Below are 144,179 nucleotides of genomic sequence, written 5' to 3'. Positions count from 1 at the left end.
GAAGTATTCTTCTTAACTGTTATTTGGCTACCACATCAGATCCTTGATTGATTTTTGTCTATATGCATTTGGACTCGTCCCCGCACATGGGAGGCAACCATCCTTTTGGTGTGGGACAGACTGTGTGGGCGCGCAGTTTAGGCCTATGGTGGATTCCTGAAATTGTCTGCTCACTTGATGGTATACGAATGACAACAGTAGGCACCTCAAGAGGACAGCACCAACACCAGGCAGATCAGCTCTGGACACAGCTTCCCCACAAGTGGGCCAGCCTACCTGTAGTAGTTTTTTGACGGAGAGGCAACAATGTTGGAGGTTCGGTGGTTCAATCATCAGGCTGCACCTTGGCAGCAGGAGACATCCAAAAAGCGCTGGTAGAGCGGCCAGGTGATGGGGTACCCTGATGGGAGACGAGTAGTGGCGGGGTTCACAGTCAGCGCGAACCCTGCCAACGACAAAGCAGAGGTGATTGACTTTTAGGTTTAGATTTCATTAATTATAGAGCAGAACATCAGAACTGAAGAACAAGAATGGCAAAGAGGTGCAAGCTCGGACTCGAAATTGCACTCGTAATAGTGCAAATAGTGTCTGTGACAATGTAACAAACTAGTAAAAGCCAATTATTAGATTCTGCTTTCCTTAACTTTTTTTAAACAAAACCCCAAGAAAGACATTAAGGGGGTACAGAATCAAAACTTGGAATATTTCCAGAACACTTCGAAATAAGTGAAATATGATCCACGATATCTGTAAATGATAATGGCACGCTTGTATTTTTAGCAGATGGCTATATTTTTCGTTCCAACCGACAGATTCTGGCGAGCGCTTCAAAAACAGCCATCGAGTCGGCACGCAAATCTCGGGATATTTACCCGTGACGTCACGCTCGCAACGTCACGGGCCCATACGAGGCCAAGGGTATAGTAATTACGATCGCCGTCACTAGGTGGCGCCAGCTTTATCGTCAGCGCGTTACAATTCTGACAAGTCGGAATGCCCGAGGTACGGTGTACTAGACCTGATACGTGCGCCAAGCGTCGCTCGCTCCCGCACGCCTCCATCGGACACGCCACACCGTGGTGTAGCTCCTGATGGGCCCGTGACGTGAGACATTCCAACAAAGCTCAGACCTCAACTACCAGGTGGTATTAGGACATTTTTTTATTTGTTTTAAAATTGCTTTTCTTGCATTTATAGACGAAAGACTGCTGTTTGTGAGCTGCTGTCATGAAGCAGACCATGTCTACACAAAGAAGTCGCTAAAATGTTGCTTCCGTACCCAGGGCCGTACCCAGAAAAAAATTTCGGGGGGGGTTTTCGAGGACAACGGCGGCCATTTTGTCTTATTTTCGCCTATGAATCATGTGCATCGGTGGCATATAATGGAGAGTTATAGCAAACCGAAGAACCGGTCCCGGTTTGGTACCCGGTAGCCGACCGGTGCCACTGCGCGTGCGCAGAGGTGGAGATTAAAATCGGCTGGCTGCAAGTGCACCGACCAGGGCCGTACCCAGAAAAAAATTTCGGGGGGGGTCAGAACCCCCTAACCCCCCCCCCCCCTGGTTACGGCCCTGTCCGTACCTCATTAAAGCAGAACGAAAAACTACTGCTCTCCCATTCTTAATATTTTTTTTAACAGTAGCTATAGGAAGACTACAATAATAAAAATACCAGAACACAACACTTATCTTCTAATACACACAAGTGATCAATGAGAAATGATATTGGAAAAACTTCCTATCCGAGGAAAGTTTGTCATAATTGAGATAGTCGCAATCAGAGAAAAATGTTGACTTAATGGCAGCTGTTGTGGTCACAGGCATTTATGATGAAAACGTTTTCTTAGAAGAAAAATCGAAAGAGAAACAATTAATTTCACAGCACTGCGATTCACCGAAAGCGCCCGTCTAGAACGGAGGAGATGCTAGCTCGTCCGCGTACGGGCAGCCATCGATAAAGCTTCGTGTCGCATGCTGGTGCACGCTCGTTCTTCAGCATATGGTTTAGAGCGAAGAGGCCAATGAAGACAGCGGCCGTATTGTAAACACCAACTTCTTGGGAGGCCGGAGCTGGGTGGCCATCCTGCGCACTGACTATACTCCATGCATCCCTAAGCTGAAACTGTGGTGAAAGCTACGTCTTCAATGGACCAGTTATACATCCCTCTTTTGCCACGTGATCACACTCCCGCTCATATCCATAGACCGAGGACTGGGTCAGGTGATGAAAGGGAGGCGGCTGATTAGTTTGGCGGGCAAGCAGTTCCCATTGCAGTCTCAGCTCAGAGCCGTGTTTAGAGAGTGTTTGGTCAGTGCTAGGCACAAGCAGAGCCTGGGCATGCACCTGAAGCAGAAAGTGGGCTTGACATTCTCTCTTGACCAACCAGAAGCCTAAAAGAATCCCTAGCGGTAGTAGCGAGAAACTGTTTTAACCATAGGTATATGTTGGTGCATGGTTTCGATAAGCACGTAAGTGTGAAATGTAGTGACCCTTCATGGTTTAAAATAGGGTGCACAGGATGTTACAATCATGATCATGCAGAAAGATGTAAGAAACAAATGTGCCGCTCAACTCTGTTTTGCTCGGGGAGAGTGTGACCGCTCAGACGGTAGATTGCCGGCCTTCGGCGCACGGATTATGTCGATCATTCCGCCAGTCGCACTCTTTCACCATAATTTTGGATGACGTGATTGAAACATCACATGTACCACATTTTCAGTCACCGAGAGTTACTCCGACGCACTTATGAATTTTGTTTCTCGCAACCACCGCCAGGGTATTATTTCCGGCTTCTGATTGGCCACATTTGAATTTGTGAAGACGCCCTGGAACACGCCCAGCCTGCTTTCGGCCAATGGCACTTCCTCATTTGTCTCCTATACTTCCCAACGAATGGCCAAACTTTCTACATATATGGGTCTGTCTCAGCTTAAAGGGCAACTCCGCTTCTTTTCCAGTAGTGCAAAACTATACAGTTCTCTGTGTTATCATCTACAAAACCCCCATGGCAAATATTACGACGGAATTCCGCCTAGAAGTTCATTAAAATCGCTGTCAAAGTTTGACAAGCACGAATCCGCTGGTTTTGGATGAGACGTGCGGGCCAGACAACACTGCCCGGCTGCATTTCCGCTTCCTCCAAATTCCTTCTCCCGGCTTGTCCGCGACGTCATCAAGCATGTACAGCTTCGTTTTTTTCAATTTTGTTTTCTTTCCCGGGGAAAGCACGGGTAGCGCCAGCGCCGTGAAAGACGTGAGTGACGCGCTTGGCTGGCCCGGCGCTCGACTATTGATACTACTAATAAGCCGATCGCCTCGTTGAGCGCGGCTTGTGTTACATCTCATACTTTTGAATACCAAGTAAAAGGAGGAGAGGGAAGCTGCTTTTGTAAGAATTTTGAGTGACAGGTTAATCTTCTATAATCTTCTGGGAGGAGAATAGCGACGCCTGTGCTAATCCAGGAGGCACAAAGGAGGATCCTGATAAGAGGGGAGCTCCTTCTTCCCTTGTATATCACGTGGGTGTACATGTTTAGTGATGCTGAATATACAATGTTGTCCGGCTTTGCCACCGTTTCGGTTTCGGCTTGTAATCATGGCTAGAGTAAAATTACACGAAAAATATTTTATTTTTCGCGAAACAAAAGATTGGGGATTGTTTTTGAGTGCTTCAAAAAGCAAAATCGGCCACTATCTCAAAATTTTTGAAATTAAGTGGAGTTGCCCTTTAAGGGTGAACGGAGTATAGGGCAGCGTGTCTTAATGCAATGAAATTTCGTAAAGTCCAAAACCGGGTACAGCAGAGCGACCGGCCAAGGGGAAAAGATCAGACGGTTTGAAAGGCGTGTCTTGCAAGGCAGACTGGTAAACTGAACAATCACGGGCGTTGGAACACTGTGAAGAACATCAGGGGCTTATTTACTGTCCTAAAAGAACTGAAGGAACACAAGTGTTGGAACACTGCAAAGAACCTCGAAAGCTTATATATTGCCTTAAAAAAAAAAATGAAAAAACTGAACGAGCACGAGCGCAAGAACGTTGTGAAAAACCGCGGGGGCTCTTTTTGTGCCCAGAAAAGAGTTAAACAGTCGAAAAAACGGGACGGGCCGACAGGCTCGGCCAACGCACCAAAATATAGCGGTAGCTGACGCGCCGAAATATAGTGGTAGCTGACGCACCAAAATGTAGTGATCCTCTGGTGGAGAGGCGACGATGATGGAGGTTCGACGATCCGGCTGTTACTTGGCAACAGGAGACATCCAGGAAGGGCCGGTAGAGCGGCAGCGCTATGGGGTGTCCTGATGGGTGACGACGCAGAGGCGATTGACCTTTAGATTTAGGTTTAATAAATCATAGAGCAGAACATCAAACCAGAAGAACGCAAACGGTGAAAGAGGCGAAAGTTCGGGCTCGCGCTGGCGCTTGTAAAAGCACAAATAGCGCTCGTGACGACACAACAATCTAGTAAAAGCCAATTACTACGCTGCCACTGAATCTCAACCTGCTACTGAGTTGGAAAGTTCGCGCACTACGTACGTACAGCCAGGAGATACAACCACGACGGGTGCAGCTCAGACATTCAACCAGTCCGAGATTGATCAAAACAGTACGGGCGACACAGTCACATACCTCTGAGCATGTTTACCCTGCCGATCCTCGGTCCCAGTGTTCAATGGTTCAACACGATCAGATATACAACTAATCATTTTTTTAAAATATTCTTTGCAATAAAATAGGTCAGAAAGATATCCTCACCTCAGTTCAGCAAACACCCACGCCGCTTGTTGTTGTTATGGTGCCACAGCTACACGCTACAACCCACCACGGTCCACGGCTGTCGGGACCAGTGTTGCTGCGCGCGCTGACAAAATGTTTATTCCACCAATTTACGCGAATTGCACAACATATGTGATCTTGGCGGATCTTAAAAGATCACGAAAGCTAAGGAAGCATGTCATTTATAGTCTTCCAGTAGTTATCCAAGTTACTAATATTATTTACGACTGCCTGCACGTGAATATCGGATTCGAAAGTGAATACCACCCTGTCGTCACCTGCAGAAAGGCGGTCATTCCACAGCGGTTTGGGGTCGTAACTCGCCTTTTGGGGTAGTCAAAGCCTCCAAAGCGCCATTTGACCACCCAGGGTAGTCATTTTTTCTTAGAGTGTAGTACACGTCATGACCATTAAAATTAAGCCGCAGCTTGTTTTGCAGTGAGTTGGAGAGGAAGAAAAACTCGATATTTCGATCATTTTGCGTGTAGAAGTAAATAAACCGAAACAAAAATGGATGCCTGTTCGGCATTCAGTAAACATTGAAGGTTTAATATAAAAGTTATTTGGCAAAAGTAAACAGGTCATCTCATGGTGCTTTTAAGCGCGCGGCTGTGCTGCGGCGAAGCGAGTTGCGAGATTGCCGCGTCTATTCCGCGGGTATTGCTTTTCCGCAGTGCGCCCGTGCTTGAGGAGAAGCGCACTCAAGGAAGCTAACCCACTGCAATCAACACTTCGAAAATAATGAATATTGCAGTTCATTTGGAAGCGAATATCAAATAACATATTCGAAACAACGATTAAAAAATTAAAATATTCGCGCAGCCCTACTCTTTGCACATAATGCTTTGGTTTAACAAAAAATTGTACTTAACTTTTTGTGGCATCGTGAACGATGACATGTGCCAGACGCTTTCAGTTTCCTAAAAAAAAATAGTCAGAGTGCAGGCGAGCTGGTGTAAGTTGAACATGATTGTAAACCTGAGACTGGGACAGAAAAGAGAACACAACAGAAGGTAGAAAAAGAGGAGGGAACGTCTCAAACTCAGCTGCAAAGTTTATTTCGTACACGCCTTATATACCACATCTCCAGCGCCGTCTCCACAAAAAAAAAAAAAAAAAAAAAAAAAAAAACATGACAAGAGGACAATGACATTTGGGTAAACCTTCTCTTATCTCCCTTGACCTCGGCTGTGAGACACTCACACAAAGGGTCACATTTTAGCATAACCTCCGCCACCCGGCGAACGTAGGTGAAATCACTACTGAACACAAAGAAAGGGTTTGACCTTCAAAGCTGCGTTTCCTCTAACAACTCACGTGGTCCAAAGAAACAATACTATACACTGCTAACAGTCGGAACTGGGGCCATCTCCAAAACTGAGAACGACATTGACCTCCTACCACGAACCACAAATGGCTAAACACTGCGACTTTCTCGAACAAGTCCAAGGATACACATATAAACAACGCCAATACCACAAAAAAAAAAAAGTAGAATTAGTTTACATTTCAGAAAGTCGCAGTGATTAACCATTTGTGGCTCGTGCTTGGAGGGCAATGTCGTTCTATGTTTTGGAGATGGCCCCAGTTCCGGCTGTTAGCAGTGTATAGTATTGTTTCTTTGGACTAAGCGAGTTGCTAGAGGAAACGTACCTTTGAAGGTCAACCCCTTTCTTTGTGTTCAGTAGTGATTTCACCTACGTTCGCTGGGTGGCGGTGGTAATGCTAGAATGTAATCCTTTGTGGGAGTGTCTCGCAACCGAGGTCAAGGGAGATAAGAGAATAATTACCCAAATGTCATTGTCCCCTTGTCATGTTTTTTTTTTCTTTTTTTTTTGTAGAGACGGCGCTGGAGATGTGGTACATAAGGTGTGTACGAAATAAACTTTGCAGCTGAGTTTGAGACGTTGCCTCCTTTTTTCCTACCTTCTTTTGTGTTCTCTTTTCTGCCCCAGTCTCAGGTTTACAATCATGTTCAGTTTCCTTTTCGAGAACTCCCTTTCGGCGTAGACACTGCGCAAATTGTGCACAAATACGGCCTTTGGAGCAGCATGTAGCAGGCTATTCATTCTGGCGCAGTTTGGTGCAATTGGCGCAGCAACTCCACCACTGCATCAAGGAAGGAGAAAGTGGGCAATATGCAGCGGAATTTGAGCAAAAATTTTATATTTTGCTCGGAATCGATTTTTGGAACCGCTTGATTATTCGGACTATTTCACGGTCCCCTCCATGTCCGAAAAATCTGTTAGCGACTGTATTTCCTGACCACTATGGCGCTTATCTTGCTTTCTCATCATCTCCAGGAGTTGCGCCGTTCCATCTACCTTGAAATAAAGTAAAAATGGACAAGCTCAATTTGATGTAGCTTTATGACTTACTCGATCTCTGGGGAGCCAGGCAGCCTTGCTGAAACTGGCGCTTCGACCCTGATAGCTTCTGGCTGTTCCATGCTGCTGCAAGTGTTAACCAGTTGTTATTAACGCTTAGAGTAGCACCACCGAACGCACAGTATGTAGTTTGTGCTTCTAAACTATGTAAAAATAAATATTGAAAACGTGTCATCAAGCCTATGCCAGACCCTTTGATGTTGGGGAAGTCAAAATGCCCTTAGAAAAATTGTTATACCGCAAGCTCCCTTTTCCTTCCCCATTCAAAATGATTTTTATTTTTTACTTAGGCTTTTGCCTGTTGCGCACTCTCCGCTTTCTTTAATATAATCCTTGCAAAAAGTCAGCCACTCGCACTAGCAAGCCCAGGCTGTCCAGGTTTCTGGAGACGATGTCGTCATAGCAATAGTACTGGAAGATTTCATTTTTCAATAGGAAAACGTTTCCTTCTCACTTAGGAAGGCATTCCTCACAACCGATTTCGCCACTTCTTACTTTGTATGGAACTAACGAAATTCTTAGCAAAGCTTGATTGATTGATTGATTGGGGTTTAATGGCGCAGCAGCGACCAAGGCTATAATGCGCCAACAACTAGGACTATTGCTGAAATCAAGGTTAAAGAGAAGAAAGAGCTATAGTAGCTTGTAATTTAATAAAACAATGATCATGAAAGTACAAGCGCATAAGATGTGGCAATGAATACGACAAACTATTAAAATTATAGCTGGTTCAGGAGTCTTATATCCTTAAGAAAGTTGAAAACACACTTGTGTGGAATCAATGGCTCATCGCTGAGTAAAATGGCGAGATGTAATGGTGTATGCTCTTGGTAAACCTTAGCAAAGTGTCTGTGGCGTTCTTGGTCATACAAAGGGCATACAAGTAAAATGTGACAGTGTTCACACTCTGGAGCATCCTCCCCTCGCAAAAGGTGCCCATGGGTAAGACGTGTATGACCGATTCGAAGTCGACATAATATCACCTCATAAAATCGCTCACGATGACGTGCACTCTCCCATTCTTGAATTAAAGGTTTTATGGCATGCAACTTATTATTAATTTCTTGGTTCCACTCCTCTTGCCACTTGCACTTTGTACATTTTTTCAGGGCATGTCTATAATCTCTGTAGGGTATCTTGTGCAGATCCACTTGTCGATCCTTAGCAGTGCTCGCTGCACGGTCAGCATCCTCATTCCCAGGAATTCCTACATGGGAAGGTACCCAGCACAATGTTATTTCTTTCTTCCTTTTTGATGCTGAATGTAACCGGTTCCTTATTTCTAGAACAAGTGGATTTTGAACATCCCCCATTGTGTCCAGAGCTCGTAAAGCACTAAGTGAGTCAGTGTAAACAATTGACTTACAAATCTTCTTTTAAGAATGTGGTCTATGGCAAGGAGCAAGCCGTAAAGCTCTGCGGAAAGAATACAGGCATTATTCTTAATTCTCTGGACACACTTCACGGAAGGCCCTACCACTGAGCAGCCTACATAGGAATCAGTTTTGCTCCCATCAGTGTAGAAACTTGTGAAGTCTCGGTACTGGTCTTGGAGTTCGAAACATTCTTGTCTCAGAACTTCATTAGGGGTTTCTTTCTTGTTGTATTTTGTTAATTTCAACTCACAGTGGATGGGCATGAGGTCCCAAGGAGCTACTGAGTTCAAGCGCTGCACAACTGAGGGTAGCACATCCAGCCCTACGGACTCAGCAGAAGAACGAATTCTCATGGCGAGGGGTGGAACAAATGAAGGCTTGTTTATGAAAGTCTGCGCATAGTGTACTTGTTCTATGCAGTCCAGGGTCGGGTGACCAGGAACAGACCTAATTCGCAGAGAATACATGAAGCCTAATTCAAACCTCCTTTTCTCCAGTGAGGGCTCATTTGCCTCTACATATAGGCTGAGTATTGGAGATGTGCGAAAAGCACCAGTGGAAAGTCGGAGACCCTGATGATGAATGGGGTCCAGCATCTTGAGAACCGATGCCCGTGCGGAGCCGTACACAATACAGCCATAATCAAGTCGGGACCGTACGACTGAGCGGTAGATGCGCAATAAACAACACCGATCAGCCCCCCAGGATGCGTGCGACAAGACCTTTAGTATATTAAGTGATTTTACACATTTCATTTTGAGGTTCTTAACGTGTGGAATGAATGTCATTTTTGAGTCAAATATAAGACCTAAAAACTTGTGTTCGTTCTTTACTGCAATAGGGACTTCATACATAGTTAAGGAAGGCTCAAGTAAAATTCCGCGGCGACGAGAGAAGCACACACAAACAGTTTTCTCAGGAGAAGGCCTAAAACCATTTACATCCGCCCATTTGACCAAATTGTTGATTGCAAGTTGAAGTCGACGTTCACAGATGGACGGATTACAAGATGAGACTGTAATTTGTACATCATCAACATAGAGCGAGTACTGAACAAATGGCGGTATAATACGAGAAATTGAATTCATTTTTACGATAAAAAGTGTAACGCTAAGCACACCGCCTTGTGGGACTCCATTTTCTTGCGAGAATTCTTTAGAAAGAGTTGCCCCAAGCTTCACACGAAAAGTGCGATCCCGGAGGTAACTATGAATGGCACCTAGCATTCTGCCCCGAAGACCAATGTTGAACAAATCCTGGAATATGCCGTAGCGCCAAGTTGTATCAAATGCCTTTTCCAAGTCAAAAAAGACAGAGAAGCAATGCTGTCTATTTACAAAGGCCTCTCGCACAGCAGTCTCAAAGCGGACCAGATGGTCAACCGTCGATCGAGCTGAGCGAAATCCACACTGGTAACGGTCAAGTAGCTTGTTTCTTTCTAAATAAAATATAAGCCTTTTATTTATCATCCTTTCTAGTGTCTTTGAAAAACAACTCGTGAGAGCTATCAGCCTAAAGCTAGATGCACAGGTAGGATCCTTTCCTGGCTTCAGCAGGGGAATTATGACAGCCACCTTCCAAGATGAGGGGAAGCAACCTTCAAGCCAAATGCGGTTGAACAAATATAATACAAGCTCAAGAGTTGATGGATGGAAGTGCTGAAGCATTTTGTAATGAATGCCGTCTGGCCCAGGAGCCGTCTGTTTGGCCCAGGAGCCGTCTGTAGTTCAAAAAGTGTAAATAATGAATTATAGGGCTCCTGCAAGCCAACTGACAAAGGAACTGCCTTTTTCTCTGCCTGTAGCTTGTGTCTCTGAAATGACGGAGTGTAATGTTGAGAACTTGAAACGAATTTGAAATGCTCACCAAGAACATTCGCCTGTTCTTCTAGGCTGGCAGGGCATACTCCGTTGTGGTTCAGGAGTGGGACAGAAAATACCCGGTAGGAGCCTTCAATTTTATGCACACGGTCCCAAACTTCCTTCGAGGATGCACTGCTATTAATTGAGGAAGCATACCCTCTAAAGCTTTGCCGCTTGGCTCGCCGTCTGATATACCTCGCTTGCGCTCGTTTTTTCTTAAAACCGATCAGGTTATTGGCCATGGGATAGCGCCTGAGAATACCCCATGCATGATTTTGTTCTTTCTTTGCCTGGCGGCAGTCTTCCTTCCACCATGGTTTTGGCCTTTCTGGAAGATGTGAGCACGTCATGGGAATGGCAAGCATAGCGGCCTGCAAGATGTGCTGAGTAATGTGCTCGGTGACATTGTCGATGGAAAGATCATCAAGGGATGAACATGCTAAAAGTGAGGCTTCTGTAAAGATTGACCAGTCAGCCTTTTCAAGCTTCCAACGAGGAGTGCGTGTTAAAATACCAGCAGGAGGATGGTTGAACTCTAAAATGAGTGGAAAGTGGTCACTCCCATATGGATTTTGGATGACCTTCCATAAAAGCAAAGGGTACAATGAAGGATGACAAAATGAAAGATCAATGGAAGTAAAACTAAAAGTTGCTGAACTAAAATAAGTGGCTTCTTTTGTGTTGAGCAGACACAATCCTGTCGAAAGAACAAACCGTTCAATGAGTGCCCCTCGAGAATCTCTTCTACAGCTTCCCCACAAAGGATTGTGTGCATTGAAATCACCTAAAATGATGTAAGGCGCCGGAAGCTGGCTAATTAAATTATCTAGCTCCTCATACTGCAGCTGATATCCCGGGGAGATGTAGACTGAGCAGACGGTAATCACATGGTCCAGCAGCATACGGACAGCGACGGCCTCGAGAGAGGTTTGCAAAGCCACTTCAGTGGACGGGACTATGCGTTGGACAACCACTGCAACACCACCGGAAGCCACAGAGGCGTTTAACCTATCTATCCTGAAGACTTTGAAGTGTCTAAGCACATTTGAGTGACTTTCCTTAAGGTGCGTCTCCTGCAAACAAAAGGCAGCAGGGCGGTGTTCATTTAATAAAAAGGTGATGTCGTCATAATTGGAAAAAAAGTCCACGACAGTTCCATTGTAAAAAAACAGACATGATTAATGTTAGGCAGTTAGCTTTTCACCAGAAAGTCACAAGCTTCGTGTAATGGTAGATCGAGCAAAACTAAGCCAGTCATAGGAGATGAATTTAGTAAAATGTGAAAAGGACATGAATAATGATTTAATGAGTCTGCAAGATGGCAGCTCCGACCGAACCTTTGGGGAAAAGCAATTAAAAATAAAGCCCCAGGCGAGGGATTCGCCAGTAGTCCTCTGGTTGGTCTATATGGAACTGACCTCTCCGACCTCCAAGGGCGTCGAGACTTCGGGCCGAGGCCACTGGCGAGGGAGTCGCCGTTACTCCTCTGTCTCGGCTGAACCCTAGGAGTAGGTAGAGCAATGGAAATGAGCAAGATATCTTGGTGTCGTGAGGTTGGTGTAGTGACTGAGGATGTAGGATGATGTTCCTGTTGAAAGAGAATACCAGCCTTGTAGAGTATAATTGTCACTTTGGTGGAACAATTGGTTTTTTGCTCTTGTGCTTGCCCTTGGGGACCTGCCACTTCATGTCGTCTCGGTCAGACGCAAGAGTGGATGGTTCGGCACCCTCCTCCATTGGTTCTGCCTCCTGGGCGGAGGCTGTTCTAGCCGGTTTAGAGAGGTTCTGGGCACGAGGAGGAAAACCCCGGCCCCTACCTCCACCAGCCGGAGGAGCAGAGGTACTGGGCAGGCAGTCGCCCAAGCCCACCTGCTCCTGCCCCTTGGGTGCTGGAGGAGTGGCACAAGAATCGTGCCGCTCCTTGGATGAGGACGCTCCCTCCGAAGAATTCGGTCGGGAGCGTGGTCCCTTCTCCTTGGAAGGAGACCGCGAAGCACTGATAGGTGCGGACACAGCCGACCCATCTTGGGTAGGAGAAACAGCCTGTGAGCCCTCTACACGAGAGGGGACAGGTTGCTGCCCCGTGGAAATGGTACAACTCTCGCTGGAGGGGGATGTAGGCCTACCAGACGAGAGTGAACGTCCAGGAAGCTGAAGCTTCAGCTGGGGTGTTGGGGACTGCAGTGGCTTCCTAGCATCCGGGAAGGACGTCTGGGTTGCCACCGCAACCCTCAGTGGTGCAGGTCCCCGCTGCACCACCAGTGCAAACACGCCCTTGCGCAAAGACGCGAAGCGGCGACGCGCCTCTGGGTATGAAAGGTTTTCTTTCACTTTAAGTGTAAGAATTTCTTTTTCATCTTTCCATGTCTTACACGATCTGGAGTAAGCAGGGTGGGGCTCTTTGCAGTTTACACAGAGTGTGTCGTTGGAACAAGAGTCTGCTGCATGGTCGGTTTTGCCACACTTAGCACATGTCGCTTTGCCGCGGCAGTTCTGTGAACCGTGTCCAAATCGTTGGCAGTTAAAGCACCTTCCGGGGTTCGGAACGTAAGGGCGAACTCTGCAGTAGAGGTATCCCGCTTTCACAGACTCAGGAAGTGTGGTGGACTCAAAGGTAAGCACGATGTGCCTAGTCTTCAGCTCTTGGCCGTCACGACGTAAGGAGATGCGCCTTGCAGCTACAACCCCCTGCTCAGAAAGACCCTCCACTAATTCGCTCTCAGACGCGTCCAGAAGGTCGTCCTCCGAGATGACTCCTTGGATGGTGCTCAATGTCTTGTGGGGTGTCACTGTAACTTTGTAGTCCGACACACAGTTGAGTGCAAGGAGCGCAGAACTCTGGTGGCTGGTCTCAATTTCTACAAGCAAATCGCCAGATGCCAGCTTCTTAGCCTTAAAGTTCTTTCCAATCACACCCTCTAGGACCTTTGCAACAAGAAATGGTGACATTTTCGAGAGTTGTTTGTCGCTTTCAGAGTCGAGTACCAAGAATTTTGGGAATCTAGGTGGAGTAGTGTGTGTCTCGTGCGAGGTAGAAACTTCGGTGCGACCCCTTTTCGGAGGCCGATCAAGAAAAGATTTTTTGTGCAGACCCATAAGAGATGGGAGGAAAATTCAGTGCCCGGGTGCACCGCTCACCACGGATCCCAACAAGGGGGTAGGTAATGTGCCATAGCAAGATGGGCTTGGCTAACACAATTACTCTACCAGTGCTGCCCGGGCACTATACCCTAGTGTGGTTGCAGGGACAGGTCCTGTTTCCACTCAAGGTTGGCCCTTGCCGCCTAAGAAGGTGAAAAAGGAAGGAAGAGAGTGTAGAAGAAAAGAGAAAGAGGTGGGAGGAAAAGTGAAAGAGGGAAGAAGAGGGTAGAAGAGGCGACTGGCTGAATCATCCTGGTCGGGCCAAGCCAGGACACCCGTCTACGAGAAGCAGGGGCCGAAGCGGTGTATTGCCTCGCCCGGGAGGCCCCGAAGGGTCCAAACAAACCCCGGGCACAGCTCAACCACCAGGGTCCCCTTTTCCCCGGACACGGGTTAAGCCACGCACAGCAAGGCGTGGGTGGGTAAACCCACATAGCTCGGGGTTCGCGGTGGCGCCACTCACCAAGCACCTACCAAGGCAGGTGCCCTCTGCGTGCGGGTATGGTGGCCCACGTGGCTAAGGTCCGTGGTGACGCTACTCACCAAGCACCTAGCACATAAGGTGCAGGCGCCCCCTGCGGGGCTCGGGGTCCGTGGAGACGCCACTCTCCAAACACCTGCTTTCACAGGTGCCCCCTGCGGGGTTAGCAAAGCTGTTGCAAGTTAAAAAAATATTCGTGAATCCAGCCTCAGGTTCAAAAAGTGTTTAGGTTATGTTATTCTCTCTTCCTCATGTATAAAATCACAGCAGTCCATTTCAATCTTGCTCCAAAGCGCTAAAGGCACCAAAGCACTCCAAGCGAGATTTTCACTGCTGTGGTCAAAATTCCACCGCGCTTGCCCATATTGCTGCTAGTACTTTCCAAGATGTCATCAATATTCTCACCGCTCTCAAGAGGATCGCCTTTATCCATGTCGCGATAGGAAGCTTGCTCTTTCAAATGACCTAAAAAATGAAAGCCGTTTGCAACTCCCCGTAATGCCGAATTTGAGCGCAGCTCTTGAGGAGGAGGAGGGAAGGGTACTGGGGGGATCAGTTGACCTCGGAAGGGGGGGGGGGGGGTCACGTGACCTGGGCGATCACGTAACCTCGGGGGGAGGGGTCACGTGACCTGGGGGGTCACGTGACGATGACGTCATCAGTGATGATGACGATGACGATGCGGATGCCGATTACGTCATTGGCATCCGCATCACCATCGTCATCATGACTGATGACGTCATCAGTGACGTCACTGATGACGTCATCGGCATCGTCATCGTCATCATCACTGATGATGTCATCGTCACGTGATCCCCCAGGTCACGTGACCCCCCCCTAGGTCCTCCCGAAGGAACCCGAGGTCCTCCCGAGGTCCCCCCGAAGGAGCCCGAGGTCCTGGGGGGTCACGTGACGATGACGTCATCAGGGATGATGACGATGACGATGCGGATGCCGATGAAGTCATTGGCATCCGCATCGCCATCGTCATCGTCATTGATGACGTCATCAGTGACGTCACTGATGACGTCATCGGCATCCGCATCGTCATCGTCATCGTCACTGATGACGTCTTTGTCACGTGACCCCCCCCTAGGTCCTCCCGAAGGAACCCGAGGTCCTCCCGAGGTCCTCCCGAAGGAGCCCGAGGTCCTCCTGAGGCCCTCCCGAAGGAACCCGAGGTCCTTCCGAGGTCCTCCCAAAGGAACCCGAGGTCCTCCCGAAGGACCTCGAGTTCCTTCGGGAGGACCTCGGGAGGACCTCGGGTTCCTTCGGGAAAATTTACCCATAATGCACCGCGCGGTTACGCCAACGGCGACGGCGACGGCGATGGCGACGCCGACGCCGACGCCGCTCAAGCCGGAAACGGGCGCCTAAGAGCTGCGCTCTAAAAGAAAGGCTGGCCTCAGCGAACAGGTTGTGGGAATGCACACGAGATAAAACAAAAGGTAAAAATCAACGTGTTATTTATGTATGGTAAGCTAAGTTAGCTTCAAATGTTTCTTTGGCCAAAACTAACGGGGTGAAGTATATGAAGGCAGGACTGGACCTAGAATAGGATAGGTAAAAAAATTAACAAACACATGAGTAAACACCACAAAGATTGTAACTGTTCTGTGGTTTGAAAAAAAATTTTGCAGAAGCTATGGAAATAAATATAGAGTTTTCTGTTGTGTTGCATTTGCGCTCCCCCTCCATTGAACCTTAAAGTGGTCATGAATAGATTTTCAGCATGCAAACAATCAAGAGCTTGTTACTTTTGTTTGGTTTACCATAGCACAAGTAAGAGAGAACACTCCCTGTTCCCTCAAAATTGCGAGTGTGCTGGGTAACCATAATGGGGAAAGTGGAATACTTCCCGACCTGCAGCTGAATGTAGTGGCCACAGGAACTATGGTTGCGACGTGACCACAAGGGAAGCTTATTGAGTTCACCAACTTGAGCAATTATCTGCTAATATAAGGCTAACCTTTCCTAAATGTTGCCATTCTAATACAAATAAATGCATAAACAACCTCGTATCCTTGGCTTTCATTACACAAAGCTTTCGTGGCGCCCTCTACACAAAGTCAACGAAATGGTTCCTTCCTCGATTCCTGCTGTGTTATTGGCCACCAACGGACGAGCGTGACCTTCGGCGGTCAGCCGGGTTTCTTCATTCCCCCAATCCACACCCGTCCCAGTCCGAGTGAGCCCGACTGCGGCGTGACCTGGGGAGGAAGTGTCTGCTGCACTCACTTGCCCAAAGTGTGAAAATCTTTTCTTGGCCACAAAACGTTACAAGGATTGACTCTCCTTGGTGGTAACTAAATATACGGGCTTTAAGTATTCTAAATTCGAAAAAGAACCATGTGCGGACGAACGGCGCTCATTGATGATGCATTATCATGCAACGGCGCAACTGATACCAGAAAAGTCTGTGTGGAAGTCCGCACACAACAAAATTAGTCTTCCCCTCGTCACCATTCAGTTCGGTGGTGCCACCTATGCGCTGTAAAACGGCCAACGAGGCAAAGGAGTTTAGAGCGATACACCATAATTCCGTATGCGAGCCCAAAACGATACCGCCCCCATTTTGACTGTGCACTTTTGACTACTCGTTATGTGATCATACCAAATCTTGAAACATTTACGCTAAACCTTTCATGAGAGGGTTCCTTTAAAAAGCAGTAAAACCGTACTGTGCTTGGAGGCCTATATGGCGCCATCGCAAAGCTGTCTACAGCTTTGTGACGTAAAAGCCCTTTCTTGCGTTAACACAAAAGAGGAAAGCCTTCCTTGTCAGAAAGGCTTTCAGAAAGGCTCATTAGAGAATAGAGATCAATAAAGGATGGCCTGTGCTTAATACTTCGGTCAAATCTAACTGTAAAAAGTAAAGGTGCAGGACGAGTAGTCAAGGAAGTGTACAACATGGTGGCGGCCAGGGGAAGTGGAAGAGGTTCATTTTATTGCTCTAAACCCCTCTACCTTGTGGAAAACACTGCAGAAAAAGAGGTGCTTCGGAATATTCAATTGCCGTTTGAATGGAAATAGTCTGCGCATGGTAATAGTTTCTTTTAGATTTAGAATGCTTACAGTCAGAAAAATTAGGTACCGCTAAAAAAATATCTTGGGAAAGTTCCGTAGTGCCTTTTTAAAAACTGATGCCAATATTTCTTACACAGTTTACTACCAATCTATAACATTATGTGTAGGATCGACACAATGTCCCATATGGCGATTGCAATACAGCAATGCGGAACTGTAAATGGACTGTTTGGAAGTAAAAATATTGCTCCGCAAATGTCACTGCAATTTACACACGACATATCAAACGTCTATGGATTTGTGCCCTGCCGCTGTTTGGGTTAGGCGTAGCATTTTTTCTTCTTTTTTGCCAGCCGTCTTTCATGGCGCTCTTCATCACTTAGCTTATTGCGTGCCATCTGTATACATCATACTTCGGCCACTGCAGGAGAGCGCGAGTACGAACACTCATGCTCCCCACCTCGCCGTGCTTTTGGCCGATGGCGTCGTGTCACGCGTGACACCTTCGACCAATCAGCATCCGTGCTTTGCAGCTTCAGAGACTCTTAACACTCACTCAGGCCAGTATCTTAGACGAGTGCGGCACAGCTAACAAGAAGATGAAACTTCAGGCATCCTCATACCAGAACAAGCTCCTCCTCTTGGTGGAGCATCTGATGAGCTGGTTTCCGCATAGGCAGCAGCTCTCCGGATCTTCAGGAGCCTTGGGGTTGGATCTGGCACGTCGGCGTCCAGGCTTAACGTGTTTAAAGCTGCATCTATGCTATCTACAGCAGGCTGTAGGGTGGCTGCATAAAAAGGAATTCCAAATATTAGCTGAAATCAGCAAAGAAATGGAAGCTCACCATATGAGCGGATGATGTTGACTGGGTGGTAAGACCAAGCCTGCGTGACCTGTTTTCTTTGACGGACTGCAGCCAGCAGCTGGTACTGCTGCTTGTGCGGTGGCCAGTATGAAAATATTTTGTTTTGTTTCCTCACCAACCACCAGTCCGGAACCACATACGAACTTCCATCATCCAGGAAGTGGACGACGCGGCAGCTGTAAAAACACATTTGAAGTATTGTAATGCACTCTGTTAGTCATACTATCTACCTCATCCAAACTATACAAAATTTAATTTTTGAGCTAGGTATCTTCCTCTTGCATGCTCTTGTATTATCCACACACAATTAATTATGCTCTAACAAAATAAGAGAACCTTCTTTTGAAAACCTGATGCACAGGTCACCACCCCCAAATGCACAAAAGAAACGGAGCGCTAATCATAGCCGAAACCTCACAGAACACTGATTCTACCGGGTGTCTCACTAAACATCTGCAAAAAGTTCAGTAAAAAATATGTCTCCACAGAAGTAAGATTGGTACCATATTAGTGAGTGTCAAGGCGCCTCTAAGCCGCTGAGAGTTAAGGACATTTGCTGCTCAACTGTGAGAGTTAAGCAGTGCACTTACAGTTTCAGAATACAGTGGAATACACCCAGGGGCAATCCTATATTGTTCGGTTGTCGGAGCTGCCTTTATAGGTCGCGGAAGCTCACCATGGGCCGTTAAGTGTTTTAGGATAGGCTGTGTCTAGAGTGCCCTCGGGCGGCACTAGCACCTACAAGTGCAGCACAAAAGAAGCTCAAACGGCGCGGGTATCACTTTTGATGCGTATGTGCACCACGTATGTGTATGCGTATCACGCATACTGTCGCCGCTTCGCGGTGACAGTATGCGGCTGCTAGTTACAAAACTATTAATTCACTTGTCCCCGTCGTACACGCCACTTCGCGGCGTCCAGCCAAGCGATGCAGTCCACCACTGCACCTCCGGAAAGGGAGTCCCATACAATTTAGTTCAGCGTAGTTTCGTCGACATTTCTTTTGTTTCGGTGACAAATATAAAAAAAAGAAATATAAATATCGCCAAATGTTAAAAAAAAATGCTCGAAAAAAATGTTTTATTTTTTTTTAATTTGGGGTTGACTTTGAGTCCGCTGCGTAGGAAGTGGAAACCTTCCACTAAACAGCTTCGACAAACTCATTTCGACAATTCGTTCTAAACGAGACTTTCGGACGGCACTTGAGGCGCGAGGGGAGAGACGTCGGACGGAACTTAAACGCTCTGGACACTACGTTTAGCGCAATATCCGTAACCCCAAAGAAATAACATCGTCGCCCCTGCGCATGCGCACACCCAAAACGAGCATTAGGCTTCGGCTTTGGGAACGAGCCCCAAAGTGGGTATGTCTAGCGCACTGATCTCAATGACAATTGCTGGATCGCGCTTCCCCGCTTGTTCGCTGCAGCGCGAGTGAAGCCACCGGACGGCCACCTTGCTTGGATACGATTTGCGGTTTTGCTAGCCTTTTGCTGCAGTGTTCCAGCGTGCTGTAGAAACGCTTTATACCCGTTCGTCGTCACTCGCCTAAGAAGTTTTTTAACACTCAGTGCACCGTTGAGACTTGCCGTTGTGAACACGTAGAAAAATTTACGAAAGCACACTACCACAGGAAAAAGGCAAAAATTTTCAAAAGCAAGTTTTGTCGGTCTGGCGGCGTGTTCAAAGCTTCCTTAGCACGCCGAAGTGCCGTGTCTCTGTGCCTTCGCACGCTTGGATACCGACCAAGAGGCGACACAGTGTGAATGTGTTTTGCGAGTGCAATGTGCTTGATGGCGTATGTGCCTCTGGATCAGCGTCTTACTTTACTCTGACGACTGTATACTTGTCGCACTCGCGGTCCAGAAACGTGCTTATTCCAGCGCCCATTAGACACGGAAGAGGCGGGAAGGTACGTCTTTTTTTCGTCCTTAGACGATTTACAGAATACTGTGCACAACAGCTCCTCATCACTGATCAGTGCTGGCTCATTATCAACCTACTTAATTGCGCTTGACGTTTGAGCACGGCTTGCCTAATTCTGATTAGTGAACACATTGCACACGACCAAATGGGCCACGTTCCAAAGATTTTCATTCTCGCTGTCTTGTGCTTTAGCTTTCAAAAACCCTCCTTGCTCCACAGCTTTGCTCGATTCGTGCTCCCATGTGATTCATTAGAGTAGATTTGGAACATAGCCATGGTTAATAGTACATAAGAACAAGTACAGATCTCCCCCCCTCCCCCCTTTATTGATAGCAACTCATCGGGACAGTTGGACGATCCAGAACTCCGTGGCCGATATATATATATATATATATATATATATATATATATATATACATATATATATATGTATATATATACATATATATATTGTGACGAAGAGAAGATCTACGGTGCGTTGGGGAAAAACACTGAGGCTGAGGGAAGACGAGGAGGAAGAGGTTCGTTCAGGCAGAGCGCGCGACTAGCTGGATTCCCAACGGCCTTTATCTCAACCTAGCTACCACACTGTAGATAATAAACCCCCATCAGTTTGTAACATCGTTTCCCTTACAATTGGTGGGGGTGCGGGTTTCCGCAACTATCCGGACTTCACTCGTAATTGTTCCTGCATCCTACACCACTGAAATCGATGCGGCGCCAACCGGTATCACGCCAAGGAGCTTCGCACGAGGCAGCGCAGGACACCACTCCTGACCAGGCACCTACTGTTGCAAGTGCAACCACTATCCTATGCGCGGGAGCCCTCCGTCAACGGCACCCAAAGTTCTTCAGCGGAATCGGTGACGATGACATTGAGGACTGGTTGGAGTCAGTTGAAAGGGTGAGCCTCCACAACAAATGGGATGACACCGTGAATCTCAATAACGTAATTTTTTATTTGACCGACGTTGAAAACCTATGGTATACCAACCATGAGTCAGAGCTGGTGACCTGGCCCCAGTTCAAAGCAAAGATCCAGGAAGTATTTGGAAAGCCTGCCCAGCGGAAGCTCGTCGCGAAGAGGAGATTGGCATCACGCACCCAACTGCACGATGAAAGCTTCGTTAGCTACATCGAAGATGTTCTGAAGTTGTGCAAGCGCTTTGACACCCGCATGATCGAAGATGAAAAACTGAAGAACATCATGAAACGCATTGCCGAAGATGCTTATCAGATCCTTGTCGTCAAAGCGCCAACGACTGTCTCTGAAGTCATCGACATCTGCCAGAACTTCTCTGAGGTGCGCCTTCAGCGTTTGCCAGCCAAACGCAAACTGGAACCTTCCGCAGAGCTGGCCAGCCTGACAACTGCAATCGAAGGCTCCGTCGACAAATGGGCCGAACTCCGATGCGTCATTCAAGAGATCGTACGTGACGAAGTGGCTCGCCAATTAGGAAAGCCTTCGACCCCTCCGGAGTCCTTTATCTCGCCTTCGATCAGAGCGCTAATTGAGGATCAAGTTAAAGCCGCGATTCCTTGCGCCGTTATGCCGCCGGCCGCGTCACCGCCGCTAGTGCCTCAGGTGCCAACGTATGCCGCGATGCTAACACGCCCGGTACCTGCTCGAGTCTTCCAACCCCAGCCGCCATTTTCTCCTCCTCGCTGGCAAGCACGCAGGGCTGACCAATGGAGGACGCCAGCAAATCGTCCCATTTGCTTTTCATGTGGCTATGTTGGGCATATCGCCCGTTTTTGTCGCCGTGGAAACTCTGAGAGTTACGCTGCCCCACTGCAAGCGCAGTATCGACCAGCTTTCGGTTCTGGTCGCCGCAGTGATCAGTATTCATACCAAGATTACACTGGACCACAACCACGGCAAAGGCAAGGCAGATCTCCATCTCCCAGGCGGTGTTCGCTGTCTCCCCTGCGACCACGCACTACATCGCCCATTGCAAAGGGAAACTGCTAGGGGCAGTTCCAAAGGCGAGAGCTGCAAATCCTTTCACATCTTTAAGTCCTCGTCCAGTTACCCGAAATATGATAGATATAGTTATTGACGGTTTGCGCACTCAAGCATTAATTGACACCGGTGCCGCAGTGTCAGTTCTTCGGGCTGACCTTTGTCGTAAGTTGAAGAAAGTCACAACCCCGTTTTCTGGTCGCCCCTTTAAAGCTGCTGGAGCATAAAATGTGTCCCGACCGGTGTCTGTACAGCACGTGTTGTCATTCAAGTGTGTTACTGCGTCCAATTACTGGTGTTGTCTTCCTGCTCTCACGACGTCATTCTTGGTTGGGACTTTTTAAAAGCAACAAACGCTGTTATCGACTGTGGACATGCAGAACTAGATTTCGCTCAAATCCACCTTCCCGATGACAACATTGCTGTGCACAAGATCAAATTATCCCTCCTTGATGACGTACAAATTCCTCCATTTTCGTCTGTTCCTTTACCGATTCAATCATCCAGAGTCTCGGCGCCTCATCTAATGGTCTCCCCTTCCGCAGTTTTTTTTCGTAAGACAGGTATCCTTGTCCCTTTTTCTCTGCTTCACCTTCACAATGGCACCGCATTCCTTATGGCTCTAAATATGTCTTCTCTCTCAATAATGCTTCCTGCAAATACAGTCGTTGCTTTTGCTGAGCCATACGAAGCTATCGAAGTTTTTGCTTTCAATAATTCTTTTTTTGAATATTGTTGTCCATTAGCCCCGCAGCAAGAGGACGAGGACCAGTTCTTGTTAGCGACTATAGATAACCACCTTGATTCGTCCCTAAAGGCCTCACTCCTTGCCGTTCTACGCAAGTTTAGCTCCATATCTGATCGCCCGCAATCCACCTTGGGACGTTCCACGTCGGTAGTTCACCACATCGATACGGGCAACGAGAATCCCCTGCGTCAACGCCCATACCGAGTTTCAGCGTCTGAACGAAGCGTCATCGATAACCAGGTCAGCGACATGATTGACAAAGGTGTCGTCACGCCCTCTACGAGTCCATGGGCGTCACCAGTCGTCCTTGTCAAGAAAAAAGATGGCACGATCAGATTTTGTGTTGACTACCGGAGATTAAACAAGATCACCTGAAAAGATGTATACCCAATGCCAAGAATCGACGATGCCCTCGACTGCTTGCAGGGAGCGGAGTACTTTTCATGTCTAGACCTCCGTTCAGGCTATTGGCGAATTCCTATGGCCTCCAACGACGAAGAAAAAACAGCTTTCGTAACACCCGATGGCCTGTACCAGTTCACCGTCATGCCCTTCGGCTTATGCAACGCGCCGGCAACATTCGAACGTATGATGGATGCAGTATTGCGCGGCCTCAAGTGGAAAATATGCCTGTGCTATTTAGACAATGTAGTAATATTTTCAAACACATTTCAGCAGCACCTGTGTCGATTAACCGCCGTATTGTCCTGTCTCAGCAACGCCGGCCTTCAGCTCAACGCAAAGAAATGTCGATTTGCAGCTCGGCAAATTAAAGTGCTTGGCCATCTCGTGTCCAAAGAAGGCGTTCAACCCGACCCTGGAAAAATTCAGGCCGTTTCTGAGATGCCCAGGCCAACCACCCAAAAAGAAATTCGAAGTTTTATTGGACTTTGCTCCTATTTTCGACGTTTTGTACGCGGATTCACATCCATAGGGGCACCGCTGCAGGATATTCTAAAAATATCCTCACACCCATTTTCTTGGATATCGCAGTGCGAGGCTGCTTTCAACCAGCTTAAAGATATTTTAACATCTGCCCCGATACTTCGGCATTTTGATCCTACTGCCCCAACAGAACTTCGCAGTGATGCTAGCGGCTTTGGAGTTGGGGCTGTGCTCGCACAAACCAAGACAGGGTTTGGCGACTACGTTGTTGCCTATGCAAGCAGGCGACTACGTTGTTGCCTATGCAAGTCTCACAAAACCAGAACGAAATTACACCGTAACTGAAAAAGAATGCTTGGCAGTCGTCTGGGCAGTTGCCAAGTTCCGTCCATATCTTTATGGCCGAAAATTCAACGTTGTGACCGACCACCACGCGCTTTGCTGGCTGTCATCTTTGAAAGACCTCACGGGACGCCTTGGTCCATGGATGCTGCGGCTGCAAGAGTACGACTTCGTTGTTCTGTACAAATCCGGCCGCAAACATGGCGACGCCGATGGTCTCTCTAGATGTCCTCTGCACTCTGAACCACCAGACCTACCTGACACTGATGAAGACCCTATCACCTTATCGGCGTTAAACATTGACGACATGGAGCAAGTACAAGCAAGAGATCCTTGGATATCTAAAATTTCGGCTGTTGTCAGAGACCCTGCATCTTCCCCAAACCGCTCACTACAAAGACAGTCCAAGCATTTTCGCATTCTAAATGGCCTTCTCTACCGGCGCAACTATTCGCCCGAAGGCTGCCATTGGCTTCTTACCATTCCCCGTCACTTGCGACGTGAGGTTTTAGAATCCCTCCACAACGACCCAACATGTGATCACGCAGGTCTACTCAAGACCAACAATCGGGTACGCTCACGGTACTACTCGCCAGGGCTTTATGGAAGCGTCCAAAAGTTTTTAAAATCATGCCTCCCATGCCAACGCCGTAAGCGGCCATTATATTCATCTCAAGGCCTGCTTCAACCCATTCCGTGCCCAGAACGACCATTCGACCGTGTCGGAATAGATCTTTTTGGCCCACTTCCTCACTCCTCCTCTGAAAATCGCTGGATCATCGTCGCCATTGATCACCTAACGCGTTATGTTGAAACTGCTGCTTTGCCTACCGCCACAGCGGAAAATGTGGCCAACTTTCTCTTGAACCAGGTTGTTCTCCGTCATGGTGCCCCGAAAGAACTCCTCAGCGACCGCGGAACCCTGTTTCTCTCTAAAATCATCCAAGAGGTATTGCGAGCTTGCAGTGTCATCCATCGAACAACATCACCATATCATCCGCAGACCAACGGCATGACCGAACGCTTCAACCGAACACTTGCCGATATGCTCGCCATGTACGTTTCCCCCGATCATCGTAATTGGGACAAGGTTCTTCCGTTCGTAACCTTCGCCTACAATACCACCGTTCAAAGCACTACTCAATTTTCACCATTTTTCCTTCTTTACGGGAGGCAGGTCTCTTCAACATTAGATCGCGTGTTACCCTATTCACCCGATCCTTCTGAATGCCTTCCAGTCACCGAGATCAGAAATCATGCTGAACAATGCCGCCAGCTAGCACGAGCACGCACGACACACCTGCAAGGACAGCAAAAAAGCTGTCACAATGATACATCCCACCCAACTTCTTTCACACACGGCGATCTCGTCATTTTGTGGATTCCACAACGCCAACCCGGTCTCTCCGAGAAACTGTTATCAAACTACACAGGCCCATATCGCGTGCTTCGTGAGACCTCACCTGTAAACTACGAAATTGAGCCTCTCTCCCCACCTGCCGATCACCACCGACGTTCTCGTGAAACGGCCCATGTCAACCGCCTTAAACTCTACTGCCCCCCTACTGACCACACCTAATACCAGCTTCGCCAAGATGGCTATCTCTACCAAGAGGGCATTGTGACGAAGAGAAGATCTACGGTGTGTTGGGGAAAAACACTGAGGCTGAGGGAAGACGAGGAGGAAGAGGTTCGTTCGGGCAGAGCGCGCGACTAGCTGGATTCCCAACGGCATTTCTCTCAACCTAGCTACCACACTGTAAATAATAAACCCCCATCAGTTTGTAACATCGTTTCCCTTACAATATATATGATTTAAAGGTATCAACGCGCGACGCACGTTCAGAACTTTGGTGCGGCGTCGATTCTCGATCGGCATCCCAGCGTGCGAAGGCATAAGGATGCAGCCCTCGGCGTACCAAGGAAGCTTTGATCACGCCGCGAGACCGGCTACACTTGCTTTCGACGAGTTGTACCTTTAGATACGTACCACTTCACGCACATTGCACTTGCAAAACACACCCACACGGTGTCGATTCTTGGTTGGTATCCAAGCGTGCGAAGGCACAGACACATGGCACTTCAGCGTGCCAAGGAAGCTTTGAACACACCGCCAGACCGGCAAAACTTGCTTTTGACGAGTTGTGCCTTTTTGCTGCGACACTGCGCTTTTGTAAAATTTTCCACGTTTTCACGACTGCAAGTCTCAACGGTACACAGAGTCTTAAAAAACTTCTTTGGCGAATGGCGACGAACCAGTGGAAAACGTTTTTACAGCACGCTGGAAAACCGCAAATCGTATCCCAGCCAGGTTCCGCCCGGTTGCTTGACTTGCGGGAGCGGGAAGCTCGATCCAGAAACTGTCATTGAGATCAGTAGTCTAGCGTTTTACTGGCACGAGAGCGCCTACATATCAGACGCTAGACAAAGTCAAGCGCACGGGTCAGTAGCTTTGACAGCGATCCGTACGACGGAGGCGTCTATTTGCAACCGACAGTGGCGTCGCCAGAACAATATATTCGGGGGATGTTTCAACGTGCTAGTGCAATCACACACACACACACACACACAAACACAATACATATATATATATATATATATATATGTGTAAGTAAAATTTCGGGGGGTGTTCTGACACCTAACACCCCCCCCCCCCTCCCCCGGCTACGCGGCTGGCAACCGGGCACGCCCTCACTACAGTGGCTTAAAGGGGGTAGTGTAACGATCGAAACTGGAGAAGCGGCACAGCGTTGGAAGACGGCCGCGGGTGGCGCTGGTGCTTGCAGCACCGTCGTTCCGGCTATGGCTTCAACTTGGCCGCTTGGCCAGCTTGGCTCCGGCCAGCTCCGGCCAATTCGCAGCAGTCGACTGTGTTGGAAGTTGAGTGGGCGCTTTGTGTGCATGTCTTTCAACGGCGGGCGGCGTTATCTCGATCGCCTGTGATCATCAGGGTGAGCCATGGTCAGTAACGCGAAAATATGTTTCAACGTGATAGCCAACTACCCCGACAGACGCTGGACCAGACGAAACAGATTGGCGTGGATGTGCGATGTGGTGGTAGTGTTATCCGTGTTAATCCGTCGGGCGCGTCATCAAAAGGCTAGTTACGTCTCCGTGGTCAAAAGGTCACCGTGATTATGGAAGGTATACCGCCCATTTTCCTTTAATCTCCGTATGCTCCCAATAAGCCTCCCTGTGCTATGTTTTGGTGACTGTTTGTGTGACAATGCCTTGTTTTCTTTGTTCTTGTTACGCCCCCGCAGGGGGCACCTGTGAAAGCAGGTGTTTGGAGAGTGGCGTCTCCACGGACCCCGAGCCATGCGGGTTCGCCCGCCCACGTATGGCTGTGCGTGGCTTTCCCGTCTCCGGGGAAAAGGGCATCCTGGTGGTTGAGCCGAACCCGGGGTAGGTTTGGACCCTTCGGGGCCCCCCGGGTGAGGCAATACACCACTTCGGCCCCTGCTTCTCGTAGACGGGAGTCCTGGTAAGGCCCGACCAGGATGATTCAGTCTAGTCGCCACTTCTACTATCCCCTCTCTACTTTCACCCTTGTCTTCTCCTCCTTTTCACTCTTCTCATTTCTCTTCTTTCCTTTTCAACTCTTTTGGCGGCAAGGGCTAACCTTGGGTGGCGACAGACACCTTGTCCAGAACCACTCTTGGTTATAGAGACTGGGCAGCACTAATAGAGTAACGTCTTCAGCCAAGCCATTCTTGTTATGGAGCGTTACCTATTCCCTTGTTGGGCTCGGTGGTGGGGGGTGCACCACAGTTTCCGAAAACCCTCCCCTTTTATATGGGTTCCAAACTTAAACCTTTTGATCGGACCCCAAAAGGGGCCGCACCGAAGCTCAAGTCACTCCCGAAACATCCAAAGTACTCGAAAAATTTCCAAAATTCCTGGTCTTACACTCTGAAGAAGAAAAACCACTTGCCAAACTGTCCCCCTTCTTAGTCGCCAAGGTACTGGAAGGAATCGTTGGTAAAGATTACTCTGCAAAAAAGATGCCATCCGGTGATCTTCTTGTAGATCAGCACCAAAAAGCAAAGTGATGCCCTTCTTTCTCTCAACGCTGTGTCTGAATAGAAAGTAAACGTTACTCCACACCGCAGACTTAATACAGTTCAAGGAGTTATCTCGGAGGACGACCTAATGGACTCGTCTGAGGAAGAACTTGTTGAAGGCCTTTCAGACCAAGGAGTTGTTGCCGCTCGTCGCATCACCCTTCGTCGTGAGGGTGTAGAACGTAAAACGAGACACATTATACTGACCTTCGACACCACCACTCTCCCAGAGGCCATAAAGGCAGGCTACCTTCGGTGCCGTGTTCGCCCCTATGTGCCGAATCCCCAGCGGTGCTTTAAGTGCCAAAGGTTCGGCCATGGGTCACGGAGCTGCCGGGGAAGCGACACTCGCGCGAAGTGCTCCAGTAAGGAGCATGTTGCTGACAGTTGCGAGAGTGAACCGAAATGTGTCAACTGTGATGGCCGTCACCCAGCATACTCGCGCTCTTGTCCAAAATGGAAAGAAGAAAAAGAAATACTTACTTTGAAAACCACAGAAAACATCTCCTACCATGAGGCGAAAAAACGTTTCTCCTTCCTATCGAAAGGAGGGTATGCCGAGGTCGTGCGCAGGGGACCCGCACGACCCGTGATGGCATCGGCGGGAACACAGACCCCTCCAGGGGGGGTGTGTCTCCCGCCAGTGTCCCCTCTGAAACCCGCGGGTGCAGTGCCAGCTGCACTGCACTCCAACCACACGGTGGACGCTGTTCCCTCAACGTCCACCCTGAAGCAGGGGGCGGCACCTCCCGCCGCCCCTACCTCCCTGCCTCCTCGAGGCCGGGGACAACCCCGCGTCTCGACCCAGCAGAGACCTAGTGAGCCGTTAAGGCTACCAACCCCACCGGGTCTTCCTCCGGCTCCCCCTGAAGAGCCTATGGACGAGGGTGGACCCAAGTCCGGCGAGGAAAGTTTCCTCGCTGGATCTGACTCCTCTCTTTCTGCCACCAGTGACTCTACTGGCCAGCAGAAAGAGGCTGTAAAAAAGAAAAATGCCCCGCGCAAAAAAATAGATTTTAAGCCATTGTCACCTCATTTTACTTTTTTACCAGTTTTTATATTCACTTTTGCACTGGCTAAGCATATAGGCATTATGCAGTGGAACTGTCGCGGCCTTCTACGTAACATAGATGACATCAATTCATTTTTTGATGAGCTCCGTCCTGTTGCTATTTGCCTACAGGAGACGTACCTGACTGATTCGCACACGCAGGTTTTGCGTCATCAACAAGTTTTTAGAAAGGACCGCCATTCCTCAAACCCTTCGGGTGGTGTAGCAGTGGTGGTTCAAAGTGGAGTGGCATGTGCTGAAGTTCCTTTACAAACTTCACTCGAGGCAGTTGCAGTTCGCATCCTTCTTGACCGCCTTATCACTCTAGTATCACTCTACTTACCACCTAATGTTCCGCTGCATCTTCACGAACTTCAAGCACTCATCAAACAACTTCCCAAACCTTTTTTTAATTCTTGGTGATTTTAATGCCCACCATCCTTTGTGGGGAAGCTCTCGTCAAGACTGTCGAGGTGGAGTTATTGAAAGGCTTTTATTATCAACTGGAATCTGCCTGCTCAATAAGAAAGAACCAACATTTTTTAGTGCTGCCCACAACACTTTTACATCAATTGACCTATCACTATCATCACCATCTTTACTTTCATGCTTTTCATGGAACGTTTTAAACAATCCTTTTGGAAGCGACCATCTACCCATAATTTTAGAGAGCGTTTTACCAGTTTCATCGATACCAACCCGCCTTCCACGATGGAAGTTGGAAAAGGCCGACTGGTCTATTTTTGGTTTAGAAGCAGCACTTGATCCCTCCTTGTTTCTTCATATGACTCCCGAGGATGCGACGCTTTACGTTACAGAATGCATTATAAATGCTGCTTCCGCTTCAATTCCACAGACTTCAGGAAACCTTCCCCGGAGGTGCAAGCCCTGGTGGAATGAGGGATGTACTTCCACTCGGAAAAGCCAGAACAAGGCGTGGGGAACTTTTCGTCGCTATCCAACTTTCCGTAATTTGATAGAGTTTAGGAAAAAAAGAGCACAAGCTCGGTGGACGCGAAGACGGGCCAAGTGGGCTTCATGGACAAAGTATGTTTCATCCTTAAATAGTTTTGTTACTGCTAAAGAAGTATGGGATCGTCTCAAAAACGTTCGTGGGCAGTACCACGCTTTCAGGATTCCACTTTTTCCTTCAATCTCAGCATCTCTAACAGGACAAGCAGACTTTCTCGCAGAACATTTTCAGCATGTCTGCAGCTCTTCCAATTACAGTACGGAGTTTTTAAAGTACCGGTCTACCGCTGAGAAGCAGAAAATCACTATGTCAGGCTTCAACTCTGCTGCATACAATAGACCGTTCACAATGTGTGAACTGGAAGTTGCTCTCAGCCTAAAAAAGCAATCTGCACCTGGGCCAGACAGAATTCACTACGAGATGCTTAAGCACCTGTCTCATGAATCTTTGTCCCACCTGTTGTCCTTTTTCAACTACCTATGGGAAGCTGCTGCTTTCCCACATTTTTGGAGAAGTGCCCATGTTATACCTTTGCTGAAACCTGGAAAAGATCCCTCTCTGGCTACCAGCTACCGCCCCATAGCACTTACAAGCTGCTTGGGGAAAACTTATGAAAGGCTTATAAATCGCCGCCTTATGTTTCTTTTGGAAGAGAAAAACTTTTTTGACACTAAGCAGTGTGGCTTTCGTGCTGGACGGTCCACCATGGACCATCTGGTCCGACTTGAGACCGTCATACGTGAGGCCTTTGTACACCGGCAGCATTGCGTGTCGGTGTTTTTTTATTTTGAGAAGGCATATGACACTACGTGGAGGTATGGTATCCTTCGAGATCTGTACAACTGTGGAGTGCGTGGCCGTATGCTTCGTTGCTTGCAGAATTTTTTAAGTGAGCGTACATTTCAAGTCCGATTAGGCTCGACTTTATTCAATGTCTTCTTGCAAGAAAATGGTGTCCCCCAAGGCGGAGTCTTAAGTGCCACCTTATTTGCAGTTAAGATAAACAGTCTGGCTCAAGTTATACCGTCATCTGTTTCATACTCGCTCTACGTGGATGATGTGCAAATATCTTTTTCGTCTTGCAACCTCTCTAGTTGTGAACGGCAACTGCAGCTCACAATAAACAGAATGACCAAGTGGGCAAATGAAAATGGTTTTAAGTTTTCCCCAGAGAAAACTGCGTGTGTGCCGTTTTCCCTGCGACGAGGTTTGACTTTGGACCCAATCTTACAATTGAATAACATAGAAATATCGGTGAAGCAGGAACATAAATTTTTAGGCATGGTCTTCGATAAAAAGCTTACATTCAAGTCTCATTTAAAGGAAGTAAAGCAAAAGTGCTTGCGATCCTCAAACATTCTTAAGGTTCCGTCACATATATCTTGGGGGTCTGACAGACGATGCCTCTTACGTTTGTACAATGCTTTAGTTCGGTCACGTCTGGATTATGGAGCGATTGTTTATGGGTCGGCACGACCTTCCACTCTAAAGATGTTGGATCCGGTTCATCACCTCGGACTCCGGCTAGCAACTGGGGCATTTCGCACGTCACCCATATTAAGCTTGTATGTGGACACACATCAAATGTCTCTGGAAAAACGCCGACAGTATTTGAGCCTGTGTTATTATTACAAAGTGCTTTCGGATCCGAAAAATCCTGCTTATAGTATTTTACAATTTCCTCAGTTCCGTAATTTGTTTGAAAACAAGCCAACAATTGTGCGCCCCCTAGGTTTTCGAGTTCAAAGTATTTGTAGCTCTCTCAACCTCCCTGTCCCTTCCACAAGTGGTGTTAACTTGCTAAAATCTATGGAGAGAATTGCCCCTTGGAACGAGCTACCCGTATGTTGTGACTGGTCTTTTACCAAATACAGTAAGAAGACCGTGGCTCCACAGTTTCTTCAGCAAGAGTTTCTATCTTTGCTAGAAAGGATATCAAGAGGTTGCGCCGAATACTACACCGACGGATCGAAATCTTTAAGTCACGTTGGTTTTGCAGTTTATTCTAGTGGCTTTGGAAGAGCTGTGCAGCTTGACTCAATGGCAAGCATCTTCACTGCAGAGCTCTATGGTATTTTATTAGCCATTGAGCATATTCTGGATAACAGTGTATTGAACGCAGTCATTTTTGTCGATTCACAAAGCGTCTTAGCTGCTATCTCTTCCAGAGTTTCCACAAAGAATGTACTTGTACAACATGTTCGTTTTAAAGTAAACAGAGCTCTGCGCCTTGGAAGTAATATCAAATTTTGCTGGGTACCAAGTCACGTGGGAATTGCAGGGAATGAGAGTGCGGATCGCTTGGCTGCATCTGCCACAGATTCAATAGCATCTTTTGGCCTGCCCTATCAGGATTTTAAACCACTTTTAAAGAAATCTCTTTTAAAGACTTGGCAGCTAGAATGGGACACTGAAACCAACAACAAACTTCACGTGATTAAACCAATGATAGGCATCTGGGAAAGTTCATTTCACAGAAACCGTCGTCTCGAGGTTATGCTTTGTCGCTTGAGAATCGGCCACTCACGTCTGACACATATGTACCTCCTCTGTGGCGAAGAAGTTGCACTTTGTGCCCATTGTGGGGAATTACTTACAATTTTACACATTCTATGGGAGTGTAGGTTTTATCATCAACTGCGCGTATCATGTTTTCCTGAACTTTTTAGAGACTATCTACCCTTTCATCCTATGTTTTTACTTGGTGACAGTGCTTTAGTACCACTTAGACGAGTTTTTAATTTTCTTAACAAAACTGGTTATCTACACAAGTTATAAAAATCTTCTCTAGTCTAGCATCTGTTTTGCTGAGTTTTAATAAACATTTTGTTTGGCGCATTATGGCCTCAGTTGCTGCTGCGCCATTAAAACCTTAATCTTACTTACTTCTTGTTCTTGTTACGCTATCGACAAGCCTCTCTGTGCGGTGTTTTAGTGACGGCTGGTGCGATGATACTCATTGCATTTATTATTTTTATGTCATCGATATGCTTCTCTGTGCAATGTTGTGGACGGTGCCCCGTATGTTCACTCATTCTGCAATCTGAAGCCCTGACGTTATTCTTTTTGCAGTGGTTACAGTGGTAGTGGCACGCTGGCAGCCGCTCTGCGTAGGCGTTCTAGCCTCTGTCCAACCTGCGTCCTTTAAAGTGCAAATGAAATTGTTTAATTGTTAGTAATATTCTTGTAAAAGTGTGCCATGTTACGTGACCCAGAAATGCGAGGGGGGGGGGTGTTTGCAAAATACCAGGAATCGTGCATACCTTGTTTGTTTATTTGGCAAACTGTGTATATTTGGCAAACTGTGCTTAATAACGTAATGCAATTAAAGAATACACGCCTAATTGTTTGACAGTGATTGAAAGCATGGCCAAATAAACTAAACGCCTGCTTTTGACTTGATAAAATTACTAAATTTGCAGCTTAAGAGGTATGGAGCTCCGACTAGTTTAAAAAACAAAACTGCATATTCAACAGGTAGATATGAAGCCGCAGTGGTGGTGGTATATGCCTGTCACCGGCTTGGGCTAGTGCAGTTTGATGAGAATGAAGGCAGGATAAGATAGAGGGAACAGATGGCGATGAGATGACCAGGCTGATGAAACACACATTTAAAAAAAATCATTCAGCCGTAACTGCTACTTTTGAGCACAAGAAAAACAAAGATGACAGGACGGCACATTAAAAAAAGTATGCGCAAATCTCGAACTGCTGGCTTTGAGAGTGTGAGAGGCTCATACATGGCTAATATTGACTACTAGTAGTATGTAGAATAAGGTGAGGCAATAGAGCTTTCTTTGCAAGTTGTGACCAGAAACAAATCCCACGAATAATATATGCAAGGGCATATATATGTTCTTTTAAACATGGCAACGCTAATTTTCAGGCCTCAAGCACTCTCTACAGAAGGCCAACTTTTGCTAGCCTCACTCGTTCTCGCCTTTCTTCGCGGGCCTTGTTCACCGACTTGGTGTAGAAGTGCAACCTTGTGAGGAGGTAAAATTGCACAATGCGGTTGGTTAGCAGTCCCTGGTGTTCTTCGCAGCCAACGTTGGTTATTGTGTTATTTTGGAGCAGGGCTAGGATGTCCATTATGCTGTCGGTGTGGAGATTTTGCTTGCTGAAGCACTCTGTAAAGATGTTTTCTGGGGCGTCTACAAGCTTGTGTAGGGCTGGCGCAGGATACAACAGGCCTCCTCGGTCAGAGTTTGCTGTTAGGGTACTGGCATTGTTGCTTGCAGCTTGCTCCTTGGAGATAAGGAGCTGTTGACGACAGGATGTGCAGCGATTAGACAGGATACATTTCCTAGCTGCGTAACCTGCCATGTAGTAGGTCAGCCTGCCATCGCTCCATTGCTGTGCCATGTTGAGATCAGCAGCACCAGCGTTGAGTGCGGTCTCTGCTTCGGACAGGACTCCAAGTTCAATGGAATTGCCAATCTCGTCTTGGAGGGTTCTTCTCTGTGGTGCAGCTTCTACGCGGAGGAGTGAGCTAATGACCTCTGCAGAGATGTTTCCTGTCGTGGGCGGTTTGGCTAGGTTGTAGTAGCTCAGACAGATCACAGTTAGAAGAAACTGCGTTGGTGGGGGGGTGGGTGTTGCATCCTGAGGACTGTCTCACGATACGAAAGATGTTCTCGAGGCGGTCTTGACTTAGTGTTGCGTCCTCAGGTAGCGATATCCCAGCTTGTCTGTGACATAGTTCAGGAGCAAAACCGTGCTGGCGATAGTGATGCGCAGCCCCTCAGCCGTGGTTTTGCTGAGAAATCCACCTCTTCTTTGTTTTGACATGGTTTCCCAACGTGACAGGTACTGTAGAAAGCACTCAAGAAACTGTGGTTTTGCAGAGCCTGGTCGAAGTGCACCCCTAGCAGTGCGTGATGTCATGCAGGAAATTAGCTCCTTTATCAACTTCAAAAAGGTTTCTGTGGGTGTGGTGCAGCCTGGGTTCCATACCTTCGCTCCACTTGTTCCTTGTATAAGAACAGGCCTCGGGGAACTTCATCGATAAAAAGGTGTAATGCCAGATTTACACGCATTTTTTTCAAATGCGTTGGGATGAAGGTGCGCTTTGGTGATATTAGGCATAGCCTTGAGGGTGATGTTGTTGCTGTCTTGATTCCAAGCCGCTTCAATATGCTCAACGGCGGCCTGCAAAAAAAAGTGTCGGCCATTATTGGAAGTGCTAAGGAATCGGCATTTGTTTCAAGCAAGCAAAATGGCCTATCGAACAGCTCAGAATCTTGGCAGGGGAGTGCATGCTCGTTAGGTAACATGAGTAATGGGAAACCAACCAAGTGGCGTTAAAATAACAATGCTTTTGATGTGATGAGTTGTGGAACAAACATTCGCCAATGCCTGCTTAGCCTTCCTTCTGGGGTGTCGAAACTAGTCTTGACAAACATGTTCCTGACACACTTGACCAGGTGAGAAAAGTCTCAGAGGAAGTGCAGCCTCCGTTGTGCATTGATCGGGTGCTGCACTGAGCAGGTTGTCTTTTCAACGGAAGCCTTGATGTTGAAGAGCTTCCACATTTTCCGATTCCGTGTTGCCCCATTGCAGGTGACGTACTCTACAAACAAACCAGCATTTTCGCAGAATATGATTGACTGAAGCAAAATTTTGCTGAGCAGGGGGGCTTTGACATTGCCTCTCGAAGCAAACACGCCAACAACCTGAGTCCAATTTTGTGCGACGGGCTGGTACAGGAAGACAAGTCCATGGTCACAGGGTTGATGTTTTTCAGTGTCTGGAGTGAAGGCTCCCTAGTCGACAAAGCCTTCAATCTTCCCAGATGTGGGAACATCAAAGTGTTCGAACAGATTAATTTCATCGAAGACAAGACCCGCGACGGTGAAAAAGATCCATGTCTTTCGTGTCGGCACTGAGGGCGTCAAAAGTTTTTGGATTGAACTCAAAGCCACTTTCGGTATGCTTTCATGTACTTCTGAATGCATGTCCTGCTTGGGAGAATCAGTATTTTGTGCTTTCGAACGTGCTCATAAAACCTGGGGCTTTTCATGCGCATCATGATGCATTCGAGCATCCACTCTTGATCATATGCCATGCCATTTCTGGTTTTACGTTGGGATGCTCTAAAGCAGCGCAGGACGCTCAACTGCAGTTTTTTTGGCAGGGTAGTAATCTTCTTCTCGATCCGCGACTCATGCATGGCTGCAGTCTCCTCTCTCATTGAAGAAATGGTTTTCGTCAAGGAAGCAAGCTTCCGTCGAAGTCGCTTAATTTTCTTTGTGCTTGCTCGAAGTTTGCTTCTCAAAGGCACTGATGTCCGAAGTTCCTTCCTTTTCAGCTCTGAATTGCGTGTGAGCAGCAGCTTGCGCAAATACTTACAGCATACGCAACTCTGGCATTTTTTGTCGGCTTTTCCTGCACACTGCTTACTAAATATTCCCCATCAAGAATTGGTGCACTCCCTGCGCTAGACAACAGTGAGCCAAAAATCTAGGCATTGCCAGCACCTTGGCAAACATGACTTTTGTCGCTCTCGTCTAATATGCTTTGAGCCTCACTCATTGTTTTGATGTGCTTGCACTCAACTTCCTTTTCTCTGAAGATTGCTTTGCAGAGCGCGCCTTCTTCCTCGCAGTAGGTGAAAGTTACAAGTTTAACGGACAGTGTCGTCTTTGTATCGCTGAGCTCGCAGTGGCTGTAGGCCCCTGTGTTTGGAGTGCTCTGGATGACATGACGTGACCAATAGGGTGCTGGAAGCTGTAGACAGCCGAGGTCCAGTTGTGGCATCTCTCCCCTTGGTTGTTCAGCAACTTCGATTGGCACTGTGTCTGCCTCAGGGATAGTGCGGTCAGGGTTGTTGATTTCCTTCCTTCTCTTCTTCTTTGTGGGTTCCGCAGCTGCAGCAGTCCTCTTGAGAATTTGTTGTTCTGCCTTTGTTGACTCGGAGAGGTTGGTCAGATTGGTAAACATTGTCGCTACCGCGTGCGGAGCAAACATCGGTCGCTCTCGGGCGAATGTCACAGTCTCATTGTTGGTAACATGCGTGAGGGTGCGCACAAAGCTGTCTTCATCGAAGTGCAGTTCACACAGTGCCGAATGCTTTTGCAGCTCTTTGTCCGCCGGTGGCACAGTACGCCTCCACTTCTCGAATAGCTCGTCATCTTTTGGCGCTTCAAACAAGCTAAGTTTTTCTTTGCTCGATTTGTAGCCCGCCTTCCAACTGGGGGCGAAGCAAAAGTTGTCCCTTCTACGCTTCACGTACCCACGATCCGTCATCGCGTGAGCACGGGCAAGGCAAATACAACTATTACCAGGCCTTTTCACTTCATCAAACTAGCTTTTGCTGTCCAGCCAGAAAGAATAAAGCATTCTTCATGGAAAACTGCACAGCGCTGCTGTATTGCGAAAGAGCAGAAAGCTCTCACGACCGGACCATAGCACACGATTGGCTTCCCCGGTGCAGAAAGGTCGTCTGCTAGTTTCACATTTGTATTCGCCTACGAACGCAAACCATGTCCTTGGACGTTTACTGGAAACAAATAATACTTTTTGAGGTATTTATATTAATTATGAAGCGTGTTGTTGAGGTAAATTGAAAAGGAGCGTCTATAAACCACCCTACAGCGCGCTGCAGCGCTGCCATACCGCTAGTACCGATGCTCGGCTAGTTCGGCTGCGCACGGAGGTGAAAGAGGCCGGCAGATGAAGGCGCGCTATACAAAGCTGTAGGGTGCCTCAATCTGCCGGCCGATGGAGACACCCTAGCGGAGCTGCGGATCGAAGCGCCACCTACACCATCTTCCAAGGAGCGGCCGTTCCCGATGCATGGTGGAGGCTATGCGGTAACCACACTACACACTAAAAGTTTTTACACCCTTAAGGGTGTACACCAGTTTGTCCCAGGGCTAACACCCTTAGGGTGTTCAGGCAAACACCCTTTATAATGGGTGCTTGCCAAACACCCCTGGTAGAGGGTGCTTGCCGTAAAATGGGCGCCCCCTGGGGTGGCCCAGTGGATGCTGGGCCACCCCAGCCAATCCAGTGCCGGGAGAGTATCATGCAACGTTTTGGTTATGTGGAGTTCAAGCTCACATGACACTCTGCCGATGCTGGATTGGCCGGTAGCGTCTGCCGCACTCGGACGAAAGCTGAAATGAAGGCCCTAGTAAAAATTTTATAGGCATGTGTCCAATACACATATCAGAAGTTCTAAATTGTACGAAAATCATATAAAGTATTGGATATTCTTATCATGATTCTCAGCTTATCATGTTTACTAAACACATTTACTTTTTTTCACCTGGGGGGGTATTGCCAAATCACATACAAGGCACATGATAAAGAAAGAACGAGTCACATTGAACGCAACTCACTTCATGAAATAATACAAAAGAGCTACTTGCAAGCCACATCATAAGCCTGAGGGCAACTGGTAGTGCTTCCGGTGCCGCCCTTTCTCGAACTTCAAGTGAGCAAGCAGTGGCCCCAAGCATCGTACTGCACGGCTAAACCATAGTTATAAACATAATGGGCTTTTACAAATGAAGCATGTGGAGCTTTCCTGTTTGGAGATCAAGTGCCAAGTTTTGTCTCAGAGGATTGCAGGAAACACGCTTCACTCATCTCCTTAAGCATATCTATTTACTAATTGGAAGCATGGCGGTCTAGCCCTTGACTGAACCACAGCAGTATTTCAGTAAGTGAAGCTCATTATGACATCAATTAGAATGTGTAAAATTGAACATTTATTGTGCCCTAAAAGACAAACGAAAAAAAAAATACAATGTATGCCATTCCTTGACATAAACAATGCTATCTGCCAACATGTAATGAAAAATATCACAGAAATCTCAAGTACAAAGAAAATTATAAAGTTTTGGAAAGTGACTAGGAATGAGGAACCCCTGTACAGATAAATTATACCTCACCTACAGGAGGTCGGCATAAGTTATACATTTAAAGACAGAAAAAGAAAACATGCCTCCATAAAACATTCTATCATTTGTTCTGTAAGCAAAATAAAAATTAACCTGATAATACTGTCGCGAAAAGTGCAATATCCACATAGAGGGTGTTTCACGAAAAGTGGACAAATTCGATATTGCGAAAACTATGGGTCGCAACAAAAAAAAGGCTTGTGTCATTCTGGTCCTGGACGAGGAGCCTAGTTAGGAAAATGATTAAAGTCCGGGATAATTAGATTGTTAATTATTTTTGAGTAACTAACTTTTTAATATTGTGTTTTAGGTTATGGTTTTAATTAGAAAATTGCTCAGCATCATTGAAAAACACTAGATCAACATATTGCACAACAACAGAAGGCGTGCACAGCATTTTACGGCTTTCTGAAAAACAGTACAAATTCGACGGGTTTTTAAGTTTCGTTTTGCAATTGGAGCACATCTCGGCCCCGATTGCACCGCGCCCCATGGAGAAATGGCGCAAGCAACCTCTGCTGCGATGTCCTTGCGCAACGCAGCAGAGGCTGGTTGCACCATTTCTCCACGGGGCATGGTGCCGTCGAGGTCGAGATGCGCTCCAATAGCAAACCGAAACTTAAAAACCTATCCCATTTGTGAGGTTTTTCAGAAAGTCGTAAGATGCTGCACGTGCCTTCTATTGTTGTGTAATATGTTGATCTAGTGTTTTTCAATGATGCTGAGCAATTTTCTAATTGAAACCATAACCTAAAACACAATACTAAAAAGTCAGTTACTCAAAAATAATTAACAATCTAATTATCCCGGACTTCAAAAGTTTTCCTAAATAGGCCTCGAGCCCAGGGCCAAAACGACACAAGCCTTCGAGCAGTTTTTGCAATATTGAATTTGTCCACCTTTCGTGAAACACCCTGTATAACCTCCTGAGACCCTGCGTCCACCAGTGTAAACATTGGGTTTTGAATTGTAAGAAGAAGGAAAAAAAAAAAAAAAACTTCGTTGCACACAGAAAAGGACGCCTGTCCACCGTCATGGACGTAGTCTGTGCTGCCATCTGGAGGAGTGTTGAGCAAACAGCACTGAAAACTTGTTGCTTGCTGTTAAAAATGGCGACCTGCAGCACTCGCATGTTCTACGGGCGACGCCAAGGTATGTAATCAGTTTATGTGATTTACACAAACGGAGGCTGTGTTAATTTATATTTCTAGAGTTCTTGAAAGTTCACAGATGGTCACTAATGCTTAATATTTTCAACAGTATTAGCAAGGGTTATAGTAGTCCCTTGTCAAACTGTCTACGTGGGTAGACGCTGGGACCCAAAACTTATGACACGAATTTCGCGATGATCATGTTTTGCTCGCACCAATCTGAAACACTCGCGAAGTGAAAACAATTGGTTTGATTGATTGTGCTCGATTTTCAGGACTAACAAGTCAGGCTGATGCCATTTTAGAAAGTTTGTGCGGTGCCACAGGTTCCGCGCAAGAGAGTCAAGCCACTGCCGAACTCGCCAGTCCAGACGGCGCAGGCACTTCACGTGCCAAAGAAAGAAGACGTCAAGAATGCTACACAGTGCAGGAACCCTGGCTCCTCAAAGAAAACTCAGCACCATTGCACGTCCTGTGAAATCTACCTCTGCACTGAAACTGACTGGCACTGCTTCTTTGATTTTCGTACCAATAAATGAGCCTCATTTCTCTGCCGGTATCACTCCAGTTTTGCTATTCTTCCCAAAACCTATTTTGTAAAAATTAACTTATAAAATGTTGAATAAAATATGTGTTCATTTTCCTTACTTGAACTGTAAAGCCCCACTGTCCCGTGGGTGGACATTCATTTTTACAGAGCCTGCAAACTAACAACGTAAAAAAAAAAAAAAAAAAAGAAAAAGCTCAAACTGAACCGTAACGAAGCAGTTAATGCGCGTGTGGTTGAAGCACAAATCATTGCTTCAACCATGCACGTGCCTGCAAACTTTGTTTAAAAATTTAATTACCACTGCCCTTGGAGTTGTGTGGCTCATGCCGAGAAAAAGCCTCTCCAGAGTGACGAGCATGTTGAAGGCCTTCCGTTCATATTGTATACTGAACAACCAATAGGCTGCCAACAACATACACAGCCCCTCCTCGGCATTTGGAACGGAGAACAACCTCTCACGATCAACAACCAGGTGAAAGAAGTCTGCATCCTCTAAGTCTTGCCCGCTGTACAGGACACACGGTGTCGGTGGGATGTTTTCATCCTGCGTTAGGTAAAAGGAAAACGCACAACATATTTTAATGTAGAAGGCCAAAACATGTTTGCTCTTGTCAACTGCTATTATTCACTCCAGTTCAGGCCATGAGCATTGCTTATGTTTAAATAAGTAACCGGCATCTGCAACAATGTAAAATGAATGAGGAATTACAATTGGGGAAACATCACGACATGAAAATATTCCGATATAAGCTTAGAGATATATTTTAGTATCTCTATTTCAGTATGAAGATGCATTTGTGAAACCTATTTGCATTTCAATAGTGAGATACTTTTCCGATGCATTATGATACGCTGCTAGACTTATTTATTGTTGGAAATGAGTACAGGTCTGGAGATAAAAAAAAATAAAAGTCACGCCAAAAATCTGACGCATCACTGGTTCGTTTTCACCATGAGAGTGATTTTTTGCTTTGCTATCACATCTCACTTTTACAGTGGCCTGGTTTCTTTATGCGGACAGCAGCCTTCCTGTGTACATTTGAGGTTATTGTTTAGATAAGAGGACACCAACAAATGCACAGATGAGAAACAATACGTGCAGAAGGAAGAGAAGACAAAAAGCAGGGATGTTTGCGCAGACGCGCTTTGTCAGGCAGTGTCATCGGTCGTCAGCGCTCATTGGGTGCAATAATGGGTTCTTATCGGTATCAGCGAACATAGCCAAGGGCAGACAAGTTTCAAGGAGAAAAAAGGGGGCAAACACCGACAGAAGGCAGGCAGCTCAGGTGCTACAATCTATGTCTGCCACGGACGCACCCTGCTTACCTCGCCACCCCGCATTTATGAACCGTACAGGGCTACCGACTGACCATAATGGTACATGCTATTATTTGTTCGTTGGCCAATGTTAATTTTTTTGCTTCCTCCTCTACACTAAAAAAACCCAAAGATGAAGGTTCCAGAAAACAGCAAACATAACAATGTCTCGTATGTAGTTGTATAAATTAATTTTCACGAGCTACATTTACATTTTATGTGCAGTCGCTGGCCATATCTCTCCCGTCCGAACACCAACCGAAGCAGTGAAAATCCAGCATGAGGCACGTTGAGCATGGCTGTGTTTTGGAAGCCAGACTATTAGGTTTTTGGCGTTTCAGCCATTGTACCCGAAACTTGGTTCGCCTCAAATTTTTACTTTATATCTCTGTAATTTAGGTGGCCATTATCTCTTGAGCGTTACAGAAGTATTTGGGGCCTGGTGGGCCTAATGTTTGGGACACCCCATTAACAAAAGGGGCCAGGTGAACAAGCTGCTATTGAACTGTTGGAAGCCAGTTAACACGCTACACTGTCTCTGTATTGAAAACCCTAGAAAGATCAGCATGCCTGCCGCCTTCCAGCCTTCATTGGTTTTTCAGGACTTGTATTCATGTGCATTTCACATGTTTGTTTCCTTTGACATCAACATGGTCACTAATATGTATTCAGAAGGCTCCAATTCTAGCCCCTGCGGGCACTATGAAAAAACATACCGTGAAAACAAAAAAAAAACGAACACTCTACCCACAAAAAACAACAAAAAAACCTCTTTAGTTAGCATTTATTTAACCCTGCTACATTGAAGGTAGGCTGGAACTTTGTTCTTGCTAGCATCAACTTTCGAAAAAATATAGTGAAATAACTTACATCTTCTTGCACGAACATTAGGGGCAGTGATGTTGACTCCTTGACGTTCAGTGCCAAAATGCGCAGAGTTGCAACAGTCAGGATGTCTGAAAAACACCAACAACATTTGTGCAAGATATCAAATACATTTTTGTACTCTTCGTTGCACGTGTCCTGGACGGTTTCAGAAAAAAAATGTATGCATTGTTCTGCTTATCTTCCAGTAGGATCAGTGACAATGAGGGAACTTCAGACAAATACTAAGATGTTCACTTGGCCAAGCCTGTCCCCACTAAAAGAAAAGAAGGCAACACACCAGAACGACCTAAATGGGTGCAACATAATATTATAGATAAGCCATTGGACATGTCACCAAATGGTATGAAACAATTCAAATCACCACGGGGAAATAACCTTGGGAGTATGATACAAACTCCCAAAGTTATTCCCCATACACTGGTGTGCAGCCCAAATGTCTGTCCTCTACGGCCCTCCACCACGCTGCCTGCACCTTGGCAGAGGGTTCTCCTCTGCCAAGGCGCTGCGCATATACAGCTGCAGCAGAAAAAGATTAGCACGAGCGACCAACGACCAGAGCGGCAAAATTGCAGCACGTAGCACTATTGTTTCCGAGCGCGCTGATAGCGAGAGTGCCAGTCACGTTCCATCTTTCAATACAGGGGAGGCCAGCACAAAGCAGCCCACCCTAAAGGCCGCATTTTGAAAGCTATAGTTTCGCTTACTTCTCAGCCGAGCAATGCGCCAACGTGGTTGCACACATAAACTCGGTTATTTTTTTTACAGTGGAGCTGTTAGCGGCTAGTTTCCCCAGGGTCGTGTCAGTCCTCAAATAACCCGATGACACAGAACTCTGGACAGCTACCGCCATATATAGGAGACGGCAGCAACCATCATAGATGGCCGCAACCTTTCCACTCTGGCTTGCCGACTAGCGATCGGCCATTACTTCATTCCCACCATAGTGCAGCTCCGCTAGTCTTCCTTCCTCAACAAAAGAGAAAGACTGAAAGTTTTTTGTTTGTTTTTTTACTATCTTTTCCCATGCATGCATTGAATGGTGGTATTTTATCGCTTGGTCGAAAAGCCTCCCTTGCGCAGCGGTTTTCTTACTGTACTCACGCCGTGTCCTGAGCCTCCCCAGATCCATGTGCGGTGCTGCTTGCAGTGTAAGTAGGACATGCTCCTGGCAGTCGATCGCCTTCTTTGTGGCCAACAGAACGATCTTGTCAATCCCTTTTGCGACTTTGTCGGCCAGGTTCATCTTCGTGAGCCTCTCGAAATCTTTAGCGAACTTCACAAAAGAAAATATAAAAATTGAAAGTTCAGGAAATATGCCACGGCATTTCTTTAATAAAATTTACAAAGAAATTGGCACTTGTTTATTAATTTAAATAAGGGAAACAAGAAACAACGCCTAAATTCAGATTTTACTGGCACTACCATTTACCGAGTCTAGGCCAACTCACCGAAAGCCAACTCATCGACGGTAAACTCGTCAGCAGCCCATTTGTCGAATAGGCCGAATCGTCATAAGGCAAATCGTCGAAGAAAAATTAGTCGAAGACGCCAACTGGTCGCCGCTGTTTCAAAGCCATAATATATAATTTTGTCCTGAAATGTTAAAGCAAATCCTGCCCTATAGTAATGCGTAATATCGCCGTATCGTAATAAACATCCAGTGCGCTCTTTCTTGTCGAAGATAACAACTTGCAGCTTTCTCCACTTTCACGGTGCAGTGGGGGACAGTTACTACGTCGCGTGTGCATCACTGTGGCACGTGTGAGTTTGCTTGGCCTACCCGTCCACGCTGCTTCGCGGCAACAGTCCGCAGCGGCTCATTACAAAAAGTAATAAAGAAAACTAGCAAAAGGACAATCCCGAAATTTACATTTCTAAACTTGTCTCAAGGTACTGTCCTAAAACCTAAAAAGACCGCTATCCCTAGTCCAAACACAAATAAAAATTTAGATCAAAAGATAACAAGGAACCATGAACTTTTACCTGGGACCGTCATTTAACCCATTCGAGGAATCGGCCTCGAATGGGTTAAATGACAGTCCCAGGTTGCCTTTCGACAAGTTGCCTTTTGATGAATTGTCCTACAACAAATTGGCCTATACTACGAATTGACTGTCGATGAGTCGGCTTTCAGCGAGTTGGCCGAATCCCCCATTTACCACAACTTGAAGGTGTGGGAAGGGCTTTAGGAACAAACATACGAACACACAATACGCAAGTTTCTTTTTTTAGTAACATTATTTTTTTTTAACTTCCCTTTGCTTCTGAAGTTCTTAATATGTCTATTGACTTGCCAAGCAAGTCTTGCAAGAGTGCAGAGAAATAATTGGTACTACAGACATCACGCTGATGAAATATCAAACCTTCTTCTTCACATGCAATCTCTTACTCTTTTCTTTCGGACCCTCGAGTCCTTTTCATGCAGTATGGCATAGAGTTGATAGGATCTCCAAACCTGGCCTGTGAACCATAGCTTCCAACTAAGTCGTTGGTCGCTGCATTAGCTAGGATGTTGCTAACACTCAACAGGCTCCCTCGCTTGGCTGCTCTGCCTTGAAATCGCATTGCCTTGTCGCCTGTCTCCTCTTAATCCGGTTTTTCATTTCCATTACCTATTTTTATCTGTACCACTGTATTTTTTATTGCTTATAAATGTTTCTATTCTCTTCTGCACACGCCGCTTCGCGTGTCGTTCCGCGGGTGAGTACTACCATTGCTACTGATTCCTATCGTGCTGTTAGCTGTTCATTTTTGGTTCATTTGACCCAGGTGTAGTCGAGAGGAGCCGTTTATGAACACCCGCACCCATGTCATAGGGGTAGGCAGAGCTCTGAATCAACAATCACGACGCGAGAGCCGAGTGTGGTGCGAGTCAACAAAGCGAGTGCAGGTGGCTCAATCGCACTCGGCTCTCGCGTCGCTTAGTTGACTGGCACTGTAGCATGTGCCTTCAATACCGCTTACTTGAGTAAGATACAGCCCGCCGCTTTGCTGTCACGAATCATTTGTCTGAATGCCTGCGAAACCGTAACACTGTTCGGCATGTCCAACTTTGCAGCGCCTCACAACTGCACGCAGTTGTCTTCACCCAAACGCTTCGCAGGACGCTGTCTTTTGGGAAGCAGTGCCAGGAAACATGCCGTCCGCCGGCAGTACTGTTTGTACAGCCTGGCACACAGCAAACTGTACTATGAGGGCATGTTACTGCTGAAGGTGACCTAAAGAAATAAAATACCTTGAGCTGACATCTTGACTAGAGAAATAAAATTATCGAAGGAACTACGAGTTTCAAGATGACTGCCTGGGAGACAGCACACCTCTGCACTTGAAAAGGGGTGCTTTTAACTGACAACCGCTTAGCAAGTAGTTTAAGAAGGCATACTATAAGCGCACACAAGCCGCGATGTTGGGCCGCCCGGCGCTTGCGAAGGGCTCGCGCCGCTGAGCGCAGTTTGTCAGGCACCGCAGCGTTGGATATGACAAACGGTGCTACGGCTTTGCAGGCATTCGGACAAATGATTCGCGGCAACTTATCTCTGCACTTGAAAAAGGGCGTTGGCAAATGACAACCGCTTAAAAGAAAGATTATGAAGGCATGCCATAGGCACATTCAAGCCGCGACATTGAGCCGTCGGCATTTGCAAAGGGATCGCACCGCAGCGCGCAATTGTCAAACGCCACAGCGTTGCATATGCCTCAGCTTTGCAAACATTCGGACAAATGGTTCGCAGCGACAAAGCAGCTTGCTGTATCTTGGTCAAGCAAGCGGCACCCGAAGGCATACGCTGCACTGCGAGTCAACGGAGCAGGCGCGGGCGGCTAAATCACAGCGCACTCTGCTCTCGCGTCGCAATTCTTGATTTAGAGTCTGCCTACCCCTATGACATCTGCGTGGGTGTTCATAAACGGCTCCTCACGACTGCACGCGGGTCAAGTGAACCAAAATGAACAGCTAACAGCACGACAGGAACCAGTAGCAACGATAACACTCACCCGGAGAACGACACGCGAAGCGGCCTGTTGTTCGTCAGCACTCCCGTCGAAAAAGGCATAATAAAGACAAAAACTATATATATGCAAAAAATACTGCGCACAGAAGAAAATAGAAACACTTAGAACCAATAAATATACACTTGAACATATAAAAATAGGTAATGAAATCAAAAAACAAGATTATGAGGAGACGAGCGACGAGGCAATGCGATCTCAAGGCAGAGTGGCCAGGCCAGGGACAGTCTCTCCCACAATTCCTCGCGCGCGGGCCAGGGCGCTTGGGGGATTTCGCAAAAGGGCTATTGAACGAGGAAATGCACAGAATGCGTCCGGTTCTCTGTGCAACTTTTTTTTTTCCTCAATAATCTTATTAACAGCTTTTTAGAAGTCACAAAAAAAGGGTTTCATCTTTTTGCTATTTTTAATATTGACTGTGTGCCTTCAATGACCCACGACTTTGATTAAATTTGGTGGTTGTGTCTAAACCTTAGAAAACAGCCCGTGATCACAAAGAGAGAGAGAGCGCAACTCGAACCGGCCAGTTCTCGTGGCGGTCCTCGGGCGGAAAGAAACTGAATTTTGAGCCTCAAATTCTGTTCTGGGCAGTTGGGTTCTCATAAGCCATGTACAACTAAAAACATCGGCGAGCATAAACACCCTGTCAGTGTCCCTTCAATAAGAGTTTCTGTATTCAAACAAGAGTACAAAAAAAAAGTCAACAACACCTTCGTATTCAATAAAGCGGAAGAGTAGCAGCAATGACTCACTCGCTGAGAGTCCATCAGGTATGGGTACCTTGTCCTAACAGCATCAATGCCCATTTGTGCCATGTCAGAGAGCCTCTTCCTCGCAGTGAGAGTCATCCTTTCATGGATTCCTTTTTCATCAGGAGCTGCCTTTCGTCCTTCTCGTATAAGCCATTCCTCATGGGCGATCAGGCTGGCTTCGTCCTCTCCAGCCAAAGCCGAAGCAGTGATGTTCTTGAGAGGCATGATCGAAAGGGCGCGATTTAGACATGAATATTCATTAACAGAAGGACAACAACTGACTACCTTTTTAGTGCTTGATGCTCTTAGCATGCCAAAATTTCTGATAAGGTAAAATTGAATTCAATCATTTGACCTAACATTGCCCAAGGCATTACCCTACGGGAGCACAAACAGTAGAAAACACACAATATAAAAAAGGAAACAGTCCAGATAAAAATATATAACATATTTCCTTGCACCTTGCTCAATAAATGCACCCCCAACTTTGTATCACGAGGTGGGAACGTTCAAATTTTTTTATGCGCCACTTTGAGCGATAAACAGCTAGACGATCATGGGAAGGAACGACCTCCATCTCCAGGTGGCCAAGCCAAGCCGGGGTCGTGGGAAGAAATGAACCTTCCGCCATTTTGCAATAAGCTTTTTTCCGAATCGGGGCGGCCCCTGGTGAGGAGATGCCAAGAAATGAATTCCGGGTACTAGCGGGCCATTTAGTTCCGGCTTCAGATATTTGCCATGATTATTGTGTCATAATGGAACTCGCTACTTCATTTTCACAACTGAGACATCCCACAAGTGTAAAATACCATAAATGTCGCCAAGCAATTAAAAAAACACTGGCCACTATTTTATTGGTTTCGAGCATGCCAGGTTTTAAGCAAAAAAATTGCAGGTGCCTTGGTTGATGTTTTACGCGAGAGAAACTTCAGCATACTTGCGATTGCACATGTTTCGTCGCGCAAGCAGAGACAACGCCTGTTCGACTGAAACCATGTCACTCAGCTTCGCAGCCAACTGTTCCGAGCGTGCAACGCATGCAATGTTGCATGGCAGGATTTTTGAAAGTTGCCTATAGACCTTTCAAGCGGCAGTCTCGAACGAAGCGATTTACAGCAGGCATCCCTGGTTTTGAGAGGATAAGTCAGTGTTGCCAGACTGCGCTGAGCTGTGGAGTTTCTCGTCAGTGGGCTGTGGCAGCCTGCGTGGGCACACTTTCGGACGCTGGTGGAGGCTAAATTGCCGTGTTCTATTTTTCTTTTGTATTCTATGGCAAATAGAATTTCTCGGGGTTTTTAAGAATGCTCTGTACTATTTTTGAGAACAAAAACAAAGCAACGAAAGCTGTTTTGGTGAGTCCGTGAGCGACAGAACGAATGCAACTGGGATGTTTGTTTTATTTTATGTTGATCTTTTTACGGCACCATACACTCCGCCTTGTCAATCTACAAAGATCTTAACCGTCAAAAATATTTGACCGCACAGGATATTCAAACTGCATAGATTTACTCGCCCACAAAATGAAATTCAACGAGTCTCATCAATCGAACAACATATATTGTACGTACCCCACAATGCCGCGTTATCCGAACAGGATTTGAGAAAGGTCTCAAATAACACAGCATATCCAATAAACAGTGTCGACGATAGTAACTTCACGACGATCAGACGGAATCCGGCGTGTTTTGGGCACATGTAGAAGAGAGCTGCTTTTTTGCACAGCTTCAAAGCAAACACTCCGGACCCGACCCTATCAGCTATTTTTCGCGAAGACTCGGAACACAAGTCGGGAAGGCTTTCTGGAGATTATCTCAACGGAAATAATCCTTCAAGAATGTCGAACTGCCTCCGTCACGACTCGCGAGTTGCTTGACGTTCACTCTCTTCGTTTGTTTCCTGCGAAGGCCGAGCAGGCTATGAGCCCTGGTATTCCCTGGTTCTCACAGTGCATGATAGCACACAAAGGGTAAGCATCCTAAACAGGCAAATAAAGTAAAAATTTCCAAGAAAAGTTGGCGAACTCTGAATGCACAATGCAGCTGGGGAGTCATGCTGACCGGGTTTCCACAGCTCAGGCAGGTGGCAGAAATTTATGGCTGGTAGGGGCCGCTTGGTTCGCAAAATGGCGGCGGCCAGAGAGCTTTTTCTGCAAATGTCTATAGCTTATGGTTGCCCCAACAGCACGATCGTGGGGTTTCCACGATGGTTTCATACATTAGCTAACATGCGGTTTGAAGATTAAGGTTTTCAAGTATGCTACTGAACATGGCCGTCGCACAACAGGAAGAAATTGTAGTGTTAACGAAGTCTTGAAGATTGCTCATGTGCAAAGCTCTTTGGCGATGTGCAAGGAGCTTTACGTGCCAGTGATCTCGAAAACCATAGTGCGACAAGGGTAGTACTCTTTCTGCTCATTAGAGTGCTGCATGTTCTCAGATCTTATGGACATTGTGAGACAAGGACCCAAGAAGAAGGACGATTGCAGGAGGCTCCACTGGTTCCAAATCACTGATTGACACTTAATGGAAGCTCGCCTGGGATCTTGAGAGCTTCCAGGTGAGCTCCAATCTCAGGTGAGCTTCCAGTGAATGCCAACCATCGAATCGGAATGAATCGAGCTCCCTGCCATCATCATCTTTCCGAATCCTTTCCACTCGAAAGCATTTCATGCTTCCACCTACTCGCGGAGACGGGATAAACCATTGTAGTTTTCCCGATTCGCGTTATCTGGTTGATGGAAGCGTTTCGTTGATTTCTAAGGCAGACACTGATGAGTAGAAAGAAAACCATGCGTAGATAACAATTTGATCATCCACTATGCAGACACGATATCCGCATCCGAACCACATCAGCAATTTTTGATCTTCCAAGTTTATCCCGGAAAGTTTAAACATTGCCCCTCACCAGCTTAATCTTTTTTTGCCGCTTCAGCTGTGTGGCTGCACCTCCATCATTTGGTCTTTTTGATCCAAATTTTGCACGGTTTTCAGCAACCCGGACGTCGTCTGAAAGGCGACGTCTTTCATTTTTGAACTTGTACCGCAGTGCTACTCTCCACGAGTCCTGTAAAATAAAGAAATACCACAGCTTGAACAACTATCTAAATTTAAATTTAGGTCCAGCCATAGCATTTTTGCTGCGATATCAGTTATTGGGAGCCTACCAAGGGAATCGTTCCTGCGCCAAGGAATGAAATTATGGCGTCCAGCTATACTCTTTTCACCTTTGAGCTGGGGAGAGCTTTCTTTTTCACTAAAGCACCAAGGTAAAGGAACAAACGCGACTGACCCGTTTCCCACCCCAACCCAGACAACTATTTTTGGAGATGACCGAGGATTCTATGCGGATTATCTCTGGGAGGGGGGAGAAGAAGGTTTGCAAAATCGCGTTGAGGGCAGTTCGACGTCCATCACTTCCTTCGTTTCCCATGAATGTCGAGCAGAAAAGCTTGAATGGCAGGCACTTACCAGTCTTATATATCACAATGGAAGATAACACAGAAAGGGTATGCAGCACTCATAAAAAAAATTAAGTGGGAACTTTCAAGAGGGGCGAGAAAACGTTGAATGCAAAACCGCCAAAACAGGTAGAGAACCGCACTGAGCGGGTGTTCACAGTCCAAGAGGGTGGCAGAAAATTTCTAGCTGATAGAGGGCCAGCTGCATCAGCATCAGCAACATGGCGGCGGCCTAGGAGCGTTTTTTGGAAAGATGTATAGAAGCACCAATGCTAAGAATTGATCGCAGCTATTATTATAAACGTGCAAAAGAAATGTGCTTACTGATCCAGTTCCTATAACATCTTGGAGCTGAGGGTACTTGTCAGTTAGTAGCTGAGTGACCTTGGAGTAAAAGTGCTGAGATGGGAACCTGCAGAAAAGTCGTGCCCATTCTTATGGCTCAACAATCTCTAATATTATAACCCACATTGTGAATCAATAGGTCCCGTATGCAGACTGAGCCTACGCGAGGAAGATGCAAGGTATTGTTCAGATGGTACACAGTGCATCAATGTTTTAAACATGCCAATGACCCCCAATCGATTATAACTAGTCGCACCAAATTTTCAGATATTTAAAAAAAAAAAGGAATATCTACACATTTTCCGCTTAGCAAATTCTTGTAATATGAATTTCGACAAAGAGACATGTTGTCCTATTGAAGGAAAACGAGCAAGTTACTTAAAGCTTCCATTAATTTTACACACCAGCAACACATACACCTGTAAATACAGCGAGGGCATGGATTGCTTCTAGCAAATGACAAGAAGTGACCTAACTAACCAAACATTTCTCTAGCCTGAACTGACTAATTTCATTTTTGGCGCAGCGGTCTCGACCAAGAAGCCTAAAATTCAGCACAAAGATGCACTTGTGAAACAACGCAAATAAGCCATCAATCTACTATGTTTACCACTGCACAAAATTTGGCAAGATAAGGACCAGAAAGAAGCAACCTAGCTTTTTTTCCGAATTACTTTTTTTTTTTTTGTATACAAGGAGGGTTAGAGGGATTAAACCCACTTCAAATATATTGCAAAAATCAGTTTCACCTGCTTCGATACTGTGATTTAAGACATAGGTTTAGCTGGATACAGAAAGATACAGCAAGCCAAAGGTTGACCGGTGCCCACAAAGAAGTCACCCATGAAAGGAACTGGAAATGATGAAGCTAGGAATAAGTCCGAATTTTGAGACCACCTTACTTACACTGTTATGTTCACCATTGCACGAAAGAGGAGCTCCACAATCTTTCGGAATGATGAAGATGTCAGAGGTTTGCCAGAGATGATCGTATCATGGAGAGCTCCAAGCTTGGGGAAAATGAAGGTGTTCCCATCGTCGTCTGAACACGAAGGCCTAAAAATAGTGCAATTATTTTATAAGAAAATGATTATTAAAAAAAAAAAAGAAAAAAAATGTTGCTATGTAGAAGCATATAAAAAAACAAAAAAAAACAGAAATACAATAAATATGTTATAGGCGTCTCACATGCTTTTTCTCAACCTCATTTTAAAGCGATAGCTGTTATGGGCTCTTCACCCCCCTTTGAAATGATGGTGTAGAGAAACCGTCGTCGATATTGATGAATGCTCTAAAACATTTGTTACACTTTGCCGCTGCCAGGGATCGAACTATGGGCCTACTGTGTGTGAGCCAAGTGCTTTACCACCTGAGCTATCAGCTGTGTTCCCTGAATAAACTGCATGTGGTGAGGACACATGCGTGCATCAGTCTTGTGAAGCGCCCGTGTTCCTCCCAGGCACTTAGCCAGGGTCTTGTTTCGGAAGAGGGAGGGAGGGAGGGAAGGGGGGGGGGGGGCAGAGGCCAAATGCTGTATGAGGGGGAGGAGGGAGAGGAGGCCCCAGCAAAATGGAAGATATTGGGGGGGGGGGGGGGGGGGGGGAGGGGGCCGGGCCCCATGGGCCCCCCTGGATACGTGCCTGGTTCCTCCATTGCCCAGGGAACGCAGCAGAACACAATGGTCCATGTACGTGAGATGCGTCAAAGAAGTAGATGAAACAAAACGGCACCGCGCAGGTAAAGCTACTTGCCGACATGTGATCCAAGCAAACAATAAATAAAAAGACGCGAACCAAAATGGCTAGATGTCACCACCCTAAGCAAAGCGCACATGTACGGTAGGCACCCGGTGAGACGCTAGTGCAGCTGGTATGAGCGTTTCCATTGATGCCACTTTGTCCGCCGTTCTATAGTGACAGCGGAATAGAAGCATTTCGAGGCTGCCTTGTATCACAACATAGCCTCTATAGTCGCAACCATTAAAACACACTTACAGCTCAAAGGGCTCGATGCCTACCAATGGTACATCTGGAGAGGAGTCATCTGGAGAAGTTTCATCTGGCAAGCTCTCTCTTTGGGCGGTTTCACAGTTTTCAGTGCGCACCGTCTCCAATGAAGCCTCCTCCTAAAACGAAAGGAAATCCCTGCAGTGTAAAGTTACTGGATTTGTGTTAAGGACCCCAGCAGGCTGTTTTAATGATATAACGGTTTGTACTTTACATGCTATAAGTAAGGTTTGGTGTATTTATTACTAATAAATGCCGCTAGATGCTCGCCGTTTCAGGAATTCAGTATAAATCGTAATGTACAAAATTTTCATATGCACACATGAAAGAATAAAAAACGCAGTGGACAAGAACAAACCAAGATATCTTTCCAGAGGTCCTATTTCGGCCCTGTCCACCTTCCGTTTCTTATCCTTTCGTGTGTGGATATGAACCTTCACCAATACGCTCGTCTTCAATAATACAGAAATTCGGCACCGTATTCTTGGTTCGTGGCTCATAATCTGAGCCCGAATTTGAAGCTTAAGCTCTTCGGTAGATGCAAACATGCACAGCATGCAATTTCACATAGTGTCAAACAGAGATGCTGTTCAATGCTAAGAATAATATGCGGAGTACAGTGCAACACCGTCCAGTAGAGCATGCAAGCCATATCACTTTGAAAAAGACATGGCCCTGACTGGCCCCCTCCTTCTAATGCAACACTCAAACTGCTCTGGTATCCAGTACTAACACGAAACAAAGTTTATCTAACGAGGACCTCGATACATACATTAGCAAGCGATATAAGCAGGAAAGCATGAGTGACGACCAGGCTGTGGCCAGTCACTTGCTGCGGCTATGTGGTCTGCGCAGCCCGGTCACCGCTTGCATATTCCAGCTCACACCACCAGCAACTGTACTTGCATATACAATACGAGCACATAGCCCCAAATCCTCAGTTTTGCTGGGACCTCCTCTCCCTGCCCGCTCCCCCTCCCCCATCTATGCCATTTTGACATGGGCGGTCCCCCCCCTCGACAAAACCCTATGTGCCCGATGCAATACTCTATATATAGGGTGGTCCAAGTCACCAGGATCGATCTAAAATGGACCATAAAAACAGGCGCCTGCACGTAGCAATCTAAACCTTTCGTCAAAGATCTATTTCACGGGTCAATTTTTTTTTGTAAAATTACAAAAAATAGGACCAAGAAAATTGCCAGGGTTAACGGCAGGCAACGACCCAGACGACCAAGCCCAGTAGCAGGGCGTGTTTGGCGATCGTATTCATAGATGGCATCGGGAGCAGCGTCCGACGGTGCAGCCGACCAGCTAAAGCTAGCAGACGACACGTTGGCAGCAAAAGCGCTGTCGTTATGCAGACACATTTTTTTTTACTTTAAGTTCTGCTTTTATTGCCCGCATTTATTTTTTAACCGAAGGTACATTTGAAAAAGATTATCTTCATTTTATAAAACCTTGGTCGCAAGCCGTCGCAGTAAGGAGGTAGCCCATCAATCTATACGAACGCCAAACACACCTTGCTACTAGACCCCTGTCGTCTGCGTCACTGTCCGCCGTAGACCCTGGCAAGTTTCTTGGCCTTATTTTTTACAGAAAGAGAGCTACGCTTTCTAATTTTACAAAAGGAAAGCGACATGTGAAATACACCTCTGACAAAAAGTCTAGATTGCTACGTGCAGGTGTCGATTTCTATGATCCATTTTATATCGATCCTGGTGACTTGGACCACCCTATACTTTGGTCTACGTGCTTGAGTGCAGGCGAACAATCACACTGAACTTCTCATCAGTTCCCTTATCTCTCAAGGTGCTTCTTTACAAAACGCTCGTGCGCTCTAAGCTGGAATATGCCTCTTGAATTGGGAACCCTGGCATTAACGTGTTGATATTGGCTTTTGAAGCAATTCAGAACAGATCTGTTTGTTTCATCCTTGCTAATTATCACTGCACTGCCAGTGTAACATCAATGAAAATAAGTTTGAACCTACCTAACCTTGCATTACGTGGAAATCTTAACAGTGTGTCTGTTCCACAAAATTTATTACTATAATCCTCTGCTATGTGACAAGTTACTGACACCTCTTTACATATCATAATTTCTTGACCATCCACAGATGGGCATTCCTCAATGTAACACTACAACTTTTTATAATTTATTTATACCTCAGACGACGGTCTTATGGAATCACCTTCCAGCATCTGTGGCATCCATATCCGATTCCATCGCTTCTAAACGATGCCTTAACAGTGTTAACTTTTAGCATTTCATTATTATGTATTTTTTTCATTCTTAAGATTGTCGTTTGTTTGCTTTTGATTGTTGTTTGTTTGCTTTTGATGTCTCCTTGTAACACACTCCCCTCTGCAATGTCCTCAGGCCCTGAGTAGGGTGACCATATTCCTCAAGGTAGAAAACGGGACATCCCAGCGGTAAAGGGGGGGGGGGGGGGGGGGGGGGGTACTAAAGTTTGAGAAAAAATGTAATTAAATTCTACATGCGTGCTATTCCTACATGATTCTACATCCGTGCTATATCCAGTAACTAAAAAAAAATATTTCTACCGTCCTCGCGAAAGAAAAAGTGTTTGTGGGCAAGAACAGTCCTAAATTTTACTCTCTGGGTAAATATTGTAAAGTACCTACGGTTAGTTTTGTAAAATATACTTGCAACGAATAGGCATAGTTGCAGTTTGCTTCTACTCGCTTGGTGCCAATTTTGAAACTATGTACTTCTGCGAAAACGGGACATGATTCTATATTGGGATAAAAAGACGGGACGGCAGAAATGGACCTGAAAAACGGGACTGTCCCGGCCAAAACGGGACGTCTGGTCACCCTAGCCCTGATGGTCTGAAGATGAAGATGCTCAGGAGCATCTTCAACTTCCTTCATCAGTAAACAGAAGTCCGCCATTAGTGTAGCACATATGGCGTTTTCAGATGATGATGATAGTGATCAAAGTGGCCAGACTGAATTCCGGAAAGGGTCTATTGTAGTTTTAAAGGTGGCCATTAATAAAAGCCAACCCAATTGACACGGTTCCCGAAAAAGCAACAGGCTTTGAGATATTCATCTGTTAATTTTTCCTTTTTTTGCTTAACTCAAAACCACACGCTGAAAGGTGCACCTGATTATGATGCAAAAAAAAAAGTGACGCCCGTGTTTCATGCCCTTCGCCACTATCTCGACAGACAGCGTGTCTGCTGGAGGCGCCGGCGTCACACTTGCTGGATAGTGACGGACGTACAGAAGTGACAGGACGCTTTTCTACCAATCATAATCAGGCACCAAGCTCCACAAACATACAGTGAAGGCGGCATTAACATAGCTATCACCATTAAAAAATTTTTAAAGAATAAAAAATTAAAAAAACGCTCGTATAGACACAGCCTATCACAGTTGTGATTATATTCCTAGTAATAAACCGTTTCTTTTTTTTTTTTTTCATTAATGCTTGATATACCTTGAACTTGTTGCAAAACCAAATACCTGAGTGGAAGATGAGCCTGGCCCACCCTCTGGGACAGTTACAATGGGCAGGAGAGTGATTTTAGCCATGTCATGTATTTCGTCGTCCGCAGCAAGGTCAGTGTATTCTTCAAATACCAAATCCAGCATCTGTAAAATGTATGCGCATGGACTAGCTTCACATATATCTAACCCAAAAATATTTTTATATAGTTAGTAAATCAGCTCCAGAGGCACTTAGCTTCTTTTCAGTTCTCATATGTGCTGGCTCAAATCAGTCCTATTCAATGAAGAGTAAAGGCTATAGGCACGAGCTCGTGCACGTTGACCGGAAATGGCCATACGCACGACGTGGAGAGCTTACTGTAAATATTGTCAAATGCCCTACAAAAAAAAAGTAAAAAAAAAAGAGGTGTCTAGCGTTACGTCCAACGCTGTGGCTAGCGTTACGTCCAGACAGAGCACTGAAATGGATATGCCTAACCTTCTCCCCCACCCTCCTCTCTCGCCCCTGTGAACCTAGGGAAGGCGGCGATTTGGACGTACGGTGTGGCTAGCGTTCCAGACGGAACGATAGCTGCTACTAGAGTTCCGTCTGGAACGCGGAGCTAGAGCTCGTGCCATTTGGGTCACCCTTTTCCGACGGCGCGTGTATCATTGGGGGGCTCGTTAACACCCCCCCCCCCCCCTCCCCTGCATTCACGCCGCTTCGCGGCGACAGTATGCGGCTGCTAATTACAAAACTAAGAGGGAGTTTTCGTAGACCATGTTTCGTTCACCGCTAAGCCCTCTGCAACGAAGAAGCCGCTACTGCGCCTGTGCGCCCATGCCCTTGACTGTAGAGTTCCGACATCATAGCAAGCTGCGTAGGGCATTGCGGGACGGCGAAAACGGTCTATGAAAACTCCCTATTAACCCACTTAGCCCTCCGTACACGCCGCCCAGCCAGCAACCCAAACCCGCTATGCCCTATTGCACCTCCGGCCATTTAGTTCAGCGAAGTTTCGTCGACAACATGCCTTCATGTCTTTCAGAGATAATTGTAAAAGAGAAATGTAAATACCGACAAAAAAAAAATCGAGAAGAAAAAAAAAGAAGTAAACCCACACTGCGGTTCGAACCCGGGCCCGCTGCGTGTAAGGCAGACACCTTTCCACTACACTACACCACCACTTCAGAAAGGATAAAGCCTACGGACTCCGGAGTGCACTTCAAACGGAAATGGCTATACGCACTCCGCTAGTCTCATATAAAAGGAATAGTCACAACAACTCATTCTTTTAAGCGGTGGCATAGCGTAGTGGTTAAGGTGTCAGCTTCGTACGCTAGTGGACGTGGGTTCGATCCGCGGTGGTCCCACTTTCTTTTTGTTTCGTTTTCTCAAACATTTTGTTTTGTCGAAGCATTTGGCAATATTTACTTTTTTTTTTTTTTTTTTTTTTTTTTTTTTTTTTTTTTTTTTTTTTTCCCGGTGAACACTAAAAGATTCGTTGCCGACGAAACTTCGCAAAACTAAATGGTACGGGACTCCCTTTCCTGATGCGATCGGGGACAGCGGGGCTTGGGTTGCCGGCTGGACGCCGCGAAGCGGCGTGTACTGGTTACGTTTTGTAATTAGCAGCCTCACACTGTCGCCGCGAAGCGGGGGGAACGCAGGCGGGCTCCCCAGCGATACACGTGCCATTCGAAAAGGGTGACCCGAGCGGCATGAGCTCTCCGCAGAGTGCGTGTAGCCATTTCCGTCCGAAGCGCACTCCGGAGTGCGTATAGCTTTACTCCTTCAGAAACTAGCCTTCAACATTTGCTTTATACGAGACCCAACTTGGACGTTACTTTAGTGGCGACCATCGTTCCGCCTGGACGGAACTCTAGACACTTCCTTTTGGATTACAATGTCGCTTGCTCCCGTTGCTTTCATGCGGATTGCCTCGTCGCGCGAGTGACCGAGCGACAGCGAAGCGGGTTCACCGACGCTTGCCTCGTCACTCGCCAAATCGCTTTCATGCGGTCTATACTTTACTCTTCGCGCTAAAACGTCATTTCCTCATATAACATGTACCCTTTCCAAGATAGATTCGAAGATGACGGTGGTTTAGGCGGTTAAAATCTTATCACTTCGATATTTTTTTCTGGATTAGGTGGTTCACAGCTTCGCAGTTCGGTGTCTTCTCTATCCTTCGTTTACTTAGCTTACTGTGACCTGCTACAGTTCGAGCACGGGGAAAATGTCAACAGAAACGAGGCACTTGCCTGAAACCTGACAGAAGACAGTTTGATGGAGTTCCCAAGAACGGGGCACGTAGCCACCGCATGTTTCAAAGAGTTTACCGATCCATCCTCGAGCTTGAAAGACCTGGCAGCCTTTAGGTGAGGCACGGTGACCAGACACCGCACGGGCGGCATTGTCGAACGCTGCTAAAGCCACGCGAGCAGCTAGGCGCGAAAATACTGACATTCGTTTGGCTCGTCAACTCGGTAAACTCGCCAACCGTCATTCGTCACCACCGCAAGTAACGCGCCAAACAGAACAAAGGAACGATAAGTGGGTGAAGGCTGTGGGTGGATAGATGGCTGAACCGATGGTTAATGGTGTATATGTGGCAGCTTGCGCCACCTAGTGTAGCTTAAGCACACAATATATTCCGGAAAATACTTGAGGAACAAACCGCGCCAAAACTAAGAATTTAAACAAAAACACTTTACTATTCGTAAAGACAGGGGACGGGAGAACACCATCTTTCAATTTTCAACAAACAAATGATTTATTGCCGGACGCTTCTCCTTCGGAGTTCCACTACAGGAGAGGGAAAGTTAAAAGGAGGGGGAAGGGGAAGGGGGCGGACAAGACAAGGCCCCGGGAGAAAACTCGGGGAAAGTAAAGCGGTAAAGCGCAGAGACAGCGGGAAGGAGGGGGAGGAAGGAGGCATCCCGATTTCCCTCTCAGGAGTAGGGACCACTCGCCCGGCCCGCCAAGGACGGCAACTCCGGTCTAAGGAATGTCACCTCTCTCTCCGACAGCGACAGCGAGGCCGAGGAAATGTTCTTCGGCGCCTCTTTTATGGGGTACGCCTCCACGATCTCGCGCCCGTAGCGGTTCTTGTTGGCCCCCAGAACACGCGCGGACGGGAACTCGGGGGCACATGGAGCGCAAACCTTGAGGTGATGGACCATGGGGTGTTGGGAGTCCCCCTCGTTTTTTTCTATTTCTCTCTCATGTTCGCGCAGGCGGTCGTTGAGGCAGCGGCCCGTCTGTACGATGTACTCTGCCCCGCACGAGAAGGGCACGGAATACACCCGTCCGACCGCGCAGGGAACGAAAGGGGCCGCGTGCCTCTTGGCGCGGCCTCAACTGCCACCTGCGCGAACATAGGAGAGAAATAGAAAAAAAAAAACGACGAGGACTCCCAACCAGGGGCGGATGCAGGAATTTCCTGAGGGGGGGGTCAGGTGTTGGTCAGCGCACCACATGTTTAGGACCCCCCCCCCCTCTCCCTCGTTTCACGCCCTAAATTTTACACATGCAGAATTCAAGAGGGGGGTCAGGACATCCGGACCCCCCCTCTAAATCCGCCCCTGCTCCCAACACCCCATGGTCCATCACCTCAAGGTTTGCGCTCCATGTGCCCCCGAGTTCCCGTCCGCGCGTGTTTTGGGGGCCATCAAGAACCGCTACGGGCGCGAGATCGTGGAGGCGTACGCCATAAAAGAGGCGCCGAAGAACATTTCCATTGACTTAAAACGAAAGAAACACACAAGAGGACGAAACAGACGACACAGCTTTCGACTTGCAGCTACAGATTTACTGGGGCGGCTAGCCGCTCAGAGCTCGACTTGGGGAGGCGATGGGGAAAGAGGGGAGGGCGATGAGGGGAGGTGTAAGAACACAGGGAGACCGTTGCGGGGGCGAACACAGCGGGCTGTCGAGGGAGGTGACATTCCTTAGACCGGAGTTGACGTCCTTGACGGGCCGGGCGAGTGGTCCCTGCTCCTGAGAGGGAAATTGGGATGCCTCCTTCCTTCCTCTCCTTCCCGCTGTCTCTGCGCTTTACTTTCCCGCAGTTTCCTCCCGGGGCCTTGTCTTGCCCCCTCTTTCCCTTCTCCCTCCTTTTAACTTTCCCTCTCCTGTAGTGGAGCTCCGAAGGAGAAGCGTCCGGCAATAAATCATTTCTTTGTTGAAAGTTGAAAGATATGTTGTCCCGTCCCCTGTCTTTACGTATATAACTCTTTCTGAAACCTATATCATTACCAACGCGCTCACTAACAAGTTTACTACTCGACAGCTCTCAAAATTGAGGATACGTAAACGGCGTAAACAGGCAACGTCCAGAAAGTAATGGCGGCACCTTGCACCGCATAGAGCGCCGAGCTCATGGTCGAGCTGCTTTGCCGGCTTTGCCACACTCCGCCATTGATCTCTATATTGCTCTCCGCCACCCCGCCAAAGTTGAGTGGAGTGTCGGAGACCTCTTTTCAACAGAATGAAAAAAACATTTCAAGGGCACAGCAATGCACAATTTTGAAGGGCTGTTCTCATGTTAGCCATCAAACGCATGTGAAATTATTAGGAACGAAACTATACATATGCATCTACGTATCCTTCGATTCATCTACCCAAAGCCGTATGCAGCCAACGCCACTGATCTCAATGGCCAACGCAGGCGCGTACGCGCGTACTTTCGGAACGGATACGTCTTTGGCTTTGCTTGGTTTCGTCCACAATTGTCATAGAGATCAGTGTCGTCCACGTACTATGAGAAGCGGCAACTCTTCAGATAGCGGCCATTTTACACCTCCGGCCCCCTCCAAAAAGAAAAAAAGTATATACAAGCTCGTTGAATACAGCATGGGAATGTACCTACATCGTTGGAAAGTACTAAGGGTAATCATTTTGCTTTCTGGAAAAAAATGTGTTTTACACCTGGCCGCTGGAAATTGGAATTAAAAAAAAAATGCTGCAAGCAAAAAACGCAACTAATTTCTACGTGTGTTTCTTAGTATATTATTTATGATGTTATGTTATGTATTAAGACCAATGAGAAATACACAAAGGTCTTTTTTTTACTTTCTTTTTAGTATCTACTGGTTGTTTGGTGATCTACTGATATGTATGGGGCCCATCTACTGACTTCGATTTTTTTTTCCATCTGGTAACGCTGGTCCAGCATTTGCTGGCACTGCTCGCAGCGCGTGGAGGGCTGTCACGGCTTCACTTTACGTTGGCTGCGCTCATGTGGAGTGGCCGCGTGGGCACCTGCTTCGGTTCCCCGTCCTGACCACGTTGTCCCCACTCACGTGGTGTGGCCGTGTGGACACTTGCTTCGGTTTCCCGTCCTGACTAACGAAACAGCCACTGCAGAGCATCACATCCGAGCGACGTCGTACGCATCCAAAGGTATATATGACCCAGGACGCGTTGATTTCGGTCTCTGCCTGCTCCTGTCAATTTGACGCACGCTGCGTTCCGCGTTATCTTCCACCCGCCACAAAATCTCGCCGTGGAAGAAGCGCCGGGGAGAGAGAAAGTCAGCTTTTTCCTCAGAGCAGAGCCACCGAAAATTGGCAGCCTTGGCGGAGCGGGCGAATGAACATGCTGGTGGGAAAGAAATCGGGATGCCGCCTTTCCTTCCGTTCTTTCCCGCTATTTCGGCAAGTTTCGTTTTCGCACCGTTCCCTTCACGCGGCTTTCTCTGGAGCCACTCTCTATAGCACTGATGTGATTGCTGCCCCAAACTGCGCCAAGGGGCTAACCCCGCTACGTCCTGCTACGGTAGCCTGCGCCAAAGGACGAATATTGGTCGCCTTTGAAAACCGAAACTAAACCGGGTACCGTAATTGAGCACACATGAGCTAGGTGGTTCAAGCAGCCGTCCGACACAGTACCCTGCATCAATCGTTCATCTGGTCTTGCATGGTTTTTCCTGCCGTCTCTAGTCTCGCGTCTTTTAAAAAAAATTTAATCATAGACATGGGCATGTGCGGACGCTACGACGCTAGCGTGCTGGTTACCAGCCATGCCGTCATGCTGTGAAACGAAACCATGTTTTTGCGCGGCGGGAGTGATTTTATGGGCTGAAGCACTCGCTCCTAAAAGCAACGGCCGTGGCCAACCATATTTGGTCCCTGCCTTCCAGTCACTGTGGTCGCACGACATCGGGTGTTGCCGTCCCCACGTCACTGCAGTAATGGCACTTTCTGAACTGAAACGTAAGGACAATCCTGTTCTTGTTTAATGCGCTACTACAAACATACCTTAAGCTCAAAGACTGCAGTGTCGAAGTATTGATTACCTAGGTTAATCTCGGTAGGCTTTCTTTCGAGACGTACCCGGGTACGTGAAAAATGAGCCGCGAAAGGAAGTTGGTGAAGAGAAGTGAGCTAAAGCAAAGAACGCAATGTCCGCATGCTGAACCCGCACAGCGTGCTTATTTGTCATCTTGTAAACCCTGAGATGGGGAACGATAAAAAAACGGACGAACACAACAAATTTTGAGATTTTGTTGTGTTCGTCCGTTTTTTTATCGTTCCCCATCTCAGGGTTTACAAGATGACGATTGATTACCAGCTCGCCTGCACTCTCTCACTGCTTATTTGTCTCGAGTTCAGTCGTTGCACAAACCGATCCAAGAACTTTTTGATCCTGGCTCGCGATGTCTTGCATCGATGCGCTCAGGTTTTTTTTTTTTTTTTTTTTTCCTCTTTCTTTTTTTTTTCTTTCTTTCTTTCTGTGTTTAGCTTGTACCTCGTTTGCCGCCTTGGCAAGAACGTGCCGCTGGACTTTTTTTTTTTTTTTCTCGTATGTTGGACAGTTACATTTTGCATACAATTTTGGGAATTAGTTGAGGCGGAGCGGAGTGGCATGGTTTCGATCGAACAGCCATCTCCGCTCGCGCGACAATTTTGCATTACAAGGCAGTAGTTACGTGCTTCATCAGTCGGAGATTGCTTCCATTTATTGTATTACTAATAAACCTAATAATGTGATATCTACTACTAAGCTGGTCATTTTCAAATAAATTTAAACATGTGGTCCGATATATTTGTATCACGTCCGGGTCACCAAATGTAGAAAAAGACAGACGAAAAGCGGCTACGTCTGACAAATTCCAAAATCGAGCTGATGTGGCACTTTTATTCCACGCGATCTTCTTTTTTCAATGGCTATCGCCACAAACTGAAGCATTACAAAATGTGTCATGTCATTGGCATTTCAGTTACATGTTGAAAGACTCCCAGGTGGTCTATGTTAACAATAATTGGTTGATTGCGGCGAGCAATGTGTCCTTCGTTTGTCCACTACTTGAAATGAATATATATTTTTCTCTACGGATATCTGCTCCAAAAGCCAGATTTGCTGTTCCACAACTCTGTTTTGGCTGCTCCAGAGGGTGCTCCAAAACGGCTTAGGCCAATCACATCACTGCAGTAAAGCGAGGTTACCCCTGCTCTAACTCGACAATACTTTGTGTGTTGAAAGTTGAAAATATGTGTTTTCTTGTACCCTGTCATCGTGTTTAGTGGCCGTGCTCTATGTTTTACAAATATTTCCAAATAAAAGTTATGCTTTGTCGTTTAGAGTCATGTTCGCAAGCGATGACTCAGTACGGCAAAAAGAAGCGAGTAACTTTATATATGATACTGACTAATGGCATATGATATAATTTATCTTCTCTAAACTTACTTCCAACTTAGTTTATCTTGACGCAGAAATTAATTTATTGCAATTACATACTTCACGCCACATTGTAATGTTTAATGTCGGAAGAGATTGTGCTCTTTATGTTTCCTCGGTCCTTTGAAATGAAAACATGGACAGAAAAGACACAAAGGAAAAGGATGGACAAGGCACGACTTTGTCCTTTCTGTCTCTTCTCGATTTTTATTTCTTCGATACCTGCATGTCAGTGCAACTGAAGGAAGAGTAAAGGCACAGGCAAGAAGGTAAATTTAAAACGTTGGTAAACTTTAAACACAAGAGGACAGAAATGAGACACGGAAAAGGACCACACACCCACCGTCTCGAAGAGTTCACAGCTGTGTTAGAGACTGCGTGTTTTTTTTTTTTTTTTTCGTTTGTGTGTGCATCTCCTTTTTCGGTGTTTCTCGGGTTTAGAAACGTTACATTGCACTTTGCCTCTTGTTGATTGCGTGTAGTGTGAGCATCAAACTTACGTAACGAAGGTCATATCAATGAAAAGAGGGCTTCTTTCTTTTCAGATGCCAGGTGTCCGATACTTCCGGTGCCCAAGGTGTGCGTCCCACATTTTTTCGTTGAGGGCACTATTCAGGCACTTTCACTCAGTTCATGGGTACGAAAGCAACTGGGTGTGCGGCCTAAGTGGCTGCATGCGGACATTTAAACTCTTCGCTTCCTATAAAAAACATGTGTACAGAAATCACCCTGGATCAGTCGAAAGAGAAAGAGCCGTGGGAGCGAATGAACTGGTGGATGCAGCACCGAGTGTTGGGGATGCCTTTCAAAGTGATGACGTTGGTGTACAGAGTAATCCGGACGCAGAAGAAAGGCAAGAGGAGCTGCGTACAGAGACTTCACAAGTGTGTGAATCCACCCAGGGTCCAAGCGGCTGTGTAAAGCAGCTGGCTCTCCTTCTTCTCAAGTGGAAAGAGGGAAGGCGACTTCCAGAATCAACCTTAGATGAAATCACAAATGATGTGATTTCTTTCGTAAAATCCATTTTGGAACATAAACAACTCCAGCTCAACAACGAGGTGGCCGCCAACGTGAGGGAGCTATTCTGTGTTGACGAACTGGACCGGCTACTGACGACAGCTGGCCGGAACGCGTTCTGGAGGACACATCTTCCACTTGTTGAGCCCCGTACAGTAGTGCTAGGAACCAACAGCAATGGAAAAGACGACACCATGGAGTATGTGCCGCTCTGTGATCTCCTCACGTGTATCCTTGAACATCCAACCTTATCGGGTGACTTTAATGCTTACACAAAGGTTGACAACCATATGTGTTCTGTGTTTGATGGCAGTGCATTTCGCGACCATGCCTACTTTGAAGGTGACCATCACAAAATCTGCCTGCAGTTATATACTGATGAATTTGAGGTGTGCAACCCTTTGGGCAGCAAAAGAGGAAAGCATAAGATGACCGCCGTGTATTTCTCAGTGCTGAATTTTCCTGCAAGGTTCCGCTCTGCGCTATCAGGAATGCACCTGGCACTTTTAGTGAATGACCACCATGTGGACTCCTATGGTCTGCCTAAGATTCTTGCACCTTTGCTTGAGGATGTGAGCAGATTAGAAACTGAAGGCATAGTTGCAAACGGAAAAGTGATGAGAGGGTCAGTCTTTGTTTTGACTGGGGATAATCTGTCGAGCCATAGAATGGGAGGCTTTAAACGTAGTTTCAACAAAGGTAGGATTTGCAGGTTCTGCATGGCCGTGCACTGTGAAATCAACTACAAGCACCTGGAGACCGATTTCGTCCTGCGCACACCGGAAGGTCACGAGCATCATATGAACATGTTGAAGGCTGGACTGCCAACTGCATCATTGTATGGGGTCACTGCAGCTTGTGCTCTTACATGCCAGGGGTTCAATGCCACACAGCATTTTCCGCCTGACGTTATGCACGACTTGCACGAGGGTGTTATACCATTTGCACTAAGACACATCATTTCTTCCTTAATATCACAAGGACTTTTTACTCTTGCACAGTTAAACAAGGAAATTAGTGAGTGGAATTATGACCCTTGTGATGCGCGAAATAAGCCAGAGCCTATTTCTAGTGAATTTCTTAAAGGAAAGGCAACCATGAAAGGATCAGCCACGCAGGTCTTTTGCCTATTTCGTCATCTATACCTTTTTCGTTGGCGAATGTGTTCCAACAGAACACGAAGTATGGCAACTTTACTTGCTTTTTCGCGAAATCATGGATATCATCATGAGCCGGAAAATCCCAGTCTCGCACATTGGCTACCTGCAAAGGAAGATTCATTTTTTTTTGTCTCGACTTCAAGACATTGTTCCCATCTGTTAAAGTTCCTTGCAAAATGCACTACCTTATTCACTATCCGTCGTGCATGGAAAGGTTTGGACCATTAGTTGAACTTTGGGCGATGCGCTTCGAGGGAAAGCACCAATATTTCAAAGACATGGCTCGTAAAATCCGCAACTTTAAGAGTCTTTCGCACAGTCTAGCAGTGAGGCATCAGTTTTTGCAGTGTTTCTCTTTTGCAGCTGTTGGTGAGAAGAGCGTTCCCATCACAACAGGTTGTCGCCCCATACTTTGTGAACATCTTCCTGAATGCGTCAAGGAGTTTATCTCTCAGCATGATCTTGAAACTGTTGATTCATTCGTAGCGAACTCTGTGAGCATAGAAGGCAGGGTCTACAAAACAGGATGTGTTCTTGTCCAAAGTGTTCCTGACGATGCTCTGCCCGAATTTCTGCATATATGTCAAATTTTTTATGTTAACAAAGTGCTTTTATCTTTGGGGAATGTGCTTGAGACAGTCCGGTTCGACGAGCACTTTCACGTCTATGTTGTCCGTGCGACGCAAGAATTCAAAGTTGTAACATCACTTACAGACTGTACAACAGAACCATTATACATGCGGGAGCACAAAGGACAGACTGTTATAAGCGCACGTCACTCATTGCTATGAGATTTCATGGATCATTGAATGGTAGCCCACTCAGTTCTGGTGCTCTCTGCAGAAACTAGCTAAACAACGATGAGAGACAGTCGAAAAACAGGCAGTGAAAACAACTGTCACCTTTTCTCAGTTGACTCTTGCTGCGATAACTGGTTGGACAACACACACTGAGTAGAATTAGCTTTTTGATTGTTTAAAATGGTTGGACAAGCCAGCTTATTTTTCTTGGTTTTTTTCTTTTGATAAATGTAAAAATAGAATGATGTCACTGTCGACAGTAAAGTCAAATGTCTCCTTTTTTCTCCTGGTTCTCCAGATTTTGTGTGATCTACACCAGGATACTGCATTATCCCATATTTTAGGAAGTCTTATGTCTCGGACTGGTTTTTTATGGGTTCTGCTTCTTTATGTGTGTGAGTTCTTGTGCATGTCGTCATATTTTCAAATCAATATTTTTCATAGGTTGACATGGTAATGTGACAGGTTCTGGCAGCATGTCATGAATATTTGTCAAACATATTATATTTTGATTTCATGTTGTGTTGTCAGAAGTAAACTGGAGACTGATTTTCTTACTGCTACACTTCGATCAATAAATATTTGTAAAAAATGATAGCATTCAGAATTTCTCCCTGGTTTCCAATTTTTTGTGGATGGAGTAATTTTTAAGAAAATTGAATATGAACTCGTATAAAATTTTGTGAACACAAAAAATTGCACGCAGGAGAGGCACTTTATTATCAACTATTTGCATGAATTACAACTAACATTATAAAAAACGACTGCTAACAACCGATGTTTTTAAGCATAAATTTAACCTATACATTTATGGGGAGGTCCACATATAAGGTTTCAGAAATCCTTTCATATTATTATTTAGCACCCTCTTCTACACCCTTCTCACACCCTCCACTAAATGGAGGGTGTAACACGAAACAACACCCCTCTCGGTACAATAATGTGGGTGCAGTAGCTGATATAAGGGTGCTAAAGGGGTGTAGTCAAGGGTGTAAATTGCCAAAACACCCCTTTTACACCCTTAAAGGTGTAAAAACTTTTAGTGTGTACCCCCTTTAAGCCACTGTACCCTCACCTTCCACCCTACGGATCGCCCGGAAGAGAATGGGAAAATATTAATTATTGTTCCATAAATCATTGTTGGAGCCGGTATCTGTCGGCGACTAGAGGCGAGCACTTCAAAAGTTCGAACTCAACTTGCGAATGCATTGGGAATTGAAGACAATCACATCTTTCTTACTTTCTAGAAGATGTACAGCATGTTCGCACGCTTTGGTGTTCAGTGACATGCGCCGACGACTCGGAAAATTAGAGGATATAACGTTGATGAACAATAAAAAAAAAGAATGTCAACTTGCTCATTGTTTTGTTTGGCCATCGCTTTTCACCTCTAGGGTACGGACCGCCTTGGGGGTCCCACAAAAGGGTATTTGTAATCCTTTCAAAACCAGCTTGCACGATGCTTCTGTAAGGCTTGGTGAGCTGAACGAGTGTACCCAGTACTCTACCACTCTAAAAAGGGGTACAAGGTTGTCGTGCCTGGTCGTGCCCTGGTCCCCCGGTGCCCCGTAGACAGGGTGGACAGGGCGCACGACTCTCAAACGCAGCAAGTAGAATATTGTCAAAATACGAATTGCATCTTTTGTTTACTAAATTTTTTGCACACAGTAAAAACAACGGACAAAACAAATATAAAATATAAATTGCATTTAGAAAAACAAATACCGAGGAGGACACACTTGTTGATTTCGGCTCGTCCGGCTGCTCTCATGTTAGGCTTAAAAACGCACTACCTTCAACGAAGCTTCGCACGCTTTTCTTTTATAATATTTACCGTTACACACTTTCTTGACGAAAGTGGTATCTACAGACCCAACAGACCCAATCCAACCGACACAAAAGTGTGAACTAGCCTTCTGCCTGAAGTTGACAAATTGAAACCGAAACTTGCAAAATAATTCCTTGAATGTTTTGCGTGGACTCTTCAGCGCTCTAAAACCTTTTTGGCAATATTCAGCTAACAACGTTGACAACTACAAAATTCCACGACGATTTATTTTTAGTCCAAACAATGCAGTGGAGTGCTTGAGCCCTTTAAAACATTTTAATTGGGCTGCGGCTTGCCTCGCTAAGCCAATGCGTTTTTTTCTAATATTTATTGAACGCGACATACTATTTATTAATGCGAAATCCTTATATATATATATACAGGGTGTTTTTTTTTATTCTTACACATTTGTTTAAAAAAAACGTGAAAGCTACGTTAATGCGGTTTGTGCAGTTGGATTATACGGTTGGGCAGACATTATGTGGGTGGCTAATCTTTTCAATAAGTCAGCTAATTAATTAAAATTCGTTAATTAACTTCTTAATTACTAAAAACAAAACTTATGGTTTCAATTATAAACTTGCTGAGCATCATGGAAAACCCCTAAATCAACTATTTTTAGGAGGATATAACGCCGGGGCCGTATTTTACGGCGTTCTGTAAAAACGCTCCATTTGGACGCATTTATAGATTTCGGTTTCTTATCGGAGCGCATCTACGCGCCCGCGATCCTGCTCCCCGGTGGTCGCGGCCCGAAGCCACCTCCTCGCCTCCCTCGTAGAATGGAGGGAAGTACGGCGCACCTGTGTTGCGCGTCTCAGCCACTGGGGAGCAGGACCGCGGGCGCGGTGATGCGCTCCGATAAGAAACCGAAATCTAGAAACGCGTCCAAATAGAGCGTTTTTACAGAACGCTGTAAAATGCTTTCCCGGCGTTATATGCTTCCAAAAATAGTTAATTTAGTGGTTATCGATGATGCTCTACAAATTTCTAATTAAAACCATTAGTCTATTTCCACTACTTAAAAGTTAATTAACGAATATTAATTAATTAGCCGACTTATCGCAAAGATTAGTCACCCACATAATGTTCGCCTGGCCGTATAACCCATCTGTACACACCGAATTAGTGTAGCTTTCACGGTTTTTTTTAACGAATGTGTAAGAATAAAAAAACACCCTGTATATATATATATACATATATTTATATATATATATACTTTTAGTCGTCCTACGCAACCGCATTTCTCTCTCCCTATCGCTCTCTCTATATGTATTTATATATACTTTTCGTCGTCCTACGCGAAACTATTTTTCGCGTAGGACGACGAATAATATTTTATATATATATATATATATATGTCAACGAGGTAGAGGGCCTTAAAGCGATAAACCGGGGTTGCGGTCTGCACTCGACAGTGACCCCCCTAAGGCGGCTGCCATTGTACGCAAATTTGACCACTCGTCACATGACCAAACCAAAGACGTGACGTCACAGGAAAGATGACAGCGCCCATACAGCGGCTGGCCCCAGCTGGGCCGGAGCATTGGCCGGAGCTTGTCGGATGCTTTGTTCGTTGTCGTTCACCTCGGCGAGTTGATTTTAGACGCGGAAGCCGTCATATGAGGTTGTATGAGGCCGGTCGAAAGCGACATCAGAGTTCAGCGTGGCGTCTGAAGTAAGTATAACGTGAAAATACGCAGGAACGGTGTGCATTTTGCTAGTGACCGACGGGGATATTGCCACGAAGGAGACAATCGGCCCTACGTTGCTCGGACCTCGGATTGATTCGGACACCGCTAGGATAAATTTTAAGGCGACGTTTCTGTGCTCTCGTTGACCATCGGAACCTTCGAGATCTGCAGTAAAGCGTGTGCAATATATTTGGATACACAGTTTAGCGAGTCGTGCTTGGCAGTGTGCCATCGTGGTGCCGCTTCGTTTAAATGACCGAAGTCTCACTTTGGTTGTGGGGTACACCGGAGAGCTGCCTTGCCGCTTGTAGTTCCCGTGCCGTGCTAAATGATACTGTGCTGCTTCATTAATTGTTCCGGCGTAGACGTGCGCTTTCACGGAGCACAGGTTTGCGGCGCGCCGAAGAGCTGCCTCAAGCTGGTAGTTCTTGTGCCGTGCTTTAGGTGATGCTGTACTGCCTACAAACTTTTTTCTGGCCTAGACGTGCACTTTCACGGAGCACAGGTGTTGCAGTTGGTATTGATTCCGCTGGTCTGTCGCACGTTTCGTTGACACCAAAGTTTCATCAACACTCGTTACGTGAATTGCAATTGCTGTAGGGACATTTCATCGCGCGTGTTACCTACCCAGTCCACCCGTTCACGCCGCTTTGCGACGGCAGTCTGCAGCGGCTCACTACCAGAAAAGAGGTCCCACATCGATTTTAGTTCAGCTCGCCCACCGCAGTCGCCGGACCCCGAAGGAGAGGATTTATTCGGGCAGGATGCCACTAAAGAAATGCAGCTTCTTTTGTGGTCATGATAGACTCTTTTCTGTCTGTTTTGTTATATTGTCACGGATGCTTGCTCCAGTCCTATTTTCTATCAATATTTACTATTCTGGAAAGTTCCAGGCTATGCTCAGCTGTCATTGTGTGTTCTGGTGTAGGTGCTGCGCACGTTACCCATAGCCCTTCACTCTGTGTGGACCCTGGCGGCTCCTCAGCCGAGTTGCCCGATAACAAGACACGGGTGGCACATTATCTCGAGTCTTAAACCCCCGGCGAGCCGGGAACCAAGTCCTATCCCCAGCCCGGCAGAAAAACTGCAAGACGAGCGAGTACCACAAGGGCGAAACTCCAAGCCAGTCGCTGCTACCAGCAAGAACCACCGGAATTAGGTCTTTTGCCAGAAAAGCCGAAGCTGACTAAGCCAACAATGACAAACCTGTAGCAGCAAACCACGTCCGCTCCCACCATCTTTTGCATGCCCGTCGCACCTCGCACTCTGATGCCCTTTCACGCAAGGTGCATAAGACGTCGAGGGCTGGATTGAACAATATGACCGTGTCGCCCGCCACAGTGGGTACATGGACAACCAGCTCCTGCAGAACCTATACTTTTCGTGGAAGAAACTGCGAGGCACTGGTTTGAGAGCCAGGAATCCTCCTTAACGTCATGGAAAGTTTGCAAGATCGCGCTGAAGTGCACGTTCATCAGCCAGCATTGACGAGAGAGAGCCGAATTCCTGATTCTGTCGAGCACACGGCCCCAACGAGAGCGTCACCACCTTCGTGGAGGATTTTTTTGCTTCTGATCGAGCACCAACGCAATCCCTGATGCTACAGAAGACAAGAAGCTAAGTATCCAATGTCCCTCATGTGAGGGGCAACACCTTCGGCAGCCTTGTCCGCAACCCCACGACAACAGTCGAAGGGTTCATATCAATGAGGCTTCCAACATTGAATGTAAATTGCAGGCCCGAGCCTGTCACTATCAACAACTCCCCAGCGTCTCGACACTCGAGTCATCCAGCTGCAACTTCGACGCCAGCCCCCCAGGCATCCGTGATATCATCCACAACGGTGTCCGGGAGGAGATAAGGAAGCTAGTTCCTGCCATCAGTTGCCCGGCTTTTGTTTTGATCGCCGAGATTGTTTCAGAAGAAGTTCGACAGGCATTTCAACTTGAGACTTCTTCGAGCAAAGCGGCATCTGACGAACCGAGGGCGACTTATGCCACAAAGACACAACAACCACCACCGGCTACCTGTTACTATCCAATGCGAATTCAACGAGATACCCCAACGCCGAAGCATTCCCGACATAGGGAAGAACCAGTGAGGTCCGCGCTGAACAAAGTACACCGAGGAAAATGGAGGTATTGCGAATAGCCGACCGAAAACCACTCTGCTACCACTGCATGAGGCCGACCATGTCTACTGGAGGTGCCCGTATCAATGAATTCGCCTGCAAGGGTTCGTGCTGAACGACCCTCGACCACATCTCGACGAGCGTCTGTGGAAGATTGAGGATTATCTTCGGCGGTCTTTGTCCCTGATGCCGACATTACCCCAAAGCTCGTGATCTACTTCATCTGTACGTGAGGTAAGCACGACAAAGCAGGTGAGCGGCAATGCAAGGAGAGTTGATCTGGTGTCGGTTGTCGTCCAAGGACAATACCTAATAATTTGCTGACACTAATTATTTGTGACCACGCCACGAAGCATACAACTTCCAACTTTGAGGGAGAATGCCGCTCAGTGACTTAAAGAAATAGAATGGTAGGTTGCTCTCAAAAGAGGACTGCAAGTATCACGAGACTTCACTATGCCACACAAGACTTGCACAAGTGGCAGTGGTCTTAGGGTGCAGAATGAATCTCCATTACAAAATAGAAGTGAAATGGCTTGGATAGCAAACAAATATTGTTGCCAGCTATCAAGTCAACGGTACAGCAAAAGGCACAGCCACATAACCAATACATGCCCGAGCTTGCTACATTGATACAAAAAACTACCAGGAAAATTTTGCGGATATGAAGCCAGCCCTGCAGCTTCAGTGCATCAGATGTCACTGGCCGTACATGACGTATGATCACAAGACGGCATCAGTCGGTCAAAGTTGCTACTCGACCAAACTGGACACCGACGTGCCAGGAGCGTCATCCCACAACAAGCTCCACAGGTATTACGACTAAACGCCTAACAGGAGACTGTCGCAGAAAGAACTCGTTCTGGAACCATTAAATAAGAATCAATAATTATGTAATCCAGTGGAAATAAAAATATTTGATACACTAACCAGATAAACCTATTTCCACTTGCCTTTACGCCTTGAGAGTTTATGCACCAAGAATTGTGTTCACCGTACGCGCAGGCCCTTCTGAGGACACTCGCATCTCTGACCCTTCAATATTAATTAATGGGACATATGAGACTGGCAGACTTGTTGCATTAGGCTGCACCCATTCCACTTCACCTGAACATGTGGCACATCCGAAAACCAACTCCAGTGATGTGAAAATGTTATTTATTAATTTATTCCCTCCAGGGGCCTTCGTAGGCATTGCAGAGAGGATACTTAAAACTAGACACATGATAATAACATTAAAGCACACTGCTGTAACTTGTTAATTGCAAAAACAAACACACCTCTGCGCACGTAGTTTAATGGTACGGATGCATTGTTATATAGCACAAAACTTCCTATACGTATGACATAATAGACCCTTTGCAGATCCCCATCAACCAACACAAGCGTTACCATTTTTTCTCGGCGTAAAGCACACTAATGGGCCCCAGTTCACGTCGAAATTCTGATTCAGCATTCGAGTCCAGTAGGCGCTGAGCCGAGTTCACAGTGATGGCGAACAAAACATTCTTGTCTAACGAATGACAAAAGTATGATAGCCTGTGGTAATCAGAGTACTAGCTACTGTAATTATTTTCATCACAATTTGGCAAACGGCAAAGGCTACAGTCTCGGTGAGCCAATTTGCACGTTGGAAAGAGGCACATGACAACATGTCATTTACAGTGCTCGTCTGCACAGATTTGTCACACACCTTCGCTCTGTCTCTCTGATTGGCTCGAGGGGGCCGTGGCGGTTGCCCTTTTCCAGGATACAATGATACGAAGTATAGGTAACCCACACTTTTAAAAAAAAAGTCCATTGAAGAGACCGAAAGGAATGGTCAAAATTCTTCAACAAGACTGCTCTTCAGGCAAGGGATGAACACAAATATGAATGATCATATCGAGGTAATTAGAACAAGAAAGTGTATTGAGGTATTTAGCGCACAAGGTAGAGAGAAGAAGGAGAGGACAGAAAAGAGTGCTTTACGGGAGAAGTGCCCGATGCAAATGCCCAAATGTCAACTTTACAACAAGTAAATAATTGACTGACTAATACAGTGCACTCTTGATGAAAAAAGTACTGCTGCAATAAATCCTACCAAAGAGAAAAAGGTGCAGTTAATCTATGCATACACCAAAACAGTTAAATATTAAAAAAAATCGCAAGGGTGTAGGCGAGCTGGCGAATATTAACCATGTTGAATTAACCTGAGACTGGGGTAGATAAGGAACATCAAAACGGAGAAGGGACAGGAAATAGGACGACGTCTCAGGCTCAAACGTAGTCCTGTCTATTTTCTGTCCCTTCTACGTTTTGATGTTTCTTTTATACTTCAGTCTCAGGTTAATTAAGCATGACCAAAACAGTTGTTCTTATTGCAAGTCGAATAGCTTTGAAGCAGGTGCCTGCAACGATTTATTCATCCTCGCACTCAATAAAACGTCATCCTCGTAACTGAAAGTAAGTGTGCACTTCGCACTCACCAAAAAAGGAAGAAAAGCGATCGAATGTAGAATCGTCGATTAGCACAAAGGGTTAAAGATCACAGGAGCTTTCTCGCTAAAAGTTGCTGTGATTATGCAGTTACCTAGGGCTGAAACAAATTCCTCTAGGATTACCATCCGACGCATACATTTCGCGTCGATTCTCAGACATTTCAACGTTCAAACAAAGCTAAGAGAATGCGAAAATGTTATGCTAAAAGCACTCAAAGTTCTATCGATCCTCGAACAGATCCCGAATCCCAGCACCGGTACGGCGATACGGCTGATGCTGTCTCACAGGTGTTAATATCCAGATGATCCAGAGCGATCTTGCGCAAAGAGGGTATAAAGTCTAACTCCTTCATATTTTCACATTATACCTGCGTCAGCGAGCACGAAAAAGCCCGAAATCGTCGGAAAGCAGCTGCACATCACGGCTGCCGCGCACCGAACAAACTCGCATCCGCCAGCTCTGGGCGCTGCCTACTTAACTGTGACGTCACGGTTCTTGGAAGGTCACGTGACGAGTGATCACATTTGCGTAAAACATGACGGCAACCGGGGGGGTGCCACTTCCGAACTTCCGGTTTATCACTCTTAGCCTCTCTACCTCGTTGATATATACATATATATATATATATATATATATATATATATACAGTTCAGTCCTTAAAGGGGTCATAAAACGCTTTTTCAACTTTTTCCTGTTTAGCTTTCCTCCTCAACTCATAAATCGCACATTCCACCAAACAGTTCAAGAAGACGAAAAGAAGAGAGGCCCCTCTCGCTCGGAATCTAGATGGGGAAACCGGACAGAGCCATTGTCCCCCTAGAAGAGTAGACCGTCGCTGAAAATTCAGACAAAAGTTGCTTTCCCCAACCCGTTCACCCCGAAGCTGACAGTACTGTGGAAGCTACGTGCTCGTTGGGCCAGCCACACTTGCCACGTGAGCGTGGAAAATGTGGCTCCAGAGAATGAGGTCAGTTGATGAAGGGGAGGCGGCTGATTGGTCCGGCAACCGCGTAGCTTCCACCACAATGTCAGCTTAGGGGTGAAAGGAATAAGCGAGTTCCGGTCTCGTGTGACGTCAGTTTGGACCCGATGACGAGCTTTTGGGACCGCGGATGTACCACAGTGCAAAGGCAGAGAGCTTACGAAGGGGAGGAGGTACGAAAGAGTCCGCTGTCTTTTCAAATTTTCGCACTGAAAGTCAGGCTTCTGACTTTCTACCTTTTTTCTTTTGGCTCACTGAACGATGTGCTGTTAGTAAAATCCCAATCTAAAATGATTTATCCCAACCCAAAAATTGCTTCATGGGCCCTTTAAAGGGCCCATAAGACGGAATTTTTGGCTGGTATCAATCACCTGTTCCACTGACGCTGCATTCATATCCCGACAGCAGGAAGGGCACCACACAGGTGTTTCACCGTTTTCTCAACTGGGAATTGGAATGGTCAGCCAGTTTTCAATCGACTATATGCACCTTGTCTTGCTTGGCGTCGTCAGGAAGTTCGCAAAGTATTGGACTTCGGGGCCTTTTTGTGTGCGGCGGTCATGACGTCAGGTTGAAGCAATAAGTACCAAGATCGCCCTTCTGCGCCCACACACCCCATGTGACTTCAGTAGAAGGCTTCGAAGCCTGCAGTTGCGAGAGAGGTGGAAGGCAACTGAAGCAAGGTTATTTCTACTCTGTGCCTCTCCTGTTATTCTGGAGGGAATGCTGATTGATGAATCATTCAAGCATTTCATGACTCTTCACGTTGCGATCCGTATCTTGTGCACCAAAAACTGCCCAGAACATCTGAACTCCTATGCTGAACAACTTCTGCACGTCTACGTAGACAAAACAGCGTCGGCGACGCTCTACGGAGAAGCTGTGGATGTGTACAATGTGCATGCTCTCATTCACATTGCAAATGAAGTCCGGGCTTTTGGGCCGCTCGACTCATTTTCCGGCTTCCCATTTGAGAACTGGGAAGCCTGAAGAGGAAGGTCCGCTCTGAAAACGGGCCACTTGCACAACTCTACAAGCGGATGAACGAGAACCTCGCCTGCGCGAGCACGGGAACCCAAGTAATTGAAGGAACCGTCTCTCGGGAGCACGCAGAAGGGCCCGTGCCACCGGCCTTTGTGAATGCGACGCAGTTCACTGAGGTGATCTGCCATGGGCAATCCCTGAAGACCACGCAAGGGGACAACTTCGTCCTTCTCAGCAACAACAAAGTCGCCCTTGTGGAGAACATTCTGAGCTACGAGCGGCAAGTGAACGTGGTTGGAAGGCTCTTCCGCACCGTGGAAGACCTTTACAGCTACCCCTGCAAACCAAGCCTCCTGGGTGTGGCCATGGTCGGCAGCCCTTCTCCTCAAAACTTCGTCTGCAAACTTTCTGACGTAAAAACCAAGTGCTTTCTCTACCCTACTGGCAGTACTTATGCTTGCTTCCCGATCCTTCATTCGAAGGACTACTGATCCACTATTATCGTCCCCAAGTCCTGGCCAAGTCATACTTTAAGGTACATAATACTCTACTCTCTTCGTTGGACTGCATGTTTGTCTTGCTTATGCCTGACCGACGGAATTGTTTCAGAGTCTGTCCCAAAAGCCGAGAACGGTTTTCTCCCATGGAGATTGTATACGTCTGCCTCTCAAACGTGACTCGTGTATGTGTTTGCCTGTTTTCTCCGAGTGTTTCTCCTGCTTGTGCCTGACTGAGTGAATCGTTTCAGATTCTATCCCAAGAGCCGAGACCGGTTTTCTTCCAGGGAGATTTATCTGCCGCGTATACGTCTGTCTTCCAACGGGACTCGCAGGCTAGCGGTTGTACCGCACTGGCTAAACTGCTCATCTATAGCGAGTGACTCGTCGCAACTTTGAAATGGCTGACCAACTACACGCTGTACGAATATCCACGTAACCTCAATGATTTGGACTCGTGTTTAACGTGCATGAATTCTACATCAGTGGAATCGACGATGGAAGCAAATCGGTTTTGTTTTCATTGCAAGGTTCAAATCTATTGAACTGAAAAATAATAAAATGTCATTGATCCCTGCAAAAATGTGTTGGCCAGATATATTTGCATGTACACACTACATAGGCACGAAGAAGCGCGATCAACAATTTTTACAGTTTTTTTTTTACGTTTATGAGACTGATTTGGAAACATTTTGGGGTGGAAAAAGCTTGTTTGGGGAATTAACGCAAGCAGATTATTTCTGGCTCCGGAATGCAGGAAAGTACAGATGTCCTGTTTACACCACAGTGTTTGAAACACGTTTAGGTGATGATCACGACCGCTCGCGTCGCATTTTATATGTTTAAACAAACCTAAAATGTTACTCTGGACCAAAATCTTGTTTTCTCTCAGCTTACAGCATTTCGTGTATAAAATAAAAATTGTGACTATCTTGGTTGCGTTGCAAGCGCGAAATGCCTTTAGACTATTGCGTCGCGGCGGAGGAACGCGTAGCGTGCGTTAAAGTGGGGAACACATGAGCGGAGCGGCAAAAACGGGCGCCGTGCGCTGATTCCCAAAGCAACAGCCCAGTACGCTGTTACGTGGACCTATGCCAAGCCCCACGTCGCAGCGTGCGTGCGCGCAAGCTGCCATGGGCGGTGCCGCGTGGCGCCCGTTTCGGTTGCTCATGTGTACCCGTCTTAACGCAATCGCTAAATTTAGCGCTAGGTTAAAATTGCGTACGTTATTATAAAATTCCCGAGTAACCGTAGACAGCGAACGATGAAAAGAAAACGGACAGAACAACAAATCTTAGGACTTGTCCGTTTTTTTTTTTAGTTCTTTTTTTTCTTTCTTGTGCCGTGTGTCCGGCTGCTATGGAAGTCCTTCACCAGCTCGCCTGTTTTTACCCTTTCTTCGATGCTTCTGTTCTGTTTTGGACGTTTTGGGTCCCCGGTGTAGAAACGCTATTTCGAAAACTGCCCCCCCCCCCCCTCTCCCGCAATTCTCGCTATTTTACCGTCCGCAACGTGCTCGCTATTCTAAAACTCTCCTGGACACCACTTGGACAACATTAACTGAGGGTCAATAAAGATATTTTCTCTCTCTCTCTCTCTCTCTCTTCGTGATGTTTTGCATGTCGACCTGTCGTACCCAGTTTAACCCGCCGAGAAGCCGGCTAAGCGGCATTCATTGTCTTTCTTTTTTCCTTTCGCTTGCATTATAATCGACTTCTGTGTTGACATTTTATGCCGCCGAGGCTGACAGGATCTCCTGATCAAACCGCGTGGCAGATGGGAATTTACAAGACGGCTTGTTTATTGCACCCCTAGGTTGATGAGGTCTACTGGACCCTTGTGAGGTTCTATATAGGGCTCGAGATGAACGTTGCGATGTGGCTGTCATTCGTGGCGGTCGACGACATTTCCTAGTGGCTTTGACCGTCGCATGCGTAGGAAGGCTTTGGTGCCTCAAGGCCGTCGTTTGAAGGCATCGGGTGCAATTCTTCCTTTTCTTCCCCCTTCTTCGGCAAGTGCTTGGTTTTGAAGTAACTGTGGATATTATTGATTGGTGGCAGGAGACCGAGTGGGTTAGCGCATACCAGCTCGGAGCGCGTGGAGCGAAAGCTCGCGCTGCAGAACCCATGGATCCTGGCTTCAATCCCCACCCCCTGCCCCCTTCGATCTGGATGAGCACCGTACCGGTGTGCGGTCGTGTACCACTACTGCGTGGTTCACGTTAAAGACTCCAGGCTAGTGGTTGTACTAATCTGGCTAAATTGCTTGTCCACAGTGGGTAAGAAGGTCGCCATGTCTGGCAGACTAAACTCCTGCTGTATAAACAACCTACAGCTAATTTGTGTGTGTTTCTTTTTTTTTGAACGGTGGCCGAGTGTGCTGGTGCACGTACCAGCTCGGAGCACGTGGAGCGAAAGCTCGCGCTGCAGAACCCAGGGGAAGTATGTTGCACGTTTTGGACTCCCAGGAGACTAGGGAGAAGGAAGGAACGTCAACAATGCTCTTTGGATGGTGATTGGGGGAGTCACTGAGGACGCGTTGCGTGGTGCTGCTAAGATACATTCATTCACACCTACGTCACTTCCTTCTTCCTAGTCTCCTGGGAGTCCAAAACGTGCAACATAGCCCCCCAGGGATCCTGTTTTCTCCCCACCCCTGCCCGTTTCGATCTGGATGAGCATCGTACCTGCGTGCGGTCGTGCACTACTACTGCGTGGTGCACGTTAAAGACCCCAGGCTAGCGGGTTGTACTGCACTGGCTAAATTGCTTATCTGCAATGGGTAACAGTGTCGCCATGTTCTGGCAGACTAAACTCCTACCGTATAAGCAACTACGCGACTGATTTGTTTTGCTTTTGTCATTGTTCTTGTTTTTCAAGCTTCGACTCGGCCACAACGTTGTTTTCAAAAAGGAACTGTGGGCCATCGGAGTTGTGGAACGTGTCTCCCAGAAAAGAGTGAAGATTCGTCACAGTTTTATGATTCTGACACTACAGAAAGTCTTTTTTTAATTTTTTTTTCTTGTAGCTGATAATTATCGACTTTTAGTGGATCGCATGCAAAAGCTTCGCTTATGCGCGGTCGAAAATATGCACGTGCACAGAGCGTTCTGCACACGCGCACTTCCTACTAATTTTATTGCATATGCAAAGGTTTTGCGTACGATCCATTAAAACTCGCTATTACTGAAATTTGCTAAAATTGCAACCATTTTATTTTTTTACATATTGTATGTATATTGTGTTTGAATAAATTTCAATTCAGTGTTTTTGTTAGTCCATGTACATCGTAGAATTCTTTGATACGGTCAATCTTTAAAGTGTGGGTAATCCAATGGTCCCAAACCTAACCGAAATATTCTCCCCGGAATTATATGGCCATCCAATGCGACCAGAAAGGATTAAAGTTAGTTGTGAACAAATTTTGTACCAAGCTTTTTTTTTTCTGCATACAGCTTGATGTAACAAAACCTCCGATTTAACAAAGTACCACATTTTTCCTAACTTCTTTCATAACTTCTATAACATGCATATATTTTTAGCCTCATGTATCGAAGTCATTTTTGCGGCTATTTCAATATAACGATCGAAGTGTCATAGTCGTAAAATACCAAAAAAGAAGGCCCTAACGGAATATTTCGTAAAAGGAGTGAAGAATATAAAACTTTGCAGCGACCGCACTGCTTGAAAATGTTACCTCACGCGGACGGGCCTCCAAGCGTGACGCTTGCATGCACTGGGAGGAAAGTCGCAGAAAGCGACATCTCAGAGAATACCCACGAGGTGCTTCTGCTGAGTGCGGCTTGCATGGTGCGTGGTGTTGACGGAAGACAAGAGGTGGCGCAAGTGTAACCTGCGTGTGTTTAGCGCGGCGCGTGTGCGTGCATCCGTACAGGCCCGGGCGTTCCAGCCCGTTTCTAGGCCTCGTTACGTTGCTTTTGTTTGCTGCGCTTTCATCGTCTGACTTTACGTACCTTGTCCGCTCTCGCGTACTTCGCCACAATGAGTGGTGGTAAACGCGAAGTATTTTAACTTGCAGAGAAGTAAAAAATCCTGCAAGCCAATTCGAACGGCGAGAGAGAGAGAAACAACTAACGAGGAAGGATGTCGCGGCCCGATTTGAGATACCGCAGAGCTCCCGTTCGATTATTTTAAAAGCGAAAGAGAGTATCTTCGGTGCTCTGAAGAATGGCACAAGTGCCCGGCGAATTATACCAAAAACGGCTGAAGCCCGCCACCTATACCTAGGCGTAGACATGGCAGTTGTCTTCTGGTTTATGGATACCCGGGCACGAGACGTTGCATTGAGTGGTGCTGTACGTACTGAGTGGTGCTGTAGGCGTTGACTCCAATGCAAGCAGTGGATGGCTCCACCGGTTCAAGGCTAGGCACGAGATCGTCGGGAAGATGGTGAGCGGCGAGTCTGCGTCGGCCGATGCACCTAAAGCTGCTGCTTGGCACGAGAAAGAGCAAGAGATGTCAGGAATCCTGACGCGCTATCAGCCGGCAGACGTCTACAACACAGATGAAACGGGATTCTTTTACCAAATGCTCCCGAACCGGACGTTGGCTCTCAAACGAGACCGCTGCCACGAAGGAAAACGGAGCAGGCTGCGGATCACAGTTCTGCTGTATGTGAACATGGACACCATTGACAAGTGGTTGCCGTTGAATATTGGGAAGAGCAAGAAGCCGCGATGCTTCACCGGCGCTCGAGATCGAATACACTGATTCGTACTCGAGGGCGTCGATGTTTCGCGACATCTTCCGCGGTTGGCTCCGAAAGTTCGACGATTAGATGAGGGATGACGGCCGCAATGTGTGCCTGGTGCTCGACAACTGTTCCGCCCACCACATTGATGACCTGGAACTGACCAACGTAGAGCTGAAATTCCTCCCGCCCAACTCCACGTCGCTGATCCAGCCGCCCGACCAGGGCATCATATACAGCGTCAAGTGCTCATATCGGCGGCGGCTGATTGAAAAGCTTCTGCCCGATCTTCGCTTGAAGCACTAAACAAAATTGGACATCTTTCAAGCCCTCGAGATTCTCTCTGCTTCGTGGAATGTCACAGCGAAGGAGGTCATCAAGAACTGCTTCAGGAAAGCTGGATTTGAAACACACGCAGCCAGCGGCCCCGAGGAAGTGGACAGCGAGGAACCAAACGGAGAGGCTTCGTCCTCTTCCACCATTCCCAGAGAAAGTGAGCGCGTTGAAAGCCAAGATATGCTCTCAAGACGAGGAAGACCAAGAGGATCTTTCGGGAGCAGGGCAGTCCCTTCACAGCGTCGCGACGGAGTCGTTCCGGATGGTGTCGCTCTGGAGGACTTTCTATGGGGACTCGTGTGTCGTTGCGACGGAACTTACCGATGATTCCAGCGTGAAGGACGTGCTTGGCGAATCGGAAGACGAGGACAGCGAGGCGGAAGCCGAGGACCCTTGCGAGGTGCCGAGCAGCCGTGAGGTGCTCGACGCTATTTTCTTGCTGAGGCGGTACACCAGTGCGCATGAGGAACAAGGTGCCATGCATGCACTGTGGACATTTAAACGCCGTGCGACGTCGATATTAATGTCGCAGAAGTCGCAGGCAACGGTCACGGACTACTTTCATCGCAAATAAAGATCGCTTCTGGTGAGTGCTTGCACCCGTGACATATCTCGTTGATTTTTTACGTGCTAGGCACCAAATTTCGATGTAACGAAGTAAATTGCGGATTTTACCGGCTTCGTTAATCGAGGTTCAAGATTCAATTTATTTGGTCTGCCCTAGCCTGCATGCCGTGCTTTGGGTTGTTTTGAAAGTCATGGTACTTAGTTAATGTGCAGCACGCTAGAAGCCATTACCAATAATATAAGTGTGCAACCATGTGGTGCTGCCAAAAATTATTTATCGTCGTGAACAGATCATAAGTCTGAGCTCGTGGTCACTGCAACCCGTATATGACCCATTTCTTTTTTGCAACATGATATATACTAGAGCTCTGGGAAGATGCAATAACACAGATGCTGACAATCTTTTTTTCGTTGGTGGCCAGAAAAAAGGAAAAAGGTTTTCGTCTTCTGTGGCCTGGGATGAAACAAGAACTTTGTGACGGCCTCCAACAGGACACATTTTTGTCATTGGTGGCCAGTGATGAATCGAGCCGTTTGTGACCGGCCTCTTACTTCGCACTTTTTTTACATCGATGGCCAGAGATGAACTGAACAATTGGTGACCGGCCTGTTACGGAACACATGTTTGTCCTCAGTGGCCAGGGGGAAAACAACCAGTGTCTGGCCAGCCCCTTTCATGGAACTTTTTTGTCCTTGGTGGCCAGCAATGAACCGAACAATTGGTTACCGGCCTCTTACCAGACACATTTTTTCATCCGTGGTCAGGGATGATAGGACCAGTCTGTGGCCAGCCCCTTTCTGGGCACTTCTTTGCCATCGGTAGCCAGCAATGAACCGAACAGTTGTTGACCAGCCCCTTAACGGGCATATTTTTATTATCAGTGGACAGGGATGAACCGACCAGTCTGTGGCCAGCCCCTTTTGGGCACTTTTAATCATCCGTGGCCAGCGATGAACCAACAGTTGGTTACCGACCGCTTACCGGACACATTTTTGTCATCGATGGCTAGGGATGATACGACCAGTCTGTCTGTGGCCAGCCCTTTTCTAGGCACCTTTTTGTCATTGGGGGCCAGCAATGAACCAAACAGTTAGTGACCGGACTCTTACCAGACACATTTTGTCACCGATGGCCAGGGATCATACGACCAGTCTGTGGCCAGCCCCCTTCTGGGCACTTCGTTGTCATTGGTGGCCAGCAATGAACCGAACAGCTGGTGACCGGCCCCTTACCAGACAGATTTTTTTATCTGTGGCCAGGGATGATACGACCAGTCTGTGGCCATCCCCTTTCTGGGCACTTCTTTGTCATTGGTGGCCAGCAATGAACCGAACAGCTGGTGACCGGCCCCTTACCAGACACATTTTTTTCATCTGTGGCCAGGGATGATACGACCAGTCTGTGGCCAGCCCCTTTCTGTGTACTTTTTTGTCATTGGTGGCCAGCAATGAACCAAACAGCTGGTGACCGGCCTCTTACCAGACACATTTGTTTCATAGGTGGCCAAGGATGAAACGACCAGTCTGTAGCCAGCCTCTTTCAGGGGACTTTTTTGTCATCAGTGGCCAGCAATCAACCAAACAGTTGGTGATCGGCTTCTTACCTGACACATTTTTGTCATCGATGGCCAGGGATGATACGACCAATCTGTAGCCAGCCTCTTTCTGGGCACTTTTTTGTCATCAGTGGCCAGCAATCAGCCAAACAGTTGGTGATCGGCTTCTTACCTGACACATTTTTGTCATCGATGGCCAGGGATGATACGACCAGTCTGTGGCCAGCCCCTTTCTGGGCACTTTTTTCATTGGTGGCCAGCAATGAACCGAACAGTTGGTGATCGGCCTCTTACCAGACACATTTTTTTCGTCGGTGGCCAGTGATGATACGACCAGCCTTTGGCCAGCCCCTTTCTGGGCGCTTTTCTGTCATTGGTGGCCAGCAATAAACCAAACAGTTGGTGACCAGCCTCTTACCGCACAAATTTTTCTCATCGATGGCCAGGGATGAAATGACCAGTCAGTGGCCAGCCTCTTGCCAGGCACCTTTTGGCGTCGGTGGCCAGCTGCCTACCAGTGGCCAGGCGTGCCAGCCAGGTAGCAGTTTAATACCGGTCATTGGCCGATGGCTGGCCAAAATTTTCTGCTGCCTGGGGGTGTCACACCACGACACAAAATCACTGGTGTCAAGGCAGTATACCAGAGCACTGATGTCACACCAAGTGCTGGTGTGCAAATGTCACAAATCACGGGCGTGAAATAGTCTGGTGGCATATAAACAATCCCAGACATTTTCTAATTTTTTTAATTACAGACGGACTTAAAAACTCCTACAACAGAAACTTCAAATTCGTTCGCAAAAAAGGTATTGCTGGGACAAAAACGTTCAAAAGGTATGAGCTACAGACATTGAATAAATGGCCGGTCACACCTACATAGGGATGGTTTTAGATTTGTTGCGCACGATGTGGGTTATAATAAAAATAAAGTCAAGAACAAAAAAAAAAACACCTTCACAAAAGTGAGCAATAACCGTTCTTCAGGAGCGTGGCACGAATATACCAATAAACCTTCGACAAGTCAAATTAAATGAGGTTTCATTTTTTTATCACTGACTCTCACAATGCAAGCTTTATGCGGACACTACGAATGGCTTGGCTTGGGGGACACCGACATGAGCGCCTTTAAGTCGGCACTGTGAAGCACGGGCCGGTAGAAGTGCAGGTAGTTGGCGCTCAGGGCATCGTAGGCCTCGGACACCGGAAAGCATGGCAGCGCCACTCCTCGACTGGCTCCCAAGTACTGATGTCCTGAGAGCGGGAGTGGCTTGTAGAAGCCGAAAGCGCTGCTCTGCGAGTGCTGCGGGAAACAGGGCACTGGGGCCGAGCAGGCACCCGCAGACAACGTGGCCCTCCGGAACAGTGGACGTGCTCGGCCACCCTCGGGATCTGGCATGAAACGCGCCAGGAAACATCTTTGATCCCTGATACACTTTAACAGAAAACTGGAACGATAGCGAAATTGTTGCATCATTACAGATTCTTGCCAATGTTACTCGAACAATACTAAATTAACTATAATGGTGATTGAGCAGTATTTTCCACGAAAATTTATTGACGAGACAATAAACCAATCGTAACTGTGGCGCAGGAAACCAAACCAAAACGGTGAGCGGTCAACGCTTTGAAACATGCACGCAGAGATGAACCGTATGTCAGCAGATGGCTAATGATCGTCAATAAAATTTTCCAATAAAATTTAGTGAAGAAAATGTTAGAGTGAAAAATTTAAGCCAAATGAAAAGACAAAAAGGAAATGCACATTCAAATGTTAATAAAAGATTAGGTACTGTTGCCAGAAGTCGTCTTTTTAAAACAATGGTGAAAAACAAGCGTTCATGACCCCACCTGGTAGCTGATGTGTTTGCTGAGTAAACTTCTTAGTCCTTTCCTGATCGACAAGTTCCGACTCCATCTCGTGCGTCGTCGGGGCCTCTGGTTCTAGAGTGACACCTAAAAATATAAACAGGAAGGGCTGTTACATAAATTGGTTATATTAGTTCCTAAAAAGCTGCGTTCTGTCAATAGCAAATTAATCCTACGGATCGAAGCGGGGAAGCGAACTTGAACTCCATTTAAAAGGGACTTGAAGCGTTTGCCTTTTTTTTTTTTGAATTCCCATCTAAATGCTCTTGTAATATACAGTGAGTAACAAGTAAATGTTTGGCAATATCTCGAATATTCCTCAGGTTTAGAAAAAAAGACCAGGGAGCAAAAAATATGCCTAAACCCCACTCAATGTGTCTGTTTTGCTCAAATTTTCTTTTCCAGTTATTTTTATTTTTTTTATTTTTACACTTATTTCTTTATATTGTTACTTATTTATTTATTCATATTGCTGCGCCAAGTTTTCCCGACGGGAAGCGATGGGTGACAGGCTGTCTCGGCGGGACCGGCGGATGGGTGATGGCGAGCGTCGGGGAGGCGGTGAACGGAATACTCGGCGGGGAGACGACTCAGGAGATGAAGAGCGGCGGAGGTAGTCCTCGATGCCCCGAGGTCGTTCTCCAAGACGTGGTCGAGGGTCGTTGGGCGCAAACCCCCGTAGGCCCAGCTGGCGGTAGGGGCATCAACGGTAGATGTGGTCCGCTTCACTGCAGTGGTACCACAGCGGGCGTCGATCGGACGTTCTCCACACGTCGGTCTTCCTGGGCGCCGGTTGTTCTTGCTGGACGTACTGAGGTCGATCGTTCAGACGTCGGGTACGGCTGTGCTGGTGCGTCCCGTCGTCGTGGTGCGTTAAGCGCGATCCAAACCAAAGCTTCTTTTTGCGCCTGTAGGTCGTGCGGCTGCGGATGTGACGCATTTCGTGGCTTTTTTGCTGTTTCCGGGCGCGCTTTCTGAGTCAGAACCGTGCGCTTTGGTTTGGACGGGCGAAACTTCGGGCGAGCGCGCACGCGCGGACGCAGGCACGAGCGCACAAGCAAGGTGCAACTGCGACAGACTGGCCGGCCAGACGGCGAGAGAAAGAGAGAGAGAGAGAGATCGCGTTGTCATGTTGGAAGAGAATAAAAGGGAGGGAGGAGAGGGCAGCCAGACGGCGAGAAACGCGGAGCCGGAACTAGCTTGCCCTCCACCGATTGGCCGGGACACAGGAGCGTCCTACTACGTCACCGCGCGTTTTTGTGCGCGTTGAGAAGAAGTTGAAATTATCCAACTTTCTTGTGCGCGCCCGGAAGGAGCGAAGAAGCGGCGCGACGTCACGAAAATACGTCACATCCGCAGCCGCACGACCTACAGGCGCAAAAAGAAGCGTTGGTTTGGATCGCGCTTTAGGTTGATGGGCATCAGGTGGCGGTCGTCGGCCATGGCGGCGTAGCTCACCGTCGGTTGTTCCGGTAGTGGCTGGTCGACGGGAGCCTCCGGCGGGAGGGCTCGCTGCACCTTCTCTCGCACTCCGCCGGTCATGGAGAGCGAGGAAGGGAGATCAGCAGTGGACAGCACCTTCCTGATCTCCCCCAAAAAATGTCGCGGATGATCTGGCGAAGGTTGTCGACAGCGAGGCTGCCCAGGTCAGGTGGCGACGATGCAATCGCCGAAGCAGCATGGGAGACGCCGAGTCGATTGTAGTGACTCGATCATGCTTGCAAAGCCAGCTCCATGCTCGTGGCTTCAGCGACGAATTCATCTACTGTCTTCGGGGGATGACGAACAAGCCCGCCGAAGATTTCGCTTTTCACGCCCCACATCAGGACGCGCAGCTTCTTTTCCTCACTTATCATGGGGTCGGCGCGGGCACTTAGATGTAGGACGTCTTCTACGAAGCTCGTGATGCTCTCATTAGGGCCCTAGGTCCTCGATTGTAGCAGATCTTCGGCCGTCTCTCTTCGGTGTTGACTGGCAAAGGTACATGCCAGGATTAGTGTCGTGATGTAGGCGAGTTGATTTATGGTAAACGGAAATAAGCAGACGTCCCTTTTGTTTGACGTCCCTGTTGTTCTTTCGGCACCTCGAAAGTTGGCGCAACTCTGCCCTAGAATCAGAGGCTCAAACGGTAACCGTAAGCAAAACCAAAAACCATGTTGGAACGAAATTTTTTCAGTAACCGGAACCGGAACAAAACCGTTATTTTAAACTTATAAAAACCGTAACCGTAACCGTAACCGTAAATTATTTACCGGTAACTGGTTTTAACCGATATCAACCGAAACAAAAAATATTCGTTTTTCTCAAGTATGACTTGGGGAAGAGATCTTGAAATGTTGTGGCAATTTTAGAAGAGTTAAGGCCGGTTCTCACATGCAGCGAAGCGCTGATGTAGCGCTCCTCACGTGCCGTCAGCTACTTATCGTCTGCCATGAGCAACAGTTTTGACGGTGCGACACAAAGCTGGTGAACGCTCCCATCAGCACGCGCTTAGCGCGAGGTAAGCGCTATGCTTGTAGCGCTCCGCTGCATGTGGGAACAGGCCTTTAAGGCCCGTTCACACATGCAGCGGAGCGCTACAAGCATAGCGCTAGCCTCGCGCTAAGCGCGTGCTGACGGCAGCGTTCACCAGCTTTGTATCGCACCGTCAAAACTGTTGCTCATGGCAGACGATAAGTAGCTGACGGCACGTGAGGAGCGCTACATCAGCGCTTCGCTGCATGTGAGAACCGGCCTTTACTCTCGGCGAGTGGTGCATCTGGTAATATATTTCCGTTCTATCTAACTTTAGGATTAAGAATACTTAGTTGGAATCAGTAGTCGAGCTTACAATAAAAGAAAAGTCTGTTTCTAAATCTGCCACACCCCTACATCGCTGCATGTATTCAGTACGTGTCGCCTTCAGGGTATTAACCAATAAGTTAAAATTCTCGAATATCTATTCAACTTGGTTCTATCAAAACTACCGATGTTAATGATATGCAGTAGCCAGAATAAAGAAACGAGGTAAATCGACCATCATGCGGAGCAGGCTGAAAATAAAACCTGGTATTCATTTAGTTGAAACGTGTCGCGAGTGACGATTTTGAAACAACACAGAAAGAAAAAAAATGTCAGAGGTTTGACATTGGCGCTTTGTATTATATATATATATATATATATATATATATATATATATATATATATATATATATATATATATATATATATATATATATATATGTATATATATATATATATATTTATATATATATATATATATATATATATATATATATATATATATAAAGTAATGAGATCGCACTTTGAAACCTTGTTGGAGTTTTAAAGCCTTTAGTGAGCCCAGGTTTCGGCCTGAGACAGGCCTTCTTCAGGATTGGTTGCCGAAATCGGTTACAGAGTTGTTTTCGGTTTCCACATCCGGCTCACGTCACGTGTAGGATCACTTGTAAAAATGCCCAAGTAAAAAGAACGCTGCTATACTTCGTCCCACTCCACACCCGGCCGCAGCAGACGCCGCCAGCCATCGGAGTCAACCAAAGGCCGCATCAGTTTTCGTGACCCCAGGAACGGAGTGCCGTCACGTGCGGAAGGCGCAGTCACGTTCACAGAGTTGGATCGGCCCAGATGACCAGCAATGCACGCCGCGGAAGGACGTAAAGCCAAACAAAACACAGTAAAAAGAAAAGAAATGAAAGAACCGCACACTGTAAATCAACGCCAACGCGCATAGACAAACCCCCTGCAATAAAAAGAAAGATTGAAAAAAACGCGCACAGTAAGTCAAGAAAACGCTCGGCCAAAGCGCATAAACAAATCCCCTGCATTGACAAAAAAAAAAGAAGAAACACGCTAACTCAACAGTGTTAACCACAGTCCCAGAACATTCAAAAAGGAGTAACAGGTGGAAAATGCCTGTTGAAGGTCCTGACCCGTTCACTCATCGAAAAGTAATACAGAAAGGTACACGGAAAAACTCAAGGGTTGTACTAATGGGATTGAATTAGCTACAGTCACCCCACTACAGAGGGATCAAGGTAGATTGCATGCATAGATGACATTATACTGGGATCTTCATTAATACCGGCCCGGATTGAATTAAATTTGTAAATAAGATACGATTCTCTCTGCTCACGCTTATGGTTGCTTTTGAAATTGGATTGTAAAAATGTATCGTACAGTTCGTCAAAAGTGGGTTTAGGTAAAGCCATGTTTTGAAAGGGGGAGTTCGGGAAATTAATTTACATGCGCCCTGTGATTGTTAAACCTTAATCGGAAAGGTGTGCAGGTTTACATATTGAGGTATTTAGCGCACAAGGTAGAGAGAAGGAGGACAGGACAGAAAAGAGCGCTACTCACAACTACGTTTACTGACAAGAAAGGAAGAGAAAGAAAAAAAAACAAATAATGCGCCGCGGACTTGTCCATCTACCACAGCCCCGTGAATGATAGCGGCTAGTTCATCCAGGCTCGTGTGGGCCATTCATTGTTTCTTCAAGGAATTTTCTTTCCTTGTTTGAGAGCGTTACGGATTCAACGCTAATACATGCAGTTCCTGTCCTCACAAAGGATGTAGAAGGCCTCCAATACCTCGCGGGTCAATTTGTCTTTGTTCTTCCCCAAGATGTTGGTCTCACGGAATAAAGGTCTGCACGTGCATTCCCTGCAATGGAGAGGAAGATTTCCGCCCACTGTGGCCTTCAAGGAGTAATCATGCTCCCGGAGTCGGTCATTGAGGCATCTGCCCGTTTGGGCTATGTAGCTCTTGCCACACGAAAGAGGTATCTTATATACGACGCCCGAAGCGCATGGAAGGAATTTGTTTTCATGCTTCTTGGTGCACGTGGATTTTGTGGTACCCTCAGCATGCGCATTCACTCTAGGGCAACTTTGGCTCATTTTTGTGGTGCTCAAAAACTACTCGAACCCCATAACAACTCGCGTTTTCTTTTTTTTTTTTTTTTTTTTTTTTAATTATGGGACATTTTATGCAGGTACGGTATTACTACTGGCCTTGTTTTTTGACCCTGGTCTTGTTGGAATGGAAGCCTATTGCCTTCTCTACATTTCTACCTTGGAGCTTTATGGAGCGACTAAATTTTTACCTTTCAAGCAGAAATGTAGCAGCTTTATAAAGCTCTCAATACGTACTCCGCTGGAACTTCGGAACGCGAGCTCTCCATTCGCTTCTATACAGTTCATCTCCGAGGTCAATAGCTGGTCGTGTGGCAAGGAGTAAAAAAGATTCTCCACGTCAATGCTGAAAGCAGTTCCCTTCTTGCGACCCCCTAATCGGAGATATTCCACTATTTCCTCAGAATTGGCAACCCGGAATGGGTCTCTAATACTTAAAGTGGACAGTTGTTTTTGAAGATAGGAAGCAACTTGCTTTTGCCATGATCCATTTTCTGTTACAATGGGTCTAAATGGACAGGCCGCTTTATGTGTCTTTACGCTGAAGAAGACCTCTAAATGTAAGCGCTTCGCTTTCCCAACTCTTGCGGCTAACTGGGTAAACGCTAGCCGCTCACAAAGATTTTTTGCTTTATCTCTGGTTTTCTTCAGGGCGACCTGCACCGGTCTAAAATTTTTCTCAGTAGCTGCCATGGTCCTTTCCTTGTAGAGGCCATCTGGTAACACTACAAAATGTCCTTCCTTATCAGATAACAGGATGTCCCATGATTTAAAAAAAAAAACGAAAAAAAAACGTCGCAAGCAGCTATGGGGTCAGAATAGTTTTTTCAGCACTACAAAAAATGAGCCAAAGTTGCCCTAGAGTGAATGCGCATGCTGAGGGTATCACAAAACCCACGTGCACCAAAAAGCATGGAAACAAATTCCTTCCATGCGCTTCGGGCGTCGTATATAAGATACCTCGTTCGTGTGGCAAGAGCTACATAGGCCAAACGGGCAGATGCCTCAATGACTGACTCCGGGAGCATGATAACTCCTTGAAGGCCACAGTGGGCGGAAATCTTCCTCTCCATTGCAGGGAATGCACGTGCAGACCTTTATTCCGTGAGACCATCATTTGGGGAAGAACAAAGACAAATTGACCCGCGAGGTATTGGAGGCCTTCTACATCCTTCGTGAGGACAGGAACTGTATTAGCGTTGAACCCGTAATGCTATCAAACAAGGAAAGGGAATTCCTTGAACAAACAATGAAGGGCCCACGCGAGCCTGGGTGAACTAGCCGCTATCTTTCACGGGGCTGTGGTAGATGCACCAGTCCGCGGCGGATTACTTGGTTTTTTTCTTTCTCTTCCTTTCTTATCAGTAAACGTAGTTGTGGATAGCGCTCTTTTCGGTCCTCTCCTCCTTCTCTCTACCTTGTGCGCTAAATACCTCATATGTTAGACCACCAACTAGCCCAAATGTCAACTTTCCTGTGCTTGTTTGGCCCACGTACTGCTAACCGCAGGTGCCTCATGTCGGGAGGTATATCAGATTACTTGTGCCGCAGTTTAAGTTTCCGTGGATTATGTAGGTGAAATTGTAATTCGTACTCCTTACCGTAGTTTTAGGTGTCACGGGTTGACACACCTCGCAATTTGTTCTTCCACACGGGCGACTGCCAGTGCTTTCAGTGTAAGTTGTCTTAGACCTAACAATGGCGTCCATAAGATTGCGGGAGCGTCTGTAGACTACTCGGGGAACGGAAGGGATAATCCTTGCGAGGTGTTTACTTTGTTGTAACATGTTAAAATGTTTTCTTAATATGGGTGCGACGTTCGGAGACTTATTGTTGAAAGTTAGTACGAGGTTCGCCCGAGGCTCCACTGTCTGAGGACTTCGCTCACTCAACAGAGGCCACGATCAAGGGCCTCTGCCTCATTGATCGCATCGTCTATGATATTTTCCGGGTACTTCTGTTCTTTCAGGACTTGCCGTAATTAATTGGTGTTTCTTTTAAAATCGTCTTTCTTTGAACATATACGTTTAAACCTATGAGCCTGAACATATACGTTTAAATCTTTGAGCCTGTATGCTATTTTTTCAGGGCCGTGGGTGGCAGCTGTCGCAGTGGAAGTATTTCTGACAATCCGTCGGTTTTTGGTACAGTTGAGTGGCCAATATAGAGTTATTAATTACCACTCTTGTGTCTAGAAAGGTAATCTCACACTTTGAGTGACCATGCGTAAAACAAATGGAGTGGTGCGCAAAAGTGAAAGCTCTAATGAACTCGAGAAGCTCTTCACCAAATGCGACCAAATAAGAAATATATCGTCAATATACCTTTTATTCAAAAGTGCTTTGAGTAAACGTGATGCCACAAAATTGGATTCTGAATTTCCCATAAATATATTAGCGTAGTTAGGTGCCATCTTAGTTGCCACAGCAGTCCCGCTAGTTTGAAGGAAGAAACTTCCATTGAATTCAAAGCTATTTAACTCAAGCACCAGACGCGAGAGAGTAGACACGACATGCTTATGTGGTAAATCGTCGCTCCTGTGAGTGTCGTACGCATTCACAAGGGCCTCCATGCCATCGTTGTGAGGGATGTTCGTAGACGTCACTTCCATCGTAACAAGAAAAAGATCTCGAGAGATGTTAATTTTAGAAATTTCTCTATGGAAGTGGTTTGTGTCCTGAATGTACAATGGGAAGCTGGGTGGGATGTTCCTAAGCAATTTATCAATATAGCTAGATACTGGTTCAGTGAAGGTTTCTGATCAAGATATAATAGGACGGTCTGGGTTCCCTTCTTTATGAATTTTCGGTAGCATGTAAAATCGACCTGGCACTGCGTTTTTAGCCGTTAATGCCTTGGCCGTATTTTCGGCAATTTCCCCCTGTTTTAATAGCTGGCCCATGGCCCAGCTGCCCCCGTATGGTGTCGGCATTTTGCCTGGTTTTATCGTCTTTGATATGGCAATAAAATCTTGCATCGTTAAGTTGCCTATTGCCTTCCTGTAAGTAATCGCTGGTGTTAAGAATGACTATTGCGCTTCCCTTGTCGGCAGGTTTTATCACGATGTCGTCCCTTTTGCTAAGCGACCTGAGTGCCATCCGCTCTGGAGCGGAAAGGTTGTAGTGATTGGGCTCCTGTTTTCTAAATGGCGCTACGATGTCTTTCTGAACAGCATTAATAAATATGTCTAAATGCTTGTCTCTACGAGTTTTGGGAGTCCAACCAGTCGGTGTGGACCAACGTTACTAAAACACTCAGTTGGGAAACTCGCCGTCGAAACCTGGGCCGCTGGCGTCCACCGAGACTGAGCTAAATGCGACAACAGCGCCGCTCTTTATCGTTTGTCTGTACTGAGGTCACCTTGAGCTTTTTGAAAGCCTGTTTTTGCGTAAAAACAAACGGAAAAGACTCTTTTTGCATGAAATTTATTGGAGTTTAGTACCAAATGATGGGCGCGTGATGTTTTTATCATCTTTAGTTCGCAAGGTTTGGCGGAACAATTAATATTGTTTTCATACAACTATGCCTCAGCGGTGCTTTCAGGTAGCGCCTTCCGACCTAGGTGCATTTTAACTTTGGTACTAATTCGCAGCGCGGCCGATTGGGAGACGGGGGTAGCACCCCCGTAACCTCTACCGCTGTGTCTGTTTCGGCGCCATAATGGCCGATTAAAGCCAAATTAGAAATAACGCGCAGTTCCTCGAGTGGCCGCTGCAAGAGAAATGGCGGCGTTGTGTTTGTCATTAGCTCGGTGCTCGGAGACAGATTGGGGCCACGTTTTCAAAGCTGTCTCTACGGGAGTTTCTCAACTGAGTGTTTTAGTAACGTTGGTGTGGACGGAAGAGCAGACGCGCCTTCGCGGGGCCTGTCGAAAAAGAAATCCCAAAGTCGAAGGTTGCAGGCAAACTTATCTAGGTCTTGAGGCAAATAAAATTCATCATATCGGCCTGTTGTGGGGCAAAAGTTGAGTCCCCGCGTGGGTGGGCAGTTCATGGTTGGGCAGTTCTATGTTTGATAACTTAACTATCTTAGAAGATTCGGGAATACAATTCTGCGTTTCTCGTTCGCACACTCTCCTCGGTGGATCCCGAGTGGGTAGTTCTACGTCTGATGAGTTAACTGCGTCATGGGATTCGGCCCTACAGCTCCGCACGTTTCGTTCACGCACGCTTGCCGGAGGAGGTCCAACATTGTCCCTTCCCAGCTCGTTTTCCTTTCCTTCACTGAGAAGCCCCGCTTTCTCTCTTCAAACACTTTTAAAGACACGGTTTCATGCTTCTGCTAAATCACGATTGCGGAGTAAATTACGTTCGGCTTGTTTAACCGCGGTTGAAGCTGTTTCGCAATGTTCAATAGTTATCCTCACCAACTCGAGAGACGCGTTTGTGAGAACCGTATTCCACCTCTCCAGTTCGCTCTGAGAGCGCTGTCATGCTAGGCTTCAAGGTATTTTGTAGGTCCTTAAGGGCGATGCGCGCGTCAATGTAATATTTAAGGTATGCGGCATGTAAATCGTCGCGTATTATTTTGTCAGCTAATTTCCTAAGGTGTAAAAAAGTTCGAGGTGGCAAGTTGTCGCGGTCTGCGCGGGTACGCCGAGCCGGGTGTAGAAAAAGAAAACAACTATGTAACCGATTTTGGCAACAGGTCTTGAAGAAGCCCTGTCTCAGGCCGAAACGTCGACTCACTAAATGCTTTAAAACTCCAACAACGTTTCGAAGTGCGACAACATTACTTTATAAATAACTGGGAGCGGCTGAAGGAACAAGAAAACGTCCGAAGTCTGTCCGAGTTTTTTTTTTTTTTTCTTTTTCTTTTCGCGCCGAGACCCTTTTTCGAACCGAGTGGCATCCGCCAGCACTGCCACGCATCTCAGCATGACAAGAGAAAAAGCCACGGAGAAGGATGCCTCATCATCGAACGCGCCAACACACTTGGCCGCCGATGACGGAGCCGCCCTCGTCCAACAGACAGGGGATGCCATTTCTGCCTCCTTCGCCTCAACCTTGAGAGGGGCCCTGTTTTCAATCGTCGATCCCAAGGACGGTCTCGTCCCACACGGCCAGCAGTCTCAAAAGTCCCTGTAGCAGAACTTTCAACGCGAGTTATTCGAACGTGAGCACGGTAAACTCGAACATCCACAGACGCGCCAAGAAATCCCTTCTAGCTTCGCCGGAGCCCTTTCCCTGCTTCCGCCGGAGGTATGGCTTCTACGGGAATCATTTCTACCAGAGCCACCAACGCGATCCGACTACCACCGGTGGATCCCCCACAGCCCATTCCAGGACCGCGGGTCCGTCAGGCCTACAACATTCTGCGCGACCTCACCCAGAACACCAGAAGTTTGTCCACCAGAGATGTCCACGAGATCCGGCATCTCCACCCGTATCAGTTCTACTGAGATGCCATGCTCAGCGAACACCAGCACCTCAATTTCGATAGACTGGAACTCTTCCACGTCGTCGCGAGAGGGAACTGGAGAACGGCTATCCAATCCCAGACGTCCAGGCTCGAGTCTGGGGTCTTCAAAGGGCTCCCCGACCCAACCAGCCTTGACGTCGACACCGCACGTCTCGTGCTCCCGCGAACATCAGCTACCGCCCGGGCACCAAGTTCAAGAGGTAGCGGGAAAGGTGGAATGGTGGGCAGTGCGGCAAAGTCGACGAAACACGCAGAATAAAGGCAAGCCAATAGGGTGTAAGAGGAATTTGGTCTGGAAATCTGTCAGACAGAGGACGAAGAAGAAAAAACCCAGAGCCATAAAGAGAAATTTAAAATGTAAAGTAGCGCGCGGCCCGTATAATATAATATAATATAATATAATATAATATAATATAATATAGTATAATATAAGCACACCCGACCGGACATTGGGGGGCCCAGAGTTGAAATAATGGCTCCGACGCGTTTACTAATAATAATTTTATTTTGGCTTTCGGCGGTTTCGTAAAACATTGATTTATTCGATGAAGTACTGTTCATTTATCTGCATATTTTCAAATATATATATATATACTATCAGGCATGTAGCCAGGGGGGGGGGCGGGCATGTGGCCGCCCCCCCCCCCCCCCGAAATTTTTCATTTTGCTGGGACCTCCTCTTCCCCCTCCGCCTCATACAGAATTTTGTCATGGGCGGTCCCTCCCCGAAACAAAATCCTTGCTAGGTGCCTGTATGCTGTATGTAGATATTGCCACGCACGTTGGCGAGCAAGCGCGTGCGTGGCCGAGTGGTTACCGAGCTCGACTGTCGCGCGGAAGGTGTGGGTTTGATTCCAGTCTGTGCACTGTCCTTTTACTTATTTTTTTCAACTTGGCCTTCTCGTAAGTTCGAGAACATTATCATCTGATCGAGTTCCGAATGTTCTACGTACCGAACGTTCTACGCCTAATGATCCAGAAACCCACGAGGGTACATAAGGGACTCCGCAAGACGAGCGGAGTCAGTTTCATCCTAGCGTTCGACTCTGCTGTCACGCCGACTTCGACGCCTGCGACGCTCTTCTTTCTTGTTCCCTTTTTTATTTTTGGGCACAAGTTCGCCTCATTAAACGTTCGGTTTGGTCAGTTATTTACCGCCTCATAACTTGTCATTCGTGACAATACATATATTGTCACGGGTGGTGACCAAAAGAACAATAAATAAACAGAACAAAATAAACGTTTAATGTGGCGAACTTGCGCCAAAACTAAAAGGGTACAAAGACAATAACAGAGCGTTGCGGGCGTCGAAGTCGGCGTAGCAGCACAGTCGAACGCTGGGGCGAAACTGACTCCGCTCGCCTTGCGGAATCCCTTATGTACCCTCGTGGGTTTCTGGATCATTCGGCGTAGAAGGTTCGGTGCGTAGAACATTCTAACCTCGAATCAGCAAGACGGTTCTCGAATTCACTAGAACATCAAATTACACTGTAAACAAAAATGCGTAGCCGCGGCCAGGAATCGAACCCTGGCCATTCGCGTGGGAGGCAAGCGCGATAACCGTTAGGCTACGGCCGCGCTGCCTACTTGGCGCGCGGCATTACGCCCCCCTTGAAAAGTGCATCGCCCCGATGCAACACAACACAAAACAAAGCACATAAAAAGAACAGCAAACTAGAGTCTTTTGAAACACATAAGATCCACAGTCCTATCGAGCGAAGTACGGCTCAGGCGCACGACGTGGACCACTTCAGGTCGTGGTGGGCGGCGTTATGATGTTCTTGTTCCGTCGTTCATCACCTCGTAGTTCAGCTCGCCGAGGCGACGAAGTACCTTGTATGGTAAAAAGTACCGTTTCAACAGTTTCTCACTGAGGCCGCGGCGACGGATGGGCGTCCACACCCACACCCTGTCTTCGGGCTGGAAGTGAACGTCCCTGCGACGAAGGTTGTAGCGGCCCGCGTCTACGCGTTGCAGGTCTTGAATCATGAGTCGGGCGAGCTGGCGGGCTTCTTCGGCGCGTTGAGCAACCGCCTGGGCGTCGTCGCTCTCATTGTCAGAAGGCTCATGGGGCAGCACTGCGTCCAGCATGGTCGTTACCTTCCGACCATGTACCAGCTGGAAAGGGATGAATCCAGTGGTCTCCTGAACCGCCGTATTGTAGGCGAACGTGACGTAGGGCAACACCTCGTCCCACGTCTTGTGCTCTACGTCGACGTACATAGAGCTCAAATCGGCGATTGTCTTGTTGAGTCGCTCGGTCAGCCCGTTGGACTGCGGGTGGTATGCAGTGGTTCGACGATGGCCGGTGCCACTGAGACGAAGGATCTCTAGCGTCAGCTGGGCCATGAACGAAGATCCACGGTCTGTGATGAGGACTTCAGGGGCGCCGTGCCGGAGGACAATGGACTCGATAAAAAACTTCGCCACTTCAACAGCCGTGCCTGCTGGAAGGCCTTTCGTCTCGGCGTACCGTGTGAGATAATCGCTGGCGACGATAATCCAGCGGTTTCCCGACGTTGACGATGGGAAAGGGCCAAGTAAATCCATTCCGATCTGTTGGAACGGCATAGAAGGGGGAGAAATCGGATGCAGAAGTCCTGACGGCTTCGTTGGCAGGTTTCTTGCGTCGCTGACACTCGTGGCATGATCGAATGTATAGGTGAACGGTCTTCGGTAGCCTCGGCCAGTAGTATTTTTCTCGAATCCTGGCGAGCGTCCTGCTGTAGCCAAGGTGTCCAGCCGTTGGGTCGTCATGGCATCCTTGGAATATTTCGTCTCGAAGGCTGGCAGGAACAACCAACAGCCATGCTGTGTTGTTATTGACGAAGTTCTCTTTGTACAGCACCCCTCGCCGCATGGAGAATGTATGCAGGATTCTTAAGAAAGCACGGGGAACCGAACTCGCTTGTCCCTATAAGTGCTCGATGAGCGCTCGCAGTTCAGGGTCGTCTCGTTGGAGTGCTGCCATGTCGCTGACGTCCAAAGCGCCGAGGAAACACCCATCGTCGTCGTCTTCGATACAGGCAGGACCGGCCTCGACAGGGGCTCTTGACAGGCAGTCGGCGTCATGGTGCTTCCGGCCGGACTTGTACACAACGGTCATGTCGAACTCCTGCAGTCGTAGGCTCCACCGGGCGAGGCCTCCGGAGGGGTCTTTCAGATTCGAGAGCCAGCAGAGCGAGTGGTGGTCCGTGACCACGCAAAAAGGACTTCCATACAGATATGGGCGAAACTTTGTTATTGCCCAGACGACAGCAAGGCACTCCTTTTCAGTTGTAGAGTAGTTCCTCTCCGCCTTAGACAGCGTCCGACTCGCGTATGCGATGACTCGCTCTGCCCCGTCCTGCCTTTGAACAAGCACCGCGCCAAGTCCGGTGTCACTGGCGTCAGTGTGGATCTCTGTATCAGCGAACTGGTCGAAGTGGCCAAGAATCGGGGGCGTCTGGAGTCTTCGTTTCAGCTCATTGAATGACCGCAGGTATTCGTCTGTCCATTCGAACTTTACGGCGTCCCTCGTGAGGTGCGTCAGCGGTGCGGACAGCTTGGCCCGAACAAATTGTCTGTACTAGGCACAAAGTCGGAGGAATCTTCTCACGGTCTTCTTGTCAGACGGCGGAGTAAATGCAGCCACTGCGCGGGTCTTCTCAGGGTCAGGGAGAACACCTTCGTCGTTCACGACGTGGCCAAGGAACTTAAGTTCACCATAGGCGAATCGACACTTTGTTGGCTTGAGTGACAGGCCGGCGGTCTTGATGGCTTGATCACGGCTCGAAGCCGTTTCAGGTGCTCGTCGAAATCTTGTGAAAATACCACGACGTCGTCGAGGTAGACGATGCAGCTCTGCCATTTCAGACCTGCCAGCACGGTGTCCATGACACGCTGGAAGGTGGCTGGCGCAGTACAAAGCCCGAACGGCATCACTTTGAATTCGTACAGTCCGTCGGGAGCGACGAAGGCAGTTTTCTCGCGGTCTCGTTCGTCGACTTCAATCTGCCAGTAGCCACTCTTCAGATCCATCGACGAAAAATATCGGGAGTGGCGCAGTCGGTCTAACGTATCGTCGATGCGGGGAAGCGGATAGACGTCCTTCTTCACAGCGTTCAGTCGACGATTGTCCACGCAGAACCGCAGGGTTCCGTCTTTCTTCTTTACAAGGACGACTGGGGACGCCCATGGACTTCTTGAGGATTGAATGATGTCGTTGTCGAGCATTTCTTGGACTTGATCCTGAATCACCTTCCTTTCCTTTAAGGAGACTCGATACGGCGACTGGTGGACAGGGAGCGCGTCGTCGTCGGTAATAATGCGATGTTTCGCCATTAGTGTTTGGCGAACTTTCGACGACGTGGCAAAACAGTCACAGTATTCAGCGAGGAGGTCAACCAGTTGCCAGCGCTTAGGAGCTGGGAGCTCGGGGTCAGTGTCGATCGGCGGTGGCGGCGTGCTGCTCTGCTGTGACGACGAGGTTTCTACGGAGATTGCGGTGACCACGACTGGCGCCTGAAGCTCCTCAATGTGGCCCAGAGTGGTACCCTTCGTTAGGTGCTGCGGCTCCACTCGGAAGTTTGTCACAAGAACAGTTGTACGTCCTTCTTGGAGATCCGTTACGCCTCGTGCCACGCCAATTCCTTTCTCAAGGAGCAGTTGGACGCTGCCTTCCAGAAGAGCTTCACCGTGCATGGCTGCGTCGGTTATGACGGTGACGAAAACACTCGACCGCGGCGGTAAGTTCACATGGTCGGCGATAACTCGGATCGCGGTTGACGTGGTGTTGGTCTCCACCGGCGGTAAAACAGGCTTTCGCAGCGTCAGCTGGTTTGCCCCGAGGTCGATGACGGCACCATACTCGCAGAGGAAGTCCATTCCGAGGATAACGCCCCTTGAACAGTCTTGCAGAACGACGAACTTCACAGGGCGCGTCTCACCGTGGATCTCGACGCGAGCAGTACATCTCTCGACTGGTGTGATGAGGTGCCCTCCGGCGGTTCGTATTTGTGGTCCATCCCAAGGCGTGGTGACTTTTTGAAGTCGGCGGGAGAGCCTCCCACTTAAGACTGAGTAGTCTGCTCCGTTGTCCACGAGCGCTGATGCGTCGTGGCCGTCGATGACGACGTTTAGGTTATTGGACACCGTTGCAGGGGCGTCGTTTCGATCTCTGGTAGCGTTCCAGTGGGGGCCCTCCGACGTTCGTGGAGGATCTTGGCGTCGGTCATCTTCGGCAACTCCACCTCCAGGGGTTGCCGCGCCTAGTTTCCCCGGCGAGGCGCGAGGGGAGACAGGCTTTCACGTCGGGGTCGGTGCATCGGCGAAGCTGGACGTCGCGGTGACGGCGACCGGAACTCTCGGCGGGACGCAGGCTCGGGGGACTGGGGTCGTCGCAGGTACTCGTCGATCTCCCGAGGGCGTTCACCATACCGGGGGCGCGGGTCGCTTGGGTGGAACCCGCGCAGCCCAAGTCGTCGGTATGGGCATCGGCGGTACACATGGTCAGCTTCCCCGCAGTGGTAACACAGCGGGCGTCGGTCGGCCGTCCTCCAGACGTCTGTCTTCCTCGGCGCAGGTCGCTCTGGGGAAACGTGCGCCTGATATTCCTGTCGTCGGGGGTACTGCGGCGTTGGGGCGTCTCTTAGGGGCGGCGCCGTGCCTTGGCGGGAAGCTTGCGGCGGTCGCCGGGCCATGGCGGCGTAGCTCAACGTCGGTGCCTCCGGTGCCACCGTGGTGACGGGAACCTCTGGTTGGAGCGCCCGATGCACTTCTTCTCGGACAGCCTCGGCGATGGAAATGGTTGGCGAATGGCTGGTGGTTGGCAGGAACCTTCGCAGTTCCTCCCAGACAACCTCCCGGATAATTTCGCGGATGTCCGTACCAGGCGCGTTTTCGCCGCTAAGCAGCGCGGTTGCAGTGACGCTTGGCTGCCGCTGGTAGTGGCATCGAGCGCGCGCATGGAGGGCGCGCTCGATGTTTGTCGCCTCGCTGACGAAGGCGTCGACGGTTGCCTGCGGGTTGCGGACGAGGCCTCCGAAGATGTCGTCCTTCACGCCCCGCATCAAAATGCGCAGTTTCTTTCCCTCGGTGGCCTGAGGGTCGGCGCGGGAGCTCAGGCGGAGCACGTCTTCCACAAAGCTCGTGACGCTTTCATTGGGGCCCTGGGTCCTGGTTCGCAGTAGATCCTCGGCTCTCTCTTGGTTGTGGTGGTTGATGAACGTAGCCTTCAGTTCGGTCTTGAAAATGTCCCACGACGTCAAAGAGGACTCATGGTTCTCGTACCAGCGCTTGGCGGTCCCCTGAAGCGAGAAGTAGACGTTGTGCAGGCGCTGCTCGTCGGTCCAGCCATTGCGGCGGGCAACGCGTTCATACTGGTCAATCCAGTCTTCGACGTCTTCGTAGAGTTCACCGTGGAAGGGGGCAGCCGTCCCCGGTGCGACGGGCACGTAGATGATGGGAGAAGCGGCGGGGGCTTGCGACTGGTTGGCCATCGTCGTCTTCTGTGGCTTGGGCTTATCAAGGAGCAGACCGTACTCAGGATCCTCTCCCTTGGTGCGGCGGCTGGTCCGAGTTTCAGGTTCTGCGGTGAGTGATCTTCTCACCGAGCCGGGAATGGGACTTGCACTGCGGGCCCTTGGAGGGGAACGCTGCACGGGCATGCGGTACCTCGCACCTCCACCAAAATGTCACGGGTGGTGACCAAAAGAACAATAAATAAACAGATCAAAATAAACGTTTAATGTGGCGAACTTGTGCCAAAACTAAAAGGGTACAAAGATAATAACAGAGCGTCGCGGGCGTCGAAGTCGGCGTAGCAGCACAGTCGAACGCTGGGGCGACTGACTCCGCTCGCCTTGAGGAATCCCTTATGTACCCTCGTGGGTTTCTGGATCGTTCGGCTTAGAAGGATCGGTGCGTAGAACATTCTAACCTCGAATCAGCAAGACGGTTCTCGAATTCACTAGAACATCAAATTACACTGTAAACAAAAATGCGTAGCCGCGGCCAGGAATCCAACATTGCCCCTTTGCGTGGGAGGCGAGCGCGATAACCGCTAGGCTACGGCCGCGCTGCCTACTTGGCGCGCGGCAATATCAGGTACGTCCGCACTTTATTTTCATTTCGGGGAGCTTTCCTCATTACGGTCATGAACGCCACAATAGGGGCTTTGCAACAGCTGTGCCTGGGCACCGCCATAACTGACCTTCAATTTTTGTTTCCCCTTATTACGTTTACCTCACTTCATTATTACCAGAGCAGGCCAGGTTATTGCCATCTTAGGTTTTATTCTGTCTTTCTCCCCAGCACTGGCTTTTGTGGAGGCTCGTCCACACCAATTTCCAGTGGATCGGTATCTCGGTAAAACAAGAAAAGGTCAGCAATGGCGGCTGATTCTGGCGCGTGTGTAAAGCGTCTATACTATTTAAAATTATGTGAGGGACGTCTAAATAGCCAGCAAATAGATTGGAGCCCAAATGCCTGTCAAGAAAAGACCAAATACGGCAAAAAGTAAACTGTTTATAGTATATGTAGTACCCGTTCTATTTTTTTTTTTTATTGAAGGCCTATTCAATCAAAAGTCACCAATGCTCCGATCCGATGAAACACACAATTTTGCTTTGTCTGTGCAGCCGCGGTGCAATATCCCACATTTTTGCGGTGTTCGCTCAACTGGAGTGCGTTCTCGTGTCGCGCGTTCAACTGGTCGTGCGCTCTAACGTCGGCGCTCTAGTGGCGCGCTTTAAAAGCGCTCTCTTAAGTAACATGCACGCTTGGGTATGTAGTGTAGATGTAGTGAACAAATGGTGGAGCTAGAGACGTGTGCAACTTTTGACCAATTAGAAGTATTAAGACGTTTCTAATTTCCTTGAGTTTCATGTTCTTGGATATCTGTGACTACTTTAAACCGTTTGTTATATAACGGCTGTCTAGCATTTCAATTAAACAAATTACTCGAAAAACCGAAATAAACGGGTTCTTAGGAGCGTCTAACCGGTAACCGAAACCGCAAAAATTGAAGCCGTAAAAAACCGAAACGAAACCGTTATCAACAGGAAGCGGTAACCGCAACCGAAAAGTTGTATTTTTCGGTTTGAGTCCCTGCCTAGAATTGCCGAGCCGTCATGTTGTCACGTGACGACGTCACCTGACGTTTCACGGGACGTCACACCATTACATGACTGACGTCATTACGTCGCGTGGCGTCACTCTGCAACTTGACAACATAATGTCATGGTTTCAGCTGACGCCATGTAACAGGTGATGCCTGACGTCAAAGTCGTGTCGAGTGGCGCGACGCCATTGGGAAATTGTTTGGAGGAGTGCCGAAAATGACTGGCGTCGATATGAAGCGCCGTCGACGGCGCCAAAAGAGCCAAGTGTTTCACCAGTTGCTATGTCAGCAAAAACAGGCTTTTCTTTTCTCGAACTTCTTACCAATGACCTACATTTACTATATTTTACCACGTTAAATGCCATACCTACAGGCACCCTTGTAAATTTTTTTGAGGAACTATGTTTATTGGCTTATTAATGCGATTCTTTTAGGACACACTTTAGAGTCAAATAGAACTCAGTTTATGTGCTGTTCTTCTTTCCATTTATCTTAAGGGGTGCTTGTGTGTAGTATCGTTCATTCGGTCAATTCGCGTTAAATAATGGGGCGAGAGCAAACCATTCATAAGCGATATGAGACCGTGCCGGGTGCGTACAAGCCTCTTACCTCAAGCGTTTCTAGCACGCCTTGAATAGCTGAGCTATGGCGCCATCTAGTGAGACGGCGCGAAAAGTTTGCCGCGAGCCCAGCTGACCAAGAAGGCAGAGCGCTCGTGGTCTAACGGTTATCGCGCGTGCTTTCCACGCTGAAAGCCAGGTTCGATTCCTGGCCGCGGAGGCGCATTTTTGTTGACTCTGTAAAGTGATGTTCTGGTAAACTCGAGATCCATGTTGCTTGTTCGAGGTCAGAATGTTCTACACGCCGAACCTTCTACGCCGATCATTCCAGAAGCCCACACGTGTACATAAGGGGCTCCGCGTGGCGACCTGCATTCAGTCTCGCCCCAGCGCCCGATCCTGCAGTTTCGCCGACTTCGACGCCCGCGACGCTCTGTTATTATCCTTTGTACCCCTTTTATTTTTGGCACAAGTTCGCCACATTAAACGTTTATCTCTTTCCGATTATTTATTGTTTTTTCGGTCACCACGCCTGACAATATATCGGCACCATCGGGGGCCAGCGCTTCCCGTATGCACTGCCCGGTGACATGGCCATAAATACAGAGTTGTTCGTGTCCTCTGTTACCAAACTACATAAGACCCCGAAGTGTAATGAACGGAAAACTTTATTGCGATAGAGGGATGTAGTAATGTGTAACTTATACAAAAAATACAAAGTCAATGTTCTTTTTATTATTATCGAGTCATCAGTTAAACATCATAAGAATTTGAGAATGATGAAGGTGTGTCGAATATTTTACGAACCTTCTGTAACGTAACGTTGTATTGTTTTCTGCTGGCTGTATAACACGAGAGCCCACGAGATGAGAGCTCCAACTGCAGAGCTTGTGTCATCAGATTGTTCGTCACGGGAGCGCACGTGCGCGCTTCGGGAATGTTCGAGATTGCTGTATTTGAACACATTCTTTAACCGAGCAAAAGTTTTGGCACCAAAGAGAGCCGCATTTAAACGCTCGATATCATTTAATTCTGAGTTCGCAGACCTGTGGGAGGCCTTTACTGCGGATATATCATCGCTCCCGCGCATAGAGTGCTCCTTCTGAAATAGGTCGCTACTTTCGCTTTCGAGACAACTCTACTTGTCACCGAGAAAAAAAAACACAAAAAAAAACATTGTTTCCTATATCAATACGAGTGAGCAAACAAATTGATTTGACGATGATTTTTTCTCGGGATTATACATTTTGTTTCTTTACTTAGAGTAACGCTACAGGAGCCTACCTTGCGCGCAGGTGTTACTTCATTATCGTGTTTAATTCTGCCAAACATAAAAAAGTCAAATTTAAAATTCGCTACAAATCAATTCGTGCGTTCACATCAGTGACAAAATATGAAGCTGAACTCACATACTGTGCTCTGCTGGCTGTCGCGCAACAGTTATTTCAGTGTATAACAATCCAGTTACCACGGAAGGGGATTGGAAAGTTGAACGTTCTCGAAGGGTGAAAGGAACCTTAGTGACTGGACATAGCACACTCTGTATTCACAAAGCCTGGCAGTTCGACGACGGAGCCATAGTGCACTCGGTCGCAAATTTGGAGCGCGAGGATCTGGTAGCACAGATCATCAAAAAGCCATTTTACGGGGAACCTGTACGTCAGCGCATGGCGTTTGCAGCGATGAGGACACGAAACACACTTGTTCCCACAGGCAGAGTCTGTTTCGTTGTCTCGCCGCAGCAGGGCGCCAGTTACGTGGCTTTCCTCTCATCCGTTGTTTCCCGCTCCACCTTTTCCGTTTCGCGGGCCGCATTTCATGGCGATCTTCCAGGGCTTGTAAATATATAGGAGGCTTTGGACTGGAGCTTTTTTTGAGCACTCTCGTGACGCTCGTTCTAATGACGCGCTCCCTTGTTGCGGCGATCTCTTGTTGCGCTCTCCTGGTGCCCAAGAGTGTTGATTAGTCAATTGAGACAGTCAAGAAACACCATGTTTAAGCGCGGTTAATCATAAAGTCACGAACTTTCCTCGTAATGCCAACTAATCGACGCCTTTGTGGTTTATTGAATATAGTATTATTAGGACCAGGCAAATCAATTTTCCTTTCATACCCTCTTTAATTAAGCTTACTACGTATATCACTTTCCTGTGTTAGGAGAGGTCGTTCGACTAAACTTTTTACAAGCCTCGCCTTTAATCCGACACCCATTTCAACACCGGAATTTGGAGAGCTGGAGCTCGTGCCGGAGCGCGTGAACTTTCCTGCTTCTTCGTTGTTTCTTTTTTTTAAATGTTTTTATTGATTTACCTACGCCCTAAGAGATTACATCAGGGGGGAACAAAGAAATAATATATGCTTTAAATACAAAACACACAAAACTATAAAAAAAAAAGTTTTTACGAAGCCTCACATAAAAAGAAACAAAAAAGGGAAATGTTTACATTCCAATGTAGCACATATGGTTAAAATTTGCGGAATAATTCTTCGCTAGCACGCTTAAATGGACAACAGTTACAGATGTTTACCATTCTCGTTGGCACGTCATTCCATTTTTTTTTTAATTTACAGATTTAACGGAGACACTGAATGTTGTTTAGTGTCACATGAGGGCAGCAGCATATAGCGCTGGTGATCGTGCCTGGATAATATTTGGTGGCCGAAAGTAAAAGCGGCCTCTTAATACGTGGATTATGGAAGTATAATCTGTGAAGACGGGTCAATCGCAGTACATTTCGTCTGTTGCCAGGCCTTCTTTCGACATTAGAGCTGTCACACTAGACTTAAAAGAACAATCTCCAAAAACGAAGTAGACAGCTTTGTTTAGTATATATTCGGCTTTTTTTAAATCAAGCCGAATAGATACAAATACATATTGGAGAACCACAGTCATAAAAACTGACAAAGACATAGTTACCATATTACCTAGTGCTCACCTTGCCGCAACCGCTGGCTGGACTACACTGTACCATGGTAACTGCGCGACCGCAACCACCGCACGGCGTCTATTTACGATCCATTGCCCCGTCGCGTTCTTGCGCGTGGGCAAACGTTTGCCAAATTTTTGCCGAATCTTTGCCGAACTTTCATTCAAACGTTTGGCATATGCCGAACGTTGCCCCCTCTGAAGATCGGCAGATGCCCCCAGATGCAGTCCATAATTAGTTTTTTTTTCCTCTTGTGTTTACAGCGATCTAGACGAGGACAAAACGAGTGACACGCAAAGAGACAAACACAAGCGCTGGAGTTCTTTTCGCTCAGATGCCAAAAGAATTTTTAATTTTTTTTTAATTTTTTAAAATCTTTTGTAAAGTAGATAGCGGACAGACAATGACTGATTGTGAGATGTTGCATTTCTGTAGCGCATGTCGTGATTTAGCGGTGTATATATACATATGTTTTTTCCGAGAATAAACTTCAGTTGCAAGTAGCGCTTGGTGTAGTTCATTTCTTTTACTTGGTCGTTGTTTTTAACGCTCTTACCCTCAAAAACATGGATTAATAACTAGCCCAAGTGCATGCCCTTCTACACTTCATTTTTTCTGCACGGCGGCTGTTTTCACTGTATGCCGTGTTATCCAGCAGACATCTACTTCATCAGTGCCATCGCAATCACGGAAGTAAAGGCACGACACTGCGCCTACGCCATCAGGACAGGATGCCACCCTGCGGAGGTATGAAACCTCTTCCAAGTACCACCATCCATGAGACATGCAAAAATAATTACCAAGATTTTGCTCGCTGAAACAAGGAGACAAGCTAGACTCCTCCAAGAAAGCCTTAAGGTATGGTGCTACTTTGTTTACAAAGAAGAGAGGGCGGCTGAGTGGAAGTTCAAAAAGTGTCGACGCCAGGCTAGCCAAAACAAGGAATTTCTATGGCGACAACTACTCCTGTCTGTACCGAAGCCGTCTAGGAGAGCAAAGACGGGCGTATGTGACGCGATAATTGCGGGTGACACAACGTACCTAAAGAGGTGGTCAAGACTCTGGAGAGAGGACCCAAGTTTGCATGTGAGACAAGCCTCAAGCCTCCGGAAATGTTCTCGGTAGTCAGAAATGTGGGAGATAGATATCGCAACAGGATGAGAGGGAACGATGCATTTTGGATGGGGCTGCCGCCCTCCCTCGGAGAAGGGGTGCCCCAAAAGGTCCTAACATGGAAAAGGTTCCTTCTGCTCGGAAGAACTCCTCAAGTTGGTGTTGGCAGAAAAGGAGGGGGTTCATCCTTATACCCGTAAGTGATTTTTTGGTTAGGGGGAACCAGGGTCTGGAGAAGAATTTTAAGGAGGTGAAGAAGGTTTCACTTACAAAAACTAAAGACAGGACTATTGAAACGATTCAAAACTTGGGCCTTGACCAATTGAAAGCTTCGGTCGTACGAGCTAAAGTTCTTCACCCGAGCATCGTTTTCTCAGTTAAAACACACAACAAAGCTATGCCCTTTAGGGCGATAGTCACGAAGGAGGGGTCGTGGCAATCACAGGTGTCGTCGTACCTTCAACGCCGCCTATCGCAGCTTCATTTACTTGAGGCTTTTAGGGTCAGTAATCGGGAGAGTGTGTTTGAATTACTTAGGGCCGGTTGCGCCAGCGCCGCTTAGCGCAAAGCGGAGCTTAGCCGGGAACCTAAGCTAAGTTTCGGTTTCGTTTGGTTGCACCAAAAATCGCTTATCGCTATACCTAGCACTAAACTACGCTTGTCTTAAGCGCTCAACATTGGGCGCTTTGCTTTTGGTTGTTTATTTAATTTTCGATTTCAAACATGGCGGCTGGTTTGTGGCGGTCGACGCGGTAGAGAAAATTGGTTGTATAAAGTGTTTTAGTCTCCAACAACGTGAGAGTCTCGACAGAATGACCTTCGATTGTGACAAGGATGCAAAATATTCTCGCGTGAAGTGCTTATCGACCCCTGTTTTCAAGTTGGCTCTCCACTCTCAGTGCGTGTTAGCCCTAACCGAGATACGTACGGAGCTGTGGGGCTCACGTCTGTCTTCCCGTTGGTTATTCTGTCAACGAGCTCATTCGTATGTACTTACTGATTTTCGCATAACTATAACCTATTGTTATTTTCCAACTTGTTTATTTTTACTTGCAACGCATATCCTTCAATCCGATCAGCGCATTGAATATTGACAGTACATGATCTCGGCGATCAGCTGATTGTCGACGCTTCTGCCGTTTGCATCAGATTGCGGCGCTTTTAAATGATAAAACTGCTAAAATTAAATTTCCTTCGTTTTCTGAGTTTCGAGACAATCTTCAGTGAAGTTTCCTATTCTCGCGAGTAGAATCTTGGCTTAAGAAAACTGTATCGTTCCATAACCGTAACTTGTCTGGTGATCGCGCTTTTAGGAATATTTTGCTTTATATGTTTTATTTGTGGCAACGACAAATTGTAACTACTAAAATGCAGGATTCGTTCAGCGCTGTAATGGGGCAGGCTGGGGCAAGTGATGCGGAGGTATGACCGTTCTCATCTGCGCGATGTGATGTACTAGTGGGAGTTTTCGTACTTAGAAGACTGCCGCCGCTATTTGTATAAACTCCAGATCTGCCTATTCTCACTCGCGAACGAGCTTCTGGTTTTCTATCAGCAGTAATAAAAAAAAGAACGGTTCTGGGCGACCTTTGCATGTTCAAAAATTGACAGTTTGTATGATCATCAAGTGTCCATCAGTAGTATCGCTTCGGTGTATCGGTAGTTATTCTTTCTTTCCCCTTCACTAAAACAAAATATACGTAGTTCCATTACCAAAGGGATTGGCACAATCAAGCCATTTTAAGGTGTCATTTCTGTGGTTGACTGCACACCCCTTTCTATGCAGTAACCACTGGTAGAACATGTCGACCTCAGTTGCGGTAGGTGCAGTGTGCCGAAAACGTTGGTCCACCAGCTGTTCATTGAAAGCATCTGGTATGGTGTCCAAATCACTGGATAGGAGCATTGTTTTTAACAAATGGGCTTAATGCAGATGTTGAAAGATATCAGGTTTGGTCTTTTCCTGTGAGATGAAGGCTTCGCTTGCTTACAAGATATCATGACACTAGTGGCGGCACCAGAGACGATTGCCAAAGGGAGCTAGGAGAGACGGGGCTCATGTTTAACCTTCATGTTGGTGGTTAAGAGCCCCCTTGAACAGCTGCATGCTGTGACTATCACGTGGACTAAAGTTTTGTTCAACATCCCTTCTACTATACGCTCCAAATTTGTATGCTTAAAATGCTGTTTCCAGTGGAGCAAGCAGGGGGGTAATTTGAAAGATCGAACCCGCCAAGCCCTCCCCCTCCCTAAAATCATGACCTTTTTTTTTTTTTTGCTGGTAAAGCAAGACAAATATTGAAGGGCTTCCGCCCGAAGGTTGGGGACGGCCGTGCCTGCACCCGTGAATTGTACAGTACTTTGACTACTATACGCAAAAAGGAGAAAGCCCCCCCCCCCCCCCCCGAAAGTAATTCCTGCTACACCAGTGGCTGTGTGTATGACAAGAGTCATACATAGACATATCCACCCCATGTAAGTGCAGTAATGTACAGAAATGCTATTTTCCTGATTTCAAGTTCAGCCTGACGACTGGACACTGCACTTTCCGGCATTGTGGCAACGACAGTTCTTCATAACATGGTGCTTGAACTGATTGAAGCAATACTCCCTGTGGATCTGAGGATGTAAGAGATTGAGGTGTTTTCCTAGCTGTGTCAACTGAACAGTCGCCTTGCAGGCTATGATAAGAGCAGCGCTAAGACTATTCTCATCAACTGTGTGTTTGCGACGAGCCTAAGTGCTCCTAAACATGGCTTCAAAATGCTGAATGGGCATCATGAGCGACACCATCCTTTGACAAGCTTCCTGGTCAACAAGTCGATGCTCCGTATTGTATAGACTCATTTTTACCTTTGGTTTGTTTTATTAATTTCACAGCTACCATTGTAAGTAATACAAGGTCGCAGTCAGTCCCTCGAGACAGGTCCTTGATGAGAAACATACGGCCCCCGGACGGGAGCTGAAGATGGACATCGCAAAAACCCCGATAGAGAATCTCTTCGCGGTGCTGGTCGCGCTGGCGATGATTGCCGAGGAGAATTTCAGTGTGGAAGACGCGCACACCGTGGGCAAAGAACACTCAAGGACTGGGAAAACATTTAATGGAGGGGATGATGCCGCTAGGCGCGGAAGTGCGATTAGGGACCATGGGGTGTCCACGGGGAGGACAACAAAGAGAGCTGGCAGAGGGGGCAGTAGGAAGGACGACTAAGAAAAAACGGGAAGGTTGGCGGCCCCACCCCCATCCGCCACCCTCACCGACCTTGGCCGAAACCGTAACCGCTCCACGCGCTTGTCAGAATGTTCCCCCAGGAGACTTCTTCTGCCACCGGCCTCTGACTTGCCTACCCGTGTCTTACGTTCATAGACCTTACCGAAATAACCGTGATTAAAGACACCCTGAGCAGGGCCATGCCTGTTGACCGCGTAAGCATAAAGTGCCCCTGCTAGCTGTGTCTCGATCGGGATTGCCTTATTATGGCGCTTAAATTTTTTAGAGCGCAGCTCTTAGGCACCCGTTTCCGGCTTGAGCGGCGCCGCCGTCGCCGTCGGCGTAACCGCGCGGTGCATTATGGGTAAATTGCCCCACTAAATCTAGCGGAGAAATTCCCCCGCTAAATTTAGCGGAAAAATTTCCCCGCTTAATCTGGCGGCAAAAATTCCCCGCTAAATCTAGTGAAAAATTTCCCCGCTAAATCTAGTGGAAAGTTTTCCCCGCTAAATCTAGCGGAAAAATTGCCACGCTAAATCTACCGGAAAAATTTCCCCGCTAAATCTAGCGGATAAATTTCCCCACTAAATCTAGCGGAAAAACTTTCCCCACTAAATCTAGCAGAAAAATTTCCCCGCTAAATCTAGCGGAAAAAGTTCCCCGCTAAATCTAGCGGAAAGCATTTACCCGCTAAAGCTAGCGGAAAAAATTTCCTCACTAAATCTAGCGGAAAAATTCCTCTGAGGGGGCCACGTGACCCCCCTTGGTCACGTGACCCCCCAGGTTACGTAACCCCCATGTGACTTTGGGAGGGGGTCAGGTGACCCCACCAAGGTCACGCGACCGCACTCCAGGTCACGTGACCCTCCCCCCCCCCCCCCCCCCGAGAACACGTGAACCTCAGTACCCTTCCCTCCTCCTCCTCAAGAGCTGCGCTTTAATTCGGCGTTACAGGGAGTTGTAAACGGCTTTCATTTTTCACTTGATTTTTATACCTTATAACAAGAGCAATGCTTATCTTCTGCCCAAGGAAATGGGGAAGCTGTGCACGAACCACTCAGGTGCGCCCCTTACTTTTTTCATTTAAACGCAGATTCTAGTCGAAATAATGATGATGACTTAAGCATCCTCTTAGAAGGTGTTAAATTTCTTTGTGATGTAATTATGTTGACTGAAACGTTTGCTGACGCGAAAAATGATATTCTAATTTTATAACCACACAAAACGTATTCCGTAAATTACTCTTCACAGCGAGGAGGCGGTGTTTTTATGTATGTAAAAACTCATCTTAACTGCACCTAAATTCGCGACCTCACGACAGTGCAACCCGGTTATGAAGTTTTAACGTTCAAACATTCGAAGTGCGTGTGCTGCGTAATGCATCGCCCTCCGAATGATGATATTTCTTGTTTCCTAAATGTCATTTACAATTTGTTTGTGTTTATTGGTGAAAATGATCTCACTTTGTTTTTGAGTGCAGACTTAAATATCGATACGCTCTCCTCATCACCAATGCTGTGAGAGTTTTTCTCCTTATAGCTGCGCACGGATACTTAAACCCAATCTCTAAACCTACGTGAATAACTCCTTCGAAGGAGATATTGCTTGATTTGTTTCTAACAACTGCCGACGAATCTCTCGTGTCCGGAGGTGTCATTGGAACCACGATAAGTGACCACCTACCAATGTATATGCTTGTCGACTCGAAAGTCGGGATACAGAGGGAGGGAGATGACTCCCCAGTTTATTATCATGAAATCACTGCAGAAAATCTAGATGCATTTGAAGCTGAGATTTGCAGTACTGATTAGAGCACGGTTTTGTCTAGTGTTTAAGCTGGCGAGGCATGTGATTACTTCATTGTGATTTTACAAAGATATATGAAAAATGTTTCCCGTACAAAAACACAACTTGCCGCAGGAAGGCTCAGAAGCCCTGGGTTACAAAGGAGAAAATCAAAATGAAGAGTAAAAAAGACGCTCTCTGGAACAAATTTATGAAATCCAGAAAACCAGGTGTGGTGACGTTATTTAATAAGCGGCGAAATGCTGTGAATAGGGCTTTACGTAAGGCTAAGCGTACGTATTTGTATGCTTCATTTGAAAATGAGCGACGAATACATATTATATGAAAGAAGCTTAACTCATTTCTGCGACGTGACCCTCTCGAATCCACAGCTATCAAGCCTTACATCGAGGGGGAGATGAGAGGTTGTTTGGCGTTAGCTGTGATATCTAATGACTATTTTGTAAACATTGTAAACAATGGTAACGCTGCCGATTAAGTTTTATTCTTGAAAGGCGTCTCTGACACACTTTTCCTTGTCCCCACGGGAGTGGCAGCAGTTTTTAGGAACCTTGGAAGTAGCAAAAGTACTGATATAGGTGGTGTTCAAATTAAACCTCTGAAACAGGTAATTCAATCAAATGCTCCTCTTCTAACATATATATATATATATATATATATACATATTTTTTTTTTAATTTGGCGCTTTTAAATTGCCTTTTTTCTAAAAAAAACAAAAATGAAAGTCGCTAAGGTTAAGGGTATGTTTAAGTCTAGGTATAAAAAGCACCTAGAAAATAATAGACCTGTTTCTGTGCTCCCAGCGTTTTTGAAGGGCCTAGAGAAAATATTGCAAGCTAGATTATGCCCAGCTTCTGCGAAAGACACTCTCTCCTAACGTCTTGCCAGTTTGGTTTTAGAAAGAGGCATTTGACGGAACGCACAATTAAAACAGCAATAACTAATTTTAAGCAACATCGAAAAAAATTTATGACCTTGAGGGTCGATCTTCATTAATTTTCAAAGGCTTTCGACCGTCTAAATAATAAAACTGTGCTTCTAGATTTAAATTCATACGAGGTGCGAGGAATCACCTCAACGATGATCGAGTTTTCTTCTTTTTTTTTTTTTAATACCGGCATCAGTGTGTCATGATAGATCGTCAGCGCCCTATAGCTTCAAGAAACTGACGTCAGGGGCGCTGCAGCGGAGCATCCTTGGACCCCTTCTGTTTAACTTGTAAATCAATGATATAGTAAATATAGACGAGAGTGCAGATTTTAAAATTTACGCAGACGACATCAGTTTATTCTTTTCGGGGAAAGTTGTTCACCAGGTTTTATGTGCCGCAAAGAGCGTTCTGCAGAAGATAAGTGACTGGACAATCTCAAACTCTTTAGTAATACAGATAAACGAAAGAAATACTTTTTCGATCCAAAAATGCAGCGCTTTTATCTGCTCAAGGGCTCTCCCTCCAAGTACAAAATATTGACTTTGTACAAAATGTGAAGGTTCTTGGTGTGATATTTAATGAGTACATGAGCCTGGGACGCCGAAGTACAAGGTACAGCTGGCAGACTTTCAAAAGTTGTGAGCATTATTTATAAATCCCATCACATATTACCCATTTCGGTCTTAATCCTTCTTTACAACCCCTCTTTTACTGTCACTATAATTACTGCTCCATTGTTTGGGGTAGCACAACGGTTGCAACTATGCATAACTTGCCTGTTCTCCAGAAGAAAATAATTCGTATTATGTGCCATGCGGAGTACAACGCTCACATATTACAACTTTTGGAAAATCTTTATATAGTTCCAATTACAAAGTATTACAATTATAACCTTGTAACATATCAAAAGTATGTAAGACAAAATCAACTGTTTTTTCTATCAATCGCCATTATAAAGCGGAGGGTGCCCGCATATGCAGGCCGTTGTGTTATCACACGTTCAACACCTCTCTCGAGAACAGGCTGCGGCTTCCAGATGCTGCAGTACTCGTCGCCTAATGTTATATATAGTAGACATTAGTTTGGCACGAATTTGATGAGTTCGAGCAGAAAGGTTAATCGCTCATTGTTTCTCAAGTGTAATTTGCTCCTATTCTTGATGGGACCTTCGACCTGCAAGAAATGTTCGTGATGTATGTCAGATCTTTTTTTTGTTTTTTTGTTTATTGGTGTGTGTTTCGCTCCTATGTAATTCTTGTCTTACGGGTTACTGGTATATAAAATAGTTTCTCTTGTTGCTGGGGGGGACGAGAAACTTTGTCAAGTGACAGCCGTCTGCTTTTATTTTCTTCCTCCCCCGCTACCCTGGAGTGAAACAACAAAGTTGAAAATTAAAAGTTGAAAGCTCTCGAGGACATTGAGTTTCACAGACTCGCTGGAATTTATCACCGAAAGTGTTCGGATGTTTGACATCTAGCCCTTCGTAATGCTAATATTGCGAGAGTCTAATCAGCCCGCTCCTCGAACTTCGGCCCCCACTTTGTTTTTGACGAGTTTACCTGGTCTCGACATTTGTCTCTTTTCTAGTAGGCTGGATCGCGGATCGGGAGCCCGTCGGTGGCACCACCGGCGGCCATTGCTTGACACCAGGCAATACACGTAAATTTAGGAGAGAAACGCACAAGTAGGAATACTGAAGCTTCTACGCGGTGCCCAAAGGTTCAGCGTTTTATGATGTGCTGCGATAATTATATCTGGTGTGTGATGATCAAATCGATACTTCTGAAGCGTTCGAACCCCGATTCAGATTATAAAATCTGTGAAAGCACCACCGACTGTGCCGGCGTCACTTGCCGCATTCATCCAATGAACGACACGCTCCTAGTTTTAGTTCATCACAGAAGCCTTTAAGCAGTTAAAAGCAAAAGCTTGTAAGAGAAGTATTATATGCACAGGCGCTTGAAACGATCCCCAGTAAATGCATTCTAACTTATCGTCTGCTTATCTGCGATGACTTCGAGATCACGAACGACTCCACGTTGACTTTTGGCAACCCTTGTCTCATTGAACCGCACCACAGTTTGCGCCCAGCAAAGTCGCAACCCTCAATTAGAAAACATCTAGTTATAAAATATGGGTATTTTAACACATTTGATTTTTGTGCCCGGATATTACCTGTCATTTCTTCAAAACACAATAAATGTTTCCCCGTCGAGAACAATGTACTCAGGTAATAAAGTAGAGTTTATTTGTTTCTCCCATGCATTACTCTATGCATTAGCTCGTGTCAAGCGATGGCGTCCGCTGGTGCATCTCGACCCCAACAAGACAGGCCTAGATCCGCGATTCAGCCTACTACAATAGAAATCAGTGGGTCTCTATCTTAAGTAGTCCAATAAGTCCTATTGAAGTATTGACCGGTGAGCCAGCGCGACTGTGTATAGATTTTCCTCGCGTTTTTATTTCTTTGTGCAGCGCTTGAATAACTAAGATACCTCCCATGTGCCAAACCTTCAACGCCGATGGTAAGAGGAACTGAAAGTTTCGGACAATTAAGTTACTCGAATGAGCCCGTGATTATTCTTAGATTGTGATAAATACATCGAGTCTAAGCGTGGGAATTCATGTAGGTCTTCCACGTCACCTTGTGGCTTAGTATGGCGGCGGCACTTTATTATAATATAAACAAAAAAAGTAAGATATATATATATACGGTAGTCCTGCGAGAGCTTGTGTCAGACAGCTTACGTATGCCGCCTGTTTAAACTATTGAACCAGCTCTAGTCCAAATATTCACAAACTGTAGTTTGCAGGTAACGACACAAGTTTACACTTTCACGCCGCGCAATCATTAGTGGCTTTACCTGGCAGTCAAGGTTCAGCGTTTCTAGACGCGCAGTTCATTTATGTTTGTTTTTCAAAAAAGCTTGTATTTTAGCAAGCTCTACAGAGGGATTCTAAATGCGGAAAGCAAGTGCTTCAAAATGCGTTTTTGGCTCATCGGATTGTGAGGGACACGCCATTCAAAGTGCAACGCTGAAAACGCGCAATGAAGGCCCGACGACGAGACAGCAAAGCATACCATTATTAGCTGAGGGCGGGTGAAACAAAAGCACATGGGCGCATCTGGTGGGTAACAAAAAACGCGCCACATGCGTAAGCAGGCGAAGAACTTGTACGCAAAGTATGCGATTTTCAATGTTTCGAACAACTCTGAGTGGCACCTTATATTGAAAATAGATTTTAAAAAATGTCTTCTCTAAACCTAAACTCAAACTTTTTTTACTCCATTTTACTGGTTCTTTGTGTGAGGCCGTAGGCCAACCTCGTTGGTTAGTCACTTGAACACATTTTAATTTTCCGTTAAGTGACCACTGAATTGTTTGCAAGGTAAACTTACACAATGAATACACAGACGCAGTTTCAAGACTGAGTGAGTTATCGTTATCAAGGCAAGCGACTTGGTGCACATTGTGAAGTAAAAGTGGAAAACCGTGTCTAGATTGAACCTTGCGTAACAAGGCTGCATAGAGGTGCCCTGAGGATTGCAGAATCAGCTTGCAGGCCGGACGCATCTTCTGGTGCGTGCGGGAAACCTCAGGAATCAACTTTTGGCACGTAACTCTCAGGACTGATGGTCCAGTGTCCACAACGTAGTGCCGCAAACAAATATTGAGACAAAAAAACAAAACAACTTTGATGTTTGTGTGCTCATCGGTAAGAACGCTATCCGCTAAATAATCTTTCTTCTTCCTCAAAAATAACCCAAATATGAATAAAAAGAGCGTTGCTTAACCATTAGGTAAAAATACGCGAATATATAATAAACCGTAAATTGTTTCATAAACGCGTAGCGGACGCCTAAAAGAGCGAAACAAAACCGATCAATTGATTGGAGCTAACGCCTCGAGCCACTTCCCCTACGTATCAAATAATCTATGTTAGACACTATAAAGAAACAGTGTCCAATTGTGCGTTACATGCATTGCTGCACTTGAGTCTGAAAGCTCTCCAGATAGCAGCGTAAGGATGCCTACTTGCATCTGTCTAATATTTACCTCTTTGTGTCGCCTCATAATTGTGCGCCTGACTGTTCAATCGTCTTTGGACGAAGGAAGTTGCTTGCTGCGCATTCCACAGAGCGAAGTTTATTGCACCAGCTGATAACGAGGCTTTCTTACCTTTTCCAGGCGGACAACCTGGCATGACGCAGTCACTATCCGTCACCGATTTGTTAACTTTGCTGAAGGTTTTTTCTACAGCACAGTTGATCCGCAGCTTCTGGCTCTTGCGCTGCTTGGCCCTCCTGTTTTTGAACCAAACCTGAAAAACATTACAACGATGTTTCTTTATTAAAGCGCTGCAGAACAACTCCACAAATCTCAATATTCTCTGGATTAAATATAGACGGCAATAATAAAGTATCGCCTAATAAATGTTAAAAAAAAACTGAAGAACGTAGTTCTGTTATTCCTCGAATTGACATATACGCTGTAATGCTCCCCACAGACTTCACTTTCAAGTTATGGAACTTACTGGTAGCCATATTCAGGAAAGAACGCAATATTCTCAAATATATTAGTTCGGTGTGAGTCTTGTAAAAGACACACAAAAATGACATGTCCGTAGTAGCTTCCTCAGAACTTTTAAGCTGTGTCCACAGTGTGTCCCTGTGAAGCAGTGTTGCGGTATGGGCACCCCTCTTCTATTCCAGTTCTATTCCGACGAATTGGAGTTTCCGACAATTTTATCCCTTTCAACTTCTCGGAATGGAGACACTTTGCTCATTTCTAATTCGGGAATGGCTGAACTCCACCACTCCATTCCTCTAATTTCTAAACGTGAAAAAACGGCCACTGACAGCCATAGTTTTACTGGAAAAAGGCCGCATGAAGCTGTTGACGTTATCAAACGCGGAGAGAACTGCCAAAGTATGCAAACGTTCCCTCAAAAAACGCATTCTGCGAAGCCCAGGCGTGCTCGCACAAAACGCTTTGTGGCACTTGGTGTAACTGCAGACATCGATAGCGCGATCCAGCGTAAAAAACTCACGCGGCGCATCAGATGCTAGAAATTTAAACGAGCCATTTTATTCTTCGCAAAGGGACCTCGTATACCCTCCACAAATAGATGGTTAGCGTTTGTGCGTGGCACAAAAAGAACCTATATTGCTCTCTGCTTCTATTACTTGTGCAACAGCACCGTTCGCGCGGTGTTACAGGCGACGCCGGGTACACCTGCCGGGTGTACGGAAAGAACAGAAAACCGATGGCAAAGCGCAATCGGTATACGGCGCCAGCGCAAGGGAATACAGCCTTGTAGGAGCCGTGCTAGCTGTACCACTGGAGCGAAAGAAAAGAAACTGACGCGCAAGAAGAGGAGAGGACGAGACACGGGCTTTGCGATTCGGCGACCGAGCGGACCGGCCACTAGATCGGACGATGTTTTCTACTGTTTCGGTTTTCTCGTAAATATTGTACATAAAAATTTGTTGAATCCCACCTGACTGGTACCCACAGCCTCATATTACGTAACCCATGAAACTGCCTTAAAACTTAAACTTTCATATAGGCAGTACGATTCGCGCGATTTCTTAACATATGCAATCCAAATTTTTTTATTTGCGTTTGACGCAGAAACTAGAAGATCGGCTGGGTGAAAATCAGTGAGTCAAGCAGGTCATTACTCCACTTCGGTTCGAGTTCGGGTTGCTTTTATTTTGTTGCGGTTCGGTTCTGGTTTGGTTGTGCTTTTGAAATAATGGTTCGGTTACCGGTTCGTTCCACCTACCACGAACCAGTTCATACCTTTTCATAAAAAACGTCCATAGCTTCCAGTCGTTACGAAAAGGTGAGTTCAACACGGCGTTATCTTTATTAAAATAAATGAAGTCACCAGGAGTCGTGTTGCAGGAACGAGGACAGCAAAACAAATATACGGTTAATTTCATTTTATCATATTGCCTTTTGAACACAAACACTGTTCTATGAAAGTTACTTGGTTATGCGGGCACTAGGAAGCCAGTACGAAAGTACTGTAGTCACATCTAATGTCAATCACCAGCACGGATATTGACACCTTGACGGGAGCACGCACCGTAATCTCACCAACTACCCAAACAACACCTTAGTCGTTAGTTTTTTAGACAGTAGGACTTTAGTCTGCCAAAGAAGGGTGACATTTCACCCTGTAGGTTAGACATTTAGCCAGTGCAGTACGACTGATAGTCTGGGGTTTTTGACGAGCGTAACGCAGTACTGATGCACGACGGCACGCCAGCACGATGCTCATCCTGATCGAAATAGAAAAACTGCTGACACCACACTTTCGAACGACTTGCTCGAACGGCTTACTTAAAAAGGAGGAAGAAAGCGAAGGCTGGTCGAAAGACGATTAACACAAAAAATACATAGAAAGACAACGCGCGCCCTGATGTCTTCATAAACCGCACACAAAAACAAAATTCCTTCAAGCAGCGCCTAGGGCTCTGGGCTACCGGCGTCCCGGCGACCGACGCCGGAGTGTCAAGCTCGTCGTGGCTGCGCCTCTTAGTGCTTCCAGATTTCATCACCGCAAAACAAACGCGCCGACAACGGCGAAATTTTTGCTTTTATTTGGACGTTTTGTTTGCTTTACTTGTTTGCTTAGAAGCAAAAAATTTAAACAAGCACACAGACGCTCGCGCAGGCACCTCTCGGCATAGTTCGATCTACTCCGTTTTACCTTGTGATGTACTATCGTGGACACTGTTAGCTTTAACACCGCAGCGGCGGCCGTCCCGTACCCCCAGCGCCTCATAGCAGGCGCAGTCCGAAACTCCGCGCATGCGCCGTGTGGCGGACTCGCTCTTCCCGTTTGCGAGCACACCCTCGCTTTGTCGTCTGCTAGGCGCAGAGCAGGCGATGCCACAGTGCTGCTCGTCTGGTACCCTGGACCTAGCGAACTGGTCTCAAACTCATTTTAAACCGGCGATTTTAATTGGGGGAGATTGCAGAGTCATTGGGGCATTAACCCTGTCTACGTTTTTTTTTTTTTTTTTTTGCTTTTTTAGAAAGAGGATTTCGCAATGCATCTTTCACAATATGCGCTCGCAAACCAGTATGAGCGCAGCAGGTGTGATACAGAAATAGACTTATACTCCGTTTCACCTAAAGTCCGAATGGAGCGTACGCTACAAAACGACATAGCCAATCAAATAGCGGCAAAGGTGCAATGTCACGGAGTGCATCACCGGGGGACACAATAAGGTGCAAAAAGTGAGCTTTTGTCGCTTTTGATTGGCCCTATCGTCTCGTAGCGTCCGCTGCGCCTAGACCTAAGGTGAAACGGAGTATAACTGCAGGTTTGTCCCATAAAAAAGAAAAAAGCAGTCTACCGTGATATTATAATTAGTGGCGATGATCATCCTTAGTCAGCGGAGTCAGGGAATCAACCGTGGACACCTCTTACGCGGTGGTTCGCTGAACCGTGTTCAGGGAAAATTGGCAAGCGCTGTGGCGTCGTCTGCTCTGTGCCTAGCAGACGACAAAGCGAGGGTGTGCTCGCAGGCGGGAAGAGCGAGTCCGCCACACGGCGCATGCGCGGGGTTTCGGACGGCGCCTGCTATGAGGCGCTGGGGGTACGGGACGGCCGCCGCTGCCGTGTTATAGCTAACAGTGTCCACGATAGTACCTCGACGGACGCTACGAGCTACACGAGCCAATCCACAGTTCGTAGCTTGTCTCGTGACTTCGCGCTCTTAGCGTCGCTTTGCCCAACCGGAAGAGCATGTGATGCCCCCTGAGGTATGAATTGGCTCCGGTGGCTCCTAGCGTCCTTTCCGGTCCATTGTAAGCTGAAACAAAGTATGGCAGTGAATGCCTCCATTCCTACTCGTTGACGCCAGTTCGTCCTGCCATAGCCTCCTCCATACTTACAAAGTCTGGCTGTTCGACGACGTAGTCATAGAGTGCCCGGTCGCAGATTTGGAGCGTGAGAATCTGGTAGCACAGAGCATTTTTCGTGGAACCTGATAGTCAGCGCACAGATTTTTCAGCGGTGAGGAAACGAAACATGGTTTTCAAACACGACGAGAAAAGAAGCGGTAGTGCGAGAAACGCGAGGAGCACAAGCGGACATTCCATCGCTCGGGAGGAGTGTGTTTCGGCATCTCGCCGGCAGCGGGGCGCCCGTCACCTGGCTCTTCTCTCATCCGTTGTCTACCACTCTACCTTTTGAATTTCGGCGGCCGCGTCTCGTGGCGATGTGCCAGGGCTTTTTAGTATTAAGGAGGCTATGGTGCTTCACAGAGATGTGAAATATACGTATTTGTTTCATTATTAGTGAGCGTTCTCTATGCCGTCGCCGCCGTTTGTTTAGTCAATACTGAAACGCTGATACCACCGTCGTGAATATTTAATTGACCTCTTGCCGCCACCCTCAAGAAGGCGCAGCTCATATTTCACTACGCTGAACTATTCCCATTGAACTGGTAACCGCCGTATGAGGTTCCGGTTCTATTCCGGTTCAGGTACAATCTCGAATGATTAATTTAGGTTACAGTTTTGTTCCGGTTAATTCAAAAATAACATTTCTGTTCTCTCCTTCGGATCGGGTTTGTTAGACACCCTGACGAGCGCATGATTACAACACCCGCTTTGGCACATCTCGCGGAGCCAAGGACGACACCTTGTCCGTTTACAACTATTCAGTTTCGGTTGCTTCACGGAGGGCGCGCCATGTGCCTCCTCGAAGGGGCAGAAGCCAGTGAGCAAATAAAGGCTTCACCCTCCAGTGCGATGATGCCGTTTCATGAGGACTTACCATGCCCTAGCGAATCGCGTCATCAGCCCGTAGGTCCTACATGAAAATCGACTCAGTTCCCCATTGGAAAGACCAGTCCAAACTGGTACCAGTTTCAAACTTGGTTATCAGCTAGTTTGGTGACCAGTTCGGCGTCTGGTGACCAGTTCGGCCAATCTAGGGACCAGTTAGGCAATATAGTGACCAGTCAGGCCAATCTGGTGACCAGTTAGAAGGCAATCTGGTGACCAGTTAGATCAATATGGTTACCAGTTAGACCAGTCTGGCTACCAGTTGCACCAGTTTGATTTCCTGATAGACCAGTATGACCAGTCCAAATACCAGTTTGACCAGTCCAAATACCAGTTTGACCAGCCCAAATACCAGTGTGACCAGTTAGATTTTCAAACTGGTCTTTCCAATAGGGCTGGTATAAAAACCAAACCCATTACATTCCCATTTCATTCCAGTCAAACTTCATTCCCATTCCATTCCACGCAGCGATGCCGCCTTTTCATTCTCATTCCATTCCGGGGTCACTAAAGTGCGGAAGGATTCCGGAATCATTCCAACTCCGGAGGGGCAACTCCGCAACACTGCTGTGTAGTCACAATCGTATCAACGAGGTAGAGGGCCTTAGAGTGATAAACTGGCAGCTGAAAGTGACCCCCATTGTCCGCTGTTATGCTACACATTTTTGACCACTAAACACGTGATCTTATTATTTTTCGTCTAGATTTTAACGAAGTTCCACGCACAAAGAATTGCTTATTGATTTTTAATAACAGTACCTACTATATAAGTTATGTTTCGTTCGTGTTATGTCCAAAGTTCGCTTTTACGGTAAAAAAACTTGGGCAGCTTCGCAATGCCTCCGCTAGAATACAGTCAGCCACGGTGCTGTATTTTGGGTTATTATCGGAGCTATACACAGATCTTTGGGGCTAACGCGCAAGCGAAAAAATTTCCTACTGGGACCTGTTGCATCCCAATCGAAACTTGTTTATGAAACAATTCCCAGTTACAGTTGGTCTTAGTTCAAGCGGGTTCTTGCTCAAGTGGGTCCCAGTTGCAATAAGATGAGCTGGCGGGCTAGTTGGTCGTCCATCATGAATAAAATAGCGCAAAACAACAAGGAAGGAAGGACAAGGTAGACGGTTGCAGCTGGCACCAGTTGGAGCTGGTGCCAGCTGGGATTGGTTCCAGTTACCGTAGGTGCCAACTCCAGCAATAACTAAACACGGCACAAAATGGAAGGTTGACAAGTCTTTATTGTCAAAATCTTGGAGCATTCCAAGTTTTTGAGTATTCGTGCGAGGTGAAGAAACATCGGCTGCTGAGCGTCTGTTGGCATCAGTGAAGACGTCCTCAGCTTGTTTTCCAATCACGTGAAGAAAGGTGCTCACAGGTGTTCCCGTATTGCGCAGGTAAAGTCCTGACACGATGCTTGTGTCACAACAGTCGAACATTTCCGAGGTAGACTTTCTGCCATTTTCGCATTGTGCTCTCCGCGGCGGTTTTCTCTTCCGTCTGGTTTTCCCTTGGTGCCCTCCGATCGCTGAACCGCACCTTTCTATCCTCGAAGTTCACCGCTGCCACCATGGTGTGTGTACAGTTGGGTTCAAAGAAGTACAGTTATGGTTTTGGAACTTTCATAACAACATCAATACTCCAACTTGTACGATGGCGGCTCTTGTCCACGAAGTCCATAGCGTCCGTCCGACGTTGGTCCGGTCTGTGTCACATATGCAGCGCCATCTGTCCACAGCACTTACCACTAACCCGCACTCACGGGCAACGGCGACCGGCTAGCTCCGATTGCCCAAAAGATAAATTTGTCTAATAAACAAAAAATTATTGTAGGTTTTTTTAAAATAAATTTTTAATACATTTTTATATGCATTCAATGTTCATATAGGTAAACATATTTTATGCCACTAATGATATTGTCAAAAATGACAACTGGTGAGGCGACAAAACTGAAGTAAACTAAACGTTTAATGAGGCGAACTATGCCCCAAACCAAAACGAGAACAGAAGAGAAGAACAGAGAATCGCGGGCCTTGGAAGTAAGGTAGATTTTTCTAACTTCGATGTACATATCTATGGTGATTTTAACCTACCGTGGTTCGACTGGGAGACTGGTATTGCGTCAGTGAACAACACGAACACAAAAGTAAAAATAAATTGTCTGCTAGACTTTGTACATTTTAATGGCCTTCAGCAATACAATAGTGTGCCAAACTGCTCTGGAAATGTACTAGACTTAGCCCTGGCTACGTCAGCAATCAACATTTGCACCGCAGATGAACCACTCTCGCGCGTGGACGACTACCACAAGCCGTTTGTAGTATCGTTTCATCTCCAAGTTAAAAGGGCAGATTTTTATGAGCAGTCGTGGTTTTGTTACCCACAAGCCGATTATTACAGTCTGTACCGTTATCTTAAAGAGTTTGATTACAGCATTGTTCTATGAGATACGTGTGTTGAGTCGTGTACCAACAAACTAACGGAAACACTAAAGCAAGCTTTAGACACGTAAATACCCAAAAAAGTTCTAGAAAAACTAATTATCCTCCGTGGTTTTCGAAGTCACTCAACAAATGCCTAAGAAGAAAGCTGCATTATCATCGTCTTTTCAAAAAGACAAGAATGCAAAAAATGATATGAAATTTTTAGCCAACCTCGAGCGTTAACGAAGCAGCTCTATAAGAACGATAAACAAAAGCAGGAAAATGCTGATGAGCATCGTAAAAATAATAAATAAAAGCACTACTCCTTCCTCAATTGTACTGCGAGATGACAATGGTTATTGTTCGGAACCAACTTTGGTAGCAAACGTGTTTGCGAAGCATTTTAGTGCTTGTTTTTTCGCCGCTGACATAGCTTTGACAAGTCCGGATATCAGAGGCGGCCACTTTTTGTCTTGCAACCTAATAACTGAGCGCGAAGTCATGGGGGCTGTTCAAAGGTTAAAGCCGAAGTTGTCTGTAGGTACAGCTGGGATCCCGAGTTTTATAGTGAAAGGCTGTGCGGAAACGATTTGTCCCGTTTTACATCACATTTTTAACTTATCTCTGGAATCGGGTGTATTCCCGATAATGTGGAAGAGCTCTCTTGTTATTCCAGCGTTTAAGTCGGGTGACCGAAGTAAAGAGAACAATTATCGACCTGTGTCACTGCTCTGCACAGTGTGAAAAGTTTTCGAAATAATACTACACAATCGTCTATGTGCGTATTTTCGTCAGAAAATTGTACCCGAACTGCACGGATTTTTAAAAGATCGTTCGGTGGAGACGAATTTGTGTTCTTTTCTGCATGATGTTGCGCCCATTGTTCAGAACCGGGAGCAATCTCATGTGGTCTACTTTGACATAACGAAGGCATTTGACAAAGTCCATCACCGGCATTTATCGGCCAAGTTATATATGTATGGTTTATGTCCTTAGTATTGCAAGCTTTTTGAGAGTTACTTCTCTAAACGGCGAGAACGCCGTTAGTACGTGTGTCCAGTTGCGTATCGAATCCTTTCTTGGCTACGTGGGGCGTCCCACAGAGAAGCAATCTCAGGCCTCTTCTCTTTTTAATTTTCGTACGTAAATGACCTCACTTCTTGTGTGAAATACTAAAAAATTGTAAGCAGTGAGAGAGTGCAGGCGAGCTGGTAATCAATCGTCATCTTGTAAACCCTGAGATGGGGAACGATAAAAAAACGGACGAACACAACAAAATCTCAAACGCAGCTGAAGTTTTATTGATAGAAGAATACCAATAAATAGACTTTTACACAAAAGGAAAAGAGAAAGGGCAACAAAAACTCAAAAGCAAAAACAAGACGGCCAACGCGTTCACCCCAGACGGCCTAAGCCACTCTCCGGCTCCAACAAACCCCGGAAAGGGCGCCGACCACTCGAACAACAACAACCCCACGGTCACCACACATGGTGACCTCCAAACCGCTAAAGCCTAATCCCCAAATTTCTTACTCGAAGCAAACGCTTCCCGGTCCCCCCCCCCCCCCCCGCCTTTTTCAAGGTTTGCAAAGCTCCCGTCAAACAAGCAAAAACTCTTTCATTCGATCAGTGATCACCAAGGACGGCTGGCTGACACAATTCCCCCGCTCGCGAATGCATAAAGTCTCCTTAATTAGCCTTCTGAACAATTCTTTTTCGTTACACAACACAGAAGTCTTTTCCCAAAGAGGGGAACAAAAATTACAAGAACATGATTAACCAATTCAGAATTCTGCGCCAAATTTTTTACACACCTTTTATGCTCCCCAAGTCGGTCATTCAAACAACGGCCCGTCTGACCAACATAACACAATCCACAGTCAAAGGGGATCTTGTAGACTACCTCTGTGACACAGGAGACTGAGGGATCTCTGTGTTTTTTCCCGCAACATCGCTCACGTCTGAAGGAAAACGGAGTAAGCCTGTCTAAACGGAAGTCCGTCCTAAAAACTACATTAACGTTAAACTTCGCACCCAAGGCCTTTAGGTTATGAGAAAAACCATGAAAATAAGGAATTACAGCAAAAGCTCTACCTTGAACCCTCTCAGCGGTCACCGACGCGCGTACAAGCAGTCTACGTGCACTAGAAACGATAAAATCCAAACTATAACCCGCTGACAGTAGACGTTTGGTTTGAACGTCGAAAGCGTTAGCAACACAATGAGAACAAGATTTTTTCAGTGCACTGCCAATTAATGATCTCACCACCCCCCCTTTTACCAGTTTAGAATGAGCACTCCATCTAGAAAGAACCTTCTTTACGGTTTCCCTACCATAAGACCAACAAAGCCCCCCTTTATTAAATAGTTGCAAGTCCAAAAACTGTAACTTCCCATCTTTCGCTGATTCAGAGGTGAATTTTAATTCCGGTGCAGCGGTCAAAATAAAATCATGGATCTGAGTAGCAAAAAGCTGATTCGGAGCACAAACCAAGATATCATCAACAAACCTCCGAACCAGAAACCTTTCTCCATCCAAACAGCCAATAAAATTTGTTATTTTCTTGTCAAGAGTGTTAAGATAAAACTCAGTCAACACGGGAGCCACCGCCGAACCGATGCATACACCTTTCCGCTGTATATAACTGTCACCATTAAAGTTAAGCACAGTTGCCCTCAGATAGCACGTCAGAAGCTCCAGTACCGCATCTACAGAAATACCCGCTTTGGCCTGAAAAGAGACCAAATTATTTTCTAAAAGCTCCCTAACCCTTTCCAGCAACAACACGCTATCTAAAGAATAATACAAATCTTTGATGTCCAGGGACATCAACGTGCACGAGCTGCGATGCAGGGGAGAAATGCCCTCGATCAATTCTTCCGAGTTCCTAAGGGCAATACTGCCCTCCAGAGTGACATGGCCCAAACATCCCTGAAGGAAAACCGCAAGCGACTTCTGCCAAGAACCATTTTATTTAATCACCACACGGAAGGGGAAATCTACTTTATGATCTTTTACTAAAAACTTTAAACCAAAAGAAGAGCGTGAAGCGCCCCTCACTCTGTTTAGCGTAGCCGTGATGTCCTCCTCTGCCAAAATCTTACACACATCCCGTTTTAGAACCGCAACATTTTCATCACTCTTTACAAATAACTCGGAAACAGCCACCAAAGCTTTCTCATTAAAAATACCATCCGAGAGCACTGCAAACAAGCCACTCTTGTCAGTCTGGAGCACGGTCAAAGAGTTATCTTTCAACTCCCTTTTCAAAGCCGACACTCTCCTGAAATTTCTTTGCTCAACCGGGAAGGACGAATCTACCAGAACGCTCAGCTTGCTCAAGGAATGATTTACAAAAGTCGTTCTATCCTCTGGCGTAGGAATTTTGGTACTAATAGCATGCACATTCGAGCACAAATCAAACCGTGACGGTTTCACATCCAGGCAAAACTTTGGACCTTCATTTAAAATTGCCTGAGAAGTCTGAGAGAGTACAACACTTTCAGGATTGAAAAAACGTTCCACAGAAGCCGATAAAGCTGACCTTTTCCTCGTCGAGTCTTGTTTCTTCAAGACCTCTCTTTTCTTGGCGGCCCACGAGGAACGAAAGCTTGCAAGCCGAAGAGAGTTCCAACAGTCGAACTCCACAGAACTGCGGAACCCCTCACCCAACACACCTTTCCACAACACATCAGCGAGCTCAAAGAGCTCACGAAGTTGCTGATCTGCCACATTCCGAGAGGCCTTTAGGATCCTCTTCTGGTGCCGCCAAGGGAGATTCCGCTGAGTGAGATAGCCGAAAAGGCTGGGATCCACAAACCTCTTCCTTAGGCAGAGCCCAAAGTAGCTCACATCCGTCTGGAGGTCACTCAGTCGCTGACCGATCTTGCACAGCGTTAAAAACGCCAAGGCTCGTTGAGAAGGTGGTGGAAGGTTTGACACAAAAGAAGAAGGGAAGACGAAACCTGCTTCAGGTAGTAGAATTGTAAGCAGTGAGAGAGTGCAGGCGAGCTGGTAATCAATCGTCATCTTGTAAACCCTGAGATGGGGAACGATAAAAAAACGGACGAACACAACAAAATCTCAAACGCAGCTGAAGTTTTATTGATAGAAGAATACCAATAAATAGACTTTTACACAAAAGGAAAAGAGAAAGGGCAACAAAAACTCAAAAGCAAAAACAAGACGGCCAACGCGTTCACCCCAGACGGCCTAAGCCACTCTCCGGCTCCAACAAACCCCGGAAAGGGCGCCGACCACTCGAACAACAACAACCCCACGGTCACCACACATGGTGACCTCCAAACCGCTAAAGCCTAATCCCCAAATTTCTTACTCGAAGCAAACGCTTCCCGGTCCCCCCCCCCCCCCCCCGCCTTTTTCAAGGTTTGCAAAGCTCCCGTCAAACAAGCAAAAACTCTTTCATTCGATCAGTGATCACCAAGGACGGCTGGCTGACACAATTCCCCCGCTCGCGAATGCATAAAGTCTCCTTAATTAGCCTTCTGAACAATTCTTTTTCGTTACACAACACAGAAGTCTTTTCCCAAAGAGGGGAACAAAAATTACAAGAACTAACATGATTAACCAATTCAGAATTCTGCGCCAAATTTTTTACACACCTTTTAGTACCAAAATTCCTACGCCAGAGGATAGAACGACTTTTGTAAATCATTCCTTGAGCAAGCTGAGCGTTCTGGTAGATTAGTCCTTCCCGGTTGAGCAAAGAAATTTCAGGAGAGTGTCGGCTTTGAAAAGGGAGTTGAAAGATAACTCTTTGACCGTGCTCCAGACTGACAAGAGTGGCTTGTTTGCAGTGCTCTCGGATGGTATTTTTAATGAGAAAGCTTTGGTGGCTGTTTCCGAGTTATTTGTAAAGAGTGATGAAAATGTTGCGGTTCTAAAACGGGATGTGTGTAAGATTTTGGCAGAGGAGGACATCACGGCTACGCTAAACAGAGTGAGGGGCGCTTCACGCTCTTCTTTTGGTTTAAAGTTTTTAGTAAAAGATCATAAAGTAGATTTCCCCTTCCGTGTGGTGATTAACGAAAATGGTTCTTGGCAGAAGTCGCTTGCGGTTTTCCTTCAGGGATGTTTGGGCCATGTCACTCTGGAGGGCAGTATTGCCCTTAGGAACTCGGAAGAATTGATCGAGGGCATTTCTCCCCTGCATCGCAGCTCGTGCACGTTGATGTCCCTGGACATCAAAGATTTGTATTATTCTTTAGATAGCGTGTTGTTGCTGGAAAGGGTTAGGGAGCTTTTAGAAAATAATTTGGTCTCTTTTCAGGCCAAAGCGGGTATTTCTGTAGATGCGGTACTGGAGCTTCTGACGTGCTATCTGAGGGCAACTGTGCTTAACTTTAATGGTGACAGTTATATACAGCGGAAAGGTGTATGCATCGGTTCGGCGGTGGCTCCCGTGTTGACTGAGTTTTATCTTAACACTCTTGACAAGAAAATAACAAATTTTATTGGCTGTTTGGATGGAGAAAGGTTTCTGGTTCGGAGGTTTGTTGATGATATCTTGGTTTGTGCTCCGAATCAGCTTTTTGCTACTCAGATCCATGATTTTATTTTGACCGCTGCACCGGAATTAAAATTCACCTCTGAATCAGCGAAAGATGGGAAGTTACAGTTTTTGGACTTGCAACTATTTAATAAAGGGGGGCTTTGTTGGTCTTATGGTAGGGAAACCGTAAAGAAGGTTCTTTCTAGATGGAGTGCTCATTCTAAACTGGTAAAAGGGGGGGTGGTGAGATCATTAATTGGCAGTGCACTGAAAAAATCTTGTTCTCATTGTGTTGCTAACGCTTTCGACGTTCAAACCAAACGTCTACTGTCAGCGGGTTATAGTTTGGATTTTATCGTTTCTAGTGCACGTAGACTGCTTGTACGCGCGTCGGTGACCGCTGAGAGGGTTCAAGGTAGAGCTTTTGCTGTAATTCCTTATTTTCATGGTTTTTCTCATAGCCTAAAGGCCTTGGGTGCGAAGTTTAACGTTAATGTAGTTTTTAGGACGGACTTCCGTTTAGACAGGCTTACTCCGTTTTCCTTCAGACGTGAGCGATGTTGCGGGAAAAAACACAGAGATCCCTCAGTCTCCTGTGTCACAGAGGTAGTCTACAAGATCCCCTTTGACTGTGGATTGTGTTATGTTGGTCAGACGGGCCGTTGTTTGAATGACCGACTTGGGGAGCATAAAAGGTGTGTAAAAAGTTTGGCGCAGAATTCTGAATTGGTTAATCATGTTAGTTCTTGTAATTTTTGTTCCCCTCTTTGGGAAAAGACTTCTGTGTTGTGTAACGAAAAAGAATTGTTCAGAAGGCTAATTAAGGAGACTTTATGCATTCGCGAGCGGGGGAATTGTGTCAGCCAGCCGTCCTTGGTGATCACTGATCGAATGAAAGAGTTTTTGCTTGTTTGACGGGAGCTTTGCAAACCTTGAAAAAGGCGGGGGGGGGGGGGGGGGGGGGACCGGGAAGCGTTTGCTTCGAGTAAGAAATTTGGGGATTAGGCTTTAGCGGTTTGGAGGTCACCATGTGTGGTGACCGTGGGGTTGTTGTTGTTCGAGTGGTCGGCGCCCTTTCCGGGGTTTGTTGGAGCCGGAGAGTGGCTTAGGCCGTCTGGGGTGAACGCGTTGGCCGTCTTGTTTTTGCTTTTGAGTTTTTGTTGCCCTTTCTCTTTTCCTTTTGTGTAAAAGTCTATTTATTGGTATTCTTCTATCAATAAAACTTCAGCTGCGTTTGAGATTTTGTTGTGTTCGTCCGTTTTTTTATCGTTCCCCATCTCAGGGTTTGCAAGATGACGACTAAAAAATGTTGTTATTTTCCGACGACATAAAATTGTATCGACGGACAAATACTGTTGAGGACTGTGTTTTGCTTGGGAGTGACGTATGCTCTATTTCTTTGTGGTGCTTGACCAAAGGCCTTGTATGAAACGAATCGAAAACAAAAATTATTTCTCTCAGCAGGAAACGTGATTTTTTGCAATATTGCTATGTTTTAGACACAACTGTTATCAGCCGCGTATGTCTGATTAGGTATTTGGGTCTCTATTTAGACACTGAAATTTCGTTTAATCGTCAGGTTATGAATACTGTAAACTTGTCTCTAAATATTTTTGGTATCATAACGCGTATATCAAGAAATTTAAGAAATCCAGTGTTTTTTAATGTTATTTCGCTCTCTTGTGCTAAGCCTCCTCGAGTTTTCTTTAGTTGTATGGAACAGCATTGGATAATCTAACTCATCTAGTATTGAGCGAGTGCAAAGAAAATTATTCGTGTCTTTTATGATCGTTACTTGCAGTCCAATGTATTTTATGACTATGAGAGAATATGTAAACAAATTGGCTTACGCTCCTTGTGTAATAGCGAATGACGCGTGATTTTATGTTCTTGCATAAAGTTGTTTTGTTGACTGCACAGCGTTACTGAACAGTGTATATTTGCGTGTTCCTCAACAGTCTATTCGCATAGGCTCATTGTTCTATCCTTCCATTTTACAAAACGCTGACCCTATTACGCGACTGCAACTGGTTTTTAACAAATTCGAATCCAACTTAGATCAACTTGGTATTGTTTTTTTTTTTTTTTTGATGCGAACGAATATTTAGAAAGTGCATCGATGTCTTCCTTTCGTTCTGACATGTGAACATTTGTTCTTCAGATGCGAATTCTTTTTCTTTAGACGTAGTGCACCACTAACAAGACGTATAGCTGTTTGTGTGTCACTGAAAATAAAGCAAATGAAATAAAGCAAATGATTGAATGAATGAAGTTGGTAAAAGAGCAGGATCGAACACTGGGGCGAGACAGACCCCGGATTTCCAAGCGGAGCCGCTTTTGTACATAAGTGGACTTCTGAAACCATCGGCGTAGAAGGTTTGGCGTGTAGAACATTCTTACCTCCAATCACCAACACGGTTCTCGGATTTACCAGAACATCACATTAGAGAAAAAAAAGTCCAAACCCGCGGCCACGAACCGAACCCTGGCTTCCTGCGCGAAGGGCAAGCGCGATAACCGTTAGGCCACGAGTGCGCTGACTATTTGGTCAGCTGCGCGCGCGGTAATATTTTGCAATTAAACAAAATTAGTTAATCAAAATTTTATATTCTTTTTTATAAATACATAGAGGTGCCTAGTACTTAAAAAATTCCAGATTTGTATAAGTCTATAATGGTAAGTACTTTTAGTTTTTTTTCTTTAGCAAAGGTCAATACACCCCCAACTTGTCAGAATTGTTGCCCCATGTGACTGGGAATGGGAAAGCCATTTGAAGTCCGAGTGGGAATTGCATTAATCAGCTCATTAATTAGCTGGTCCCAGTTTTCTTCTACTCATTCCCCAACTGGGCATGGTCAAACCAGTTGACCCCTCAGCTGGTCCCAGTTGGTCCCAGCTGAATCCCATTTGGTACCAGGTAGTCCCAGTTGAAACCACTTTACATGCCAACTGGTCCGAGTTAGAAATATTCGCTCGGGCAGTATTAAAAAATCGTGTATCATGTTTTCTAAAGCGATCCCACTACAGTTTGGTGTGAAAGCCTCAGAGTTTGATACGGTCATGTGTTTAGTGGTCAGAATTGTACAACATAGCGGCAGCCAAGTGGTGGTCACATATGCTTGGTCAACGGGATACCAGTTTTTTTTTCTCAGTCAGTTCAGACAATTCATTTTGTCTGCAGTACCAAGGCAAAAAAACCAGAAGGTCTGACGAGGCCTTGGGACCACTACATAAATGAAATATTAAAAAGACCGCGAAGCCCGTCGACAGCAGAGCACACACAACAAAAACCGCTCTTAAATGAAGTAGAATGAATATCAAAGTATACATATCATTGAGACTTGTATAGAAACATTGTTGATACTATAAAACAAGGAAGCATACGAAAAAAAACAACAAAGTAGCTAAGAGGATCAAACCAGACATTTCAGATCAGTTCGTAACATTTCTGCGCAAAAGATTTTCTTTCACTATACTTTTGTATGTGTTTAGTGATATATTTTACGCAATAAGTGTATCAAGATGCCTGTGTGTATTAACGAAGTTCGGAATTTGAAATGAGAGTGTTTGTCTGCTCATGTTTTTTTCTAATTTTGGGGAATATATACTTGTCATTTCGAGTCCTGCAATGGTGGTTGTGTTTGGCGCATGCAGATGGGTAGCTGGGATGTTGAAGTCTACAGTCATCGAATATGTAGAGTTAAAGTTTATAAACGTAGAGTTGCTCAAAGTTCAAAATGTTATAATTCCCAGAAAGCGGAACGGTATGTGCATCATAATCCGAATTGTGCATTAGAAGAACAGCTTTTTTTTTAGTAAATGTAGATGTGTGATATTTGTCTGTTGTCTGACCCCAGACAAGAAAGCAGTAGTAAACCTTGGTATATAACAGCATAATATATTTGGTACGTCAGTCACTCCGGTAGAAGTTGATTTGCAGATGAAATTGTGCCTATTGATTTTGAGACTTAGTTTATTATTTTATTTGCATGGTGTGTCCAATATAGGCGTTGGTTAAACCACTCTCCAATGAACTTATTATTATCGACACTCTCAATTAGAGCTCTTTCGAACTTCACTACAAAGTGGGTATTGTGGGCTCGACTTATTGACGAAAAAAATTACATGTTTCGTCTTTTCTGTAATTAGAGATAAACCGTTTGCCACCAGCCAGGATGAACGTTCAATTAAATATTTGTTTATTGTGGTCTCTAGTTCGCTAAGTTTGGCCTCAAAAACAAAATGCATTTGTATCATCGGCATACAGTATTAAATCTTCGGTAAATTATATAAATTTTGTATGTCCTTTATTAGACGAGGAAAAATAAAGGTTCCAGTATTGAACCGTGTTGTACGCCATATTCCATTAGCCCTACAGGCGATTTTATGTTATTATAAACCGTATGCATGCTGTGTGCAAGATGTATGGTAACTTCAAATAACCTTATGCGCAGTCCCGCGTATGGCATATGTCTCGAGTTTTGAAAGGAGCATGTCATGTTTGATGGAATCAAAAGCTTTTTTATAATCGATAAATAAACCAATTGTGAAACGTTGATCTTCATTATTACATATTATTTTTAATATAATGTGCAAAAGCGCTGTTTCGGTAGTTCATCGCTCTAAGCCCCTCTACCTCGTTGCATCGCAGACACACAGGGCACTGGGCCCAACAACCTTTAGAACGCTCATGGTCATTGGATCGATGCGATGTGCCATTTGTAACACAACTACCGTTTAGACACCACGTCAAAGCAAATTGTCTCGCAATGTCCCAAATAACAACAAACGTCCCGGTGACATCCCAGAGATGTTCGAACGTCCCACGCCCCGAAGCCGACATCCGACAGACATCGCAAGGACGTCTCAGGACGGACTATCGAGGAAAAAGTTACAGAGTGACGCTGATTAGGACATGAAATATACGTAAACAAAACCACAACCGCTCATCAGAAAAAAATTCGTTCATTTATCATTGCGTTGAATGATTTACAAGTGTATCAGTTCACGCTCACCCACTTCATCCGTTTGTTGGTGGTCGTATTGGTCTTGTCATAGTCACTCAATTTATCAGTGTGGAGGACAAGTCAATCGGCCTTGGTCGTGCCGTCGATGTATATTGTAGCCGCAGTATAGGGGTGTGCAAGTACCCGTGGAGGCTGGTGTCGACCTGACTGTGGCGTTTTATGCAAGGTCATAAGACTCACCGATCCACAGCCATCATCATCGCTAGCGTAAGGTTTTAGTTATGCAGAGTGTGTTACTGACTTGGACGTGGAATTACGGTAGTTTGGCATCACTGAAAATCGCAGAAAGACCACTTATATTTTTTATTAATGCATTTTTATGCCTTTTAGTACGATAATCTTAGTCATTCAGACAAAGCTTTCAATCGCCACTGCTGTGCTACCATCATCACCTTCAAGTAAAATCTGAGGGTGGCATGTCAACTGAATTGGGAGAACCACGGACTTTGAAATCCTGGGATCATGTGCTTCCACCTATTTCAAAAAGTTAACGGTGTTTTTCAATGTATTTATTAGCTTTCTTGAGCATCGTAGGCTTGTTTCTGGAGGCGGTACGTCTATGGTGGCGTTATTTTGTTTGTTTCTACATTTGTAGTAAAACGCGCGCTCTGCACGAAACTGACAAAGCGGCCTCGCCTAGAGAATGCAAGTACGATTCTTTTTTGCTTGAAGATTCTTCCAGATCACATTATCCTACATGATATTAGGTTGGGCATATAACTGGCAAGAATGCCTCTAAGCCCCAAGATGGGTAATTGTCGTTACTCCGAAGCGTAGCTTATTTAGTGGCTCTACTACACCACATGAATTGTGTGCAGCAGAGGCAAAAGCACAGGCGCGAGCATGAGGCTTTCAGATTTGCTTTCTTTTCACGAGCACTTGTGAAAGGAAAGCAAATTGAAAATCCATGTGCTCGTGCCTATGCCTCTCACTTTGATGCAACAATTCATGAGATAGAGTATTCGCAACTTTCGAGGGCTAAACCGGCACCACTAGAGGTGGCGAGTGGGGCCGGTTCACAAAACTAGCAGTATATTTTTTTATATTAGACACGAATACTGGTCTTCGTTTCTTAGTCGACACCGGCGCCGCAGTAAGCGTCCTACCCGTGAAGTCCATGCCAAGCAAGCCACAACGCGCTAATGTCACCTTGCAGGCCACAAACAAATCCCCCATTGTGAGCTACGGTGGACGTGCTCTCATCAGGAACATCGGGTCGACACAACCACTAAGATGGATTTTCCAGTTTGGCGACGTGACGCGCTTGATCCTTGGAACAAATTTTCTCAAAAGCTATAATCTACTAAAGGACATGCAACGGTTACGCCTTGCAGACACCACAACGCACCTAGTTGTACAAGCCGGTACTCGCCGCTCCCGCAACGTTGCATTCTAACCACTACAATGTTTGAAGATCTACTCCAACGGTTCCCTTCGCTCACACGTCCCGCCAACTTTCTGCAACCAGTAAAGCACGACGTGATACATCACATCATGACGTCCGGGCCTCCCACCCATGCTCGTCCACGACGCCTCCTGGAGGAACGGTTTAAGATAGCGAAAGCCGATTTCGAGCATATGCTTGAACTCGGCATTATCAGACCATCGTCCAGCCCATGGGCATCACCCCTCCACATGGTGCAAACGAAATCCCCTGGCGACTGGCGGCCCTGCCGTGACTACAGCGCTCTGAATAACTCAACTGTTCCAGTCCGCTATCCCCTATCATACATCACAAAATTCTCGGCGTTCCTGGAGGGAAAAACCATCTTTTCAAACAGTTATCTGGTAAAGTCGTACCATCAGATCCCCGTGGAACCAGGTGACATACCGAAAACAGCCGTCAAAACACACTTTGGACTTTTCGAGTATGTGAGGATGCCCTTCGGCCTTCGTAACGCGGCGCAAACATTTCAACGGTTTTGCGACAGCCTCGCTCGTGGCATGACGTTCTTGTTTTGCTTATGTCGATGACATCCTGGTGTCCAGCGCTAGTGCCGAGCAACACCTCGAACACCTGGAGACCCTTTTCAAGCGCATGGCGGAATACGGGCTCATCATCAACAAGGTCAAATACGAGTTCGGCGCTTCACAAATGTTACGTGGAATTTGTTGTATGCTGCCGCGGCAGCTGAAGTCGACCGCCCGGCTCCAGTACCGGTGAAGAACAACGTTTTATCTCATCGTCTTCTTCTTCAGGCTACAAATGCGACAGTAGAGCCGCCCCAAACAGTTCCACCTTCAAGAATAAAAAGGAAATGCTATGTACAACACTATAAACAAGAACACTAATATAAAACAAAATCCCGCAATATTTGGGGTCTGAAGGTCTGCCTGGCAGAACGTCTTGGTTCCATGGCCATTGAACTGGGTGAAATGATGAGGGGACATCCGGGCACCGGCTAGGTCGATATAGATGCCGGCAACGCGGTCTCCAAAAATGTCGCGGGAGGTGATTGTGGTTGCGCGACGATAGAAGCCGGAGATGCGGTTGATGATATGGTCGATGATGGTGTTGAGAACCATGGGATGTGACCCAGGTCAGCTTGAGGAGGTGGCTTCGCGCTTGGTGGTATGACGACGAGCCGCTTCCTCTTCCACACTTTCCCGTCTTCAAGACGGTAGGTATTCTTCCCCAGGTATTTCACCACCTTGAGGGGCGCAGAATAGCTGAGGCTATCTTTTGGAATGTAGCTGGTAACTTGACCCGTACTTTATTTCCCGGTTTCAGCACGCTGACTCTGTCTCCCCGTATCCTTCATAAACATCTGCTGGTAATGAGTCCCTCGTTGTCGCAGCTCTCCCAGACTCTTTGTTGATTGATCATAGAAACCTTTGGTCGGGCCCCACGATGTCCAGCCTCGTCCTTGGATGGCGTCTATGCAAAAGGAACGCTGGCTTCTCGCCTGTGGCTGCGTGAGCAGTGCAACGGTAGACTCCTAAGTCCTCCACTACCGGTTCCTCTAGGGGGCGCTGCTCCTGGACACTGATTTGCACAAAGTCCTTGAACACACGGTTGAAACATTTGATCTGTCCATTATTTTGGAGATGGCACACCGAAGAGAAGGTGTGTCGCAGTCCCCGTTCTGTCAAAAATCCTTAAAGCTCAGCAGAAACGAACTGAGGGTCATGATCACTCACGAGCTCAGTAGGGTAGCCTTCCCGGCTAAACACTGCCCGTTAAAACGAGATGATCGTCCTTTACGTCACTAGTGCCGTCAGACACACTTCGGGCCACTTGGTGAATAAATCTATTAGTGTTACAGGGTACCGGTAGTCGCTTGGAGCATTGGAAAAGGGCCCAATAATGTCGACTCCCACTTTTTCCCAGAGAGCGCACGGAAATGCAGCTGGGTGTAGAGGAGGTACCACGGATTTTGCAGACTTGTCAACTGCTTGACGAACACCGCAGGACCTAACTGCAGTTTCAATGTATCTGTCACCAATACGTGTCACGAGCCCGCTGCTTTGTTCTTGCTATTCCAGGGTGAGCTTCGTGTGCTGGTTCGACAATCTTCGCAGTAAGAGCGGTAGGATCAACAACTCGATTTTTCCGAAACATCCGGTCTCCACTCATGGAAAGTTCTTTTACTTGGTGAAAGGGTGTCAGGTCAGGATGCAACTTCATTCTTGGGGGCCAGGTGCCGGTTGTCAAAGCAATCACTTGTCGCAGACGGTTGTCCTGCCGAGTCTCTTCAACTAACTCTTGCTGCGATAGACACGAAGAAATGGCACAGACAATTTCGACTTCCTGGGTCTCCCCGGGCGCATCAAGAGGCATACGCAAACGAGCATCTGCCACAAAGTTGTCTTCTTTCTTCTTGAAGACCATGGTGAAGCTGTGTGGGAGCAAACGAGCAAACGAGTGATGTACCTACAGGCATAAGCATAGCGGTGCCGCCACCTTTCCTTCCCGCTCCCGGGAGACGTGCTATCCCGTGGATACAGTGGCGGCGGGTGTTCCAAAATTACTTGCTCGCTTCAGGGGGAGACGCCCATGGACCTGCTCGGCGGAAAACCTTACTTCTACATTGCCTCGGTGTAGAAAGACAGAGAGTCTCCTACACACTTCCGGAGACGCATCCTCCGTTACCACTGAAGGAAACAACTGCCGGCACGATGACACCGACTGCGCCGGACGAGTATGATGTCGCTTTGACGGCCCTGGAGACCGTTTTCGCGGCAACTTTGAACGTGGTCGTTGCACGACACCGCTTCAGGCAGTGAGCGCAGCTACCGGGGGAATCTGTCGAAGTATTCATTGCCGAGCTGCGAGACCGACCGGTGGGACTGCGAGTTTGGACTCATGACGAATGAGTTCATACGAGATCAGCTGGCGGCGAAAACTACGAACCAGCAGTTACGAGAGCGTCTAATACTGGAAGGAAGTAGTCTAACCCTGGACCAGGTGTTGTTCATCGGCCGGCTGGTCGAGAAAGCGGTCCGGGTTCTCCGAAGAGCTCGTATCGTCTTCATCGGCGCAGAAGACGGACGTTAAGTCTCCAAACGCCGAGCGACCACAGCGTGCACAGGGAGAACCTTCATCCTCCACTTCGAAGAAATGTTACCGCTGCAGGTCATCGGGACATCTTACGAATTCCGCTACATGCAAAGCAAGAGAGAAAAAGTGTGCTGGTTGCGGGAAAGTCGGGCATTTCCGTGCTGTCTGCAAGAGTACCGCCAGTCACACTAGCAAAGGGGGTACTGCCCGAGAAGTCGCGTGCTTGAATGGCTCAGACGAGGATGTTCTAGGTATTCTTCACGTGCAGGATAAACCGGAGAGCGTTGTCTGCCTTCCAGTTCAAGTCAAAGGAACGCCCCTATCATTCTTCGTTGACACAGGTTCAGCAGTTTCCATAATGTCGGAAGTATCTTCCTATGTATCGTACAAGAGAAACTTCAGTTCTGCTTACCAGCTGCAAGGTACGTCCGCAAGTTTGTTGGATTTTTCGCAGCAGAAGATCGCCGTAGTAGGCTGCTGTGTTGCTGCTGTCGGTTGCAAGGAGCGCAAGGCTTCTGTACGCTTCTAAGTTGTCCCGAACGGTAAAGTCATACTCGGCATCGACGCCGTCGCTTGTTTATCCTATCCTCGTCGCCAAATGAAAGGTTGTTCTTCACCGGCACTGAAGCAGGGCGGTCGACTTCAGCTGCCACCGGCAGCATACAACAGAATTAACAGCGCAAACACGAGGAGGAAGGATAGACGAGGGAGATAGGAAAGAGCGCTGGCTAAAAAGAAAGAAGAAAAAGAACCTGATTGATTCTCTTGCATGTTTCAAACCATGCATATTGAAAACCCGCAAAAACATAAGCTATATCTAGGGTACTCCCATACACTACCTAAAAATGAATTGCTAAGGATACTAAGCTTTAAGCCGCGAGCGTAAAAGATTTTTTGAAAACGATTAAGTCCTAGGAAGAAGTGCGCAGAAACTTCGATGGCCGCGTAATCGGGCTGTCCCAAAATAGTTTCGATAAGCGTTACATGCTCTTATCTCATGACTTCCACTTTTACTTAAGACTGTGTGTACTATGACGAGTCCCATGACTTCCACTTTTACAGAAGACTGTATGTACTATGACGAGTCATTATTTACCCAATTTTTCAAGATACCAAAAAGCCGTTTCTTTATTTAATTTTAATATGAGAAGTATAATAAATAAACCAGATGACCTTAATTTGTTTTTTAATTCATTCTGCATAAATTATGATGTCCCTGTTTGTACGAAACATGGGTTCCTCAAGATGTAAAACCTCCTAGTTTTGCTGGTTATAAATGTGCGAGCTTGGGAAAAACAAATAAAAGAGGAGGTGGTGTTGCCATTTACCTTAGTGATGATATATCATGGTACGTACTTGATGAGATTTCTATGATCACTACGGACGTAGAGTGTCTTGCCATTAATGCTGGAAGCGTCCTTATTGGTGTTGTGTAGAGAAGTAAGTCTGTTTTTCTCTCGAGTTTTGAAGACCTTCTTGATTTCCTCGTTTCGACTGCTAAACCATTTTTTGTTATGGGCGACGTAAAATCGATCTACTTGGGAATGTAAGTGACTCTAATGAAATAAAAAAAAGGTCTTGGCTGCTCGTGGGTGTATAAATACGGTGACACTCCCTACCAGAGTGACTTCAGAACATTGTAGCTCTATCGATGTTTGTATAAAAAATCTAAACACTAATGAGGTTTCCTTGGGTGTTTTAAAACCATGATCTCAGCGACCACTTACCCATTTTTTGTGTCTCGTCTCTTCACAGAGCAATTAGTGCCACTCACAATGAAACTTTTAGTTACAGGAAAATAGATGAAGACTCGTTGGAAAGGTTTTGCGACAACATGTCTGTCACGCACTGGAACAGTAGATATTAAGAACAAAACCCGAAGCTTTCGCACGCCAGTTTCCTAAAAAAATTCAGCA

At 46.7% G+C, this 144,179-nt stretch overlaps 3 protein-coding genes and 1 pseudogene across 4 annotated transcripts; 3 read left to right on the top strand and 1 right to left on the bottom strand.

The window, feature by feature from the left end:
• Positions 1–39,794: 39,794 nt before the first annotated feature.
• Positions 39,795–40,486, top strand: LOC120840378. Its single transcript, XM_040210878.1, has 2 exons — positions 39,795–39,928; positions 40,203–40,486. Exons 1-2 carry the CDS (start codon positions 39,811–39,813, stop codon positions 40,403–40,405), a joined length of 321 nt encoding a protein of 106 aa, XP_040066812.1. The 5' UTR covers positions 39,795–39,810; the 3' UTR covers positions 40,406–40,486.
• Positions 40,487–40,650: 164 nt separating this feature from the next.
• On the bottom strand, positions 40,651–59,468 carry LOC120840368 (sterile alpha motif domain-containing protein 3-like). Of its 2 annotated transcripts, XM_040210866.3 has the most exons (10): positions 58,974–59,468; positions 56,745–56,873; positions 53,239–53,369; positions 52,151–52,300; positions 51,224–51,311; positions 50,347–50,505; positions 47,443–47,655; positions 43,784–43,955; positions 42,665–42,750; positions 40,651–41,021 (listed from the first exon to the last, which is right to left on the bottom strand). In XM_040210866.3, the coding sequence occupies exons 1-10, from the start codon at positions 59,124–59,126 to the stop codon at positions 40,731–40,733; spliced, it is 1,572 nt and encodes a 523-aa protein (XP_040066800.1). In that variant the 5' UTR covers positions 59,127–59,468; the 3' UTR covers positions 40,651–40,730. The 2 variants fall into 2 exon arrangements, with proteins under 2 accessions (XP_040066800.1, XP_040066804.1); XM_040210870.2 differs by lacking the exon at positions 50,347–50,505.
• A 1,454-nt stretch (positions 59,469–60,922) lies between these two features.
• Positions 60,923–77,475, top strand: LOC120840481. Its single transcript, XM_042292946.1, has 3 exons — positions 60,923–62,115; positions 64,938–66,254; positions 77,233–77,475. Exons 2-3 carry the CDS (start codon positions 64,938–64,940, stop codon positions 77,473–77,475), a joined length of 1,560 nt encoding a protein of 519 aa, XP_042148880.1. The 5' UTR covers positions 60,923–62,115.
• Positions 77,476–82,763: 5,288 nt separating this feature from the next.
• Positions 82,764–142,260, top strand: LOC115331758 (annotated as a pseudogene).
• The last annotated feature ends 1,919 nt before the right edge of the window (positions 142,261–144,179 follow it).

The sequence above is a fragment of the Ixodes scapularis genome, unplaced genomic scaffold (genome assembly GCF_016920785.2).
Source record: "Ixodes scapularis isolate PalLabHiFi unplaced genomic scaffold, ASM1692078v2 PGA_scaffold3__209_contigs__length_174095766, whole genome shotgun sequence".
Lineage (NCBI taxonomy): Eukaryota > Metazoa > Arthropoda > Arachnida > Ixodida > Ixodidae > Ixodes > Ixodes scapularis.
The sequence above is the reverse complement of the archived record's forward strand: the minus strand, read 5'-3'. Positions and strand labels throughout refer to the sequence as shown.

What these genes read in the sequence shown, in the direction of transcription:
- LOC120840378 (XM_040210878.1), top strand. Translation starts at nt 39,811, where the DNA reads ATGGACGTAGTCTGTGCTGCCATCTGGAGGAGTGTTGAGCAAACAGCA. An exon ending in GTTCTACGGGCGACGCCAAG is followed by an intron (nt 39,929 to 40,202) that starts GTATGTAATCAG and finishes CTCGATTTTCAG; the next exon opens with GACTAACAAGTCAGGCTGAT.
- LOC120840368 (XM_040210866.3), bottom strand. Translation starts at nt 59,126, where the DNA reads ATGCCGCCCGTGCGGTGTCTGGTCACCGTGCCTCACCTAAAGGCTGCC. An exon ending in CAGGCTCATCTTCCACTCAG is followed by an intron (nt 53,370 to 56,744) that starts GTATTTGGTTTT and finishes CTTTCGTTTTAG; the next exon opens with GAGGAGGCTTCATTGGAGAC. An exon ending in GGCAAAAAAAGATTAAGCTG is followed by an intron (nt 47,656 to 50,346) that starts GTGAGGGGCAAT and finishes ATGCCTCTCAAG; the next exon opens with AACATCACTGCTTCGGCTTT.
- LOC120840481 (XM_042292946.1), top strand. Translation starts at nt 64,938, where the DNA reads ATGCCAGGTGTCCGATACTTCCGGTGCCCAAGGTGTGCGTCCCACATT. An exon ending in CAACTGCATCATTGTATGGG is followed by an intron (nt 66,255 to 77,232) that starts GTCACTGCAGCT and finishes GAATCATTCAAG; the next exon opens with CATTTCATGACTCTTCACGT.